Raw genomic sequence first — 135,303 nt, forward strand, 5'->3', positions numbered from 1 at the left:
TCTCCCCAAACCAGGAGGGCACAGAGCCTGGGACTCAGCCAAGAGTAGGGTGTGCAGCATCTTTCTTTCTGGGAACATCCTATGAGGTAGGCAAAACCCAGAGAACCTGCTGAAGAACGCAGGGCTGCATTCAGGGAGGGAGGGACAAGCTATACAGACTGCCAGCTCCCAGGCTGGGACAGTGGGTGGAAAATGTCAGGGCACATTTTAGATCCCCCTTGAGACTTTCTGTTCCTCTCTGGGTCCAGCCCTTGTTTGGCTGAAGAGCTGCTGTGGCTTCCTGTGCTCAGAGGGCCTGTCAGCATGTGAAGGGAGGACTAGCAAAAGGGGTGGAAAGCTAGTGTTTCTGGAACTATCTACTCTCTGGTCCTCACAAGAGTCCTGTGTGCCAGGCACCCTTAACTAGCCTTTGGGAGAGTTGCTGGCCAGTCAAGATGGACAGGAACTCTGGTAAAGGGAGAGCTGCCAGGGAGTAGAGGCTGAGGAGAAATCACACAAGTCACCTTGTTAAAAACTCCACAGGAGTAGAATAAACAAATAGATCTAAAAAGATAGTTTCTGATAACAGTGACATTTCAAATCAGAAGAAAGGCTAGGCCACTCAATAAATGATGTGGGAATAGTTAGCAAATCATTTGGCTCAAAACAAATTTATATGTATGCACCACAAACAAAAATAAAAGTACAGATAGATTAAAGAGCTAAATATAATATAAAAATGAAACAATACAACTATTAGAAGAAAACATAGCAGAGTATGTTATAATCTTGGGGTGGGAAAAGTTTCCTAAGCATAGGGTCCAGAAGCCACAAAGGTATGGACTAAAGCATTGACCACATAACAGCTGAAAACTCCTATAAACACACAAACAAACAAAGATTAAAGAAGGTTGAAAGACATATCATGAGCTGGGAGAAATAACATGTTTAACAGCAAAGGATGCAAATCAAGAATATACAAAGAGAGAAAGGGGTGGGCTGGGTTATGTGGCTAATTCTCCCACTGAAAACAACAAAAATTCTAGCTAAAATAAATCTTAAACATACATATATTTAGTGAATACAAATTTAGAATTGTTATATCTTCTTGATAAATTGAAACTTTTATAGTGTTGAAATGTTTATAAAAATGTCCCTCTTTATCTCTAGCATTTGTATAGGTTATTATATATTAATATATGTATATAAATGCATATATAAAATAACCTTATACAGTTGAAAAAATCTTATACTTAATTGTAAAATATTGAAATCTTTTTCCCTGAGATTGGGAATGAGATAAGAATGCCCACTTTTGCCCAACATTGTACTGGAGGTCTTAGCCATTGTAATAAAGCAAGAAAAAGAAACTAAGTTCATAAGGATTGGAAATAAAGTTATCATCATTCACAGATGACATGATTGTATATAAAGAAGATCTTCACTCTGGGAGGCCAAGGTGGGAGGATCACTTGATCTCAGGAGTTTGAGACCAGCCTGAGCAAGAGCAAGATCCTATCTCTACAAAAAGTAGAAAAATTAGTCAGGCATGGTGGTGCGCCTGTAGTCCCAGCTACTCAGGAGGCTGAAGTAGGGGGATCACTTGAGCCTAGCAGTTTGAGGTTGCAGTGAGCTATAATGACACCTCTGCATTCTAGCCAGGGTGACAGAGCATGACTCTGTCTCAAAAAAAAAAAAAAAAAAAAAACAACAACAACAAAAAAAAAACAAGATCCCAAAGAATCTACATGTAAACAATTGAAATTAATCTAACAAAAGGTGGTCAGGACAACTATGCAAAAACTACAAAATAATATTGAAGGAAATGAATGATCTAAATAAATGAAGGTATACACCATGAATTAAAGGCTCTATACTAAAAAGATGTAAATTTTCTTCAAATTAATTTCTAGATTCACTATAATTTCTGTCATAATCTTAGCAAATTTTTTTTAGTGGAAATTGACAAGCTGATTTAAAAATTCATATAAAACCACAAAAGACCAAAAATTAATCAAGACAATCTTGAAGAAGAATAAAGTTGGAGGACTTACACTACCAGAAATCATGACATTCTAAAGCTACAGAAATAATAACAGTGTGATTTTGTCACAAGGAAGAACAAACAGAAAAATGTAAACAATAGAAAGTCCAGAAACAGCTGATATTCATAAGGACACATGATTTATGATGGAGCTGGCATGCAGAACACTGGGAAAAGGAGGGTCTTTTCACTATACAATGCTGAACTAATTGAATGTCCATACAGAAAAAAATGAACTTTGACCCTGCTTCCCAACATACACAAAAATTAATTCCTGATAGACTGCAGATCTAAATGTGAAAGGTAAAATGATAGATATGATGATATCTATAGGATAACATAACAGTGTCTTCAAAACTCTGAAATAGGAAAAACTTTTATTAATCAAGAAACTAAAGCCTTAACTATAAAGACAAAGATTAACAAATTGGACTGCACTAAAATTAGAAACTTCTGTTAGTCAAAAGACATCCTTAAGAGAGTTAAAATTCAAGCCATGGAGCAGGAGAAGATATTTGCACTAATCCGAGATATACACATATCTGAGAAAAGGCTTATATTCAGAATGTATTAAAAACTCCTAGCCTGGCATGGTGGCATGCACCTGTAGTCCTCACTACTTGGGAAGCTGAGGTCAGAGGATTGCTGGGGCCCAGGAGTTCAAGGCTAGAGTGAGCTATGAGCGTGCCACTGCACTAAGCCTGGGTGATAGAGTAAGACCCTGTGAAAGAAAGAAAGAAAGAAAGAGAATGAGGGAGAGAGAGAAAAAAAGAGAGAGAGAAAGAAAGAAAAGAAAGAGAGAAAGAAAAGAAGGAAGGAAGGAAGGAAAGAAGGAAAAGAAGAAAGAAACTATCAAGCCACAAAAAGACATGGAGGAACCTTAAGTTCATATTACTAAAGAAAGCAAGCTAATCGGAAAAGGCTACATATGTGTGATTCCAACTATATGACATTCTGGAAAAAGCAAAGCTATAAAGACAGTAAAAAGATCAGTGGTTGCAGGGGTTGGGGTGGGAAGAATTGAATAGACAGAGCACAGATGATTTTTAGGGCAATGAAACTACTCTGTATGATACTATAGTTGTGGATACACATCGTTATACATTTGTTCAAACCCATAGGATGTACAAGAGTGAGCCCTAATGTAAACTATAGACTGTGAGTGATAATGACCTGTCAATGTAGGTTTACCAGTTGTAACAAATGTACCATTCTGGTGGGGGATTTTGACAATGAGGGAGGCTGTGCATGTGTGGGGGCAGGGATATTTTTGCATGTTCCCCTCAATTTTGCTGTGAACCTAAAACTACTCTGAACAATAGTCTTAGACAAACTCCTCTATTTGCTTCCCTATGTGTGTTGGGTTCCTTCCCTCAAGTCAAAAATGGGCTTCCTCCAGGCAGCAGATGACATGGTTTCTCTCATCCCAGAGTTCTTTATTGCCAGCTCCAGCCAGAAAAATCTCAGGGAAGGATTCAGATAATGCCGGCTTTCTTACTCTCATCCCTCTTCCTTTGGCTCTCAGATCAGAAGTGACTTCTGGGATTCTGCCTTGATACCCCATACCTGATCAGGTCCCTTTTACATGTTCCCACTATACCACATCCTTCTCCTTCCTAGTCCTCATTAGTTTTAAAATCAAAATTCATTGGTGGGATTATGTGATTAATTTCTGACTTTCATCTAAACTGTAAGTGACAGGAGGGCACCTCACATTCTTGTTTACCACTGTGTTGCCAGCACCTAGCACCCTGCACATAGGTAGGCATTCAATAAATATCTGTTAAATAAATGACTGAAATAAACACGGGGATTTGTGGCTCTTGTTATTCTGAAGAGCAATTTTGACATAGCAGTCACAGCTTAGAGTATTTTCGGGAAATATTCCTTTGTTTCAGCACCATTTATTTTTATGATAATAAAACCAACATAAACCTGAGATAGGATAATTGGAAAATACAGAAAAGTATAGTTAAGAAAACAAAAATCACTTATAATCCACAATCCAGAGATAACCACTGTGTGTGTGTGGACACAATCTTTTCAGCCTTTCATTGATTTGATTTTATTGTTTCATAAAATTTTCATTCTTTCTCTTAAATATCTTTTTTTTTGACAGAGTCTCACTCTTTTGCCCTGGCTAGATTGCCGTGGCATCAGCCTAGCTCACAACAACCTCAAACTCCTGGGCTTAAGCAATCCTTCTGCCTCAGCCTCCCAAGTAGCTGGGACTACAGGCATGCACCACTATGCCCAGCTAATTTTTTCTATATATATTTTTAGCTGTCCATATAATTTCTTTCTATTTTTAGTAGAGACGGGGTCTCGCTCTTGCTCAGGCTGGTCTCGAACCCCTGAACTCAAACAATCCACCCGCCTCGGCCTCCCAAATGCCAGGATTACAGGCATGAGCCACCGTGCCCAGCCTTCCCATCCTTTTAATCTTTGTCTTTACATTTAAAATGAGTTTCTTGTAGGCAAGTCTTTTAGTCAATCAATCTCTTCCTTTTAATTGAAGTCCTTAGACCATTTATTATTATTTTAATATCTTTTCTATATTCAGAAGGAGCACTGTCATAATCTGGCTTCCTTTTTAAACAACATTCTTCAGGCATTTCTCTGTTTTAACAAGGTGCTTGTTTATCTTCTGAGCCACCATCTCCACAGTCCAGTCCCTGCTGTGGAGGATGAGAGTGCCTTTCAACCCCCAAAGAGCTTCACTGAGTAGGATATTATTATTATTTTAAAAATTATTATAGGTACATAATAGCTGTATATCTTTATAGGGTACATGTGCTATTTTGATACAGGTGTACAATGTGAACTAATCAAATCAGAGTAATTGGGGTATCCATCACCTCAGGCATTTATCATTTCTTTCTGTTAGGAACATTCCAATTACACTCTTAGTTATTTTAAAGTATACCTTAACTTATTATTGATTATAATCACTTTGTTTTGCTATCAAATATTGTTCATTATAACTAACTAACTATATTTTTGCACCCATTAACGATTCCCACTTTATCCCTTTCTCCCCACAACCCTTCCCAACCTCTGGCAACCATCATTTTACTCTCTGTCTCCATGAGATCAATTGTTTTTAATATTTAGCTCCCACATATGAATGAGAAAGTGTGAGATTTGTCTTCTGGGCTTGGCTTATTTCACTTAACATAATGTTCTCCAGTTCTGTCCATGTCACTGCAAATGCAGGATTTCATTCTTTTTTATGGGCTGAAACATTTCCCTAATGTTTTCTTTTAGAAGTTTCATAGTTTCAGGTCTTATATTTAAATCTGTAATCCATTTTGATTTGATTTTTGTATATGGCAAGAGATATGGGTCTAGTTTCATTCTTCTGCATATGGATATCCAGTTTTCCCAGCACCATTTATTGAAGAGACTGTCCTTTCCCTAGTGTATGTTTTTTGTACCTTTGTTGAAGAGAAGTTCATGATAGATGCGTGAATTTATTTCTGGGTTTTCTCTTCTGCTCCATTGGTCTATGTGTCTGTTTTTATGCCAGTACCATGCTATTTTTGCTACTACAGATCTGCAGTATAACTTGAAATCAAGTAATGTGATCCCTCCAGTCTTGTTTTTTTGCTCAGCATGGCTCAATGTTGTTTATCTTTTCAAAAAACCAACTTTTTGTTTTGTTGATTTTTTTGTTTCAATATCTTTATCATTACTTTTCTTCTACTAATTTTGGGTTTGGTTTTTTGTAGTTTTCCTCATTCTTTGAGATGCATCATTAGGTTGTTTATTTGAACCTTTTCTACTTTTTTGATGTAGGCACTTATTGCTGTAAACTTTCCTCTTATTACTGTTTTTTCTGTCTCCCTTAGGTTTTGATAGGTTGTGTTTTTATTTTCATTTGAGAAATTTTAAAATTTCTTTCTTAATCTTTTCATTGACCCACTGGTTCTTCAGGAACATATTGTTTAATTTCCATATTTTGTATATTTTCTAATATTCATTTTTTATTGATTTCTAGTTTTAGTCCATTGTAGTCAGAGAAAATACTTGGTATGATTGAAATTTTGAAGACTTGTTTTATGGCCTAACTTTTGGTCTATCCTTGAGAATTATCCATGAGCTGAGGAGAAGAACATGTATTCTGCAGCTGTTGGATGAAACATTTTATAAATATCTATTAGGTCCATTTGGGCTATAGTGCAGATTATGATCAGTGTTTCTTTGCTGATTTTCTGTCTGTATGATCTGTCCAATGTTGAAAGTAGAGCATTCTGATCTCCAACCATTATCATATCGGAGTCTATCTCTCTCTTTAGCTCTGAAAATATTTGCTTTATGTATCTGAATGCTCCAGTGTTTGGTGGATGAATATTTAGAATTGTTATATCCTCTTGCTGAAGTGACTCCTTTATCAATGACCTTCTTTGTCTCTTTTTACAGTTTTTGTCTTGATATCTATTTTATCTGATGTAAGTATAGCTACTCCTGCTCTTTTTTTGATTTCCATTTGCATTGAATATCTTTTTCCATCCCTTTATTTTCAGCCTATGTGTGTCTTTATAGATGAAGTGTGTTTCTTGCAGACAACATACAGTTGGCTCTTGTTTTTTTAATCCATTCAGCCACTATGTCTTTGGAGAGTTTAGTGCATTCCTATTTGAAGTTATTATTGATAGGTAAGGACTTATGCCTGTCATGTTGTTATTTGATTTCTGGTTCTTTTGTCTCCCTCCCTTCCTCTCTCCCTTCCATCCTTCGTTCCTTCCTTCTGTCTTCCTTTGTTAAAAATTATTTTCTCTGGTAATGTGTTTTAATTTCTTGCTTTTTATTTTTTGTGCATCTGCTATAGGTTTTTTGATTTTAGGTTACCATGAGGCTTGCAAAAAAAATTTTACAGCCAATTATTTTAAACATATAACAACTCTGCAAACAAACAAACAATCAAAGAGAAATCTGACAGAAATCCTACCTTTAACTCCATCCTCACTGCTTTTTAACTTCTTGTTGTTTCCATCTATATCTTTTTATACTATCTATATCTCAAAAAGTTGTTGTAGTTGTTTTTGATAGGTTTGTCTTTTAGTCTTCCTACTCAAGATATAAGTGGTTTATATACCACATATACAGCAATATTCTCTATTTGTATACTTATCACTACTAGTGAATTGTATACGTTCAGCTGATTTCCTATTGTTCATTAACACGTTCATTGTTCTTTTCTTTCAGATTGAAGAATTCCTTTTAGCATTTCTTGTAGGACATATCAGGTGTTGATGAAATCCCTCAGCTTTTGTCTGTCTGGGAAAGTCTTTATTTCTCCTTCATGTCTGAAGGATATTTTTGCAGGAGATAATATTCCAGGGTTGAAGTTTTTTCCTTCAGCACTTTGAATATATCATGCCACTCTCTCCTGGCCTGTAAGGTTTCCACTGTGAAGTTTGCTGCCAGATGTATCGGAGCTCCTTTATATACATATATATTTTTTTTCTTTTTTTCTTGCTTCCTTTAGGATCTTTTCTTTATCTGTGACCTCTGGAAGCTTGATTATTAAATTCCTTGAGATAGCCTTGTTTGGGTTAAATTTGCTTGGTGTTCTATTACCTTTGTATACCTGAATAGTGATATCTTTCTCTAGGTTTGGAAAGTTCTCTCTTATTATTAATCTTTCTACCCCAATCTCTCTCTCTACTTCCTCTTTAAGGTCAATAACTCTTAGATTCGTCCTTTTGAGGCTATTTTCTAGATCTTATAGGCATGCTTCATCCTTTTTAATTCTTTTTTCTCTTCTGAATGTGTATGTTGAAATAGCTTGTCTTCAAGTTCGCTAATTCTTTCTTATGTTTGGTCAATTCTGCTCTTGAGATACCCTGACGCATTTCTCAGTTTGTCAATTGAATTCTTAAGCTCCAGAATTTCTGCTTGATTTTTTAAAATTATTTCAATCTCCTTGTTAAATTTTCCTGATAGGCTTCTGAATTCCTTCTCTGCATTGTCTTGAAGTTCACTGAACTTCTTCAGGACAGCTATTTTGAATTCTTTGTCTGAAAGGTCATATATTTCCATCATTCCAGGATTGCTCACTGGTACCTTATTTAGTTCATTTGGTGAGATCATGTCTTCCTGGATGTTCTTGATCAAGCCTGTGGATGTTTGTTGATGTCTGGGCATGGGAGAGTTAGGTGTTTACTTTAATCTTCACAGTCTGGGCTTGTTTGAATCTATCCTTCCTGAGAAGGCTTTCCAGATATTTAAAGGGAATTAAGTGTTGTGATCTAAGTCTTTGGTTACTGTAGCTGTATCAGCACTGGGGGTGCTCCAAGCCCCGTAATGCTGTGACCTTGCAGATTCCTGGTGGTTCCTACCACCTTGGTGGAGTTGGGTAAGACACAGGAGAATTCCCTGGATTGCAAGGTAAAGTCTCTCATGCTCTTCCCTCACTTTCTGTGCTAGGATGCTGGAGTTGGGGGAGGAGTGATGTGGCACTTGTCATGGCCACTTGTGCCAGGTCACACTGGAAGGCAGCCCATTCTCACCCAAAGCCCATGGTGACTGTTGCCTGGCTACTTCTGATGTTTATTCAAAGCCCAAGGGCTCTTTACTTAGCAGGTGGTGAATCCTGCCCGTACAGGGTCCTTTCCTTCAGGGTAGCATATTTCCTTCTGGCCCAGGGTGGGTCCAGAAATGCCATCTAGGAGTTAAGGCCTGGATTCAGAGGTTTCAGGAGTCTGCTTAGTACTTTATTTACTGTGGCTTAGCTGGTACTCAAGTTGCAAAACAAAGTCTTCTAAATTCTACCCTTTACTTTCCTCAAGTGGAACAAGACTCCCCGAGTCATGCTGCCTGTAGTTAGGGGAGGGGTAACAAAGGCACTGGCTTGGCCTCCATCACTGGTGTCTTACTGGGTCAGGTGCACCCCAAGACCACCAGCTCTGAGCCAGCATAGCCACTGGAATTGCCTGAGGACTGCAGCCTTTGTGGCCTGACTGCTTTAGGAATTTAATCCAGGCCTCAGGCTGCTTTTTGTCAGCTGGTGGTGGGGCTGGCCAGAACTTGGGTTTTGGGGTGCAGGATTTCCCTCTGGCTGGGCTAGTCTAAATGCTCCTTCTGTGGGCACTGACGGAATTCTGCCCTGTGCTGTGTTCTCCTGGGCCATGGTGGCCCTGAGTTTCAATGCAAAGTCACACAAACACTTCACTCTCCCTCCCCTCGGCATAGAGATTCTCTCTCTACTTGGCATGCTGGCAGGGCACTGCTGGGGGATGGGGGAGGGGTGGCGTAGGCAATAAAAGATTGCCTTTTCTGCCCTTCAGTGCCTCTTTCGTTGATATAATGTTAAAACCAAGTAGTATGATTGCTCACTTGATTTTTGTTCTTCTGAAGGTGCTTGCTTGCGTGCGTAGTTGTTGATTTTGGTGTTTGTGCAGAAGGACAATCACTGGAGCTTTCTCTTTGGCCATCTTGTTCCACCCCTAATCTAAGATTATTGATATGGCTTTAAATCTATCATCTTGTTATTTGTTCCACTTTTTCTGTCTTCTTTGGAACTTATTGAGTAGTTTGTGTGATTCCACCTCATGTTCTTTGTTTCCTTATGTGATCACTCTTTTTTTTTAGTACTTTCTTTAGAGTTTATAGATAATCTCTAACTTATCACAGTTTACCTTCAAATACATTATACCACTTCAGAAGCAGCATAAAAATCTTACAACGGTGTCCTTTTATTTCCTCCCTCTTGGCCTTTGTACTATTGTTGTAATATATTTTTCTTCCACATGTTATAAACCTCAGAATACTGTTATTATTTTTCTTTTAGTCAGATATCTTTCAAAGAGATTTTTTAATTAATAAAAATAGTCTTTTATACTTATCCATTTTTTGTGCTCTTCATTTGTGTATATCAAAATTTTTAACCTTATGTCATTTTCCTTCTCCCTGAAGTCCATCATTTAACATTTTTTTGTAGTGCAGGTCTGCTAGAGATGACTTCTTTTAACTTTTGCATTTCCAAAAAAGCCTCCATTTTTCATGCATTTTTGTGAGATATTTTTGCACAGAATAGAATTCTGGTCTGACATTTTCTTTCAATACTTTAGTATATGTTTCTCTATTGTCCTTGGACTTGCATTGTTTTCAAGAAGTCTACTGTTATTCTTATATTATCCTTGGTATATAATTTGTCTTTTTTTTCTATCTACTTTTAAGATTTTTCTCTATATCACCACTTTTAAGCAATTTGATTAGTATGTTCCTTGTTGTGATTTTCTTCATGCTTCTTGTGATTGGGGGTTTACTGAGCTTCTTGGGTTATGGGTTTATAATTTAAACAAATTTGGAACTTTTTCAGTCATTTTTTCCAAATATTTTTAATTAATTAATTTGATAATAAATACATTTTATAAAACTCTGTCACCCAGGCTAGAGTGCCATGGCACCAGACTAGCTCACAGCAGCCTCCTGCCTTAGCCTCCCAAGTACCTGGGACTACAGGTGAGCATCATCACACCTGGCTAATTTTTTCTACTTTTTCTACTTTTTAGTAGAGACGGGGTCTTGCTGTTGCTCAGGCTGGTCTCAAACTCCTGAGCTCGATATCCTCCCACCTCGGCCTCCCAGAGTGCTAGGATTACACGCATGAACCACCATGCCCAGCCTCATATATTTTTTAATCCTCCACCCCAAACCTCAGGAACTCTGATTACATGTATATTAGACCAGATAAAGTTGTCTCACAACTCACTGATGCCCCAGGGTGGTCCCAGAGACTGTTTGCTAAAGAGAGCATCATGTAATACAAAGGAGCTAGATGCTATTCACCAAGACAATGGGAGAAAGACCCCCAAAATTTCAGAGATTTTTGAGGCTGCCCCTCCTATCACAGGCCTAGAAACTCTAGGAGGGCAGGATGGTTTTGGGAGACAGGACTGGGGTGCCCTCTATGGGCTTACTACCCAGAGGTGCCTCGGAACTCTGTTCTCCAAATTGTGGCACAGTGCTCCTCAGCTGCCCCAGCTGCGGTTCAAGTGGGCCCAGGTGCAGCTTCGGCTGCTGTTCTGAAGGGCACAAGCAGTAAGCCTTGGCAGCATCCACATGGTGCTAACTCTGCAGACATGCAGAGAGCATGAGCTATCCAGTTACAGTGGCTTCCACCTAGATTTCAAAGGATGCATCAAACACCCTGGGGGCCCAGACAGAGACTTATCACAGGTGGGTGGAGCCACCACAGAGAGTCCCCACTAAGGCAATGCTAAAGGGGAATGTGGGGTCAGAGCTTCTGCAGAAAGTCCACACCAGGGCAATGACTAAGTAGAGCTGCAGGGGTAGAGCCAACACTGTGACCCTAGAACTGTAGAGCTACCAGTGTGCAATCCCAGGTTAGGAGAGCTGCAGTCATGAGACTCCACCTAAAGAGACCTATGCATGGCCTAAGACCAGCAAAGCTATAGGGGCAGGGCTGCCCAAGGCCTTGGGGGTCCAGCCCCACACCAATGTGCTCAGGATGCAGAAGGGAAACTGGAGTATAAAACAGGAGGGAGACTTACTTTTGTATTTGATACCATGTGCATGCATTACCTATTCAAAAAGTAAATAAAATAATTTCAAAAATTCATATATTAATATGGTTCATTTTTCACAATTAATGCACCGATATCAATAATTACTCACTAAAGTCCATACTTTATTTCAACTTCCTTAATTTTTACCTAATGTCCTTTTTCTATTCCAGGACCCTACTCAGGATCCCACATGGCACTTACTTGTCACGTCCCTTTAGGTTCTTTTTGGCTGTGACGGTTATCTCAGACTTTCATTGTTTTGATGACCTTGAGTTTTGATGAGCACTTGCTAGGTATTTTGTAGGATGTCCCTCAATTGGGGTTTGTCTGATGTTTTTCTCATGATTAGACTGGGTTATGGGTTTTGGGGAGGAAAACCACAGAGGTAAAGTGCCATTCTTACTACATCATGTCAAGGATACATAATATCAACATGACTTATAACTGTTGATGTTGACCTTGATCATCTGGCTGAGGTCATCCATGTCATGTTTATCCACTGTAAAGTTACTCTTTTTTTCCCTTTCCATACTCTACCATTAGGAAGAGTCACTAAGTTCATCCCAACATAAGGAGTATGGAGGCATGCTCCACCTCCTTGAGGGCAGAGTATCTTTATAAATTATTTGGGATTCTTCTAACAGCAAATTTGTCTATTCTCCTCTACTTTTCTATTCAGTATGATTTAAATATATGTCATATACATATCAATATATATCAAAATATTTATATCTATATCAGTATGGACTCATAGATATTTATTTTGTACTTTGGGTTCTAAAATACTACATTATATTGTTGCTCAAATTGTTCCAGCTTTGGCCATTGGAAGCTCTTAAAGTTGTCTCCTATCCCTTTGTCATATCCCCATCATTGTGGCTTTTTGTTTTGTTCTTATTTTTTTTTAAAAAAGAAAACCCATTTCCTTACTTTGAGGCACTATGAGATGCTCTAGGCTCATTTTGTATATTTTCTGCCCCAGTCCTAGATTCAGCCATTTCTCCAAGGAGCCCTTGTTCCTTCTGTTGGAGAATGATATTAGAAACCAAGATCTGGGCACAAGGTATACTCATTGCTACAGGGGCATTGTTGCTTCTGGACCCCCTCAGCAGGGAGCAAGGAAATGTATGTGTGTACAAAAACCTGAATATATACGCATTTTATTAATATTTCCATATGTAGTCATCTGTGTGTACAGTAAGCTAAACATGCATTCATACTAATGTCCGCAATTCTGATCTATTACCACATGGATCATTCTAGCCTCTGTCCCTTGCTTATTTACAACCTCTCACTCCACCAGTAGGAAACCTGGCTCCCACCACCCACAACCATTTACTGAATTGTTCATTTCCACTATATACATCTAGTGGTGTCAGAATTGATAACCCATATCCCCACAGGAAATAACTTTATCAACTAGAGTTCAGTGCTTATACACAATTCCTTTTGTCTTTAGTTTTACAGACTCCGCTCATTTCCAAAGTTATGTAGGTCAGCATCTCTTTCCACCACCTTCAGTGGGTTTTTTTCATACATTTGTAACACAGATTGTTTTGTCACATTTTGCACCCCATTCTGGGATCCCCCAATCTCCTAAGTGATATTTTTAAAAAAACTACATGCACTAAGGTTCACTCTTTATGTAAATTTCTGAGTTTTGACAAATGCATAGTGTCATGTATCTATTATTAATATCATATAGAATAGCATTAATCCTAAAAAGTTCTCTGTGGTTCACCTATTCAACCTTTTCTCACACCCAAACCCTGGCAACCACTGATCTTATACTGTTTCTATATTTTTCCTTTTTCAGAATGTCATATAATTGGGTGGTAGCTTTTGCAGACTGGCTTCTGTCTCTCAGCAATATACATTCAAGATATATAAACACACATACACATATATATGTAATTTTATTTATTTTAGAGACAGGGTCTTGCTCTGTTGCCCAAGCTGGAGTGTAGTGGCATGAGCATAGTTCACTGCAGCCTCAAACTCCTGGGCTCAAGTGATCCCTTTGCCTCAGCCTCCCAGGTAGCTGGGACTACAGGTGTGTGCCACCACACCTGGATAATTATTAATTTTTTTTTTTTGTAGACACTGGGTCTTGCTATGTTGCCCAGGGTGGTCTTGAACTCCTGGTCTCAAGTGATCTTCCTGCCTTTACCTCCCAAAGTGCTGGGATTACAGGCGTGAGCCACTGCACCTGGGTCCCCTATCTTTTTGGTGATTGATAGCTCATTCCTTCTTATTATTGAATAGTACTTAATCGTGTCAAAGTACCAGTTTGCTTATCCATTCACCTATTGAGGGTACCTTGGATGTTTCTAGTTTTTGGCAGTTATGAGTAAAGCTGCAATAAACATTTGAATGTAGAGTTTTGAGTGCACATAATTTTCAAGTCAGTAAATACATAAGAGCATAATTGCTGGATTGTATTGTAAGATTGTTTAGCTTTCAACTCAATTTTTAAAATTATTTTACTTACTTTTTGAATATGTAATGCATGCATGCATATGGTATCAAATGCAAAAGTAAGCCTTCTTTGTATTTTATACTCCCGTTTCCCTTGATTTCCCCTCTTCAGAGGTATGTCTGTTATATTTCTTGTGATACTTGTGATACTAGAGGAAATTATTCAAAACTTTGAAATTTAGCAAGAAGATGGCTGCATTCTTTTCAAAGTCATACTGAGGTGTTACAGAACAGGCTCCCCCATGGATTCACTAATTTTCTAGGGCAGTGGTTCTCAAGAGTGTAGTATGTGGTCCCTGGGGGGTCTCCAAGGTCAAAATAACAATACTATTAATAGTTTGTTATTTGTTTTACCATGTTGACATTTGCAATAAGGGTGCAATAATAATGGTGGGTAAAAGTGCAAGTGTCTTAGCAGGAATCAAGGCAGCAGCACTGCTAGGGCTGCTGTCACAAAGCACCACAAAATGTGGGTGGCTTAAACAACACACATTTATTCTTTCATAGCTCTGGAAGCCAGAAGTCCAAGATCAAGATATTAGAATTTGGCGAGGATTCTCTTCCTGGCTTGCAGCAATTTCATTGTGTCATCACATGGCCTTTCTTCTGTGTGTGCACAGAGCAAGATCACTAGTGTCTCTTCCTGTCATAAGGATACCCCTTCTGTCAGGTTAGGGCCCCCCATAATTGCCTTCTAAAGGCCCTCCTAATCACCAGTGTGACTCCAAATATAGTCACATTGGGGATTAGGGCTTCGACATATGAATTTTGTAGGGGGAACATTCAGTCCATAAAAGGTACCAAACTCTACTAGTAGGCATCATATTCTTCACTGCCATCCATTTATAGTTCAAAAATTGCCAGTTTCATTTAATAATGCTTCTGTGTTAAAATTATTAATTTGACACTTGAAAACAAGTCTTGTTAATATTCTGTGTGATTAACAGACAAGTATGCATAAGATACTTCTGCTTCATATTGAAGGACAATGGTTGCTTGCAAAGCATTTGTGCAATTAAGTTGCCAGTTGAGTGAGCTGAACCTCTTTTCATGAAGTACCATTTTTACTTGAATGACAGAATGAAGTGAGCCTGTTACATCAAGGAAAACAATTGATAGTATCTATTGTCAATAATAAAGTTCACATTTTTAAGCTAAAATTAGAATTTTTAAATAACCCATATCCTGCCTCCAAACCTTGACAGCTTCTCAATAATTAAAGACTTCTCTGATGAGTTTAGTGGTGATTCTAACAAATGTGATTTTTTAATATTGCTTAATGAAATGAGTGAACATTTGGAAAGAGCTGCGTAACAAACAAAATGGACCGACATTTTCAAATGACTACTGCATGATGGACAAAATCATGTACTTATGTAAAGATCTATTCAAAGTGCATGGAAGAGCAATAAATATTAATACAACAGAGTAGGAAAAATTTATTGATATGGTTTTAGATTCCATATTGCAAGTAACCTTTAAGAAACTACCACTTGCAGAATTTTAATGTACTTTTAAAGACAAATATCCAAATTTATTTGAAATGACAAAACAGGCCTCTCATTTGTAACTACCTATTTGTGTGAGATTGGATTTTTTATATATATACTTCAATTAAAACATATTGTAATGCAGTGAATGCAGAAGCAGATGTGAGAATCTGTCTTCTACAAAGCCAGACATTAAAGAGTTTTACAAAATGTAAAAGTATGCTACTCTTCTCACTAAACTTTTTTTTTTTTTTTTGAGACAGAGTTTCACTCTGTTGCTTGGGCTAGAGTGCGGCGGCGACAGCCTAGCTCACAGCAACCTCGAACTCCTGAGCTCAAGTGATCCTCTCCTGCCTCAGCCTCCCCAGTAGCTTGGCTGACTAAACTTTCATTGCTTTGAAGAACATTTTTTTCGTAAAAGTATGTTAACATGTAATGCATTTTACAGTTATTTAAAAATGAATAAATATTTTAATTTTCTAAGTTTTAATTTCTAATATGGTAAATATTGATAAGCATAACTCATATAAACAAAAGTTCTTTGGAGTCAACAAATTTTAAGAGCATGAATAGTTCCTAAACTGAAAACGTTTGAGAACCCCTGTTGTAGCGTAATTTACCCAAGTCTGATTTTATTTACAGTTCGTTATAGCCCATACACCATGAAGATATATGTTAACTTGTCCAAATTAGTCCAGTAGAGGTGCAAATCATTTCTATCCACTAGAAAAGATAACCTATGGTTTTATCATCTTGCAGAACATCAGCCAGCTTTGTATCCAACCTAACAATCTTATGCTAACGTTTTCTCAAAATGTTTACGAATACCCAGTTCCTCAAAATACTCTTTGAACCAGCTTTACCATAGCACTGGTTCCTTCATAAATTAATTTGTTGAATAAATCTTGGACATGTGTTCATTATACATTTGTATAAGTGTCACATTTTTAATTTTTTCAAGATTATACTTTGAGAGATATTAATAACACGTATATATGATGTGCACGGTGGCTCACGCCTGTAATCCTAGCACTCTGGAAGGCCCAGGCAGCAGGACTGCTTGAGCTCGAGTTTCAGCAAGAGCAAGACTCATCTCTAAAAGTAGAAAAATTAGCCGGGCCTCCTGGCGGGCGCCCATAGCGCCAGCTAGTCGCAGCTACCCAGGAGGCTGAGGCAAGAAGATCGCTTGAGCCCAGGAGTTTGAGCGAGCTACCATGACGCCACTGCACTGTACCCAGGGTCACAGGGCGAGACTCTGTCTCAAAAAAAAAAAATCCATACAACCCACATACACAAATTTTCCCTTACCTGGCCCACTAACAAAAACCTCACCGCAGCCCCAGCTTTTACTACTGGCTCAGAATACTCAGAAACAAGCAAAGATCCACAGACCATATGACACACCCCCGTGCATCACGTGACGCTTCTCTCACCACAATTCTTCCGCTCGCTTCACATAAGGCGTCTAGACGTCCCTAGCGCAGCAGCCGCGGGCCTCCCTGCGCGTAGGAACTCCGTTTGCGGCCCACGTTGGGCGCTTTTAGCGAGGGCCGCCAGAGGATAAAGCGCAGTGGGTCAGCAGGGTCTGGGGAAAGCAGCCCCGGGCCACTGGGCCCCATGAAGGCGGACCAGAAGTTCCGTGACCGCGCAGTCCGGCGGAGCCGTTAGTCGCGCACGCCGGAAGTGGCCCGTAGGCCGGTCTGAGGCGGTGCCCGCAGTGTGCATCGTCCCTTGGGCAGGCGGCGACATGGAGCCCGGGGCAGCCGAGCTGTATGACCAGGCCTTGCTGGGCATCCTGCAGCACGTGGGCAATGTCCAGGACTTCCTGCGCGTGCTCTTCGGCTTCCTCTACCGCAAGACTGATTTCTATCGCCTGCTGCGCCACCCATCGGACCGCATGGGCTTCCCGCCCGGGGCCGCACAGGCCCTAGTGCTGCAGGTGAGGCGGGCGGGCCTGCGGTCTGGGAAACCGCCGACCCCGGCGCCTGTCCCGACTCCCTGCCCCCGCACGGCCGCTCCTCCAAGCTTTCCCAGCCTATTTTCTCCTTTACCTGGGGCCCTGGGGGTGAGCCTGTGAGAATGGCTTTAGAAATTTGAAGCGTAGATCGGATATCAGGTTATTCTGCTGAGGGAGCAGCCGGGGCCTGCCCAGGACGTCTTGAGGTGTCAGAGGCAGCCAGCCAGCTGTTGAGGGCCCTGCTCAGAATCGCGCAAAGCGCAAACCATACCCGTCACGGTGCTGGGGGCTCCTAGTCAGGGAGTGAAATCCGTGCAGGCCAAACAGGAGGAAGGATATTTACAACAACAGAAACCTGTATCACCATGAACTACCACACACTCTGGAGGTGGCAGGGTTGACAGTGGCTTTGTGTTGATCAGTGGGTGTGGCCGCTTGTTTGAAATGTGACTTCCCAGGTCGAAAACAATCACTGTAATGATTATTAAGTTTTCAGGTGGACTTAAATATAACCCAGGTTAGATATATTGTATGTGTGAAGCGCCATAAGTATTCATTCAGTGAAGTTGCACCTCCGAATGTATCGTAATAGTAAGCAAGCTTTTACTGAATGTAGTTACACTGTCATCTGTCATAGGCACTGGTGGTGTGGCTGTTTAATGGTTTCTCTTTCCTTGTAGAACTTACAGGTAAGGAGAGAAAACACGGGAAGTAGTAGAGAATTCTGCAAGGCCAATTATGTGACAGAACCTATTAGAAGGAAAGGAAATTGATGGTTGAGAAATCAGTATGGTTTTGTAGGTGGGACTTTTGATGAGATTGAGAGAAAGTATTCAGCCAAGCACTTTGAGCCTGTTTGTAGAAACGTGAGAAGATAGAAATGCTGATACCTCCCACAGTGCTCTAGCACTTTACAGTTTATAAAGTGCTTCAAATGTTACCTCCTGAAGTCTTACTGCAGGCTATGGGTTGATCAGGTGTTACTTTCTTCAGTGCCTTCAGGAAAAAAACCAAAGTTTAGAATGTCTCCGTAACTAGTAAGGTAATATGATCAAATGAGGGGTGGGGATGGGGCTCCACTGGGGTTCAATTTCAGAACTTAAGGCTATTCCTTGTCTTTATCAGTGGCCCAGGTGCCATCTGAATGATCAGAGAGCTGTTGGAGGTGGCCTTTAGCAGGACCTTATGGCAGTTTAATGAAGTCCTGTCATTTCATCTTTACAATGCTCTGTGAACTGGATAAGGTTGAACTTGATGTACCAATTCAGCAAGGTTAAGTAATTTGACCAAGAACACACAACTAGTTCATCACAGAGCTGGAACTCAAAACTTTGTTTTTTTGATTCCAAATATTTCTACTGTATCATTTAACCATTCCATAATTGGATAAGAACACTTTTGTCTAGGATGATTGTGTTTTGCAGAAAGGTGTGGAGGAGAAAGGAACATTTACTGAGTGCCTAGTATGTACTAGTATCAGGTGTTTTACATTCTGGGTATTATCTTATTTAACCCTTAACATAACCCAAGACGTTGGTCTTTGTCCTTTTTTTTTTTTTTTGAGACAGAGTCTTGCTCTGTTGCCCGGGCTAGAGTGAGTGCCATGGCGTCAGCCTAGCTCACAGCAACCTCAAACTCCTGGGCTCAAGCAATCCTTCTGCCTCAGCCTCCCAAGTAGCTGGGACTACAGGCATGTGCCACCATGCCCGGCTCATTTTTTCTATATATATTTTTAGTTGTCCATATAATTTCTTTCTATTTTTAGTAGAGACGGGGTCTCACTCTTGCTCAGGCTGGTCTCGAACTCCTGACCTCCAGCAATCCACCCGCCTCGGCCTCCCAGAGTGCTAGGATTACAGGCGTGAGCCACCACGCCCGGCCAAGGTCTTTGTCCTTGTTTCATGATGAACTGACAGAGGTAGTATGCTCATTTATCTGGTAACTATTTATAAAACACCTTGTAGGTTAAGACACTCCTATGGGTTAGGGTTTGGTGACCAGTGTAATGAAGTAGTGGAAGTAGGGAGAAGGGACATAGGAAGGAGAGGGATGAGTCAAAGATGGTCCAAAGTTTCAAACTTGGGTGACTGGCATAATGATAATGCATTAACTTGAACTGTCATCTGGGTTTAGGGGAAAAATTTTAGTTTTAGACGAGTTGAACTTGAAATTGCAAACAGGAGTCCCTGTCCATAGGCTCTTGGAATCACAGGACTAGATCTGGCAGGAGATGGGGCAACTGGAGTGGTCTGAGGGAGAGAGAAGAGCCAAAGGTAGAGGACAGGCCTTGGGGAATGATCACAGTGAAGGGTAGGTAGTAAGTTTCACAGAAACCAAGGTGACAGTCTCCAGCAGATGGTTAAGAGTGGCGTTGTGCTTTCTGGAAGTGATTCTCAACAATCGGCATTGCCCAAGGAACTTTTATTATTTTTATTTTTTTATTTTTTATTTTATTTTTTGAGACAGAGTCTCGCTCTGTCGCCCGGGCTAGAGTGCCATGGCGTCAGCTTAGCTCACAGCAACCCCAAACTCCTGGGCTCAAGCAGTACTCCTGCCACAGCCTCCTGAGTAGCTGGGACTGCAGGTATGTGCCACCATGCCTGGCTGATTTTTTTTTTTCCTATTTTTAGTTGCCTGGCTAATTTTTTCTATTTTCTTAGTAGAGACAGGGTCTCGCTCTTGCTCGGACTGGTCTTGAACTCCTGCGCTCAAGCAATCCTGCCACCTCAGCCTCCCAGAGTGCTAGGATTACAGGTGTGAACCATCATGCCTGGTTGCCCAAGGAACTTTTAAAAACACATAGTCCCTGGATATCTTGGTTGGGTAGATGAGGGTGAATCCTGGGAACCTGGTCTTTTATCCACAGAAGCTCATTTGGCAGGAGGCTTGTAAAGGTGATTTCTATTTTTTTTTTTTTTTTTTTTGAGACAGAGTCTCACTCTGTTGCCCAGGCTAGAGTCAGTGCCGTGGCGTCAACCTAGCTCACAGCAACCTCAAACTCCTGGGCTCAAGGGATCCTCCTGTCTCAGCCTCCCGAGTAGTTGGGACTACAGGCATGCACCACCATGCCCGGCTAATTTTTTCTATATATATATATTTTTAGCTGTCCATATAATTTCTTTCTATTTTTAGTAGAGATGGGGTCTCACTCTTGCTCAGGCTGGTCTAGAACTCCTGAGCTCAAACGATCCGCCCACCTCGGCCTCCCAGAGTGCTAGGATTACAGGCGTGAGCCACCACGCCCGGCCGTGATTTCTATATTGGCAACGATTTTGTTGTGGGTAGGACACTACACTATTGAATCAGATTGAGTGACTTGGTACCAGCACAGCTCTCCTGACCCCCTCCCCGTACTCATCTGCCTCTTTTTTAAAATTTTTTTATTTACTTATTTTTTTGGTAGAGATGGGGTCTCGCTCTTGCTTAGGCTGATCTCGAACTCCTGAGCTCGAACGATCCACCACTTCGGCCTCCAAAGTGCTAGGGTTACTGGTGTGAGCCACCGCACCCGGCCTCATCTGCCTCTTAATAGTTTTCTTTTTCTGCATAAGACTCTTTTCTGTGGCTCTGCTAAAATCAGGCAGAGAGGGTTTGGATGGCAGTGTTGGGCTTCACCATTCTGGAACTTGAAAGCTTTCCCCTGCTATTTCGGAGAGTGGACTGTTGGTATAGTGTAAGGCTTCTCATACTTTTCCTACTAACTCTAAAGGACTTGCATGGTCTAGATGCACAGCTTGAATAATGCTCAGCAGGAATGATGTATGTGAAAATTGTATTCCACTTCAAAATTACGTTAGCATGTTTTAAGACAAGAAGAGTTTAGAATGACATGCCATTCATTGCATTTGACAAATCTGTGTTCTGGAGTTGAATTTGAGAAGTGTTGCTTAGGAGAAGTCCTCGACATGAGAATTGAGAAAGCTGACTATATCCTATTCCTTATGCAACTTGTTGGGAAATTTTGGGAGAGTCATTTCACATCTTATCAGCTGAGATGGTTAATCAGAAGTCACAGATTGTAGGTCTTTTCTAGCTCTGAGATTTTGTGACTTTAAATGAGTACTGAGAACATGTAGAGATTAAGGTGTCCATAGTGATGTGAGAGAGCTTCCTAGTGGTGGGGATAGACAAGTCAGAGGAAGCTGGATGTACTGAGTGAACAGAGGCAGTGGACATCGTGAGGACCATTAGGTTTTGAGGGCCTGGGTGAGTCCAGTGTTAGAAGTCCCAGGTGTTATGAGAGAGTCCTTGTTGTTGCTTTGCTCTTGTGGAGTTAAGATGAAGACCCGGGGCATCAGGAGGATGAGCAGCTCTCAGGGCAAAGGACCCAAAGTGTTGGAAACATGGATGTTAGAAGTGAGTCAAGGCTTCAGATTATCTACAGAAGTACAAGTGGGTCTGGTGTCGTTTCCAGTTTTTAACCTTTAGGATTTTATTGATTTTCCTCTGCCTACATCATCTCCTTGCAGTTTGGTGCTTCCCAGGTAATTTTTTACTTTTTTCTTTTGCTGGCTGGACCTTGGGTAAGTTGCTTAATCTTTTCAAGCCTTATTTTTCCTCATCTTTGAAATGTTGATGCTGTCATCTTCACAGGATTTTTGTGAGGGTCATGAGAGAATGTTTGTAGAAGCATTTGGCACAGTTCATATGTTAGCACCCTTTTGTTCTGTCCTCCTGTGCAGCCCACAGAACGTTGTTATTTGATACCTGTCTGCATTCTAGCCCTTTGGACTCTGACTCCCACCCATTTTCCCAGGTTGATCTGTCATCCTTCTTCCCTCTAGCTACTGCAGGAACTCTTGCTGTTTCTTTGAGTGTATTCTGGAGCTGTGGCATTTTCTCCAGTGGTTTCCTATGGAAGATGTGCCCCTCATTCAAGGTCTGATTGAGATTCTCTTTGTTCCAAGAAGGCTCCTTAGATTTCTTTTATCAGAAATGCTCATTGCCACCTACAGTCTGACAGGGTATCAAGGGATCCATCATACCCCACTTGTAACAGAGTTTCATGTGTGGGTCTATCTTGACTGTACTTTTTTGGTGGAAAGGTCTCAGCACCTTCCTGGGTGTGACTGTGTCCTAGAAAAGGTTAAGGACTTGTCTACATACCAGAATTTTGAGTTCTTAGAAGGCAGGAGTTGTCATTTTTTTTTTTTTTTTTTTTTCTTTCGTTTTTACTGGCAGGATCAACCAGGTAATGGACCTGTCATTTTGATTTTTTTTTGTGTGTGTTCCTTGCACATTGTAGGCACATAGTGGATGTTTATTGAATTGAATGCCCATACCTCCCTTCAGGCCTTGCTATTTGGTGAAAGATAGCAGCAGTTCAGTAAGCCTCGTGCATTTTGTGGATTGAAATTCAACATTTTCATCTTTTATTTGTGAGTCTGAATTTTTGGTGCCTTTATAGCCCACAGTACCAGGTCAGTGTGTTCTTTGCATTGTGAACAAGACTGTTTGGGGTCTGTAAAAATAATGACAGCTAAGATCGTCTAGCTATGCGTCCTTGAGGTATTGTAAATATTGGTAGCCTTGGCTTGTAAATTTTTGATTTTGGAACCCTGCTGTTAAAAAGAGCGTTTTCCTGTCAGCTTTTGGTGAAATTGCGGGGCATTTCCATTTTGCCAATGGGAAAACTTTTTGGCCTACTGCTTTCTGGTTTTTTCCTTACCAGCTTTTGCCACATTTCTATAGAACGTGTGGTACTTTGCTGGGCAGATGAACTGATTGCTGGATTACTGTTTGATTTTAGGTATTCAAAACCTTTGACCACATGGCCCGTCAAGATGATGAGAAGAGGAGGAAGGAACTTGAAGAGAAAATCAGAAGAAAGGAAGAGGAAGAGGCCAAGGCTGTGGCCGCTGCAGCCGAGAAGGAGCTGGTCCCAGTACCAGTCCAGGAAATAGAGATTGACCCTACCACAGAATTGGGTGGATCTCTGGAAGAGAAAGTGCAGCCTCCAGGCACACAGGACACTGTGCAGGAGGTTGCCCATGACTCAGAGGAGGCAGAGGCTCCAGGAGCAGTGGCTGATGCTTCTGAAGTCCCTAGGGAACCACAAGCTCTTCCCAGGTAGGAATTCCTGTTTTGCAGCTTGCTGCTTTCTTGAGTGACATCTGGTAGAGGGGTTTGTCCATTATTCATTCTTATTTTGTAACACACCAATTCTTTATCTCAGCATTTATTTAGCTCTTAATATTTGCAAACTGCATTACAGTCCTTCTGTTACATAGGATGGGAAGTCATTTGGCTTCAGTTTTCTTTCTTTTGCTCCCTTATAAGGTAAGGTAATACTCTGTTGACAGTCATACAACTAGTTAAGAGCCAGAGCCAGAATTTGAGCACTTGGCTCTTCCCACAAAGACCTGACTTTCTCTGTGTATAGAAAGTTAGCCTCAGTGTCCAGAGTCTTTTGTGTTTTTCTCCCTGCAGGAGCACTGCTGGGATCCTCCCACCGTGCTTGAGGTATAATGAACACCCGAGGAGGCAGTCTTACATAGACTGGATTCACATCCTGGCTCTGCCACTTCCTGAATGTATTACCTTGGGCAAGCAATATAACTTTTTTGTGTGTTGGTTTTCTACTTTGTAAAGTGGAAGTGATAATTATAGTACCAGCCTTTTTAGCCCTTATTGGGCTATTGTGAATAAAATGAACCAGTGGTCAAACACCTAATGAGTGGTAGTGCTTGAGTATGATACAGAGTTTCCCTGTCCTGTACTTAGACTCATTTTTCAAGAGTTATGTTTCCCGGCTACTCTAAACTTAGTTATGCAGTCCTCCCCTGCAGTCTGAGTAAGAGGATCTGGTACATCCTGTGTGGGAATTTTGGCATTATCTGCCAGATAGTGATCCTCCTGGCCTACTTTGTTTTTAGGAAAATCTACTTTCTTTCTTCTTTGGTAGGACTTGTTCCCCTGCTACCTTGACTGCTCTTTCTGTTCTTCCCACTCTTTGCCCTCTCTCTCTGACCTGTTTTTGGAGAGTTTTTGAATTTAGTTTCTAGTTAAGGAAGCAAAGTGAACACCTTGGAATGACTGCTAAAATATGGAGTAAGAGAAACTAAGTTTTGTAAAGATAGGATGGGGCAAGACTGCGTAGTCTTAAAGGCCAAGCTAAATAATGGAGTTCAGAGAAAACAATTGTTAAATGGGTGAACCAAGTTGAAGGAGAAGGTGAGGAGATCTTGAGTATGGATCTCTGATTGAGAAGGGACAAAATAAAGGTTTAGAGTCTGGAAGTGGGAGGCATTGGGTGGGGAGGGTAGAGATCTATTATTTCCCTTTAGCTTGAAGAACTTTTTTTAAATATTGCTTTTAGTGCCTGACTGCTGGTAATGAATTCTTTCAGCTTTTGTTTACTGAAAATGTCTTTATTTCATCTTCCATTTCTGAGAATACTTTTGCCAGATATAGAATTTCAGGTTGATGCTTTTTTCCTTTCAGCATTTTAGAGAATATCATTCTGTTGTTTTCTGGCTTGCTTTGTTTCTGACGAGAAGTGAGTAGGCATTCTTTGTTCCCCTGTATGTGATATATCCCCATTCCTTACCCCTCAGCTGCTTTTAAGATATTCTGTTTATCATTAGTTTTAACAGTTTGATTATAATTTGCTCTGGTGTGGTTTTCTTTGTGTTTTTACTGCTTAGGGACTTTTGAGCTTTTTTCAGGCTCTCTCCTCCCTGCCCCCTTAAGTCTCTTTTCTCTTTGTACTTCCTTTGGAATAGTTTCTATTGCCCTGTCTTCAAGTTTACTGTCTTTTCTCCTTTAGTCTCTAGTCTTTAGTTAAACTCATCTAGTAAATTTTTAATTTCAGAGGTTGTTGGGTTTTTTTTTTTTGTTTGTTTGTTTTTGAGACAGGGTCTTGCCCTGTTGCCCAGGGTGGAGTGCAGTGGCCTTATCACAGCTTACTGCAACCTCGGACTTCAGGGCTCAAGTGATCCTCCTGCCTCAGCCTCCTGAATGCTAGTACTACAGGCACGTACCACTATGCCTGGCTAATTTTTCTATTTTTTGTAGAGGCAGGATCTTGCTCTTGCTCAGGCTGGTCTTAAATTCCTAGCCTCAAGTGATCCTCCTGTCTCAGCCTCCCAGAGTGCTAGGATTACAGGTGTGAGCCACTGCGCCTGGCCTCAGATATTGTATTCTTCATCTCTGCAAGTTCCTTTTGACTCTTTCTTATGGCTTGTTTCTATCCTTGTTTTCCTTTAAATTCTTTAGTGTATTTATTGTAGCTATTTAAAGTCTTTATCTGCTAATTTCATTATCTCTGTCATTTCTTGGTTTGTCTCTATTGACTAAGTTTTCTCCTGATTTGGGAATCACATTTTCTTTCTTCTTTAAATGTCTGGTAATTTTTGATTGGATGCTAGACATTATGAATGCTATGTTGTTGAGTCTCTGGATTTTGTTTTCTTCCTTCAAAGATTGTGCAGTTTTGTTCTTACAGGCAGTTAATTTATTTGCAGATCAACATGGTCTTTTAGAAGCTTATTTTTTTTAGCTTTGTTAAGGTGTTTCTAGGGTACCTTTATTCCAGGGCTAGTTTATTCTTCTAAGACATGGCCTTTTTGGGGATCTCTCCGGAATGCTCCAGCTGTTCAGTGAAGTCTTTTCCATTCTGGCTGTTTGAAAGCTGAACATCTTCCAGCCCTGTGTGAGCCCTAGAAATTGTCAAAGTCAGTTATCTAGGAGTTGTCGTCCCTGTCTCATGGAGTCACACTTTACACATGTGCAGTTTAGTATTCAGCCAATGACTCTAGGGGACCCTGTGCAATTTTCTGGGGTTCTTTCTATGTTTAGCTACTTCTTAGCAGTAGTACTTCTATAAAATAATAAGAGAATGAAGACTGAATATATAAAGATGTTTGTCTTAATCTGGTCAGTCTGCTATAACAAAATACTATAGCTTGGTGGCTTACAGACATTTATTGCTTACTGTTCTGGAGGCTTGAGGTCCAGGATCAAGTTGCTAGCAGATTCACTGTCTGGTTAGGGCCCACTTTCTGGTTCATAGGCCATCTTTCTGTGTCCTCATATAGTAGAAGGGGTGAAAGAGCTCTCTCAAGTCTCTTTTATAAAGGTATTCTAATACCTTTGTATTGGGGTTAAGATTTAACATGAATTTTGGGGCACAAACATTCAATCTAGCATTAACTTCAGTTTTATTTATTCCAGCATTATTTATGTCAGCAAAATTTTGGAAGACTGCTGAGTTTGTATAGTAAGGGAATAGATAAATACATTTATAAACTGTGTTTACTTAATTTATTTTTTTTTAGAGACAGGGTTTCATTCTGTCACTCAGGCTGTAGTACAGCGATCATAGCTCCCTGCAGCCTTGAATTCCTGGACTCACATGAAATGATCCCCTGGCTCAGCTTCCTGGCTCAGCCTCCTGAGTAGCTAGCACTGTAGGCGTGTGCCACCATGCCTGGCTGTTTTAAAAAATGTTTTGTAGAGACTGGGTCTTGCTATGTTACCCAGGCTGGTCTCAAACTCCTGGCCTCAAGTCATCGTCCTGCCTTGGCCTCCCAAGGTTCTGAGATTACAGGCATGAGCCACCATGCCTGGCTTTTTTTTTTTTTTTTTTTTTTGAGACAGAGTCTCACTCTGATGCCCGGGCTAGAGTACCATGGCGTCAGCCTAGCTACAGCAACCTCAAACTCCTGGGCTCAAGCAATTCAACTGCCTCAGCCTCCCGAGTAGCTGGGACTACAGGCATGTGCCACCACACCTGGCTAATTTTTCTATATATATTTTTAGCTGTTCATATAATTTCTTTCTATTTTTAGTAGAGATGGGGACTCGCTCTTGCTTAGGCTGGTCTCGAACTCCTGAGCTCAAACAATCCGCCCGCCTCGGCCTCCCAGAGTGCTAGGATTACAGGCGTGAGCCACCGCACCCGGCCATGCCTGGCCTTTATAAAATGTTTTTAAGGATTACTGACTTGGATATTGTGATGGTCATTTTTGTGGGTCAATTTGGCTAGGCTCTAGTCCCCAATTATTCAATCAAATACTCATCTGGGTGTTGCTGTGATGGTATTTTTTAGCTGTGATTAAAGTCCATAATCATGTAATCCTAGCACTCTGGGAGGCCGAGGCGGGTGGATCGCTCGAGGTCAGGAGTTCGAGACCAGCCTGAGCAAGAGCGAGACCCCGTCTCTACTAAAAATAGAAATTATATGGACAACTAAAATATATATACACAAAAAATTAGCCGGGCATGGTGGCGCATGCCTGTAGTCCCAGCTACTCGGGAGGCTGAGGCAGTAGGATCGCTTAAGCCCAGGAGTTTGAGGTTGCTGTGAGCTAGGCTGACGCCACGGCACTCACTCTAGCCCGGGCAACAGAGTGAGACTCTGTCTCAAAAAAAAAAAAAAAAAGTCCATAATCAGTTGACTTTAAGTAAGGGTGATTGTCCTAGGTGATCTGAGTGGGCCTGATCCATCAGCTGAAAGCCTGAAAAGTAGAGCAGAGGCTCCCCTGAAGCAGAAGAAATTCCTCCTGTGGACAGCAGTTGCACTAATTTTCTGGAGAGTTCCACAGTGGCCTGCCATGTGGATTTTGGACTGGTCTAGCTAGCCAATCATGTAAGCCAATTCCTTGCAATAAATCTCTTAGAAATAGTCATTGCTTGGTATCATGGGGAATGGATTCCAGGACCCCTCCCCGGATACCAACATATTTGCTCAGATCTCTTATATAAAATGGTATAGTATTTGGCATATGACATATGCATATGCTCCCATATACTTTAAATCATCTCTAGGTTACTTATAATCCCCAATACAATCTAAATGCTATGTAAATAGTTGTTATACTGCATTGTTTAGGAAATAATGACAAGAAAATGTCTGTACATATTCAGTATCGATGAAAGCATCCATTTTTGGGGGAATATTTTCAATCTGCTTTTGTTGAATCTGCAGATGCAGAACCCATGGATGTGAAACTCATGAATATTGAGGGCTGATTGTATCTATTTCTGGTTCTGTTTCTTTGGTTGAACCTTGACTTACACAGATATTTTTATGATATAATATTAAGTGAGAAGAGGATTCCAACTGCACAGTTTAATATCAAATTGGAAAAACATTTAAGATTATATATATGCAGAGAAAAAGCCTGGAAGGTAATAAATTATCAATAGTGGTAATCACAGTAGTGGAATTATGATTGTTCTTCATTTTCATCTTTGTCCATTACTCTGTTTTCTCTCCCCTCCGTGCCTGCCTGCCTGCCTGCCTTCCTTCTTTCCTTCTTTCATTTCTTTTTTTTTCTTTCTTTGACAAGATCTCACTCTCTGTCACCTGGGCTAAGTGCAGTGGAGTCATGATAGCTCACTGCAACCTCACACACCTGGGCTCAATGATCCTCCTGCCTCAGCCTCCTGAGTAGCTGGGATGATAGGTGTGTGCCACCATGCCTTGCTAATTTTTTTTTTTTTTTTAAATTTTTGTAGAGATGGGTTCTCCCTCTGTTGCTCAGGCTGATCTTGAACTCCTGGCCTCAAACAATCTTCCTATCTCGGCCTCCCAAAGTGCGAGGATTATAGGTGTGAGCCACTGTACCTGGCCTATTTTCTAGTTTTTCGACAATGAGCATACATTTTGTTTTATTAATTTTTTGCATTCCTTTTATAATTTCTAAAATATTTAAAAAGGGCATTTATTTTTGGTTCTGAGTAATAGACTAGAATAGTTATCTTCCTGTCTTGTAGGGACCCTAATTTTTAAATTCTTGAACCAATGAGTTGTGTTCCGGATTAGAATTAGAGTTAGTTTTGCGAGTTCTACCGTGGTAATAAGTTTAAAATGTGGAGACTTGGATGTGTTTCAGGAAAGTTAACCTTTCTGCTTGGTAGCTGTCTAGTGTTGCTGTAAAGCAATACCAGAGACTGGGTAATTTATAAAGAAAAGAGGTTTAGGCCAGGCATGGTGGCTCACGCCTGTAATCCTAGCACTCTGGGAGGCCGAGGTGGGAGGATCGCCTGAGGTCAGGAGTTCAAGACCAGCCTGAGCAAGAGTGAGACCCTGTCTCTACTAAAAATAGGAAGAAATTAGGTGGGCGTGGTGGTGAGCGCTTGTAGTCCCAGTTAGTCAGGAGGCTGAGGCAGGAAGATCACTTGAGCCCAGGAGTTTGACATTACTGTGAGCTAGGCTGATGCCATGGCACTCTAGCCGGGGCAACAGAGCAAGACTCTGCCTCAAAAAAAAAAAAAAGAAAAAAAGAAAGAAAAACAAAGAAAGGAAAGAGGCTCATGGTTCTGTAGGCTGTGGAAGAAGAGCATGGTGCTTCATGTTTCTTGTGAGGGCTTCAGGCTGCTTCCACTCATGGTGCGAGGCAAAGTGGAGCGGGCCTGTGCAGAGATCACATAGTGAGAGAGGAAAACAGAGAGGGGAGGGAGGTGTCAGGCTTTTTTTAAACAGCCAGCTCTTGTGGGAACTAATAAAAGAACTCACTCCCCATCCCCAGGGAGAGCATTAATCCATTCATGAGGAGTCTACCCCCATGACTTAAACACCTCCCATTAGGCCCCATGTCCAACACTGGGATCAGATTTCAACGTGAGGTTTGAAAGGACACAAACATCCAAACTGTAGCAGTAGCCTTCACTCCTTCAGATTCGACTGGTACTGCAAGAATCCTGATCATCTAGCACTTCAAGGACTGGAACATTCTTAGCCTTCAATTACTAGTTTTCCATGAACAAAACAGGAAGTTGTGGCATAGATCTCTAGTTACACCTGCAATGCAGTTTTTTAGCAGATCTGAATATGGAATGTGAAAGACCATCCTTTTCCTTGTTCTGCATGTAGCTGTACCCCAAGTTCCTCCATCGGTGTACACGATGGAGCTGCAGTTCTGTTGTTGAGTAATTTAAGATAGTTACTCTTTAAAAGACCACACAGAAGCCCATTCTGGGCGTTCTGTCTGAAATCAGTTACCTAGGGTCTAGATCTTAGATTGCTGATTTCTGATGACTCCTGTTTGACACATTTGCTGGTGGTTCTACCCCGTATTAGGCACACACTTCCTTCTGTTATTCTACAGTAAAGTCACATCATATGCTTACTTAATTTTAAAAATTCAGCATAGGTGCCGGGGGAAAAAAATTAAACAGGGTAATAAAAATTTATGCATTTATATTTTATATGTATTTTTATTATAAGCTATTAATTATATACAACATAATTTCTTTGTTTCGTGTTTTATTAAAGTATAATTTACATAACAGTACAATTTACTCTTTTTGGACAGGTTATGACTTTGGACAAATATAGTCTTGTAGCCACCACCACAGTAAAGACAGATGACATTTCTATTAGCACTCGACTCCATTGTGCCTCTTTATAGTCATCTCCTGTTCCCACTTCCAGGCCCTGGCAACCTTGGACCTGTGTTCTGCCCTAAAGTTTTTGCAGTATGTGTTGTTATTTATACATAATTATGTACAGATCTCATTCACAGTATTTTTTGGGTGATTTGGGGGAAATTTGAGGGAAATTTTATCTTGACCTAATTTCACGATTACTCTGTTTTTAGCACCTCCCCAACTAGTAAGCCACAAATGCCCTGAATTTTATTCTTGTTCCTGCACTCCTGCTGCCAGGACGCACCAAATGAAGATCAGAAATGCTTCCACCCCAGTGTTTATTCCTCAGAGGAGAGAGAGAATTTGTGCATACAGAAATTTCCCTGTTTGCTGATAGCTTTGGAGTATGTGCTTACATTCTGTAAGGATACTTTACAGTTTTTAGAGTTGTCCATAGTAAAGACTTTGTAAAATGTGCTGTTTGAGTCTTAATGTTTATGTTGTATTAATACTTGACTGGGTGATCAGTGCCTATAGACATGATTAATACTGTGGAAGGAGTGAGGGGCACAAAGTCTGCAGCACCTTATGTTATAGTCACGAATCACTACCTCTCAAGAGCTGCCTGTTAGGGTTCACCTCTTGGATTCCATCACAGTAGGGTCTGGTGTTGGTTTCCTTGGCATAGGCTGTCGGATGTCAACAGTCATAGCACCTGCAGTTCAGGCTCTCGACCTGCAGGTGTTGCTATAGGCAGCGGGATGATGACTTTGCATTTGCTGGTGCTGACGAAAATCTCTAATAGGGTTCTGGGCTTTTCCTTTTATAAATCACTCACAGAATTCTTTAAAAAAGAGAAAGGCGGGAAAAGTAGTAATAAGAATGTCAGTTACTGCCTAGAAACAGTTTTCTTTGTCCTGAGTGCTGGGACTGGGTGTCTTTTTTTCCTTGGATGATGGACAGAGTACCCCTATGCTGTTGGTGTTGAATAGGCAACGCTGTGGGCCCTTGTGCAACCAGGCTTTCCCTCCTGCCCTGGACGGGGAAGCAGAGTAGTGGCAGCAAAGAGGGTATCATGGAACTGCTTGACAAGCCTGGTCAAGCATGGTATCTGAGGAAACTGTTCAGTATATTCTCTTGCTTTGGGTGCTGTGGCCTTTGTGCCCCATCTGTTACAGGGATCTAGGTGCTTCTTGGGAAGGGAATGGCATTATTTGGAAGAGATATTTCAGCTTTCCTAATAATGTCCATGGCAGATACTTAAGCTTCTTCAGGCTTTTCCCTCCTCACGTGGCCTCCCCAGTTGTGGGCGCTCTTCATTTTCCTTGACACTCTTGTCTATTTCCACCTCATCAGCAAAGTCTTCCCAGCACTCCGTCCCTCTACTCTTCCAGTAGGTAGCTGTGCCTCCTCTGTGTGTACACTCCTTTTCACCTTGTTTCTTTATGGCTGGCTGTTCCTGCATCATCAGTTATTGGGGACAGAGATTTACTCTGCTTTTCTCACCTCCTAGCCCTGTGTGAAGTGATCACTTCAGTGCATGCTGGGTTCTATTTCTTAGTGTCTCTTTGGTTTTGCTTACTGTCTTAGTCAGCTTGGGCTGCTATAACAAAAATACCATAGCCTGGTGGCTTATAAATAACAGACATTTGTAATATGCAATTCTGGAGGTTGGAAGGCCAAGGTGCCAGCATGTCTGGTGAGGGCCCACTTCTTGGTTCATAGACCTCTGTCTTCTCGCTGAGTCCTCACATGGCAGATGGGGCAAATGCCTCTTTTATACGGGCACTAATCCCATTCATGACCCGTTATCCCCAAAGTCCCCACCTCCAAATATCATCACCTTTGAGGTTAAGACTTCAACATATGAATGGGGGGACACAAACATTATTCTATAGCACTAACCCACTTATCATGACATCTGTGCCCCTTGATGTCCCTCAGGTGGGCTATCAGGAGAACAGAAAGGAGCCTGTACTCGGCCTGGGACTTCTCTCCGTGTGCAGTCTCACACTGCCTGAGAAAGTTGGGTTCCGTGGTTTGTCTTTAAGCAGATTCTTCCTTTGCTAATTGAGGCTTTTTCAGGTGCCCATTGCAGGAGGCCCCATTATAGAGCCATGGGGGCATAATCAGAGTACCCATCCCATAGACTATGGTGAGGATTGAATGAGGTAAATCCTTAAGAACTGCTTAGTGTGATTCTGATGGAGTGAACACTCAAGTAATCACTAGCTATTATTATTTCTCTTAAAAAGAAAAAAGATTTTCATTTTCTTTCTGACTACACTGAATGTACAATATTTGGAAAATACAGACAAGTATATAAAGAAAGAAAAAAAAATCCCAACCACTCCCTACTAACTTTTTGGGATATTTTCTTTAGTTTTTCTTATGCATATAAACATGCATACATATATATATTTCTAAAACTCTCTTACACTGTGCCTTCTTTTTTGCTGAACGTTGTATCCTAAGCATTTCCTGCATTCCTTTTGCTGATTTTGAATTTGTGGTATATGCTGCTGAGCGTTGTGTGCCTAAAGTTGCTCTTGTTCTTGGACAAGGGTGTTTGCTGGATATTATACAAGGAGAGAGAAGAAGGAATAGAAAGCCAGGGGTTGAGGGATGTCTGCCTGTTTCCCTTTAGATTCAGCCATCTGTGGACCACGCCTCATCTTGTGTCATAGCTGCTATTGCATCTTTCCAATGATTTACTCTGAAACTGCTCCTTGTTTAAGGAAGCTCAGGTGTAAGAGGTCTCCAAAGGATTTGATTTAAATCACAAGTCAGGAAAACCTGATTTAGGTTGTTAGGAGGACTTTTTTCTCTCTAGAAACATTGCATTTTTGTTTTTTATTTTGCAATTTATTTTGTTTTTATTTTGCAGTGAAGGTTGTAGCCTTCACTTTTAGAAAGTAGTGGTTTATTTTGAGATTGTTGGATATTGAAGGTAAGTAAGAAAACGACCTGGAATCCTAATTGTCAGAGTTGGAGGGGTCTCAGGGTTGGGGAGGAAGAAGAGGTGTATAGAATCACCTGGGGGGGTGAGTTCCTCTGGAAAAAATGTGTATTTCAAAATACTGAGAACCAATGATCTGCTTCCTTTTTACAGATGAGGAAATTGAGATGTACAATGGTCTAGTGATTTGCTTAAAATCATACAGTTAGAAGGTGAGGCCAGAGAGTTGTTGGGAATTGAAGCAATACTCTACCTCAGTGGGCTAAACACGGATGTATTTGCTTTGCTGTATTAAGAAAAAAGCAACTATTACCAGACTTTCTGAGATACATTTTTTAAAACTAACCAACTTCTTTTAAAATAAGCAACCTCTATTTAATATTTTTCTCATAGCAATAGTTACATTTTTATGCTGGTGTGTTTTTTTAATATTGAAAAGGTAACATATGTACCTCACAAAAATTTACTAGGCAGAATTTAAAAAACAAACCATAGTAGAGAGAAGAATATGACTCTTCTTGTGCTGTGCTCACTACCTAATCGCAGCAATAGCCCACTTCTCTCCCTCCTGTGTTATTTTGAAACAAATTCTCATATCCTTTTATCTGTAAATGTTTTCAGCCAGTGTTTAAACTTCCAGTTTTCTCAGATGTCCTAATTATTTTTTAAAAAGGGTTGTGTACAAATAAGGCTCCAAACACCCATGGCTCATACTTGACCTCTGTTTTTCTCTTTTTCATTTCCTTGAAATTTGTTTGTTAAAAGAAACCACGTTGTTCATTTAAAAGTTCCCTCTGTCTGGATTTTTTTTTTTTGTGAGAGAGGGCCTCACTCTGTCATCCAGGCTGGAGTGCAGTGGCACGATCATAGCTCACTGCAGTCTCAAACTCCTGGACGCAGGCAATCTCTTGCCTCAGCCTCTGGGGTAGCTGGTACTACAGGCATGTGCCACCACATCTGCTAATTTTTAAAAAAATTTTGTAGAGATGGGTGTCTCTCTGTGTTGCCCAAGCTGGTCTTCAAACTCCTGGCCTTAAGCGATCCTCCTGCCTCAGTGTCCCAAAGTTCTGGAATTACAGGTGTGAGCCACCGTGGCTGGCCCTCTGTCTGGATTTTGCTGATGGTTATCTGTGGTGTGATTTAGCATGTCCTCTGTCCTATTTTCCGGGTAATATATATTTTTTTTTAATGTAAATGTTTTTCCAACATCACACACTGGTAGCAATGGATTAGGATTTGAGCCCAGGTAAATTACACTCATAAGCCAGAGCTGTTAATTACAACTTTTATTTATTTATTTAATTTATTTCAGAATATCATGGGGGAACAAATGTTCTATTACATGGATTGCTTTTGTACTGCTTGAGTCAAAGTTGTAAGTGTGCCCATCACCCAGATAGTGTACATTGTACCCGTTAGATATGATTTCAACCATCCCCTTCTCCCGCCTCCCACCTGCATGATTTCCATTGAGTTTTCCTTCCATCTGTGCACATAAGTGCTGATTGGTTCGTTCCAATTTAATAGTAAGTACATTTGGTGTTTGTTTTTCCATTTTTGCAATACTTCACTTAGGAGGATGGCCCCCCATTCCATTCAGATTGTTGCAAAAGGTATTAATTCATTTTTTTTAATGGCTGAGTAGTACTCCATACACCACATTTTATTAATACAGTCATGAATTGATGGACACTTGGGTTGATTCTACATCTTTGCAATTGTGATAGGGTAACATTTTTGAAAGTTAGGAGAGTATATAATGGAAGTGAGTTCTTTCTAGAAATGACTGTTGTTAATAGCTCCTTTTGTAAAATTTTTATATTATATATGTATATGTATTTTTTCACTATTTTATATGGTACACACATACACAAAAAAACACATCTGTGCTGACTTTGTCACATCCCCGGAATGTACTGTGAACACTTGCATTTGAAAAGCAGCTGACACTGAGTACTTCCTGTTGCAGGGCACCCTTCCCCTTAGGGTAGCATAGGTGTTTTACTGTCCTCTCAACTCTGAGGCAGGTCTGTTGCGTTTCCATTTTACAGTTAGGGAAACTGACCCAGGCTCATATTGTTGAGCAATGGAACCTGGTTTGTTTTTGGGTGATTTGCCCTGAGATTCTTCACTGCAGCTGTCCTTGCAGTCACTAGGGGCTTGAACACATTAACTGCCATGTGAGCTGTATTTAACTAATCTAGTATTGACCCCAGGCCCTCGTGAAGTGTATGTAACTCACACGTCTCTTTACCTTGAGCCTTGTGAACTGTTTTTCAAGTTGCATATGACTCACGTACAGAAAACAATAAAAAATAACAAATTTTTCATTAAATTAGAAAGGATTATATTGTTTTTGAAGTTTTTATTCTATTTTTGTAATAAAACACCATGGCCCCAGGGAAAAAAATTTTTTTTTTTCTAGTGTAGCAGTCAATGTGTTAAAATGCAGATTCCTGGGCCCCTGCCCTAGAGATCTGATTTAATTGGTCTGGGTGTGGCTTCTATGGCATGCCTGGATTTTCAGAAGCTTTCCAGGTGACTCTGATGTGTGGTCAAGATTTTTCTTAGCTACTAATATCGTTTGGATGTTTGGACCCTCCAAATCTCATGCTGAAATTTGATCCCCAGTGTTGAATATGGGGTCTGGTGGGAGGTGTTTGGATCATGAGGGCGGATCCCTCATGAATGGCTTGGTGCCCTCCCCATGATAATAAGTGATTTTTCACTTTATTAGTTCATGTAAGAGTTGGTTGTTTAAAAGAGCCTGGCACTATCTCCTCTCTCTCTTGCTCCTTCTTTCACCATGTGACATGCTTGCTCCGCCTCCACCTTCTGTCTTGATTGGAATCTCCCTGAAGCCCTCACCAGAAGCAGATGCTAATACAGTGCTTCTTGTACAAGTCTGCAGAGATGTAAGCCAAATAAACCTCTTTATAAATTACCCTGCCTCAGATATTTCCTTTATAGCAATGCAAAACGGAGTAGCCATATAGTATTCCACCATGTAGATCTTAACATTATTATTTAGTGAGTCCCCAAGGGGGTGTGTATTTAAGTTGTTACCAATCTCCCAGTGTTACAGATGATGCCGCAGTGAATTTGCTTGTACATGTCTCTTGGAACACGTGTATGAATTCCCACAGCAGGAATTACTGGGTTAAAGGGTCTAGAGTTCTGGGGAGAGCGAGAGCTAGGATGAGCATTGAAAAGCAATAGTGTTTAGATGCATGTAACCATAGGTTAGGTAAGATCACTGAGGCAGTGAATGTGGATGGAGGGGGAAAGAAGTCCAAGGATTGAGACCTGGGTGTCATAACATGAGGAGGCTATGAAATGAGGATTCTCTGCCTAGGAGACTGAGGAGAGGGCCAGGAGAATGAGGTACATGAGCAAGCAGGTTGAGGTCAGAGGATCGAGACAAACCTGGGAAGCTGTTGTGATAGGTGCAACAAGCCTGCGATCAGACTTGCTGCTGCAACTCACTTTGGTTCGTTCCTGGAGTCCTGAGGAGCACTGAAAATCCTGGACACGTGTTTTTTTTTGGGTCTTTGTTGCCCCTTCCTACTGAGAGTCATATCTAAAGTCTCTGTGCCACCTCTGTTGTGTGGTGGCCTTTGTGTCTCCCTGGGCAGTTGGTCCTTTGGTCTCTGTCCTGTGGGTGAGAGCTGTAAACATTCCTACCTCTCCACGTGCCTGTCCCTTGCAAACTTCCCTTTGTGGATCTTCTTCCTTGGCTACTTGTGCCCACCCTGCTCATTCTGTCAGCAGAGAAGTCAGGAGGAGGGAAGTTGGCAGGAAGGGATGGGGGCGGGACCGACCTAGATCACCTGGGCTTGAGCTGATTGGTATAGTCGGCCCTCTATATCCCTGGTTTCTGTATCCCCAGGTTTTGCATCCGTGGACCCAATCAACTGTGGACTGAAAATATTAAAAAAAAAAAATACAATGATAAACATAATGCAAATAAAAATAACAGTATAACAAGTGTTTATATAGCATTTACATTGTTTTAGCTATACCAAGTAATCTAGCGATGAAGTATACAGGAGGATGTGCATGGGTTATATGCACATATGACATCATTTTGTATCAGGATACCAGGAGCATCTGACCATTTTGGTATCCACGGGGGTCTTGGAACCAATCCCCTGCAGATACCGAGGGACGACTGCATATCTACTCGCTAGGTATCGTCTGTCTTTTCCATGTGAGGCAGGGACTTTGTCTATCTTGTTCACTGTGGATTCTATCACCTGCCACGTAGTTGGTATTCAGTAAACAGCTGAATGAATGAATGAATGATTGAAGTTAAAAGTCATGTTAAAAATGATCAACCTTTGAATTTTAACATATCTCATTAATGCCAGTGTCTAGTAACATTTAATTTTTTTTATGTTTTCACATGTGTTGATGTTCTGTACTTCTCTGTGTTCTTCAGGCAACTCAGGGTCATGCTTTGAACTCAATAGTAGTGTCCTAAGGCCACTTCTCCATTCTCCTGCCTTTGTGCTGAGCTGTCAGCTGCCCTTCTGGTTTTGTTGTTTGTGTTCTTGCCCTTCTTTCCCTTGCCTGCTAGCTTGTAGCCCCCAAGGGACAGAAGCCCAGGACTGTGCAGACCTTGGTCCACACAGCCTTGAGCTCTGAGCCACACTGTGAGGGATTTGGAGTGACCTGAGTTTTCATATCTTTTTATTAAGCTTAGGAATTTGCTGTGGAAGTGGCGTCTGAGTGACTGGGCGATGTGGGGGTACCTCAAGCAGAGCCCACGTGTGTGGGCAGCTATGTCCTGTAGAGTTTTCTCTGAGACCTCCTGGAATAGGTCATCTCAGGTGACTTGCTCTGAGTCCTGTGAGTTGAGGAGTCAGATTTGGAGCCTGTGGAGGTCTGGTTCTTTAAACAGCAGCTGTGGGGTTCTGAAGAGTGAGGGTCAGGTCTGTGGCCTGGATGCTGGCTGCCCTGGTGTGGAGTCATTCTTAGCCAACTGAGGACTAGCATATGCTCTCTCTCATACAACTGTCAGTGTCTATTTATTTTTTGGTATTTAAAAAAAAAACCAAACTTTGATTTTTAGATAATTCAGATCTACCACAAAAATTGCAAAAATCATGCAAAGAATTCCCATATATCCTTCACCCAGCTTCACCAAATGTTAGTGTCTTTTATAACCAGGGACTTATATTAGGCTCATCTGTAGATGTTGTTCAGAGTCCACTTGTTCCAGTTGTGTCTTTTTCCTTGGCCCAGGGTTCAGTCTGTTATTGTCATTGTATTCATGGTTGCATCTCTTCAGTCTCCTTTATCTGGGACAGTTTCTTAGTCCTTGTCTTCTCATGACCTTGACACTTTTAAAGAACTAGCCTTTTTCTTTTCTTTTCTCTTTTCTTTTCTTTTCTTTTCTTTCTGTTCTCTTTCTTTTCTTCTTTTTTTTGGTGGAATATCCCTCAGTGTGGTTTTGTCTGATACTTCCTTATGACTGTATTCACGTTAAATGTATTTGGCAAGAATACCAGCGAAGTGACATTATGTCCTTGATGCATCATATCAGGAGGCTCATGGTGTTGATTTGTCCCATTCCTGTAATACTTACTGAGATCATTTGGCTGAAGTGGTGGCTGTTATTGTTTTCCACTGTGGAGTTACTATGTTTCCCTTTTGGAATTAATAAGTATCTTGTGGGGAGATACTTTGAGACTTGTTTCTCAACATACTCTTCCCCCTAGTCTTAGCAACCACTGATCATTCTTCCCAGAAACACTTATTACTGTAATGTTTGCTAAATGATTTTCTGTTTCCATCATTATTTCTACATTTATTATTAATAATTGGAATTATACTTGTCAAAAGACACATAACAAATTTAGCTTAAAAATTTAGTTAGCTTTTTATTTGTGATTCTAGAATCAGGCAATACTTCATTCTATAATAGAATGAATGTTCCTGTGAGCTGAACAGGGGAGGTGTTTTCTGCTTTATAGGCAGAAAAAGGCTAAGGAAAGGAGAGAGAACAAGAAGTGATGGATAGTTTCACAGTCACTTTCCTTGCAGGGTTAAAACAGAGGGAACTTCCTTATGCTGTCTCAGGTTGACCATATCTCCTGTTTTTTTGAAAACTGGCTCATTTCAAAATTAAGTTTGATTACCTCCATTCTGATTTGGTCTGGTATGCTGGGCCCTCGTGCAGGACCTCAGTCCAAAACAGTGGCATCCCATTATTTTTGTTTAACATGCTGTAAGCAAGAGCTTTTCTGTCTCCTCTACTTATTTATTTATTCATTCATTGTTTCTTTTTATCACTGCATACTCATGGATATTTATTCCATAGGTTATGATCTTATTATTTTAATGCTCAAGTGGCTTCTTCTAGTTGCCTTTTCCTTGTACCGTGTTGCCATCATTTTCTAGCACTTCTTTACTTTCTTGTACCACAGGATGTTCCAGGTTTATGTTCTTTACCTGCCCCCGCTGTGGAGTAGATCTCCCCAAGGAGCCCTGGTGTTTTGATTGGAGATTGGGGTTAGAAACCAAGAGCTGGGCCTGGCGTGTTAGTTGGTGCTGGGGTGTTATGCTTCTAGGCTCTCCCAGCAGACGAGCAAGGAAGGTACTTGTCTCCTGCACTTTTAGTGTTTTGCTTCTTTACCCTCTGAAACCATCACATTCATCTTTTCTGGAATTTTTCCTGATTGCAGCCTTTTTTCCCCTTTTAAAAAATTTATAGTATGGGCTGGGCTCGGTGGCTCACACCTGTGATCCTAGCACACTCTGGGAGGCCGAGGCAGGCAGATCGTTTGAGCTCAGGAGTTTGAGACCAGCCTGAGCAAGAGCAAGACCCCATCTCTACTAAAAAAATAGAAAGAAATTATCTGGACAACTAAAAATACATACAAAAAATTAGCTGGGCATGGTAGTGCATGCCTGGAGTCCCAGCTACTCAGGAGGCTAAGGCAGGAGGATCACTTGAGCCCAGGAGTTTGAGGTTGCTGTGAGCTAGGCTGACGCCAGGGCACTCTAGCCTGGACAACAGAGTGAGACTCTGTCTCAAAAATAAATAAATTATTTAAAAAAAAATTTATGGTATGGGAGTGAGAGTGTGAAACTTCAAGTCAACAAACCCTGCATTCAGTTGCCAGCTCTGACACTGATAAGCTATCTGGCCTTGGGAAAATTCCCTCACTGGGGAATTTTTCTCATTGGGGTATAGTTTTCTCATATATAAAGTAGTGTCATAATAATTAGAGGGTTGTTGTAAGGGTTAAGTCAGATAGTATAATTAAAGCTTTCAGTATAAGGTAAGTGCTAGGTTTGGTTCTTAGATTCAGCAAGTATTTATGGAATAAATATGTATTCAGGGCCTTGGGGCAAATAGGATTTAGGAGTGCCAGCCTGCCCCATCCTCTCACCTGCCAGCCTGATCAAGGGGCTCAGCCTCTGGCTAATGCAGAGGAGCCTCTGACTTCTCTCCTTGTTCCCTTGAGCTGTTGAACAGTTTGAGTCAGGAAGGGAGGGAGAAAGGCTTCTTTCTGGCCACCCACTAGCAGAAGTTTTGGAGTGGGCGCTTTGCTGTCCCCAAGTTAAATGAGCAGTCCTGATTCTGTCTAGGCAGATTCTGCTTCTGAAAGCAAAACTTCACACTGATCTGTGGGTGGTATTATTGTGTGGTGCATTGAAAGGGACTCCTCCTCTCTTCCCTGCTTTTCTGGCATAACTCGTGTCTTTATTGACCCATTCTTCAGTAGGGGTGGGGTGCTGGCTCAGCAGGCCCTGTAATAACAGGCCCAGTCTGCCCTCTAGCGGGTAGAAATGGTGGCAGGAGACCTTCACTGCTGAGGCTGCTGAGGGTGGACGTGGGAAAGGAAACCAGCCAGGGCCCTGTTAGTCTTCAGTGCTGGTGGCCAAGCCCCACCATAGGCTTAGACCAGAATCTTTTCCTGGGAGGGCCAGTGCTCTCTTCCCATTACCTGCAGGGCAGAGTCTGAAACACAAGTCTGGGCTGCTCATGTGTCCCCCCACCCTATGGGGCTTTGTGACCTGGCAGTTCATGGGAGCAGCACTGTTTGCATACTTTCTCCTTCGTGTCCCAACCAGCAAGCCTCCTACTTTGCAGACTCACCCAGAGCTTCCTAGTAAGTGGGTAGGTAGGACTAGCCATGACCTAGAAAACACTTTAGTGTTATCTGGGTGTCCTTAGTGAAAAGCTGAATAAAGCAGGAGAAATGTCACTTTGGATGCTCAAGTTCACCCAGGAGAACAAACCTCCAGATCTTTGTTTCCTCTCATTTTTGAAGGCAGCATGGCTGAGCCTGAAACCACGTGGCTGAGCCTGGTACCTGTGTGGCTGGCAGGGTGGTGCTGCACAGATTGGTCTGATGACTAGCAGCCTTCTTCCTGAGGCCTTGGAACCCCCTGCTGATTGTATTGGGTCTTAAATAAGAAAAGCAGAAAACTGTTTCTCACCCTAAGGAAAACAAGCAATAAAACCCACTTAGGTACCTCCCAGAACTCAGAATAAGGAAGGAAACCAGGAACGATGGCCCCAGAAGGGTGTTCGGGTGTGTGGGTGTGGCCCTCTGCCAGCAGTTTGGTGGTGTCCTCTTGAGGGGCTTTTTGTGTCTGCTGAGTGTTTTCAGATTTTTTAAATTAATTAATTAATTTTTTTGAGACAGTCTCACTCTGTTGCCCAGGCTAGAGTGCTGTGGCGTCAGACTAGCTCACAGCAACATCAAACTCCTGGGCTCAAGAAATCCTTCTGCCTCAGCCTCCCGAGTAGCCAGGATTACAGGCATGTGCCACCATGCCCGGCTAATTTTTTCTATATATATTTTTAGCTGTCTAGCTAATTTCTTTCTGTTTTTTTTAGTAGAGACGGGGGTCTCGCTCTTGCTCAGGCTGGTCTCAAACTCTTGAGCTCAAACGATGCACCCACCTTGGCCTCTCAGAGTGCTAGGATTACTAGCACTAGTGCTAGGCGTGAGTCACCGCGCCCGGCCCATTTTCAGATTTAAGGTGGCTCTGGAAGTGAGGATTCTCAGATTTTTCCCCATTTTTTAGCTTTTTTCCTTCTCAGATTGGCCCTGGGTGGCTCTCCTTCCTTCTGGGGAGGTGCAGTGCAGACTTCTGACAGTTAGTGTCTTTCTTAAGCCACTGAGATGTCCTGTTTGGAGTGGCCATGCTACTCAGGCTTCTGTGCTACCAGGTCCAGTGGTGATTTCTCTCCAAATACTGTGGTCTTGAGGTTGGCTTTGTGTCTTTGGAGCCAGGCTCCTGTAATTTTGCTGCCATGGCTTTTATTTAGATTTGACTCTCTTGTACCCCTCCTATCCTAGAACTTTCTGTGTTTCCTTATATATATATATTTTTTTAACTGGTGTTTTAAAAAATGCTGCACGCATATATATACACACACACACACACACATATATATATATACACACACACACACACACACACACACATATATATCTATCTCAAAAGCAATTCAAGAAGTACGGGAGAGCGTGTTCTGGAACTATGGTGATCTTTTTGCCCATGGTCTTGGCCCTGTTCTGCTCTCCACAGAGAGAGGTAACTGAGTATCCACCTCACCCTTAAGTGACTGCTATTACCAGTGTCTTGTGTACCAGTCAGGAGACAGTCTTTGAAAATACAAGCATACTTATTTACGCCTCTCTCCCTACCTTTTAAAAATATAGACCTTATTTTTTGCAGTGGTTTTAGGTTGACAGCAAAATTAAGCAGGAAGTGCAGGGAGTTCCCATATACCCTCTTCCCCCACAGCCTCCACGATCAACGTCCCGCATCCCCCTACTTTTTAGATTTTAACTTTTCCATGGATAATAGTGTGCTGTATACACTGCTCAGCTGCTTCAGCCTCAGTAAGTGTCTGTCTCTAGAATGGCTGCCCATTGTTCTTCCACTTCGTGTGCACGGGCCTTTAGATGTTGACAATGTCTTACTGCGTGAGCTGTGAACTGTACTCTGCTGTCTTTGTATGTAGTCTTTCAGCCTCATTTCTGGTAGAATAATAGGAGAATGGTGACTAAACAGAGATGACTGTGAGATTTTTAAAAATACTGAAAATTTCCTTAGCAGTAGTATAGAGCAAAACTAGGAAATATATGTAAAAAATAAGAAAACTAAAGGAATTGAAAGTGCCCTGGGGATGTCCGGGGTACGTGGCACCATCTGGTGGAGGGCATGTGTTTGCAGTGGCTGTGGTGCCCCTGAGGTGGAGCAGAGCACAGGCCTCCGCTTCTGGGGCCCTGGGCTCGGCTCACGCAAGCCCTAGGCACTTCTCCCTGTGCATTTCTTTGCCGTACTGTAAATACTTACAGTTAAAATAGAATTTCCTAAATAAATGACATGAGTTAAAAATTGCTGTTGCAGCACTTGTTAAAAAGGTTTCAAACTCCTCAATACCCCTCCCCCCCAAATGGTCGTGAGTTATTGTCTGTGGCACTGTAAGAGCAAGGGATTTAGAATAAGGAAAAGAGGGTTGAAATTCTGTGTTAGGGGGCGGGCGGAAAAAAAAAAAGAAATTCTATGTTGAATGTCAGCATTGTTGGGAATCTTAATCTAAAAGCCAAGCAATGGTTACCCTCCTTCTTAGAGGGTATTGGTCCATAGGATAATAAAGAATTAAAGCTTATGTAAAGATTTGGTGGTCTCCTTGTCAAGGTACATTATTCTGTGGCTGATGTTCTCTGAGACATGGGTGAATGATTTGTCTGTGCCATGTCATTCTAATCCAGAGGTCCTGAAATGAAAAATGTGTCATTTAACCCAAATTAATGGGACTGTGGCACTCTTTTCCTTTCTAGATGGCCTGCTGCTGTTTTGAGGGGCAGTTATTTGGAGGAGCTCAGTTTAGAAAATGATTCTTTTGGTCATTCATACTACCTGAAAGGTTGTAAAAGTATTGAATTCTCATTTCATCCAGAAAACATATTTCTTTGAAAATGGGCATTGATTTTTTTTTTTAGTAAAAGTACATTCCTTTTGTGAACAGGTAAAACTGAAGACCCCTTTTGATCAACCTTCAATCCTAGTGCTTTCCCAGAGATAACCATTGTTCTTGGATTCACGTTTTGAGTTTTATTATTTAAATTTTAGTGATCTTAGTTTTTAATGTTTAAGATCACTGATTGATTCTTATACCCACACCACTTGGAGGCTGTTGACTGTGCCTGTTCTGGAGTTCTGTTGCTTTGTGTCCTGCAGCATCACCTCTTTAGGTGTAGAATTTAGTGCCCCTTTCTCAGGGTTTGGGGATGCTCAGCTGTGTGTTCATTTTGTATTTGAGGTTCCTATTAGCTTGTCTGGATGTTGCATCAGTTTTCTGCTGCTGGTCTCTAGACATTGTTGGGGCCTTTGCAGGGGGTGGAATATGCCTGCAGTAGTTCTCAGGGAATACCGTCTGCCTGCCCTCTGTGGTTGTCATCAGCCTGTTCCCCCAAGCCAAGTATCTACTCTCTCTTCTTCTCTCTGGGCTTGATGCCACTTTGGTTCAAGTGAGTTGAGTTACATGTGTGTATTGGGGTGGAGGGGAGGAGATCGTTCTGTTGTACCCCAACCACATTGTCTTTCAGTGTTTGCGAAGACAAACTAGAGCTGACTGGGGTTTCTTGGGCATCTCTCCCTCCTAACCCTGTCAGGGGATGTGTCTTCCTCTTGGCTCAGACCTGAATGTTGGAGCCCCTGTCTAGCCAGCCTGTGATCATTCATATGTTTTCCTCTCTAATTGTTTTTCCCTTTAGCTTATGCTTTGGTTTGAATGTGTCCCTCAAAGTTCATCTGTTGGAAACTTAAGCTCCAATACAACAGTGTTAAGAAGTGGGAACTTTGAGATGTGATTAAGTTATGAGGGCTCTGCCCTCATGAATGGATTAATGCTGTTATTATCAGAGTGGGTTCCTGATAAAAGGATGAGTTTAACTCCCTTCCCTCTCTTCTCCCTTCCTCTTCCTTCCCCCCTTTCTTGCACATGCTCACTCTCATGCTTTTTTGCCCTTCTGCCTTCCACCATGGGATGGTGCAACAAGAAGGCTCTTGCCAGGCTGGGCGCAGTGGCTCACACCTGTAATCCTAGCACTCTGGGAGGCTGAGGCGGGAAGATCGCTGGAGCCCAGGAGTTCGAGACCAGTCTCAGCAGGAGCAAAACCCCGTCTCTACTAAAAATAGAAAGATTAGCTGGACAACTAAAAATATATAGAAAAAATTAGCTGGGCATGGTGGCACATGCCTGTAGTCCCAGCTACTCAGGAGGCTGAGGCAGAAGGATTGCTTAAGCCCAGGAGTTTGAGGTTGCTGTGAGCTAGGCTGACGCCACGGCACTTGAGCCTGGGCAACAGAGTGAGACTCTGTGTCCAAAAAAAAAAAAAAGAAGGCTCTTACCAGATGCAGCCTCTTGACCTTGGACTTCCCAGCCTCCAGAACTGTAAGAAATAAATCTCTGTTTTTTATGAATTACCCAGTCTGTGGAATTCTGTTATAGCAGCATGAAATGGACTCAGGTCGCTTATAAATGGGTTTAAGTCTCACGTGCACACACACAATGTGCTAAAATAACTCCAGAAAAGCCAACAAACTCCTCTGTCACCTTGTAAATCTTTTGATTAACCCAGGTTCTTCCCTTCACAACTGAGCTTGTCGAAGTCATGTTCAGTCCTTCCTCTCCCAACTCCCTCTGTTGCCATATTGATCCCTTCTGTCCTAGTCCTATTCCTTGATCTCTTGATGGGGTTTTTGACTCTGGACCTTTTTTCTCTAAGGCTCTCTCCTTCCTCAGCTTCTAGGACACCTCTCTGCTGAGCCCCTTGTTCCTCATTCCTCTCCTGTCTCCCTCCTCCTCCCTGCTGTCTCCTTCCCATCCTGCTCTGTGCACACACACTCCCATTGTACCCAGGCCTGTGCCACCCACTTAAGTCCTCTGATGTCTCTCTCCAGTTCATATCACTTTTCTGCATTTCAGACTTTCTTCATGCGGATGATTATGACTTGATGTTTGAGGTCTGCAGCTCATTATCCAGTAATACTTTATTTTCTATTTCAAAATATAAATTAGAAGCCAAAAATGTCATAGTAACTGAATCGTCCTTGTCTCTTGTCGTAGCCCTGTCCACTTTCCTGATTCTGGGGAGACACAAACACTGACTATCCTCATCCATTTGCTCCGTCCTCCCCAGCATCAGGAAGCTTCATTGTGGAGGGCAGGGTGTGTGCAGGGCTGTTGACCCCTTCATAAGTAAACTCTGCTCCCTCCTCCTCCTGTTAGCTGTAAATCCAGAGAGAAAGCAGAGATTTCTGCTGAGGGGACACAGTTACCCCTGCATACTGCTGAAGTCAAGTTTTGCTGACTCCATGCGATCCTTAGACATCTCCCAAGTCACCGCATCTGGTCACTCTGCCTGCTTTCATTGGTTCACATGGACCCACCCCTCTAGGGTCAGACCTGTAGGGTGTGTCTTGGCCTCAGTATGTGAAATGTGCTGCAAATACTTAGTAAATTTGGCTCTGTTTGCTGTGCAGTATTAATGGAGGTTCTTGCAGGTCTAACAGCATTCAGGACTGTGTCAACCCCATCCTCTAGGGGTCCCAGTCAGAGCTGGGAGATAAAGCTTCTCTGTTAAGCCACTAGTTAGAGTAATGGAGTTGAGCATGCTGTAGTGAGACCCTTGCTCATCTGTGACAGCATCTGACTGTGACAGTCTTTGGATAGTCATGGCTACAGCTTCTGTCAAACCTTCCAAATCTTGTTCAAGGTTGTCTTCAGAGGTGACCAGGGAAAGTGGTTCAGGAAGACATCTCCCAGTTTCATCAAGTTAATACAATCACACATACATTTTTATGTGCAATTAGTGTGTGCAGTTTTTTAAAAGTACAGTTTGATGAGTTTTTACAAGCTAAACATTGTCATAGAATCACCACCAAGAACAAGATATTAAAAAAAACTAGCAATAATTAAAGTGTCCTCCATGCTGTCTCCTACTTGTTAGTCCCTAACCCCAGCTACCCAGCTATTCTGATTCCTGAGGCTGCTGTAGCAAAGCACCACAAACTTGGTGGCTTAAAATAGCAGAAATTTACTCTCTATCAATCCTGGAGGCCAGGAGCGTGAAATCAAGGTGTTGGCAGGTCCATGCTCCCTTTGAAGCCTCTAAGGGAGGATCCTTCTTTGCTTCTTCTAGCTCCTGTTGGCTCCAGGTGTTTCTTGGCTTGTAGCAGTATCACTCCACTTTCTGCCTCTGTTATCATATGGCCTTCCTCCCTGTGTATCTCTCCTCCATGTGTCTCTTATAAGTATATTTGCTACTGGATTTAGGGCCCACTCAGATAATCCAGAATAATCTCATTTCAAGATCCTTAACTTAATTACATCTGCAAAGACCCTTTTTCCTGTTAAGATCACATTCACAGATTTTGGGGATTAAGATGTGGTTATATCTTTTGGGAGGGATCATTCAACTCGCTCTAGCCATAGGGTAGTTTTACCTGATTTTGAAGTTTGTATATAGAATCATACAGTATGTACTCTTATTCTTGTCTGACTTCTTTTGTTCTCATATTTGTGAAACCCATTCACAAACAGAATTGTAGTTCTTTTTCATAAGATATTGAATTGTATGACTACAACACAATCCATTCTACCATTGAAAAACCTATTGTTTTTTTTTTTGTCTAGGATCCAAAGACCATTTGGATCCTGTGTCTGTGTTTGGTTATCCTGTGTCTCTAGTCTCTCTTAATCTAGAATAGTCATTGCTTTTTATGTCATTTCTAACTTTGGCTTTTTGTAGAGTTGAGGCCATTTGTTTTGTAGCATGTCTTACAATCCTGGTCTGTCTGATTGCTCCCCATGATTAGACTCAAATAAGATACTTTAGTCCGACACTGCATCTCATTGTGCTAGGAGCTATGTGAGGGTAGGGTGTCCACTGTTGCTGGCTGACTTGGGATCAACTCCCTTGGGTGAGTTGGTATCTACGAGGGGCTCTGCTGCAGAGGCAGCTCAGCTTTTTTCATCATGTTAATAAATAAGTTTCAGGGAGACAATTTGAGGCCACCACAGCCTTTTGTATATATTGATGATTCTGCTCAGTATCAGTAACAGCATCAGTGATTGTAAAATGATGATTTCAAAGATTCTGTTATTCCCTCTACATGTATTAGCTGGCATTCTTTTCATCCCTTGCATTAAATTAAGGGACTACTGTGGAATTAAGGATTTTGATTCTGTGTTATAATCCATTACTGTTATTACTCCTTTTGATTCTCAGATCGTCCCTGGTTTGGCCAGTGGGAAGCCCCCCAGACTGCTCCTCTGTCTGATGCATCCCCATGATTCTTTGAGCACTTCCTTGCTCTGGCATAGAATGTACCAGGGTTGTCTGTGTTTTCTTTGCCTCAGCTCTGAAGTCAGCTGTTACCTCAAGAAGCTCTGGTTCTGTTTTAATGGGATGGTATTTGGAATATGGACAGGAATTGTGCTCATGGTTGGGGGTTAAGTGCTTCCAGACCCTTTTAGTAGACAGAGCTAGGATTATGTTTTTTTAAAAAATTGCAAGTTCCTGTTGACACTTGTGGTTCAGATCCAGCATCACAGCATTCTCTCTCTTACTTCTCTGTTCTGAATTTGTACTTCTTTCTCTCATAGTGAGAACCTCAGTTTCCAGGATCAATATTTTACTTATTCTGTTTTACAGTATGAGCAGAATAGTTTAGAATTATACCAATACCGATATCATCATCAACAGCAAACCTACCAGGTAAAGCTGAAGATTTCTCTGCAGTTCTTTTTATTAGAATATATCCCACTTAGATATGATCAGAATGCTGTCCAGAAGTTATTTGAATTAATTCTTTTTTCTTGTAGTTATGTTGTCAATTTAATATATAGTTAGGTACACTTGTATCTATTTGTGTTTAATTTTAGAGTTTGCTTCTTTCATTCTTTTTATTTTTTGAATATGTAAAACATTTTCAGAGTTCACAAGTCAAAGGTTTATGAAAAAATGTCCTCAGAGAAAGTTTGCTCCTAACCCTTCTGTCTGCTTCCAGCCTCCCCCAGATAATGACTTTCATTAGTTTCTGGTATATTCTTCCTGTCTTTCTTTTTGCAAAACTAAACAAATAAAGCTACATGCATATGTATACATTTTTTTCTTATTTCCCTTTCTTACACAAAAGGTAGCATACTCTATACACTTTTGCATTTTTTTTTTTTTTTTTTTTTTTTTTTGAGACAGAGTCTCACTTTGTTGCCCAGGCTAGAGTGAGTGCCGTGGCGTCAGCCTAGCTCACAGCAACCTCAAACTCCTGGGCTCAAGCGATCCTCCTGCCTCAGCCTCCCGAGTAGCTGGGACTATAGGCATGCGCCACTATGCCCGGCTAATTTTTTTTTTCTATATATATATTTTTAGTTGTCCATATAATTTCTTTCTATTTTTAGTAGAGACGGAGTCTCGCTCTTGCTCAGGCTGGTCTCGAACTCCTGACCTTGAGCGATCCACCCGCCTCGGCCTCCCAGAGTGCTAGGATTACAGGCGTGAGCCACCACGCCCGGCCCACTTTTGCATTTTGATTTTTCGGCTAAGAACATGTGCTGGGAATCCTGCTCTAGCAGTTCATTGCAACCTGTGCTGTTTCTTTGACTATAACATCAGCCCCACTGTGTGTCTGTGCATCACTTATTGATAAGCCAACTTTCTGTGTTGGGGCATTCATGCAGTGTTCATTATTTTGTTGGTATAAGTGATATCACTGTGATAACCTTGTGCTATATATTATTTTAATTTTGAAGGCATGCATCTTCAGGATAAATTCCTAGAAGTGGGATTTGTATGGCAAACGGCTATGGAGTTTTGTTAAATAATGGCAATCAAATCCCCCTTGAGGGATGTACCATTTTGCATTCCTACCACAGTGTAAGGCGTAAGAGAAGCCCTGTTCTCTGCAGCTGGCTAGTGAGGTGTGTGCATAAGATTTGAATTTACTCATCTGAAAGGTGGTACGCACTGAGTTTTCTTTTCTTTTCTTTTCTTTTCTTTTCTTTTCTTTTCTTTTCTTTTCTTTTCTTTTCTTTTCTTTTTTTTTTTTTTTGAGACACGATCTGTCTGTATTGCCCAGGCTGGAGTATAGTGGCGTCAAGATAGCTCACTGCAGCATCATACTTCTGGGCTCAAGCAATCCTCCTGCCTCAGCCTCTCGAGTAGCTGGAACTGTAGGCATGAACCACCACATCTGGCTAATTAAAAAAAAATTTTTTTTTTTTAGAGATGGGGTCTCACTGTGTTGCCCAGGCTGATCTTGATTTCCTGGCCTCAAGCCATCTTCCTGCCTCAGCCTCCCAAAATGCTGAGATTACAGTCGCAAGCCACTGTACCCTGCCTTTCACTGGTGTTTTAATGTTTACTTCTTTTATTATGTGTGCAGTTGTGCATAATTTCATGTATTGAAGAGCCGATTATGTATCTTTTCGGGGGAGTACTCTGTTTATATCTTTTGCCTATTTTTCTGTTGGGGTTTTATTATTTTTTTACTTCAGTTTTTAGGTACTCATGATACATTGGGGAGATTCGAACTTCATCTGTAGTATTAATATTCTGCGCTCCCTCCCCCTGACCAGGTTATCTTTCAACTTTGTTTATGACAGATTTTTCTTTTTTGCCAAGTAAGTTTTTTTTAAATATTTAAAATGTTTATGTTATAAAATCTTTCAATATTTTTTTCCCCTTGCATTTGGATTTTGAGTGAGAGTTAGAAAGCATTTCTCTACACTGAGGTTTTGAAGGATTTCACCCATTTTTCCTGTAGTACATATATTTTTTTTCTATAATTCTGTGAAAATGAACTTTGTGTGGTTTTGGTTTTTATATTTGATTCATTTGGAGTTTATGCTGTTGTTATGAGGTATAGGTCCAATTGTATCATTTTCCAAATGGCTATTTAGTTGTCCTAACAGCATTTATCATAAGATGAAAGGGCTATGTTTTGCAAGAAGACTCCTAGGTAATGCCTTGGGGTGAGAGCCATTGGCTGAGACTTTGATCTGAAGGATAGGGACTTGGCTCAGGTGTGTTATTCTGATCTGTGACACTGCAAGTGCATAATGTTGCGCTGATTTTTCTAGACATTTACAGGACTTTATGGAATCTTACAGGTAGAGTGGTTTTCTGAGTGCACTGTCTCTGAGCAATGGTGAGAGCCCTGTTGGTGCACAGTGTGTTTTCCTTGGTGGGTGCAGTAGCTTTTTCTGTTGAGGAAAAGCCATGTGGCATGGAGCCATGTGGCTGTGCTAGGATGTCCTCTCTTTCCTTATGGCTCTTTTTGCTTTTCAGACCTGTAACAGTTTATCTGTAGACAGGTGATTCTACTGAAGAGCTACTGAGTTTCCATTTATTTAAAATGTAAAAACTAGATTTCAGCTTAAACTCTACTACCTTTACCCTACCAGACTAGTAGCTCTACTTTTATAACAAATATTTTGTAACACCCGCATTTACTATCCCGAAATGAAAATAGATGATATAGCTTATCTGCACACACTTTTCTTGGTTAGTCTAGCTTTGGTGGTGGTAAGTATTATATATGCTGATGATTTTTTTTAAAAAGGGCTTGTATTAGAATCTGGCATACTATTGTTAGTGTATTAGCAGTCAGTCTTGTGGTAACTGCCCACTTCCGGCTAATGCAGTACATCCTGTTTACAATGGCCTTCTACATTTTCCTTTTTTGGGACAAACCATACTTGGTCATAAGAAGTAATGAGCATGTTACAGTTTACATTTCTTTATTTATAAGAAAGATTACATTTTCTACACAATGATTTACCGTTGGTATTTCCTACTTTGTTAACTCATTAATTCCATTTACTCATTGACGAGAGTCTAGGTATTGCCATTCTATAGAATTTTACAAATAAAACTTCACATTTTCTTATTCACTGCTTTTCTTCTTGCAGTTGAGTCGCCAAATTTTGTGCGGGGATTTTACCACATCAGTCTTGCCTTCAGTGACTTCATTTGTGTTAGATTTTAGAAATTTCTCTCTCCTTTAATGTTGTAGGCTAAATGTACCATTCCATTGTCTACTAAAGGGCTCAAGACTGTTCTTTAATAGTGTTTGATTTCTTTAAGATGAATTTCACTGTGACTTGATCAAGTTCTGTATTATACCCCTTGGGGACTTTAATTGATGATTATGTTAAAACTGCATATTAACTTGAAGAATATGATCAATTTTACTGTCATTGAATATTCCCATTAAAAGCAGGTATATCATTCCATTGTAGGTGGCTTCTTTTTTTTCTTCCATTAAATTCAGTTACAGAAAGTTACCTTGGAGAATTATGCATAAATCTCATGTGTCCTGAGTTTCATTAATAGTGGTAGTTAGTGTTTATGTTGCTTTTTTTTTTAGGAATGGTGTCTTCTTTCCTACTGTGTATTAGAGCTGTATAAGAGTTAGGAAAGCAATTATTTAATTAATTATAAAAATAATTTAGAAAAGTTGAAAAATAGAGAAAATTATTCAAGTGCCATCACTATTAGTATCTTGTTGAATTTCCTTCTAATTTTTTAAAAAAGTTTTTTGTAAAGTTGAGGGTCTCACTGTGTTGCTGCCCAGGGTGGTCTCAAACTCTTGGCTTCCAGCAATCCTCCCACCTCAGCCTCGCAAAGTCCTGGGATTACAGGCATGAGCCACCGTGCCTGGCTGCGTCCTAATTTAAAAAAATTACATTTGTTATTTCTTTTTTTTTTTTCTTTCTGTCTTTTTTTTTTTTTTTTGAGACAGAGTCTCGCTCTGTTGCCTGGGCTAGATGCCGTGGCGTCAGCCTAGCTCACAGCAACCTCAAACTCCTGGGGTTAAGCAATCCTTCTGCCTCAGCCTCTCGAGTAGCTGGGACTACAGGCATGTGCCACCAGCCCGGCTAATTTTTTTCTATATATATTTTTAGTTGTCCAGATAACTTCTTTCTATTTTTAGTAAAGATGGGGTCTCGTTCTTGCTCATGCTGGTCTCGAACTCCTGACCTCTAACGATCCTCCTGCCTCGGCCTCCCAGAGTGCTAGGATTACAGGCGTGAGCCACCACGCCCGGCCTGTTATTTCTTTATTAGGTAATTTTAATATTAGAAAATACATGGCCACAATGACAGGTGAACTACAAATATGTAAAAACAAACCCTTATTCTTCCCACTTCTAATCCTGCAGCCAATTTCAGTATACTATGGGGTGTGTCCTTGTATGCCTTTCTGCAGGCTCATGCACACACACACATGCTCACATGCATGTACACACATCACACCACTCAGACATATCATACCAACACATATACATTCACAGTTTTTAAAAATTGAGATATAGTTCACATATTTTAAAATTTACCCTTTATCAGGTAAAATTCAGTGTTTTTAGTATGTTTACAAGGTTGTGCAACCACCACTATTACCTAATTCCAGACTATTTTTATTACCCCAAAAAGAACTTTGTACGTATTAGCAATCACTCCCTATTTTCTTCCAAACTTCCCAGCTCCTCATAATCACCAGTCTACTTTGCTTTATAGATTTGCCAATTTTGACATTTCATATAGATGGAATCATACAATATATTGCCTTTTGTGTCTGGTTTCTTTTACTTAATGGAATGTTTTCAGGGTTCATGTTGTAGCATGTATCAGTGCTTCATTGACATTTCATTGTATGGGTACACTCAATTTTGTTTATTCATGCAGTGGTTAATGGGCATTTGAGTTGGCTGTTATAAGTAATGATACTATGAACATTTGTATATAAGCTTTTGTATAGACATGTGTTTTCCTAGGATTTGGTAGGATTGCAGACATGTGCCACTGTGCCTATCTTCCTACTTTTTAAGGCTGAATAATATTCTATCATATGAATATACTACATTTTGTTTATCCATTCATTCATTGATAGACATTTGGGTTGCTTCAACCTTTCAGCTATTGTGAGCAATGCTGTTATGAACATGAGTACACAAATATCCAAAGTATTTACTTTTTTTGTTCTGGTTTCTTTCAGGATAATTATTTTGAGATTCATCTGTGTTATGTGTGTACATCAATAATTTCCTTTTTGTTGCATGCTGTTGTTTATACATTCATCTATTGATGGATATTTGGGTTGTTTTTGCCTTTTGGCTATTACAAATAAAGCTGCTATGAACATTTGTATAGAAGTCTTTATGTGGACAGACAATTCATTTCTCTGGGTGAATAATCTAGGAGTGGAATGGCTGTGCCCTGTGGCAGGCACCAGATTGTTTTGCCGAGTGCTGCACATTTTACAGCCGCACTAGTACGTGTCAGAGTTCTGGTTGTTCCTCATCCTAACCAACATTTGGTGTTTTATTAATAAGTTTAGACATTCTCATAGGTGCATAATGGTATTTCATTGTGTTTTGAATTTGCATTTCTCTAATAAGCAATGATTTTGCAGTCTCTTATATTTTCTTTGGTGAAATGTCTGTTCAAACCTTTTGTCCATTTTTAAAAATTGGGTTGTTTTCTTACTTAATTTTGAGAGTTCTCTGTATATTCTGGATCCAGGTACTTTGTCAGATATGTGACATGCAAATATTCTTCTCTGAGTCTTGAGATTATCTTTTCATTTTTTTGACATTGCCTTTCAAAGAACAGAAGTTCTTAATTTTGATGAAGTGCAAAGTATAAGTGTATCAATTTGTTCTTTTATGGATCATGTTTTTGGTGTCACATCTAGGAAATCTTTACCTAACTCAAAGTCACAAAAATTTTTCCCTATGTTTTCTATTAGAAGTTCTATAGTTTTAGGTTTTATATTTAGGTCTGTGATCCATTTTGAGTTATTTTTAGTGTATGCAAGGTATGGCTTAAAGGTCCTCTTTTTTTGTATATAGATGTCCAGTTATGTCAGCATAAGTTGTTGAAAGTACTAACATTTCTTCACTAAACTTTTATATGTTCTTTCCCACTTACTTTGTCTTCTGCCTCTTTGCATGCCAAGCCTCCCTATCTAATACCTTCTTCTGCCTTGTTTCCCATCAAGCATATTATTCCCTTTCATTTTGCCTTATGCTTTCATTTTTTATCCTCAATTGCACCCAGTTCTTGTCTTCTACTCTTGGGCTAATGCCAGCAGTTTGATTTCTCTGTTTCAAGTTAATACAGTGGCTCCCTCACCAGCTGTGGACAACTTCCTTAAGGTTAGAATGAGTGGTCTTTCCTTAGGCTTCCCTTTCTTGATCTCCTGTCATATTTGATGCTGTTAGCTGCCCCTTCTCTTTGAAACAAATGTGTTTGGCTTGTGTACTCCTCTGATTTTCTTCCTCTCCAGTGGTAAGTCGTTCAGCCTATTTCTTAGGCTTGTTGTCTTTCCACCCCGTAAACGTGGGTGTTCTCAAGATTATGTCTATAATCTGCCATTTTCTTTGTTCTTTCTGCAGTCTTCTCCCTTGAGCCCATAGCCACACTTCTGTGGTTCACTCTGACCTCTGTTCCCTGCTCCCTGCCTCGATGTTTGATCCTAGTTTAACGTGGAGTTTAATTATCCTCATGCCCTACAGATCTACAGGGGACCACCTCAGCTTCCTAAGCTCCTTTCTCTAGGAAGAATCCTACCATTCTCCCTGTTGCCCACGCTCAGACCACCATGCATGGAGTCACTGTGATTTCCCTTGATATTCTGAACAAAGTGAGCACATCCTTAGAAAGACCTTATTTTTCTCCCTCTCTCTGAATTCTTTTGGAATGAGGATGGGAGAGTAGAGGTGGCAGGCAGTCCATGTTCAGCTTCCCATCTGAGCTGGAGCAGGGCCACAGGGGTCGGGGGTAGGTCTCTGTGGCTGCCGGTGCCGAACAGGATCTCAGGAATGTGTCACTCAGTTTAGACTAAATTGTTCGGTGGAGACAGTTCCTACATCGGTGGAGACAGTTCCTACATCGTGGCATTTGATTTCACCTTGATACTAATGTTGATTGTGGTTCAATTGTGGTTCTGGGTGAGAATCAAGGAAGCCAAAGAGGCTTCTCTCAGTTCCAGCAACATTGGGAAGTATAGCATTATCATGTGTGAATTAAGCTTAAGGCAGAATTACATCACACTGTTTCTCCAGTACCTTGGGCAGGTCTTCTGGGGCTCTGAGGAAAGCCTCTGGTTGGGTCAGCAGTCACTTTTCATGTCTCCTCTGGGGCAGGCAGGGCCACTTGTCCTCAGGTGTAACTGGAGACAGACAAACAGGCTACCCATGGCTCTTAGAGACCTTGGCGCTGTTCATGTACATTGTGTGCTGCACAGATCAGGAATTAACTCTAGTTTCTGCCTGCTAGACTCTTGAAATTGGGACAGGCAGGCAGGAGTGCAGTGAAGGAAATGAGAGAAGCCTATTAAGGCCAAGGAGAGTGGAGGCTGAAGGCACATGGGAGCAGACTGCAGCAGTGCTGGTGAGTGTCAGGAAGCCAAGTGTGCAGTGAGGAAGCCTGGGTTCAGGTCCTGAGCATGGTGGGGGTAGGCAGGGCTCTGACAGATGCATTTTGGTCTGTAGAACTGGGCAAGGCCAGAATTTGGCTCAGCCACTTAGAGTATGTGACTTTGGACCATTCCTTTGGCCTCTGAGAGCCTCTCTTTTGTGGAGATGACAATCCTCCAGGGTTGTGGTCAATCCTATGTGTGGTCCTATGTGCCGAGGCAGAGGTACCCCTTGCTGACAGCCTGTCCCTCTTTCTTAGTCCCTTCCCCTTGATGTTATATGTCTCTGGTCCTTTGTGTGAACCTGGCATCACCCATGGCTTTGAGGGTGGCTAACATAAGGGTGGTGTCTCAGTTCATTTGTGCTGCTATAACAGAATACCTGAGACAGGGTTATTTATACAGAACAGAAATTTATTCTCCCACAGTTCTGGAGGCTTGGCAGTCCAAGATCCAAGTGTTGGCAGATTCAGTTGTCTGGTGAGGGCTGCCCTCTGCTTCCAAGATGGCACCTGTTGCTGTATTCTGGAGGGGTGGACTGCTGTGTCCTCACATGGCAGAAAGAATGAAAGGGAAGAGAGAGGAATGCTGCATGAAGCTTTTTTTATAATCCATTCATGAGGGCGGAGCCCTCTTGGCCCAGTCAATACCATCACATTGACCATTAAGTTTCCACACATGAATTTTGAAAGAGACACAGTCAAACCATAGCAGATGGCAAACGTTTGGAAGCTTTCTACAGAAGGCCTTTCTTTATTACAGTGTTTTCTGGCGTTGAGGATGGGCTGCTCAGGCTCATCATTTAAAGAAGCATTTTTATTGTCTTTGTATGGAGACGATTGGCTTTGTCAGGTAAAGGTTGTGGTTGTCAAACTAGCATGAACCATCCCTTGTTGAGATAGGACTTCAGTAAGTACCTTAAAGATGTGTTTCAGGTCTCCTCCCACCAGCCCTGTCCCCAGGGAATGAAATAGCACCACAGCAAAGCATCTCTTTGTTAGGCTTTTTCTAAGGCAAGAACTAATTGCTTTTTCTCAGCAGCCTAAGTAAATGCTCTCTGTCAAAGATGACTTTCTGACATTTGTTTCATTGCAGCTGTACTTATCTAAAGACTTTTACATAATTCACTACAGAGAATTCTTAAATGAACATAATGAACATTGCCAAAAACTGGACTGGATTTCTGAGGCATTGTTTTATTTACTTTTCTGATTTTCAGTCAAATTATATAATTACATTTGATGGAGTATCTAGTTCTGCTAGTTAAAAAGGTAATAGTATGGGGATTGCAAATTTATACATTAGTCAAAGATGTTCCTCTGAAACACTTTTTTAATTGAGGCAATAAAAAGTGACTGTTGCTGCTTGCAGTGAGATAGGCAGATAGTCCCCTACCCAAATGTCAGATGTAAATCAATAAAACAAAGCACAGTCACACCCTGGGCATCAGAAGGACCCAGTTGGGGAGCCTATGGCCTGGGTCTTGGGGTGTCCCTGCCAGCTGTCCAGCCATCCTCAGAACAGGCTTGCCTGGAGGATCTTAGCCCATTTATATGCAGAAGAGGATCAAATTGGCTAACACTGAGACTTTATAAATAGTAGGACTGTTTCTCCAGCCTGTCTTCATTCTGTTCACAGCTAAAATTTTCTGGCAGTCTCTAACTAATGAGAACGGAAAAATACTGTTTGCAGAGATTTAAGCTAGCTGACTTGGATGCTGCCATGATGCTTTGTTGCTAATGGTTGCAATTGCTGTTCTCTGGGATGGCCATTCCCTACCAAGTTGAACTATTGTTTTAGGAGGTGAAAACAGTAGCATTCTGACCAAGGCCCCAAGATGATCATGGGGAAAGCCCATTTTGTCGTCTTGAGAATATGACCACACACACACTCAGTAGCTGAGGGCAGTAGCACTCAGAGGTCACAGGCTGGGCGAAGGGTGTCTGCCTGGACTTGAATAGTCCAGCCTCATGTGTCAATTGGGGATAATAATTGAACTGGCATGGACTCTTAGGTAAGTGTGCAGTAATGTCAGATACAGCTAGTATGTTGTCTCAGCTGCGCCCTGTACCACTTCTGCAGTGGAGGTATCGTTTCCCCCACTTTACTGATGAGCAAACTGAGGGTTAGAGAGCCAGGGTAGTCCAAGGTTGTATTGCTAGCCAGTGGTTGAGCAGGGATTTTTGACTCCAGAGTCTGTGTCCTTAAACACTAAATGGCACTGTTTTCTCTTCTTTATCTGGAATTCTTTTTTTTTTTTTTTTTTGAGACAGAGTCTCGCTCTGTCACCCAGGCTAGAGTGCTGTGGTGTCAGCCTAACTCACAGCAACCTCAAACTCCTGGGCTCAAGTGATCCTCCTGCCTCAGCCTCTGGGGTAGCTAGGACTACAGGTATGTGCCAACACGCCCAACTAATTTTTTTTTTTTTTTTTCTATTTTTAGTTGCCCGGCTAATTTTTTCTATTTTTTTTTTTTTTTTAGTGCAAATGGGGTCTCGCTCTTGCTCAGGCTGGTCTTGAACTCCTGAGCTCAAGCAGTCTTCCCACCTCGGCTTCTCAGAGTGCTAGGATTACAGGTGTGAGCCACTGCACCCAGCCTATCTGGAATTCTTGAAAGATGTCCCTTGCATTAAACAAATCTGACATGTAAAACCTCTTTGCCTTGATTGCTCACTTTCTCATTAGGGCCTTCATTGTTTTGTAGAATTTCACATTAGCTTAGAGCTGCTATATCCAATTTCCATGTGGCATGTGTGACTGTATTGTGTTAAACTCTGTCTAGGTGTGCCTACCACTGTGCCCAACAATCACCCTGCCTCCCCTGCAAAACCAAAGCAAACAGGAAAAGCCCAGAAACAATGTGGGGAAACTTGGAGAGACTTTACAAGGAAGATGGCATTGGGAGTTAGCAGTTGAGAAGGGGCAAGCAGCTGGTCAGCAAGAATAACCTATGCACATGCATGATACATTAAAGAGGCACTGACTCTGGGGGAAGACAGTGAGCTGGGATGAGGCTGGCAGGGACCATACTGTGCATGTCTCTGCACTGCTAAGACCCTGGTTCATGCTAAAGAATTGGAGCTTATCTTTAGAAATTGGGATAACCAGTGGTTTCTAACTCAAGAGTATTATGTTCAGATTTATTGGAAAGCTAGGCAGCAGTCATAGTGGACGAAGTAGGGGATACAGAAAGGATATATGATAGGCAGTGGTTCAGGGGTGTGTGTGGAAAATATAGGGATAGCGCTATGTTACTTGGTGCTTGGGGGGGGGACGCAGGACAGGTTAGCCAAAGGGAACTAGGTGGGTGGGGGTGGAAGAGAGGGAGAGCAGGTGGGGATGAAGGAATGGAGAGCGGGTTGGGGGGCAGGTCGGGTGGGGGAGGGGAGAAGGTGGAGTGGAGGAAAGGGAAACAGGTGGGGTGGAGGAGGAGGGAGGAGGCGGGGTAGAGGACAGGGCTTGGGGAGTTCAAGGGACATTGATGTAAGATGTTGTGGAGACACCAGATGGACAAAAACTACAAAAAGGCAGGTTTGGTTTTGATGCTTGGAAGTCAGTCCTGATGGGCAGAGAGTTGAGAGTGGGGCATGCTGGTAGGAAAGGACATTTCAGGACATTTCGCTGGGAACAAAAGGAAGAAGAAGGTAGCAGTCTGAACAAAAGGCTGATTGAAAGAAGATTGTAAATCCTTGTGTTTGACTGATTTTATGGAATGGTGAGGCATGAGGGCAAGGAGTCGGTGGGAAGAAGAGCTTAGGGATGTGAGAGACCAAGTGATACTGATGGCACAGGGTCCCTTGGGGGTGGGAGCAGAAGCGCTTCACAGGCCCGTGGGACTCCACATTACTGATAGTGGGCATGTGCTAATTAATGTCAAATAAGTTGTGTTATGTAAGCTTTCAATTAGTAAAGGAGCTTAGCTCTGTCAGAGTAATTTTTCTCTTTACCAAAGGATTTACCGTAAGATTCTATTAAACAGCAAACTCCTGAGTTTGTTGGGATTTTCTCTTTGTAAATATGTATGAATGCTGCACCTTTGTGAGGATCCTCAGTGACTGGGCACTGTCTCCCAGCCAGAAGGGCTTTCTGTTCCTTAGGCCTGGGGCACCTGTGCTGGGGATGGACAAGGCTTGGAGGGAGCAAAAGTTGTGTTTATCTGGGTGCTTTCCCAGAAATAAGAGGGGTAGAGAGGCCGCTTTTCCTTTTTTTAAAATTTTTTTTGGTTTTCTTTTTTGGATTCCAGGCCTGGGAGCCGATGATAGGAGGCAGTGAGGTGAGAAGGTTAAAGTGGCTGGTGGGGACGCTGAGCCTGTAATGTGCTAGCTTGAGCCTTCCTTATTCTGGAACTTCTGTTCTCAATACAGTGGACCTTCTGGTTTTGCTTATAGAACAATCTTGTCTTTTCTTGTGGTAGCTTTTCTTGAAGCTGAGAGGTGTCTAAATGCATTCGTCTTAGATGAACACACGTGGAATCTCACTCTTATTAGAATTTCATAGATTATACTCTTGAATTCCAGTTGTACATTTTTGCTTATAAACACAAGTGTTTCAGGGTGTAATGAGAGGAGGCTAGTGCCCATAAAGAAGGCTGACTTTAAGATGAACCACCTCCCAGGAGAACTGAAGACCAGCCTCGAGCCACAGTAGGGCCTCCTCACCACCATCTTGAGCAGAAGTTCCAGGTTTTCACCAGGGTAGTCGAGGACATTGGACTAGACACCATCCAGTTCTTTGAATTCCAGAAATGTTCTTGTGAAATTGAAAACAAAGCTCAGACTTTGGTTACTTGAGTCTTGTTAAATGTGCTAGGAAAGCTGATAATTTGAAGGAAACAAATGTGGAACATCTTCTGTACGATTAGTGTTCAATCTCATAGTGTGCAGTACCTATCCTTTGAGTTCTGTTCTTTATATTGAATGTGTTCAAAGCTTGTCTCACCTGTATGCAGAGTGTGTTAGAAACTGTGTCGGATGTGATTGTTCTTTTTTTAGAAGTTAGTAATCTCATGTGGGGCTCCCATGACAGAATCTCATGACTGCAAAATAAACATGAAATAAACCAATAAACAAAATGCCTGCTTTCTGTGTGAATATCATCATCATTTGATGTCATGGTGTTGTATGTAAAGGAGCTGAAAAGAAGCAGGGAGAGTTCACCCCTCATATGCTTAGGAGGAAGTTAGGATGAAGGGTTAAGAGGAAAGTGATTGGATCAGTGAGGTGTGACAGGAGAAGGTGGATGAGGGAAGGTGAGCCTCAACCTTGGTGAGTCATCCTGGCTCTTCCCACCTTCAGCCCCCCTCCTTCCCGCTTCGGATCTGAGTGTCCTTGGCTCTGCCCTGAGTCCCTCAGATGCTTTACCCCCCTGTGGATCCTCACAGCCTTAGGCTTTCCTTTGGTCTCCAGGGTGATGCCCCCAAACACCCTCTGGATTCACTGCCTTCAGCATTGTGTAGTCCATTCTCCACGTGGCAGCTATGTGGTGACATTTTAAAACAACCAAATAATGTTCCTTCCTATTCCAACCCTGCAGTGACTTGTGATCACTTTTTGATCAAATTCTGAACTCTGGTTTAAATAGTCCTATGCTGATCTTGCCTAGTATGACAGCTGCTCCTCTTTGATGATAACAGTATTATGAGTATTAATAAACCACAGTATTTAGAATATTAATGATGGTTACAGTGGTGACCACAGCTAACACTTACCCTGAGTCAGACCCTGTTCTGAGGTGTGTTGTATCTATTCACTTATTAACTACAGTAACATCTCAGAGGTAGGTACTCATGTATCCCCATGTCATAGGTGTGAAAACGGAGGCAAGAGGCTAAGGGCATAGTGAGTTGGTAGCAAAGCTGGGCCCCCTGTCAGTGCTGTTTCCATGAACAAAGGACTTTGAGCAGCTCCCTGGACTGCTTGTCCCTGCAATCTTGATAGTAGGTCCTGTCTTGTCATTTATCAGACCTCAGTGTGAATGTCTAACTCCTCCCAGGGGCCTTCTCTGCCAACCAGAGGTTCTGAGGGCCACTTGCTCGCTTTTGATTAACTCCAAGTTTGTGAGTCCCATGTTGCTCCTGCCTGTGTCCCTGGTGTGCCTACAAGACAGGTAGTTGGCAGGTGCTGGGCTAGTACTTGTTGAGTGGCCAGTGGGGCTGGCTCTCATGTGCAGACTGGCCGTGGAGCCTTGTCTTGGGGCCTGGGATCCAAGTGTGGGCAGTGCTAGTGGTGAAGGTGGCACAAAGAGGCCAGTACCTGGGCAGAGACTGGGCAGGGCAGGTAAATCTGGAAAGATAGATAGGGCATGTCAAGTTCTTGGATAGGCCGCGTGTAGGGTGCCTGATGCTGTCATAGTCCAGACAGAGTAAATTGTGTTATTGTTGCAGGAGGCAAAATTGGACGATGTGGAGTTTATTTTCCCCAGCAGATTGGGTGGTCTTGATACTGGAAGTCGTCCCAGGATATGATATCCGCAAGAAAACAAAAGACCATCTTCCTAGTCATATCGTAGTAACTTAGGCTAAGAATCCTTTAAAATCTATCAATGCCATACTGTGAGTAAAGTTAAGAAACTAACGTAATGGTGCCCTCAGTATCACATACTGACTGTTGTGAAAACACACCTCGTTATTTGTGGAAAGCCCTTTTGGTAGATCACTAACATTTTCGCCCCCAAAACAGCAGGAGCAGTAAATAACAACCTTCTAGATAAAGCAAATGGGAAAACGTTGCCAGAATTTGCTATATCAAGTGCTGTGTGAACAGTGGGAGCCAGCAGGGAAATTATGCAGAGGGAAAAAGCCCTTTTATTTGCTTCTCAAAATTGATGGGACTGGAGAAGTATGGGAGAGATGGGAGGAAAAGGAGGAAAAAAAGAGTAAATACAGTAATCTTGGGTTGAAATGATGCTGAATCTTTTTGTTAGACTATGATTCAGTAGCAAGGGCAAGAAATGAATTGTTAACTCTGGTCTTATTAGTAATCTTGCATTGGTGAGAGAACTCACGGTGCATGAGGACGCGTAAGAGCTCGTAAGTCTCACAGCAGCGTAAGAGTTGGGATCATTGTTGTTCCCATTTTACAGATGAGGAAATTGATGTTTTAATGAGATTGAAGAATTGGCTCAGATAACACAGCTAGTATGAGCTGAACCCCAGGATTTGAACTCTGGGCTGGCTTGAGCCCCATGGCCTGAATTGTCACAGCTGCAGATATAAACCTCCTCCCCCTTCTCTGAATGTTAGCATGGTGTATTTGTCAAAACTAATTAGCATCAATACGATATCATTAACCATGGCTTTTTTTTTATTCTGATTTTCTTTTTTTTTTTTGAGACAGCGTCTCGCTTTGTTGCTCAGGCTAGAGTGAGTGCCGTGGCGTCAGCCTAGCTCACAGCAACCTCAAACTCCTGGGCTTAAGCGATCCTACCGCCTCAGCCTCCCGAGTAGCTGGGACTACAGGCATGTGCCACCATGCCCGGCTATTTTTTTCTATATATATTTTAGTTGGCCAGATAATTTCTTTCTATATTTAGTAGAGACGGGGTCTCGCTCTTGCTCAGGCTGGTCTCGAACTCCTGACCTTGAGCAATCCACCTGCCTCGGCCTCCCAGAGTGCCTTTATTCTGATTTTCCCACTAGTTAGTGTCCCTTTTCTATTCCAGAATTGGATCTAGGATCCACCTTTCGTTTAGCCATCATATCTCATCACCTTCAGTCTGTGGCAGTTTCTGTCTTTTTTGTTTTTTGTGACCTTCATTCACACTTTCGAAGAGGTCAGTCATGTTGTAGAATGTTCCCAATTTGTGTCTGGTGTTTTCTCATGATTAGACCAGGGCTAGGATTTGGGGAGGAAGACCACAGGGGTGGTATGCCCTTCTCATCACATCACGACAGGAGTACACAATGTCAACATGAGTTATTACAGAGGTTAGCCTGGATCACTTGGCTGAGGCCTGTGGGCCAGGTTTCTGCCCCAGCACATGACTTGTGTCCCCCTTCTGTTCTCTGTTCATTGGATCCACTAAGTCCAGCCCCCGCTCCAGGGTTGGGCAATTAATTGTGCCTCCAGGAAGACAGAGGAGTTTCAAAGAATTTGTTAAATTCTTAGCATATGTTAAAACCACCACAAGTACTTGATAAATATTTTGGGGAAGATGCATAGAGGTTTTGCAAATATCCTGTTTTTCCTTAAAGTCCCACCCACTCATGTTAGCATCATCAGTGGTTCTTCTTGCCTGCAGCAATTATTATGATGTTTTAATGGCAATTTCCTATTTCCCTCACTCCTACATTTTTTTTTTTTTTTTTTTTTTGAGACAGGGTCTCACTCTGTTGCCCAGGCTAGAGTGAGTGCCGTGGCGTCAGCCTAGCTCACAGCAACCTCAAACTTCTGAGCTCAAGTGATCCTCCTGTCTCAGCCTCCCGAGTAGCTGGGACTACAGGCATGCACCACCATGCCCGGCTAATTTTTTTTAATATATATTTTTAGCTGTCCATATCATTTCTTTCTATTTTTTTTTTAGTAGAGATGGGGTCTCGCTCTTGCTCAGGCTGGTCTCGAACTCCTGAGCTCAAACGATCCGCCCACCTCGGCCTCCCAGAGTGCTAGGATTACAGGCGTGAGCCACCGCGCCCGGCCAACTCCTACATTTTTAATTGGAATTCTTCTGTAAGGAAGCTTTGTCTCCTTCCCCCAGTCATTCATTCATTTGTTACTTATTCAGTTATTTATATTAATATGGACTAATGGGTAGTTCTTTCATTCTTTGGTCTTATGTTGCCTACACTGTTCCAGCTCTGGCCATTGTGAGCTCTCTCTTAGGTTAGCTCCTGTGTCTGTTGATGTCCCTGCATTACTTTTCTTCCACAGCAGTTCCTTACTTTCTGGCACTACAAGAAGCTCTGGACTCATTTTGTATTTTTTCTGTTCCAGTCCTAGAATCAGTTACTCTCCAAGGAGTCTGATTCCCTTTATTGGAGAATGGTATTTAGAAACTAAGATCTGGGGACTCAGAGGGCACGTTGCTCCTGCTTCTAGGCCCTGTCGGTGGACCAAGCCAGGACATGGATATGTGTTTACTACCTTGCTGTGCACACATGCCTCTTTCCTTTGTCTTTCTCTCTGGGTGTATGTTAAAGTATGAGCTGTCACCTGCATTTAGCAAATCTCTTTTAATAGGTGAGCTCTATGTCACGGAGTAGATGTGTCCCTGACAAGTTGCTGGCCAACGGGACCCTGTGTGCTCACTTCTATGGCTACTGTGGATATGAGCCTCCAGTTTCCTTTTCATCTTCTTCCCAATAATGATAGGTGTGTCCTTTTCCCCCCTAACTTAATAGCCCTCCGTGCTCACCTGCTGCTTCTCCTGCTGTCTGTGTTTTTGAGTTACTCATCCTAATGTACTGCTTGTAATTACTGTGGTGGTCCCTACTGTTATTTTGTTCATTCTCTCGCTGGACATTAGATTGTCTCCGATGTGGGCTTTCTCCTGACTTTGTGGCCTCCTCCTGTCTGAGTGGCTATCTCCTCACCATGGTGCAGTGAGAACTGCTGTTCTTATCTTCTTACCTGCATATGTGATAGGTTTTCATGGGCAGTGGCTTTCAAACTTTGGCTGTGACCTGTAGTGATAGTGAGAAATGCATGTAACTGGGCTCCCCAGTACACACATAACCTACATAGTGGCAGTTTCACAAAACAGAGCTTGATCTTTTTCTGTGCAATGCATCTTGCATGTTTCCATTCCATTTTGTTCTGTCCTTCTCTGCTAAGTAAATTTTATACCTACCCTTTGAAAAACACTGTTTTGTGCACATCTTCCAGTGGTATATGAAAGTTTATAGTCCCCTTCTCCTAGCCCTCTCTTGAGTGTGGGGTGTGGATTACGACTAGGTGTAGGGTGGGGTTCAGATTAGGACTTGGTGTAGGTTCAGGTCTTGATTAGGACTGGGTATAGGGTGGCAATGGGGGTCTTGATTAGGACTGGGTGAGGGCAGTCCCGGATTGGTGGAACCCGCAAGGCTGTGATTTTAAGGGGAGGGATTCAGGGTCCAGAGTGTAAGCTGTGGATGAGTTTACACCCACTGAAGAGTTTACAGCTCTCTGGGAAGTTGCTGTAATGAATAGTTAAGCCATTGCCTGGGCAGGAGACTTTAAGAACAAGCTCGTGTTGAGGATGGCAGAGCCAGATATGGATTCCTCCCCAGCATCTGTCTGAGGTTACTTGGATCTCTGTTTGATTCACCTTCCTTGTCTGATGTGATGCTGTAGGCACCTGTGCCTTTTGTATTTTCTCCACTTCTGAGAAGAACATTTCCAAGCAATTGTTGTGTTGCTAGTTGTGTCCTTTTTGATACTATAGGTACTATAGGTCTGAGTGCTAGTAGTTTTCTTTGGCCTAATTATTTCTCATTTGAAAAGTCTTGGGAATTGAAATAGAAAGCTGGTCTTAATTTTTCTGATTTTGAATGAACAGGAAAAGAAAGTCAAGTTAAAGACTAAGGTGCTTATATAATTTAGAATTTCTATATTGACATATTTATGGAGTAGATTATCTAATTTTTGTTTTAAAAATATATTTCACATTTTATAGTAAATATTGATTGGTTTTGCTCATTTTGGCTGACCATATGGTGTAGATTGTCAAAAGTATTCCCTAAATTTGCATTTAAGCCTATTGAATTATTCATTGGCATATTATCAGTGACTCTGGGTACCTTGCCTTATTTATTTTTGGTAAATACAGAATCATCTAATGTTTTTTATCTGTAGCTACAATTAATTTTAAAATGTAAAACAAATTTTCAAAATATACCTCTTAAAGAATTTTTTATTAAAGTGAGTGTTTTTGACTAATCAGTGTTCAGTCTCCTGGCCAGGTATGTGCAACTCTGGGACAGGAAGGAGCCTTGCTACCCCATCCCCTGAGGGCCCTGCCAAGAGCGCAGCAGCCTATGGGACAGAACTGAACAGAGAGGTCAGTGACAGGGCAGTCCTGGGTAGACTCCTCTCTGTTCCTCAGGTGGGTTAAATGGTATAATCCAGAAGATCTTCAAAGGCAAAAGAGGCAAAAGTTAGTTCTTTAAAAAAACAAAACAAAACATCAAAACAGACACACTTACAACTGATCAAGAGAAGAAAGGAGAATTCACAAAGAAACAAAGGTTGAATGTAAAGGAGGTGATGACTCTAGAAAAGTAGAGAATAAAAAATTATAAGAGTGTATTCTTGGTAGAAAATTGACATGACTCTTTCAGACCTTGAGGAAGAAAGGAGTTGTGACAACATGAAAGCATGGACATAAAAGATCAAGTGCATTTGATTATTAAAATGAAGAACTTGTATTGACCAGATAGACATCTTAAAGTATGAAGACAACTTATAAACTAGGAGAAGGTATTTATAAACTATAAAGCCAACAAAGAATTCCTATCAAAATATATAAAGAACTTCCACAAATCAAGGAAATAACAGATACAAGAAACACAGCAAAAGACATAAGCAGGAATTTCACAGAAGAGACATGTGGCCAATAAGTATATGAAGATAATTTAGCGTCATTATTAAGCAGGGAAATGTGAATTAAGACTATACTGAGATACTATTTTTACATATATATAATTGGCAAGGTTTCACAAAGTTTGACAGTATGAAGCATGGATCCTCTGGGTCTCTAGCATCATTCACATTGCTGGTAAGAATAAATTGGGGCAGTCCTTTTGGAAGATGGCTTGGCATTATCTCTTAAAGTTGGACATGTATGCATTCTTTGACCCAGCATTTTCTACTCCTGGTTGTATAGCCAAGTCACATTTTTCAGATTCCCAAAAATACACAAAAAGGAGGGAATAGCATAATGAACGCCCACAAAACTTTCACCCTGCTTCATCACTTAGCAACATGTCATGGTTCTTGTTTCATCTTTCTCCCTACCCCCAGACTTTTTTTTGGTTTTGTTTTTGATAGAACAAATCCCAGACATCACATAATTTCACCCATAAACACTTCAGTAAAAAATAAGACGTTAAATTTAATGTAATTATCATATCTTATAAATTTCTAATTCCTTACAGTCATCTAATACCCAGTGTGTGTTCACTTTTTCCTGACTGTCTCAGAACTGTTTTTTTTTTTTTTTTACAGTTGTTTTTTTTCAAGTTAGCATTCCAGCAAGGTCCAAATATAGAGTTTGGTTGATAGGTCTTATAAATCTCTTAATTTAGAATAATTCCTGTTCTCTCTTTTTATCCCATGCCATTTATTTGTTAAAGAAACTTGGAGCTTTGTCTGGTATAGTTCCCAGGTTCTGCATTTGTCTGGCTACATGCTCCTGGTTTTGATGGCCATGCTACTCTGCCTCTCATCTTTCCTGTAAACTGGTATTTAGACCTGTAGGTGGAATGGATTTGAGGCCCCGTGTTGCAGGCCAGAGTACCTCACAGGTGGGTCCTCTCAGGAGGTGTGTGGTGTCTGCATTGCAGATGTTTGGGGTGTTCTGGATCATTCCATCACAGGTTCTCCCTCAGGCTTTCAGCTGGTGCTCAGCAACCATGGAGGAAAGTTACCAGACAAGTTGTTTTTATTATGTATTGCAAGATGGTGATATTCTCATTCTGTCTTACCTTCTTTGTTTATCATCTGGAATTTTTATTTAGGGACTTGACTTTTCTGAAGTTACAGTTCCTACAGAACCATTTTATTGATGAATTTTCAGATTGAGTTGTACTCTGGTCACCAAAGGTGACCCATGGGGTTTTTGTTTTCTGAACTCAAGGATTTTTAATATGTTGTGTGCTTCAGTCTATTGTGGACTTTATTCTTTTTGATGCTCAGATTGTCCCATCTTTGGTCAGCAGGGAGCCTCTTGAAATTGGCTCATGTGTCCTTTCAGCGCGACCCTCTTGGTCTTTGATGCTTCGTTGCTTGCTGGGAGGACAGATAGCTTAGATTCATCCTGTGCATTCTGGCCCCAGATTGGGGACTGGCAAAATGTATAACTTATCTCTGTAAATGTCTCAGGGAGTTCAAGAATCATCCCTTATTCATAAAAGTTTCTCGATGAGTCTTCTCTCCATAGCCAAAGAATTTCTAATGGGAAAGCACTGAGTAAGAATAGAAACACTGAGTGTCACAAGACCTTGTTCTAGCTATTTTACATGGATTGTCTCATTCCTCATGGCTACCTTTTGGAATAGACGCTGTTAATGTTCCCCTCTTGGTCAGCAGACCAAGGCACAGAGAGGCCAAGTGACCTACTCACCATTACGTGGTTGATGCACAGGGCACACCGAAGCCAGGCTTGACCTCAGGTTTGAATATTGTGGACACAGAGCATTCAGGGAAACTGCTTGACTGCCGGAGGACTGGCCTGGAGGCACACTGAGTTGTAGGGTACCCCGAGACCAGAGCCTGTGGCTTGGGGTAGCTGCTGGGGTGGCACTGAGACTGATGAGGTCATGTGGTGTCCACAGCATTGGCCTGATGAGGGGTCATGTCCACTTCAGTGAAGAAGCATGAACTTAGAAATAACATGTACACAGCGGTGAAAGAAGCCTGTCAAGTAGGGAGTGTCAGCAGGAGCCATGCAGGAGACAGGGAGGCACTGCCCTGCAGAGATGCCCTGGCCAGGGTCCCAGGAGGGCTGGTCAGCATGAGCTGCTTGTCTGTGTGTAAGCCCAGAAGTGGTGACTGGCCTGCCCCTACCCCTTTGTGAGAAGGTTGAAGACTGCAGAGGTGAAGGCCAAGGCTGTTTCTGGGTCATTGGAGACCTGGCAGCTGGGGGCTGGGGGCCAGGCATGGTGTCATGTCAGAGCACTGAGAGTAGCACAAGTGGATGCTCCTAGGAAGGTGTAGCCAAGAAGCTGGAAGTGGGCCTGGCAGACCATGAGTGTTAGGCTTCAGAGAGGCAGGGCAGTAGGCCTCAAGGGTGGGCCATTTTTATAATAATGCTCATTTTATAAAGCCTCAAAAATGAACAAACTCAAAGGAAAATTCACTGCATTTCCACAAGGAGGAAAGAGTTTGGGTAAATCTTGAATTGAAACTGACTGAGCATAGGCAGGAAAAAGTTGACAGAGGAGGAGGAGGATTCATTTGTGGGAGCAGGAGGAAAAAGGGAGGGAGGAACTGGGACGACTCACCCGTGGGCTGCCTTAAGTACCTTGCTGAGGTCTTGGGCTTTGTCTCCTGGGCCATGGGGAGCCATAGAAGCTTTTGAGGACAGCATGGTCACAGTCGCATGAGAAGAGGTCAAGAGGGGTGCTATGGCTGTGGCTCCCATCCAAGGGTGGGATGTGCAAGGTCAGTGAAATGAGAAGGAAATGATAGAAAAGAGGTGAGAGTATGATAGGAGAGAGTAAGGAATGGTCTGCTAGCTGCCTTATATCCACAGACACACAGATCACACACGTGCATATACACTTTCTCCATGCGTACTTGTCCACACCACGCACATGCACACACCACACATACTGCACGCATGCACCACACACACATGCGTATACCCCCCCACATAACACACATACCATACACATGCACTACACATATGCCACATGTACATACCACCCACACATATCACATAGACACACTGTCTTAGTCCATTTGGGCTGCTATAACAAAATACCATAGATGGATGGCTTATAAACAGCAGAAATTTATTTAGATCATTAGATACGGAATGTCTGATTTCGAATCAAAAGTGTAGTTTATTATATCTCAAACAGGAAGCAGTACAATTAACCAAAGTATGAGCCTAAACTATCGACACAATTTTGCCATCTTAATGGTAGCTTGTTTATGCCAGTAGCGAAAAAGCCTTGAGAGCAAGTGGTGATGAAATCAAGAAAGGGCAGTTTCCACAGCTTGTTGAGAATTGAATATTTTTCCTTGCAAGATAGTGGTCCAAAGCCTGAAAGAAGCGGTAGTCAGTTGGTACAAGGTCTGGTGAATACAGTGGATGACAGAGAGTTTCCAAGTTCAGCTGCTGTAGTTTGAGCAGCGTTGTTTGTGCAACATCTGGTCGAGTGTTGTCTTGCAAGAGGATTGGCCTGTCTCTAATAACCAATCTCAGCTGCTTAATTGTAAGCATCCTCCTCATTTTGTCCAACTGGTTGCAATGGCATCCACTGCAATCGATTGACCAGGTTTCGTGAAGATCTAGTGAATAATGCCAGCAACCAAATTAGACATCATTAGCTTTTTATGATGATTATTCGCTTTTAGACTATGTTTGGCACTTCATTTTTATTCAACCCTTGTGCTGAATGCTTGCGATTGTCAAAAAGAATCCATTTTTCATCACATGTAACAATATGGTGTAGAAATGATTTGCCTTTATGTCGTGACAGCGAAGAAAGGCAAGCTTCCAGACAATGTCTCTTCTGATGCTTGTTTAATTCATGTGGAACTCATCTATCTGGCTTTTTTTCCTTGCCCATTTGTTTCAAATGGTCCAGTATTGTTGGAATAGTAATGTCAAACCTTGGTGCTAATTCATGTGTAGGTTGAGATGGATTCACTTTCACTACAGCTTTCATTATCATCCACCTTTCATCATTATCCACCTTTATCTCAGGTTGCCCATGTGGCTCATTTTCAAGATTAAAATCACCAGAACAGAATTTCTGAAACCATCAATGTACTGTGTGTTCATTATCCACATCCCTCCCAAACACTTCGTTGATATTTTGAACTGTCTACACAGCATTGGTTCCACGATGGAACTCATATTAAAAAATAACAGGAATTTTTGACTTTATCCATGGTTTCACAAAAATTGCTCTAAGAAAAAATTTGAAAGATAATCACAAGCCAAACTGTGCATTTGAAAGAATGAGGGTGTACCTTCACAATAAAAATAAAACAAGAAGTGTCAAAGTGAAATATCAGAGATGTCAACTGCCAAACTTAGTACGTAAGGAAATTGGACGTTTCTTACTTAATAACCTAAGTATTTCTCACAGATCTGGTGGCTGGAAGTCCAAGATCAAGGCACCAACAGATTTGGTATCTGGTGAGGGCCTACTTTCTGGTTCACGGACTTATGTTTTCTTGCTGTGTCCTCACATGGTGGAAAGGGTGAGGGAGCTCTTTGGAGCCTCCTTTATAAGGGCAGTAATCCCACTAATGAGGGCTCCATCCTCCTGACCTAATCACCTCCCAAAGGCCGTACCTCCTAATACCATCACCTTAGGAGTTTGGACTTCAGTGTATGAATTTGAGGGGATAGGCACAAACATTCAGACCATAACACACACATGCACATTGCACATACATGTTGCAATACCTCCCCTGAGGGCACAGGTGGCAATAGAGTTAATAGGTGGGTGGTAAGGTATGATGACAGCTCTCACACCTGGGATAACTGAGGGAAATGAGGGTGATGGGGACATTGTCATCAATGTACAGAGGTGGTAACCTTTGTGCTACATCAAGAAGGGCAAACAAAAGAAGAGAGGGCCTTTTGTTCCTAGTAGCAGCACTTGAATAGGCAGACTGGGTGGGTCAGGATCCCGACCAGGTGTGACCCCCCACTCCTGCTTGCCTGCATTATGGTGACTCCTGGCAAGGGTGCCTCCAGCTCTTCCTGTGCAGGTGACCCTGGTACCCAACTCGCCGCACTCAGCAGCACTCAGGCCTGCACTCTGCCAGGAAGGGTCTGGCAGTCAGGGCCTGTCCTCAAGGAGACAGAGGGCCCTGCTGCCCACAGCACCTGGCAGGCAGTGGGAGCCTGTTCTGTGATTTTCCTTTAACACGTTTAGAACCTTGTTATCCCAGCTCATCAGGAGTGGGAGCCACAGTGAGACCTACTCCATAATCTGCAACCTGGCTGCTGACTCACTTTCCTACTCCCACCCTTGGTGCTGAAGCATCACTGCTCGCTCCCCCGCCTCCCACTGCCTGCCCAGGCCCACAGCTGCAGGGGTGACCGATGGTGGCACAGTGGGGGCCAGAGACACCTGCACTTGACAGGACGCTTATTTTTACATACTGTCGGCTGGAAATAATCAACTTTATTTAAAGAGAATATGGATTCAGTGTGTTAAAAAAAGCACCCAGCAACTTGCTAGGGCTGTTTTAGGAGTGATTCTCCTGCCTCCTTTGGAAGGAAGCTGCAGGTTCTATGCAGGGGGAGCTGGGGCTGGGGCTACTGAGGACACTGGGAGGACAAAGCGAGGCGGGTCCTGTGTGGTCAGAGCCCCCTCCACAAACACACAGCTTTGGTGGCAGGGTGTGGGGGTGAAGGTGGCAGATGTCATCCCGCCCCCCTGCCCCGCCCAGGCTGAGACTGGCAGCCCTTAGCCCTGGAAGAGGCAGAGCATGTGTGGGCGTCACCGGTGGTGTGGGCCGAGTGACTGCTGTGTTGTTGGAAGCAGCATCCCCAAGGTGCCCTCCCTCCCCCGTTGTGCTCTTTCTCCTCTCTTGACAGAACCGTTTCTTCTCCAACTTTTGAAGAGTCTTCATGTTTATTCCTTGATCTCTGTCAAATACTAGGGCCATGTTGGTCTTCATTTTGTGTGTATGGGAATAATTAAAATTATCTGTTTTCATAATTTTTATTATTTTCAATGGTAATATGTGCACAAGACTGTCAGTGAGAAGGAAGTCTCTTCCCAGTTCTCAGCCGTAGAGGAGCTGCTGCTACCTATTGTTCTTTTGGAGATATTCTCTACAGGTTCAAGTGTATCCATATCAGATGTGAGCTTTAAGCTGCTGTTGGTGCTCACATGGAAGGATCCTGTGGAAACTCGGGGACTGGGTGAGTCTCTCCTGCTGTACCCAGCTCCTCTGCACCCTATTCCAGGGGTCAGGCCCCAGGAGGGCTCCTGGGTGTAGGGACTGCAGGCCACACCACTGTCTCTTCAACAGTTACTGTTTTTCTCTTGGTTATAAAAATGTCTACTTATTTTAGGGAATTTGGATAATACCTAGATACAAAGAAGAAAGTCAGACTTCTTGTTATTCCACGACCAGAGATAACCACAAAGATTTAATGTGCCTCCTTTCAGTCTTTTCCATATGTATGTGTAAAGTATGTATATATATTTCTTCTTAGAAACTGAAGCCATACCATACTTAAAAGTCATATACCCTTTTTTGAATTTTATAATATATTGAAAGCTTTTTTCATATCACTAAATAGTCTTTAAAAACACTTTATTGGTTATATCTAGACTAATCTTTCTTTTGCTGCCTGTTTTCAAGGTATTGACCATTCTTTAGTTTCCTTCCCCCCTACTCTGGTTTCTTGTGCCATTGAGCTGGGCTTCCTGTATGGCTTTTGGTTCCCATATTTCACCACTGTGCCCCATAGTGGCCTGCCTGTGTGGGCAGTTTCAGGCTGGCATCCCTTCTAATTAGTCAGTGCCTAGTCCTGCCGATATGCTGAGTTTTGAATATCACCTCTGATTGAAATCAGTTTCCTTAGCTACTGTGTTTGCTCGGGCTGCTGCAAAAAAGGACCGCAAAATAGGTGGCTTAAACAACAGATGTTGATTCTCTCACACTTCTGAGGTGGGAAGTTCAGGATCAAGGTGTCGTCTGGACTGTGTTCCCTCTGAAGGCCCTCAGGGAGATCCTTCCTGGCCTCTTGCAACTTGTGGTGGCCGACAGTCCTTGACATTCCTTGGCCTGTAGACACATCACTCCAATCGCGTAGTCTTCCTTGTGCATGTTTGTCTCTGTGTCCAAAGTCCTCTTTTAAGGATACCAGTCATACTGGATTAAGATCCACCCTAATGACCTCACTGTAACTAGATCACCCCTGTAAAGACCCTATTTCCAAGTAATATCACATTCTGGGGGTTAAGACTCCAACATAACATTTTGAGGAACATAGTTCAGCTCTTAACAGTCACCAGTTACCCAGCATTGAGAAATTGAGCTGTGATAGAGGCCCAGCCTCACGCATATACAGTGGGCAGGGAATAGCAACTGTAGGTAAATATATTCTGTCTTAGAACTTTCGCCAGAGAAAGTGTGTCCTCTTTACCCCTTCCCCACCCTTGTCTCGTATGTGCATCTACACAGATGTACACGTGGTTTTGTCTTTTCCTGCGTGAGTGGAATTACAGTGCACATGTTGTTTGTGGGCCCGTGGGGCACTCTCCCTGCCAGGTGTCGTCTACTGGTCTCTGAGCAGGCCCAGTTGACGGAGCTGTGCCTGCTGTTGGAATGTTCTGTGTTCACAGCTGCTGCCTCCTTCATGACTAGGCTTTTGTCTGTCACTATAATGGACTTGGGAGTCTAAACTTATTTTTATATAATGTTTATATTATTAACATTGTTAAGTTTTATGGAAAATATTTTTAACATCAGCTTCTTGGCTAGGCCTATTTGCATCTGTGCTATGTTTGTAACAGGCATCTGCAATAGGATTTGGTTGATCGGTTTTTTTAGGCTGTCTCATTACATGTATTGCTTACATCTTAGTAATGATATGTATGATTTTAACGTATCTCCCTTGGCTTTGATTTATTTACTGGGAGAAACTAGAGACCAGGGGTTGGATTAGGATTGAAGTTTAGCAGCTGCAGGATGAAACTGTTTTGCCTTTTTTTTTTTTTAAAGGTGGGCCCTGACAAGCAGTTTATAAGAAAACCAAGCACCCATGAGCCCAAGGATCTTACTCACAAGATCCCTATTGTGAAGGCAGCAAGACCAGCCTGTGCTTTGATCGTGGTCGCAGATACTTTTCCTAAACTCAAGGATGCCGCACTTGAGTTTCTTCTCTATAGCTTTTCCCTTGTCCTGTGATTTCCTGGGAGACTATGTAGAAGGGTCAGAAAGGAAATCACCCAAAAAAGAGGGAGTTTGCAGATACAAAAGCAGGTGAGCTTGAGGTGAAACTCAAGTTAGTCACTCCTTCAGGATGTAGGAGTGGCATGTGCCGGGCTGCTGGTGGGGTCCTCTGCTCGTGTCTGCCTAGTAGGCATCTTAACCTTTCTTATTCTTTCTCAGGATTCAGGAGCAGTTCCAGAAAAACCCTGACAGTTACAATGGTGCTGTCCGTGAGAACTATACCTGGTCACAGGACTACACCGACCTGGAAGTCAGGGTGCCAGTGCCCAAGCACGTGGTGAAGGGGAAGCAGGTAACTGCCTTGGGGGGAGGCGGGAATGACTTCACCCAAGCTGGACGGAGCTGTTGCGGGAAGAAGAATCCAGCATTGTTGAGGAAGGGTTTGGATGGGCTTTAGGGTGTGAGGCATGTTCCTTCTGTCCCAGGAGTGGGCTTCGTGCACCATCCTCACTTCCCTCCTTCTGTCCACGAGGTCCTCCCAGCTGGTCTGTAGAAGGCTCCCCTCAGGAGACAGTGAGCCCTGATCTCTGAGCAGCATTTGACACCAAGATGTGCATGTGGCCCACGAGAGAAGCCCACGAATCTGATGTACTGTCCTCTTTTACTAAACAAAGTCATAGATACTCTTGGGGCCCCCATTAGAGATGGTCAGCCTCTAGGTTTACAAGGGAATACTCAGACATTACCTTGGTGAAGTCTACATTTTTCCTAAGATTAAATCTGCCTTCAGTCTCCCTAAGAAAAGTCCTGGCAACTAAACTGTCAGTGATAGCTAAGGTGTATTTACATAGCATCTGTCATGTGAGTTTCCTGGCTTTGCCAGCCTAGGGTCCAGTAAACTCACCTTAGGCAAAGTGACACAGTGGGCACCATCTCCCTGTGTGTGGTGATGAACTGTATATCACAGAGATGAAAGGCTATGATTTAATTCTCCAGGACCTTTAATCATGGGAGAAAGAGAACTGTTAGACCCTGCAGTCCCCACAGGGCAGTGAGATGGCTGCACAAAGAGAGGGAGAGATAGGCTCAGCCTGCCCCAAGGTCCCCACCTGCTTTCCTTGCTATCTGTTCATTTCCTTCTATTCACATAGGACACTTGTGTGCTGACGGTAAGCTTCCCTGTCCCCAGGTCTTCCTTTCTAAGGTTGACTTGGGGTCGTCAGAGAGTGTTCCATCCCTGCCAGGACCAGCACTCTAGTGTCGCTCTCTGTGCCTCCCTAACCACTCAGGGGCAAGATGGCTGGGCCTGTAGTTCATGCCGCCCACTGAGGACAGCTGTGCCACGTCTCACAGGGGCCTCATGGAGAACTCTTTCAGCTTCCTTGGTGCCAACTGCCACGCTGTGGGCCTTTTCTCCCCTCAAAAACAAACATAAAAGTGCTTCTTTTTCTTCATCCACACTCCCTTCACCCCCCTTCAAGTCAAGTCAGGTCAATCGTGAGACCCACTGAAGCCCCAGCCAATAGTCCTGGGAGGCAAAGAACTCAGGTCACAGGATGAAGGGGACCTCTAGGTTTGTGCACTGCAGTGCTCTTCCATGGAGCAGGGACTCACATCAGGGTGTAGCTGTAACATTCACAACTTGAGTTTCAGAAACTTAAGGTTTCTGAAACCTCCATTTAATGAGTGTGAGTGAATAGAAGTTTAATCTTTTAGTGGGAGAGAGATATTTACTCAGGGAACTTTGATAAGAGTAACATCATCATAGGTTATAAATAAGTAGGCTTCACTTTATTTTAAAAAAAACCTCATGTAACAATGCAAAGCAAATTATATAATTCAACTCCAAAATATCAAAAAAATTTGATATATGCCAGAAGTTGTATCCTTATTTCAATCTTCATGAGAACCTGCAACCTGCAGAGTAAGTCATGTCTATTTTATAGATGAGAGATTGAGGCTGAGAAAAGTCACTAAATTATCCAAGTTGACATGAGAAATACACGGTATTGTCTCCCTTGTCGTTATGCCTGGAACAGTGAGCACTATAGATAGTTTTTGAATGAATGAATGAATGACATGGCAAAGCTGTGGTTTGATTCAGGTGTGTCTGCTTCTAAAGCTCATACTTTTCCCTCTGGGTTACACTCCTGGCTTCTCAGAAGGAGAGACTGTACTGGAGCATATAACACAGAAGTTGAGTTGCATGTGTGTTTTCAGGAAGCAACTCACTCTGTACAGTGTGGGCAGCCTGGCTGGCACCGCACACCCCATGTGGTAACAGTAAGACTGCCAGGCTCAATCCCAGTCCCTCTGGCCCTTCTGTCCTGTGCCTCCCCACTCTACAGCCACTTCCTCTGCCATCTCTCACTAGCTCTCCGAGCTCCACTCGAAACAGGCAGACATGCCCTGAACCTGCCCTGTGTATAGGAGTATGGGTGGAGTCCATGGCAGTCCTAAAAAGACTGTGACATCTAGTAAGAAATGGCTGGTGTGAGATGAATGCAACTCATTCTGTGGCCCAAAAGACAGGACACACTCACTGGCTGGTAATGGAATAAAGACCATGGATGTGGATCAGTGAGTTGCAAGTGGCCCTGCTTCAGCAGGAAATAACCATCAGCTCATTTCTCCCTTCCTCCCCCCTGCCATCTCAATAGCTCTCTTACTAGCACCTGGTGACCCCCAGAATCATAAGTTTAGCATCCAAATCAGACCAGATCACTAGGGATTATTCACACAGAATTCCAGCTTTCAATGTCTACTTCTGTTTTTTTTTGGAGACAGAGTCTTACTCTCACCCAGGCTGGAGTGCAGTGGTGTCATTATAGCTCACTGCAACTGCAAATGCCTGGGCTTAAGCGGTCCTCCTGCTTCAGCCTCCTGAGTAGCTGGGACTACAGGTATGCGCCACCATGCCCAACTTATTTTTCTATTTTTATTAGAGATGGGGGTCTCGCTCTTGCTCAGGGTGGTATCGAACTCCTGAGCTCAAGTGATTTTTCCCTCCTCGGCCTACCAGAGTGCTAGGATTACAGGCATGAGCCGCTGCTCCCGGCCTACTTCTTGTCTGTTTTTAATAGGTCAGGAGCAGGTGCTAGTTGCCCTGCCCAAATAGTTTACCCAGCATCTTCTTGGGGTTGGAGTGGGATAGGTATTGATTTCCATTTCATTTTTTGGTAGGATTGTTGGATCCTATGTTACATAGTTGTATAAATTATGGAAAGTGTTATGCTTCATTAACTTGGCTAAAAAAATTACAGCTTCCTGGTCCTTTATCTGTCTTGTAAACTGCTCCATGAACCTCTGGGGATTTCCCTGAAAGGATTTTTATTAGGCCCAGCCTAAAACTACTTATTGTCTCTTTCTTTGACTCAGGAGACCTAAGTTACCTAACAGCTTTTGCTATGTACTTTGCACAGCTACCTGAGACAACTTCCCTCTGGAAATGGTGTCTCAGATGAGCTTGCCAACTAATCGTGGTTGATGCCATGATTCTGCTCTGTGGTGGGCACTGTGTTGTGAGGCTTCTGCCCCCTATGTCTTGTTTCAAATTCAGAGCTACACCTCTTTCACATGCACTTTGTCATGTGATGTGACCTTTAGGATGATGTGGCTCTTCTTTCATCAAGGATAACCCTGGGTTTGGCTCATTCTGCATTAGACATTTTTGGAGCACCTGGACTGTGCTCTGTCCCAGGAGCTAGGCGTGTGAGGTCACCAAGACTGACAAGATTGCTGGTCCAGAGCTATATCCCAGTGGGCCACAGGCAGTAAGTCAGCAAATAAATAAGCAAGGTCATTCTAGGTGGGGGCAAGCGTGGTGCGGAACGTAAAACTGGGTGACTTGTGTATTTGACCAGCACTGACATAGTGTTTTCTGTGTGCCTTGGAGCAGTGACTTGTCCCCTCCAGTCCTCCTGACATTGTGCAGGCACTGTATAGCCCCAAGGGCTGCTGAGAGCTGTGTGTGCAGGGTTCCAGCCAACAAGAGCCAGGCCAGGTTCGAGGCTCACTCTGGAGCGGATGCTTCTTCCCACCTCAGAGAAGGCTTGAAGGTGAAGTTTGGTTATAAGACCAGGACAGAAGGATGGAAGGAAGGGGCTTCCCACATCAGCCACTGATTAATTTTGTATTGGCTTTTTGTGACACTCACTGACTTAATTTGTCATGGTGACCTGCCTTAGTGTTGTGCTTCATCTCCTACATGGTTGAAAAATTCTTGGTCTCTCAGTTTCTTAGTGATCTAGGAGTTTTAGTCATGCCTCACTTAAAACTTTGGAATTAAGTTTATTTTGTATCTCTTGGATTTTGCTGGTCTAAGGGTTTTTCCTGAGAGTTGCGCTTTCTGGATTGACTCCTTTCCAGTTGTTCCCAAAGTGTACCTGTCACGGCTGCCTGTCAGCAGTGTTTATTTTTGGTTTTTGTCTGTGCCATCTAGCAGATATCATCATGATGGTAGCCCCGGCTGCAGCAACTCAGCAGATAAAATCAGAATTTATTCTGGTTGTGATTGAGGGGCTTTGTGCAGGCAGCTCTGTGTTTGTGTCGGGGCTGTGGGATAGAGCGTTGCAGGAGAGTCAGGCCCTCTCCTCTCCAGCTGTAGCTTGATGCTGGTATTCTGAGAGCTTTGCCTCTCCTGGTCTCTTTCGTTGATCCCTTTTCTGTAGAAATAGATTTCTGTAGAAATAGGTTACTCTTGCCTCTCAAGGGTGGTGGGAGACAAATGAGAGTGTGTGCATAATGCTTTATGTTCTTCAGAAGAAAAATAGAAAGTGTTCTCATTTTACATGCAACATTTTAAAAAAATCATCATGCTGGTGAATCTGAAGAAAAACTTCTCAAAATGAAGCTTTTAGTTTCATGCATTAGTAAAATATGGTTAGGTCTTTCCTTCACCATGATCTCTGCTCCATCCACTCTGCTCTGTTTAGGAAAAGCAGCTGACTTCCCTTCTTTTTCCTCTGTACCCACAGAATAGGTACAAGGAACTTTTGAGTTCATGACATAGATGTTTATGTGATTGCTCATGTCAGACCAGGGTGGTTATAAACCTAGCATTTTAATGATTCAGAGGATTTCAGTGTTTCTGAAAGTTGAACTCCAGAGATTTTTAGTTTAACCTCTCATTTTGCAGATGAGAAAACTCTCCTGGTGAAGTGGTGGCAGAGCAGAGACCAGAACACAGGGGCCCTTCCCTTTCCTACCCTGTCTTATCAACTGTCTTTTGTGTGGAAAATGCCATGATATTATTGCAAATGAAGTCAGAATTGGATGTCATTGAATAACATGTGAATCTGTTTCCTCCTAAATCTCCTTTCTCTCGTAGATTGTGGGTGGTCCTGCAGGCTGGTACACACACTTGCCCTGCTTGCTGCAGTCTCTGTCCCCACTGCAGGAATCTTCTGGAATAGCACCTTAGTCCCTAGGTGTGTCTTGTATGGCTCTTACTGATGCCCAGGCTTAGATTTATGGTGATACTTTGCCTCTGAGCTTGATGCAGGTGCTGGAATTTGTGCTAAAAGCTTCATAACATGTGGCATTCCCTTCTTAGAACTCATTTCGAAAAAATCTAGGAACACTTTTTATTATAGGAAATTTCCAGAATAGAAAAGGCTAATAGGCTGCATTTATCTACTTTATTTTTTAATTTACCTAATTTTTGAATGCATTGTACATTTACATGTTTGAAAGCATAAACATGTACAATGAGAAAAAATCCCTGTTCTACCTCTGTGTTCTTCTGTTCTGTACTGAGCCCCCAGTCCTGACCTAAGTTATCGTGTAACTGGTTTGGGGGATATTTCAGATACTTATGCATATATAATCAAGTACGAACATATATTTCCCCATCCCTACCTTTGGCACAGATGTTGCATCGCACTTACTGAGATGACCTCACTGCCCCTGCCCAGTGTTAGCCTGGTCCTACCAGAGCAGCTCTGGTCTCTTCTGTTTACCTCCATAGGCCCACTGCCTGAGAGGTGCCCGGTAAATTCTCTGTAGACCTTGCTTTCCCTGGTCTTCTGGCTCAAGTGCCCCAAGCCCATCACCCCTCATTCTTGGGGCTCCCGTTCTTTACTTTTGCCCCCTTGAAGCAACAGGCTGGTTATTAAACCAGTCCCCTGTTAATGGACATCTAGTTTGTTTCCAGTTTTTTGCTGTTAAAAATTGATAAACAATAAAGCAGTGATGTCTTTCAGCAAACTTCATTTGCATATGTGCCTTTCCATGTAGAATAAATTCTATGAAGTGCAGTTGCTAGATTGAAAGGTATATATATTTCTAATTTCTATAAGTATTGCCGAATTACCTTCCATAGGGGTTATAGTAACTTACATGCTCATCAGCTATATACAAGAGTCCTTGGTTTTTCACAAATTTGCTGTCAATAGTATGTTATCAAACTTTTGGGTTTTATAATTTGAATAGGTGAAAAATAGCATCTAGGTATAGTATGAATTTGTATTTCTTAGAGTGAGGTGGAGTGTCTTTCTACATGTGCCTTTCCTTTGAACTGATTATATCTTTTGCCCATTTTCTATTAGTTTGTTGTACTTTTTCTTACTGATTTTTAGGAGCTCTGTATATATTAGAAAGATTAGATCTTTGTAATACATATTGCAGATCTGTTGTCCCATTTTGTTGTTAATCTTTTGAGTTGGTTTATGTTTTTTCCTTGCAGAGCCTACTAATATTTATGTAGTCAAATTAATTAGTTCTTTTTTATTTTTTAGTGGCTTCTAGAATTGAATCAGAATTAGAAAGGAATAGATTGCATTTTGGGTAGAGTTTCTTTGATGGTCAGTCATTTGAACTTTTGCTGCTTTCTAATCCACTTTGATCTTCTTACCTTATTTGAGTAGTTTTGTCTAAATTCTCCTAAGGGTTTCAAATTTAATTGTTACGGAAATGATTTGTTTTCCTCATAGAAGGCCCTTCTCCATGGCAATTTGGGCCTCTCTCTTTTGTTAAAAACAACAGCCTAATGCCATGAATTTTATCACTTGGAATTGACCTTCCTATTATATTTGATTAGGTAAAGGCACTCCAAAATGCAACTGTTAAAAAAATACAAGTGGAGGCTGGGGGTGTGGTGGCTCGTGCCTGTAATCCTAACACTTTGGGAGGCCAAGGTAGGAGGATTGCTTGGTAGGAGTTGGAGACCAGCCTGGGCAATAGCCAGTTTTCTACAAAAAATAGAAAAATTAGCCAAGTGAGGTGCCACATGCCTGTAGTCTCAGCTATTCAGGAGGCTGAAACAGGAAGTTGAACAAAATTAGATGTAACTGAAGCAACAAATGGACCCTAGTGTTGATTTTTAAAAATTGTAATTGAAAGAAATGTTCTAGCTTATACACACCATCTGTTGCAAATTATTGTATGTGGATAAGGGCCTTGCTGGGTATTGGTGGGGAGTACTCTGGGTTTTAAACCAGTTCTTGTATTGAATATATAACTTTAATTTTGCTTAGTAAATGTGGGTGTGTTTTTTGGATATATCTACACAAAGTATACTTGCGTGTGTATCTTTATCCTATTTATTATTTGGTTAAGGGACATATTGCTCAGCTTGCTGGGTAGCACTCCTAGTCTTAGAGGGCCCTTGGTGGTAGGGTTTTCATCAGAACCTCGGGTGACGACCTCTGGCCTGTGAAGGCATCTCCCCAAACATAAATGTGCCACAAGATCATTTCTAAGGTGGTCTCAACCTCTATTCAGACTGTCTCACATGTCCTTCACCGGCATCTCATGCCCTGCAGGATGAGGCTGGAGAGAAGGTGGCATCTCTGTATTCCCCACTGTGCACCTACTTGCACCCCAGTCTTTCCCTTATCACCCATATGTGGACATACATTTTCAGTTCTCTTGGGTATATGCCTAGGGGTGGATTTGCTGGATCATATGGTATCTCTATAATTAACTTTTTGAGGACCTTCCAGACTGTTTTCCAAAGTGCCTCTGCCATTTTGTATTTTACATTTCCACCAGAAATGTATGAGGGTCCACATTTCTCCATATCTTCACCAACACTTGTTATTATCTATTTTGTTTTTTGGTGTTTTTTTTTTTTTTTTTAGTTGTAGCTATTCTACTGGATATGAAGTAGTATTTCATTGTGGTTTTGATTTGCATTTCCCTCATGACCAATAATGTTGAGCATCTTTTCGTGTACTTACTGTCCACTTGTATATCTTCTTTGGAGAAGTACCTGTTCAATCTTCTGTTCATGTTTTAATTGGGTTGTTTGTCTTTTTATTGTTGAGTTTTAAGAGTTCTTTACTCATTCTAGATACTATACCTTTCAGATACATGATTTGCAGATACTTTCTCCTATGGGTTGTCTTTTTACTTTCTTGATAGTGTCTTTGAAGCACAAGTTTTAAATTTGATGCAGTCTAATTTATCCATTTTTTTTTTTCCTTTGGTTGCTGGTGCTTTTGGTGTTGTATCTAAGAAACCACTGTGTAACCCAAGATGACAAAGATTTACTCTTATATTTTCTTCTCAGAGTTTTAACTTTAGTTCTTACATTTAGGTCTTTGATACATTTTGAGTTGAAAATTTTATTATATGATATGAGGTAGTGGTAGTGATTCGACTTCATTCTGAGGTAGTAGGCCAATTTCATTCTTTTTGTCATGGTACAATTGATGGTACTCTTGTCTAAAGTCAATTGACCATAAATATATGGATTTGTTACTGGACTTTTAATTCTATGCCATTAATCTATACATGTGTGTATTTTTTGCCACTGTTTTGATTACTTTAGCTTTGTAGTAAGTTTTGAGAATTTTGTTCTGCTGTTCCTTTATTACTGCTTTCTTTTGAGTTAAATAGGTATTTTGTAGTATAATATTTTAATTCCCTTGATGTTTTTAAACTATATTTTTGGAGGGTTTTTTTTTTAATTTAATGTTTGCCCTGGGGATTACAATTAACATTGTATTTTATAACAATTTACTTCAGATTAATGCCAACTTAATTTTAATTGTGTCTAAAAAATTGCTTCTGCACAGCTCATGTTCCCCACTCTTTTGAGCTGTTATTTTTGTGTTTCATGCAGTTGTTTTTTAAATTAGATAAGAGAGAAAAAGAAGAACTTTTTTTTTTTTCGCTTCCTCAGACTTGGGTAATTTCAATTGACCTATCTTCAGGTTTGCTCATTCTTTCTTCTAAATGCTGAAATCTGCTTTTGAGCCCCTGTAGTGAATTTGTCTTTTTTTTTTTTTTCCAATTACTTTTGAACTCCAGAATTTGTATTAGGTTCTTTTTTTTTTTTTTAATTTCATCTCTTTATTGATATTCTCTATTTGTGAGACTTAATTCGCATACTTTCCTTTAGTTCTTTTTCATGGTTTTCTTTAGCTCTTTGAACATATTCAAAATATTAACAGCTGTTTTACAGACTGTTTTCTACTAAAAGCCCATACGTGGGCTTCCTAATAGACAGAGTTTATTGTTTTCTTTCCCAAGTGTATGGACCATGCTTTCTTTTTTCTTTGCAAGTCTCATAATTTTTTTTGTTGAAAACTGAGTATTTTAAATAACAATGCAACAACTCTGGAAATCAGATGCTCCTTTCTCTCCATGGTTGGTTGTTGTTGGTGCTTGTTGTAGTTGTTCCTATTTGTTTGTTTAATGATTTTTCTCAACTTATTCTGTAAAGTCTGTCTTCTTTCTTTTGTGTGTGGCCAATAAAATCTCTACTTATTGAACTTAGTGGTTAGATAATTATTGGATGGAGAATTTCTTAAACCCTTAGTCCAATAAATATGTCAGTCTTTGTGGAGCAGCTCCATGTACATATTGGGGCACACCTTCAGCATTTAGCCTAGCAGTTGAAAACTCTGTCTTAGCCTTCACTTCCTGCTCATGTAGAGTCAAGATCAGCCAAAGATGAGAGCTCAAGGCCTTCTCAGGTTTTTCCTGAGCATGCACTGAACCCTAGGATATTCATACATCCTTCTAGATTCCCAGGAATATGTCAGAGCTTTTCAAAGCCCCCACAGACATTTTAGTTTCCACATTTTCATTTGATTTGCCTCAATTGTTAGCCACCACTGCAAGCAGCTACAAAGTTAAAACACTTGCCTATAATTGTTTTCAACAAACACTACCCTGGGAAAAGGCTTTTCTGAGTCCAGTCAAAAATAGTCTTGTAAGTGGGGAACCATTGGACAGGTCAAATAATGACAGTTCTTTGGGATTGAAGCTTTGAAAGAGGTCTGGCTCTGTTTTGCGCCTCCTGATGGCTGTTAGGCTACACCAGGAATGTGAGCTGCCAAGGGTCTGGAGAGTGGGGATGGGTTTAGGGTAAGTGATAATGTCACAGAGCTCACTGTTCTTACTGAGGTGGTTGTTTTGATTGAATTAGTGCTCCCTGGTTTCCTGTAAACCTTTGGTTGATTTCCTGCAAACCTTTAGTTAGTTTCCAAAGTTCATAAGAAGTTGATATTCATAATTTTTGCCAATTTTTTGGTTGCTTTTGTGGAGCTCTTTTGGAGACCTTTACCATTTTCCTGACATAAGTTTGGATCAGGAATTTCTTATATAGTTTATGTTTTCCTGAGGGTTCTTGCTGCCCTTTTATCTTGTCGAAAATAGTATACTTTCATCATAACCTCAGAATCACCCAGACTCTCATTGATACTCTATATGTATTGTCTAGAAATCCCTTTCTTGAGCTTTCTTCCTAAACTTCAGTCTGGACTAATTATCTCCAGTTCTTCGGTGTACCTACCATCCTGAAACTTTCTTCCTGCAATTCTAGATTAAATACGCTGATTTTTGGATCCAAGTTGGATATTCCTCTTTCTCAGTTTTCATCCTCATTTTGTTTTTCTCAAAGTGATTTGTGGTAAATGCAGAGTGTATGTTGTAAAATGTATTTATTTTAGCCTTTCACTTATTTCAGTTGGATGTGTATAAAATTCTAGCTTAAAAATAATTCTCCCCTTAGAAGATTGAAGGCTTTTCTCTTGGCTTCTTACATCCAGTGTTATTGATTTTTGAAGTCTCTTCCATTCAGGTTCTTTGTGAGTAAACTTTTTCTCCTCCTCTTTGGCACTTTTAGGACCTTTTTTTTAAACACTCGGTGTTATGAAATTTCATGAGTTTGTATAAGTCATCTTTCATTCATTCTACTGAGCTGTTAGTGGGTCTTTTCAATCTGAAGGCATATTGTTCTTTAGCTCTAGAAAATTCTCTTATTACTGTCTTAATTTCTGGAATGCCAATTTGATTGCCTGAATTGATTCCTATCTCTACCTTGATTTAACTTCATCTTCCAGCATTTCTATTGAAATTTTTATTTTAGCTACTATATTTTAAATTCTTATGTTTTTTCTTTCTGATCTAATTGTTCTATTTTCATATTTTATTCTGGTTCTGTAGATACAGTATTTTCTCAGATCTCTGTGAAGATACAAAATGGAAATATTTTAGATCTTTTTTTATTGTTTTTTTCTTTTCTTTTTTTGTAAAGTAAGGAGCATTGAAGAATATCTTTTTTCCTAATTAGATCTGTGATCTTTGTTTTTGTTTTTTGTTTTTTTTTTTTACCTTTCTTTTCATGTGGCTATTTTTTCTGATAGGATGCGATCCTCAGTTTCCTAGTAGTTTTTTTTTAATTAAAAAACCTTTTTTTCCCATTCTCTTGAGTGAGGGACAGTATTGATGGGTTTCTCCATGGTATGTCTGAGGTCTGCTTCTCTCACCACCACTGAGAGCTGAGTGGATCAACCAGTCAGATTTGTTTTACAGGGTATGGGGCCTTGGCTGTCTTAGTGCTTGAGTGAGCTGGACTTCACCTGGGGTGTGGGCATTCCTACCAGGTGGCTCCTCAGACTCCTGGTCACTGTCTTTGGAGGAGGGCTGTCTGTTGCTCTGTAGCAAACAGTAGGATTGCTGTCCCTTCTGATGTGTCTTTCAGGGGGCATAGCTGTTCCCATGTGTGCCACTGTCCTCACTCCTGCCCTCTATACCTGCTGACTCCCTGCCAGAGCCCATGTACTGTGACTTCCAGATGTCCTCTGCCCTGTAGGATCTGCCCCCCACTCCTCTCCTCCTACTAGATCATCAGCAGATTTGTTGCCATCCCATCTGCTCTTGACCTCCCACTTCACTCCTTTCACTGTCTGGGGTTTTTCTCTTTGTGTCTGTCATTTATGCAGGCCACAGGAGGTCAGAGAGATGACCTCCTGTTCCCAGTGTGATGTCTTCAACTAGCTCCCCAGAAGTATCCCTTGTCTGATTTCTCCCTTGATGAATTGGTTCATTCCCCTGGGTAGGCAATGTGAGAAGCTTGCCCAAATTTGGAAATTATCGTGTTATGTAGAGCTGGCTGGGAGAATTATATCTGTTAAGCGAGCTTGTTCGTGGGAGGCCAGGACCGAGGAGCCTTGACTGTCTGTGTCAGGTTTCCATATCATGCAAGTTCATGGTTATACGTGGCCTAACATGTCTGGATCCTTTCAGGAGTGAGTGGGGCCACTGTCATTTGTTCATGTTCCTCTTGCTGTTAGAAGGTAGGGAGCAAAGGTCATTTGTGCCCATCGCTGGACAGTACCAGCCAAGTACACAGTCTTTTCCACAGTAAATTCTCCCACCAAAGGTCAGTGTAAGTGGAACTACAGTCTCATGGGAGGATGCCTCCTTGGAGTCTGCATGTGAACCTGGCAGTGCAGCCCATAGCCAGTGGAATGTCCTGGCTGTGTCCACCTGGTAGGTAGCCTTCTGCCACCTTGTACTGCTCACTGCATGGCCTAGAAATCCTCTTTTACTTAAGTTGAATGGCCTAATGGTGGTGGCTGCCCGCCATCGTGTCTCGCATTTCCTTTTTAAATTTATGAATATTTAAGCTACAGTTAGGTTACAGTATTGAATTTCACTGGCAAATACTAAGCGCTGTTTCAAAAAATCTGTAGCTTTGAGAGTTTTTTCTTCAGGGGTTTTTCTTCAGTTATTTTATAAGCATTTAATGAGCCATCTACTGAGTGACATGGGAGAGTAGCCTCCAAATTGGTTTGATTCCACATACCTATTAGAAAAATGTTTTAAGTACTGGCCTCCAGTGTCTATTTAGTATATTATAAAAAGATTTTTACATTACAAAACACTTATGTAAACAAGAGTTTTGTTTTCTTTCCTCTCCTAATTACTGACCTTACAAACCTACTGGGATGCAATCTTATTGGCTGGGATAGATGGTATGAAGGAAAGGGAACCGTGCTCCCAGCAGGGAGAGGTATCTCCAGGGCAGTGAGGAGGGTACATGGGCAGCCTCTGCCAGGGCTAGCTCAGAGGGAGGAGCGCGAACTGAGGCTTGGAGAGGCTGGGTTTCACAAAGAACCAAGACAAAATGCAAAACCAAAGGAACTGGTCTGGGTCTTTGTGACCAAGCTGTAGTCACAAAGCAGTGCAATGGCTCACGGAAGGAAGAGGCAGTGCTTGTCCCTTGCACAGCAGTCCTGGGGTGGGTACATTAGATACGTGGCTGCTCAGCTCTCTTGGTTGCTTCCAGATAGCCACAGGGGAGGTGAGGGGGAAGCACCCACCACCTGTCTCCCTGTCTTTTCTGCTTGCCCTCTGCTGTGAGAATTGATCTCCCCTAACTGAACAACGGGAAAGAGATTTGGGTAGAAAACTAGCAACTTCCACCACAGTACCTTACATTACCAAGGTTTTCTGGTGCATATACCTGAAGGAGTTGACCATTTGTGGCCTTCTCTGAGTGTAAATTAGGCCAGTATGGTTTTCTTCACTGAGGTGCCTGGTGGTCCCAACGGCATTGTTGTGGTGTGTGGCCAGGGACCTTGGAAACCATCATCCCTCCCGCTGTACAGCATGCCAGTGGTCAGCCTCACAGAGGAGATGATTTTCTTCTGTGTTCCCAGGTCTCGGTGGCCCTTAGCAGTGGCTCCATCCGTGTGGCCATGCTGGAGGAAAATGGGGAGCGCGTCCTCATGGAAGGGAAGCTCACCCACAAGATCAACACTGAGAGTTCTCTCTGGAGCCTCGAGCCGGGGAAGTGCGTTTTGGTAAGTGTGGGCACCTGTGTACAGAGCTCCCAGGTGGACTTTGAACCTGCTGTGACACCCCTTTTGACCAATGAGTCTCTTTATACTTGAGCAGTGTTGTTAATTTTAGCAGTTGGGGCAGAAGGACTTTCCTAAGCATTTTGCACACTGCTTACAGTGCACTTCCCCAGACCCTTGAGCTCTGGCCCCTTGAGATCCTGGTCATTCCCAAGAGCTTCTCTCTCTTTATATTTAAGACAAAAACAAGTAAATTGAAAATGAAAAGGCAGGTTGGTTTTCACAGATGCCAGTCTGGAGAGTGCAGAGTTAATAAATTCAGACAGACTTCATTTGACCAGCAGCTCTCCTCACCCAGCTGCTGGCTAGGCATAGGTAAGGGTTCATGACAGTGAGACTAAGGAATGAATCCAAATGAATGGCTCACGTGTGGCCAGTTAACAGACTCTCACCAACTGGGCTTCACCCGTGGGCAGATCTGTTGGTGCGTCCCCTCTTCCCTGTGAGAGCTGCTGCTTTCTTTTCTTTTTTCTTCTTTTCCTCTCCTTCCTTTCTTTCCTTTTTTTTTTTTTTTTTTTTTTTTTTTTAAGATACTGGGTCTCATTATGTTGCCCAGACTGGTCTTGAACTCCTGGGCTCAAGCAATCCTCTTGCTTTAGGCTCTCAAGTAGCTGGGATTATAGGTGTGTGCCACTGCACCCAGCTTTATCCTGTGAGAGCTTTGAACCCTGTCAGTGGTGACTGTGCTGGTGCCCAAGTGGAGGCCTCCTACGGAAAAATCAAGGTGCAATAGATTTTGGACTAACTTGTTTCCTCTTTCTTCCTACTGAGGGGCTTAACCAGGGCATGGTAAAAGAAATAAAGATGAAAAGAAAAATAATAAGTCTTTGGACAAAAAACTTCAGAATTGTATACAGACATATTCTTCATTTGTGCAATAAATATGTATGCAATAAAGAAACAAATTATCTGTTTCAGTTTCTTCAGTTTTAGGACATGCTTGGTGGGGGTAGGCTTCTCTCTGGGCTGCCCTGGCCAGTACTGACAAGCAGGGGACAGACCACCTCTTCAGACCCACAGTAGCTCTGTCCTGGCTGCCCTCATGCTTGGAAGGACATGTGGGCCAGGGACTGAATGAAGAATATTTTGTCCGTGCCGTGGGAACCTGGACCAACCTTAACCCTGGTCTCACTATCAAGTCTAGAAGGTGGAGCGCACTCTGGGCTGCCCGGTGGTGGGGCTGCCCTTGGTACAGAGAGCATGCTTCTGGGTGCTGCCATGGCCTTGACCACTCCCTCTCCTAGTGAGTGTTTCATCATAAACAGGGTCTTCTGAGGCCCCACGTGTGGTGTGCGGAGTTTCCAGCAGTGAGGCTGGGTTTGGCCTGTCCCTGGTTCTGACTCGCCTGGCCACCCAGGGCCCACCTCTGCTGATGGCCAGTGGCAGATGGCAACAGTTCTTGTTCTAAATCTTGCTCTGTTGTGCTTCCCCTGCTGGGTGGCATTCAGCAACCAGAGGCTAGAGAAGTGCTCTTCTCCTGCCTGTGAATGCTGTGATGATATCCTCATCACCTGGCAGCTCAGTCCCTCATCCCTTCGCTCCCAACATATGAATCTTGTGCGTTAATTACACATCATGGAGCCTTTTCCCAAGCTGTGGGCTCCTGTGAGTACCACCAGTTCCTTTCCTTTGTATCATAATTAACATTCACAGGTGTCCTCACGGCCTCTGCCTCACTTGAGTTTCACATGGCTCTGGAGGTAGGAGGGCCTGAGCAATGGCTGCCTCGCCCCTGCAGGGACAGCCCTGGCTACTCTGGCTGCCCAGACTGCATTGGCAGTCCTGTGATCCTGGGGCTGCTGACTCCATGGACTGAGAGGTCAGTGACAGCCCTGCCTTAAAACAGTGGCCTTGACTCTTCTGCCTTCCATTGTTTGAACTCAGTGCAGAGTGTGGAGTGAGTCTCGATTCTCTCATGTGGGTTCCCTCTGAGTGGGGAGCTCTGGGTGAGCCTTCTCCACATGGTCTGGTTGTACTTTATACATGCTTTGACACAGAAGCCAGTCTTAGTCACTGGTCTCTGAGCCCATAGCCACTGTATTTGGAATCTGTTGTGATTATAATCGAGGTACCAATGATATTACATTATATTATTTCTGTAGGTATGTAATTATTACTATATAGCTCTCCTCTTAAGGATTTTTGTTGATAGAGGTGACCCTGACTACTTCATGGATATTCCAAAGCCGTGTTACTTTTTTTGCGTGTTTGTGGTTTTTCAGAGGCATATATGTTTCAGTGTGGGTTCCCCATGTCAGATAAATGTGAGGTGCAGCCACCAGGTAGGTTGGGGCACTGTGCCTAGAGAGGAGGACTGGATGTCCCACTCTTATACCAGGGCCCCCTGAGCTACAGTGTGACCCCCCCCCCCAAGCCTGTCCCCGCCTGTGTGTGTGTCTGCTTCAGCCTAGGCTTCACCTGTGCCCTGGCAGCCTTTAGGGTTTGTAGTTTGCTTTGGCCAAGCACCTGCTACTCAGAGAGTGTATAGAAATAAAGCAGAACCAGCTGCAGACCAAGGGGCGCCTGTCATCGCCCATGAACATGGCTTTGGTATGTTCTCCGCTAAATCTGGCAGGGGTAGGGTAGAAAATCCCTCTAGAATTGAGACACTACATAAGTAGTAGTGCCTGTATTCTCAATAGATGGCTTTGCATTCTTAATACAGCTTCACTTGTGAGAAATAAAGTCCCTGAATAAAGAGGAGATTTGTAGAGCATTGGAGTTCTCTTCCCATGTGGGAATTTGCCTGACTCCACCCCCTTCCTGACCATGTAGCCTCTAGAGCAGTAAATTCAGAATATATCATAGAAACATTACTATTTATGGGAACTAAGGGGTTTGTTGTGTTCTCGGTTTAATTATTTATTTACTTGTGACCCTTTGGGGCCGTATTTTTTCTCTGATCACATATCTGAAATAATAATTATAAATCCATAAGCAGATTGCTTTGATTCACAAAGATCCTGTTTGTCTTCCATTTGCCACATAGCATCTGCTATGTGGAACCTGGTGCACTGTGTCCCTTGAAGCTGTAGACACAGAGGAGCTGCATATGAATCAAGGGGCCTGGCTTTAGGTGACATCCCCCTGCCAGCCAGCTACCTCGCTTTGGTCATCACTTTAGCCTTGCTGGACTTCCATTTCTCATCCTTCAGACAAGACTGAGCACCCTAGTCTGGTTGATCTCCAGATGTTTGTTGGTTTCTTACCATTAAGTGCCCAACCCTGTGCAAGTACTGGGAGTGGTTAAGGAAAGTAAGTTGAGGGCTCTGGTCTAAAGGGCCCCAGAAGATATCCTGTGAATGTAGCCTTATTTGGAAAAAGGGTCTTTGAAGATGTGATTAAGGATCTCAAGATGAAAGCATCCTGGATTATCCAGGTGGGCCCTAAGTCTAGTGACAACCATCCTTATAAGAAACAGAAGAGGTCACAGATAGACACAGAAGAGAGAAGGCTGTGTGAAGATGGGGCAGAGAGGGAGTGATGCAGCCAGAAGCCCAGGAACACCTGGAGCCCCAGAAGCTGGAAATGGCAGGAAGGATCCTCCCCTAGTGTCTCCACAGGAGTGTGCCCCTGCTGACACCTTGATTTCCAGGTTCTGGTATGCAGAAGTGGAAGAGATGCATCTATCTTGCTTTAAGTCCCCAGTCTATGGTAAGGTCTGTGTTCGGGCAGCCCCAGAACACTAGTGCAGGCAGGGCTCCCATCACATTACAGCTGTGCAGCCCGGCCTCAGGAGACAAGAGGGTTGGAGAGAGATGGTATCCAGAGCTCTGCTGCCACCCCCCGCCCCCATGTCTGTCCCCAGACTCCTGGTTAGAGCTTCTGACCTTCTGACCTCCCAGTAGGCCAGTGCAGACATGCCCCTCACTTCCCAGCTGCCTTCCACGCAACCTCCTCCCTGTGTTGTGGATCCCACATCAGCCAGTCAGGGCAGGCAGGGGTGGCAGCTAAAACCGTATGACAGATCTTGCCTCCCTCCCTCCCTCCCACGCTTCAGAATGTTAAATGAGATTTCTTGACTGAGGCAAGCTCCTTTCTTGGTTACCGAGATGTAAAATCAGCCGTGGCAACGGCACCAGCTCCTTTTCCCGATGGCTCGTTCCGTCCCAGAAGCCAGGCAGTTGATTTGCGCATTGTCCTCGTTTCTTCCTGCAGTCAGGGGAGCTGACAGGCTGCCTTCTGCGCTGCTGTGGGCAGCTGCAGGCATGCAGGGCCACCCCCTGTTTCAGGGGCTCGTGGACATGGCTGTGTTTGAGATGGTTATCGGAGCTGTATGTGAGTTGAATGCCATTCCACATACACCTCTTCATGTACTGACATATTGCACACACAAGTCATTGAAAATCAGTGAAATAGCTCTAAAGTATTCTCTGAGAAGTAGAACTTTGAAGCTCAGGCTTTAAAACTCACTGTAGTGTATTTGTTTATGATTTTTGATCCCTGTGGGTGTTTCTGTACAAGCTGGATTCACCCCTTCCCCTTGATTTAGGTTATTATTTCTCAAAAGTGGAATTCCAGGGCAATTATAGTCCATGAGCTGTTTGCCATGTCGTTCTCCCTGGAGGATGAATTGTTTCTGGGGTGTTGCCAATGACGTGTGTAACTGTTTCCCCATGTTCCCACCAACAGTGGAGTTTTAATTTTCATTTTTCTTTGCTAGTTTATCTAGATACCACCAATTGTTCCTCTTGGAACAACTGTGAGGATGAAGTGAGGATGAGTGGTTTATTGTCTACTTTTCCTCAGTGGTGAGCCACCATCCAGAGTCTTGGCAACCTTTCCTGGCCCCGTGAGGCTGTCCTTACGGATTACTTAACATACTTCTTCATAAATTCAGAGTGGAAACTGCAGATTAAATTACTTTGGCATTTTGGCAAGAGCCCAAAGCCTAGAAATTAGTATGTAAAATGAAACGTGAGCCCTCACGCCTTCAGTGCAAACGCCATCACTGTGGAGAGCCCTCAGTGTTTTTCAGGGGGAACCGGCAAGCTTCTCATCTATTCTAGCAGGGAGGAGCGGAAGCTCGGGGATTCAACAGAAGGCAGTAGCCCGAGGCAGCCTGTTCAGCGTGAGTGGAAGCAGTGTGCTGAGCAGAGCAGAGCTGATGCTGTTTCTTTGTGGATGGGGCAGGCTCCGCCTTTCTATGAGGCGGGAGGAGAGGGAACACAGCTCAGCATCGCTTTGTTGTCCCCTCTCCCTGGAGCACATGGGCCTTCCAGCCACTCCCAGACCATGGCATGTCCTGTCTGGCTTATACAATGTCTTAATTTTGTTTCTAATTTTTAAACTCAAAGAAATAGTTGACAACATTAAAAACCAGGAGATGGCCCATAACAGTGCTGACTGGTGGCATGTCCTGAGAAGTCGGGTCCGCCCCGGTATGGCCCGCTTTCCCCTGGCAGCAGGTGCTGAGCAGGTGCCCTGGACCTCCGCCACGTTCTGTTGTCTCAGCCCGCTATCTGCCTTCGTTCCGAGGTGCCTTCCCGGAAGGAACATCCCACAGCGTTCCCGTAGGCCTCATTGGCCCAAGCTTGATCACACGGGCAGCTGTGAGGAGTAAAGTCGTCCTCACTGGGCACATTGCTTCCCTGAATAGAAATGAGGTTCCGTTACTAAGGAAGGAAAGGGATATAAATGCTGGTGAGTCATCGGCACAGATCGGGGGATGCTGAGGTAAGTTTATTCACGTTGAGGTTGAAGTTTCTGTGAGGACATACTGGGAACACTGTTCAGCCTGCAGTCTGGGGTTCCTCAGAGAAATGGATTATAGGACTGGGACTGGGTAAGATACAAGGGGAACCTGGATCATCTTATGCTGGAAAGTGAGAATATACCAAGGAAGTGATGGGGTGCCACAAGGTCACAGTGACCTCCAGCAACCTTGTCTGGGACCATCTGAAACCAGCTTAATTAAGGATGGTAATGAGTTATAAGCCATTGAGAGGCCAGGAATCCAGGAGTCAGTACGGACAGCAAATAATAAATAACTTCATTGCAGAGAAGACGCTTGCCTTAGTAAGGCATCTAAGCCACTGGTCTGTATGGAGGGACTGGAGCCAGAGAGTCAGCATTTTCTAGCCCTTGTCGGGGAAACAGGACCAGGCAAGTGCTGTGCCAGGGGGTTCCATGGAGGACAGTGTTTGAGAACCAGAAACTATAGTGGAGAGGTCAGACTTTATCTTGGCCAAGTGACCTGAGTGAGCCACCCACCAAGGGGTGTGGATGTCGTGTGCCTGCAGGTGGGACATACGTAAGTCCTGCTGGGCCTGCACACTTGAGTTAATCAGGAGGGGACACTGAGGAAAGAGAAATGCTGTAGAAGTGTCCCAAATTAAAGGGGACGGGACCTCCAAGATGCAGTAAGGACCCTAGACTGGATGGTGTTCCATAAAACATAAAAGGACTTCCTTATCTTTAGGAAGTAACTTGGGGCAAAGGGCCATGATGGATGCAACCTTCTCTTAAATGGTTCAGAGAAGACACTATGTTATTATATATTATACATGCATTACAAATGCACAGCAAGCTAGTTGTGTGCAGACACACAACTGCTAAATTGCTGTATGGGTATCTTTATACTTGTCTTATTCTAACAACTGTAAGCTTGAAATTATTTCCAAACAAAATGTTAAAAAAATGAGATGGCCAATAAGCACATGAGAAGCTGAACATCATGAGTCTTTAAGGGGAATGCGACTCAAAATCAAGTGAGACAGGCACAGTGGCTCACACCTGTAATCCTGGGAGGCTGAGGCAGGAGGATTGCTTGAGGCCAGGTGTTTGAGACCAGTCTGAGCAACATATCAAGACCCTATCTCCACAAAAAATAGAAAAAAAATTAGCCCAGCCTGGTGGTACATCCAGGAGACTGAGTCAGGAGGATCGTTTGAACCCAGGAGTATGAGCCTGCAGTGAACTATGATGACGCCACTGCACTCCAGCCCAAACAACAGAGTGAGACCCTGTCTCAAAATAAATAAATAAATAAATAAACAAACCAAAAAACCTCCAATGAGATGCCCCTTGACACCTATTAGAATGGCTGCTAGAAAGACAATACCAAGCACTGGATAAGATGGGGTGTGGTCTTCTCGTATTATGGAGCATGGTGTTTCCAAGTGTCAGAGGCCCCATGCCCGGAGGAGGAAGCAGATGCACAACATGGCTGCAGACTGTGTGATTCCGTGTGTGAGACATTCTGAACACAGACACACGCTAGATGGCAAAACGAGCATCATGGGCAAAGGGAAGTGGGGCTTTTGAGGTGTGGGTTGACTGTAGCTCATGAAGATGTAATCTCAAAAGGGTGAGTTTTACTATGTGCAAACTATTTCTCCACAAACCCGCCTTTTAAAAAAGTAACAAAATGTTAAAAAAATAAAACCAAATGGACTACTTTATCCTATGTGTTATTTTTAGATAGGGACCCTTGAACTCCATCTGGGGAACATTTTACCTGTGTTCTCTTGGCACTGCATCCTGCACCAGGTGTCAGAAAATGGCCCTGCAGGATTAATAAAATTTTGCAAATGAGACCTTGGTCTTCCAGGGCTTTCACAAGAACCTCTATAGAAGATACCTTGGGTCTTGTCTGCTCTCTCAGGGCTAAAGGCAGGCCCCTGGGTTACAGAGCAGTGCCAGAAGACAGAGGAGGCAGGCCTATCTGCATGCTGTCAGGACGAAGGGCCAGTGGTGCCAGCCACACCCATGAGGATGGCTGTAATCAAAAAACAGAAGATAACAAGTGTCATTGACTGAGGATATGGAGAATGGGAACCTTTGTGCATTGCTGGTGGGAATTTAAGTGGTGCAGCTTCTGTGGAAAACAGTATGGTGGGTCTTCAAAAAGTTAATCATAGAACGATGATATGACCCAGCAATTTCACTCCTAGGTAAATACTCAAAAGAATAGAAAGCAGGGACTTGAACAGATATTTGTGCATGAATGTTCATAGCATCGTTATTTACAGTAGCAAAAAGTGGAGACACCTTAAATGTCCATCAATGGATAAACATGCATAATATTGCATATAATGGAATATTATTCAGCCTTAAAATGTATGAAGTTCTTTTTTTCTTCTTTTTCTTTGTTTGTTTTTAGAGATAGGGTCTCGCTCTGTTTCCTGGGTTAGAGTGCAGTGGTGCCATTGTAGCTCACAGCAGCCTTGGACTCCTGGGTTCAAGTGATCCTCCTGCTTCAGCCTCCTGAGTAGCTGGGACACACCACCATGCCGAGCTAATTTGTTTTATTTTTTGTAATGATGAGGTCTTGTTATTTCGCTGGAGCTGAAAAAGAAATGAGTTCTGATTCATGCTGCAACATGGATGAACATTGAGGACATTATGCTAAGTGAAATAAGCCAGTCACAAAAAGACAGATGCTGTGTGATTCCATTTGTGTGAAATGTCCAGAACAGGCAAATCTATAGAGACACAATCATTAATAATTGCCAGGGGCTGGATGGAGGCGGGACATTAGGGGAAGGCGTAGGGCAAAGTGGGTATCAACTGCTAATAGGTATAGGGCTTCTTTTTGGGGTGATGAAATGTTTTGGAACTAGATAGAGGTGATGGTTGCACATCATTGTGAATGTATTAAATGCCATTGAATTGTCTACTTTTTAAATTTTTTTTTTTCTTTGAGACAGTTTTGCTCTGTTGCCTGAGCTAGAGTGCTGTGGCATCAGCCTGGCTCACAGCAACCTCAAACTCCTGGGCTTAAGCGATCCTCCTGCCTCAGGCTCCCAAGTAGCTGGGACTAAAAGCATGTGCCACCATGCCCGGCTAATTTTTTTTTTCTATATGTATTTTTAGCTGTCCAGATCATTTCTTTCTATTTTTAGTAGGGATGGGGGTCTCGCTCTTGCTCAGGCTGGTCTCGAACTCCTAACCTCAAGTGATCCTCTTGCCTCGGCCTCCCAGAGTGCCAGGATTACAGGCATGAGCCACCACACCTGGCCGAATTGTCCACTTTTGAATGGTAAATTTCATGTTATATAAATTTTGCCTCAATTTAAAAAATGTTTTTTCAAACAAAGTGGGCTCACATCTGCTACTAAAATACATTAGTGTATTTTAGTACACGTGGTGATGTATGTGAGCAAGGAGAGCCATCTTGGCAAGTGCAGTAGCCATTAGCCATGTGTGGCGGCTGAGTGAGCACTTGACGTGGAGCTCACATGAATGAGGAACTGAATTTTTAATTTTTATTTTAAAAGTACTTGATTAGATATTGGAAAACTTTTAAGTATTTTGGAGCATTTGAATCTATTCTTTCAATTGTAAATTTTATGAAATCTAACTATAGATCAAATATTTCTGATGAAAAAGTAGTGGAGGACTCAACTCGATTTTTTTTTTTTTTTTTTTTTTGAGACAGGATCTCACTCTGTTGCCTGGACACTGCAACCTCAAACTCCTAGGCTCAAGTGATCCCCCTGCCTCAGCCTCCCAAGTAGCTGGGACTACAGGCATACACCTCCACACCCAGCTAATTTTTTCTATTTTTAGTAGAGACGGGGTCTTGCTCTTGCTCAGGCTGGTCTTCAACTCCTGACCTTAAGCAGTCCTTTCTTGTGGGCCTCCCAGAGTGCTAGGATTACAGGCCCAAGCCACCTTGCCCAGCCTCCTCTTGATTTTTGTTGGGTTTGTGAAGTACACATGTAGACACAGGATTCAGGGGTGAACCCCCTCCCTCCTTCTGGGCATAGGTTCATTATCTTCAGATCTGTCCCCCACTGTGCCCACAGAGCCCTGAAGTCTGGGTGTGAGTCTGGACCTGGACCATGAAACCCCATGGGGTGTATAATAAAGGCCCGAGAGCAGTGGCAGAGTCCCCTGGATAGTATGTGGGTCGGTCCCCTGGCCTCGCGATGCTGTTGGTGGGGCTGTTAGCTTGAGTGTGGCTCTGTCCTGCTTCTTCACGCCGGGCTATCTAGGAAAGGCCCTAACTTCCGAAGGTATGTCCTTATTTTTAAATACAGATAATGGTATGCATTTTATAGGACTTGATATGTAGATTTTAATAATGTTAATTACTATGAAGATAAAAGTGAAAAACTTAAAGGATCTCTTCTTTCCAGAGATCTACAGTTCCTCAGAGTCTTTCCTGGAATAGGGAAGACAATGTATCTTCCACTTATAAGGTTTTTCGTCACATCAGCTCTATAAGACAGGGTGAGGTTCTCAGCGTTGGGGTCTCTGAGGGTGAGTCAGGTTCCCCCCGACTGTAAAGTCAGCGACAAACCATCTGAGCAGTGTGTCTGGAAATGGAAACTTTATTCTAAATTGAAATTGGGCACTGCAGAGCAGCATTATTTACTGGGCAGAGCTGGCGGGGTTGGGGGGGGGGGACCCCGTTCTCAACTCCCCGTTTGCACCGGGAACATCAGACAAGGAGAAGATTTCTGAGATGCCGGTGTCAGATCATGATTGCAGCTTTTTGTCTTTTCCCAGTAGTGGAAAATCTCCACTGCGTGCCCTCCCACACCTCATCAGTGCCCACCTTCCTCATTAGTAGAGAGCATTCTTGGGACCAACCGCTGGCTCTGCAGGGTCAGGCACTGAGTGTGTTCTGTGGTGTTGGTGGGTTTGGGCAGCAGGACTTGGAGGTAGAGAGGCAGGAGATGCTGCGTTAGGACACTGCTTTCAAGCCTGTGAATGCCAGAGTCCCCAGTGCTCTTCCTGGGGCACAGGGCGTCCTGCCGATTCACTGTGGCCTCCCAGCTGTCAACATTACCTTGTGTGTAGCTTGTCAGGGTTCACCCACCTGGTCAGTAAGTCTCCTCCTGGTGGCTGCATCTCTGTGGGTGAGAGCTGTTCTTGCTTGCTGGCTCTTTGCTGCCTTTTCCCTTTTTCTATGAATAACTTCGTGTTTTCATCCCATCAGAGAATGGACAGACAGTTCTAGGACAAAGTGAGCAAACCCAAGAATTTTCCAGTGAGCTCAGCACTGACCATGGAGCATGCAGCCAGTGTCCTTGCTGTCTGTGTGACCCCATGACCATTGATCTTGGGGGATAGTGTGTCCCCTGTGTTCCTGCAACAGGCCAAATAGCCAGGGGCACTTGGGCACCAACTTCACACAACACCTCTCATGTTTGCTCCCATGCAGCCATTCCATTTGGCTTTGGGTTTTTGTGGCAATGACATGAATTTCCCAGATCCCAATACAGGCTACATCGAGTGGGTGGGTGCTGGTTCCCTTGAACAGGGGTGAATCTGTGCCATCCCCACAGTGATGCCCAAGGTTTGGGGTGGCTCTTTATGGTGGCTCCTCCTTCACGAACCATTGGAGGTTCAAGGCCTGGGGCTGGAGGACCTGTCATGCAGCAAGCCTGGCCCAGGGAGGGAGTGGGGTGGGGCCCCTGGAGTGCTCTGTTCAAGGGGTGAGGGGTCCCTGGTAGATTCTGTGGTGCATCGGGCTGAGCCCTCGAAGTTCCCAGCTTCTTCCCAAGAAGGTAGAGAAGGTAGGTCATGGAAACAAGAAAGATTATTGAAGAGGGAGGTGGTTGATAAGAGCTACATGGGGCCTTGTGTGGCAGGTGGTGGGTGGCAGGCTGGGATGGCCTGGGGCAGGTCCTGGCACGGGGGGTGTATCAGAGATCTTGGAAAACATCCCCTCTGAGTGAGAGTGGGTAAGGTGAGCGCTCAGGGTGGGCATTGTCCTGTCTCTGAAGATCGAGGGCCTGGTGAAGAAGGACAAAGGCACTTACCAGAATGTCAGTCCCCTCAAATGCCCCACGTCTACCCCAGCTCTTCACCACGATGTGTTAGCACAGGCAGCAGATGCATCCCCAGGCTTGGAGGATCCTGCCTTGGATCCTGGCACCCCTTCCTGTCCGCCACCGCCCTTTGTGCAGTTTGTCCTGGGCTCAGGCTGGGTGCCTGGCCCTCAGCAGGCTATGCTTTTCCCCAGCCCTGGCTCTGCTTTGTCTCCTGACCCTGATGCAGGTCTCTGCCCTGCTTGTCCCCAGGTGAACCTGAGCAAGGTGGGTGAGTATTGGTGGAATGCTATCCTGGAGGGAGAGGAACCCATCGACATTGACAAGATCAACAAGGAGCGCTCCATGGCCACTGTGGATGAGGAGGAGCAGGCGGTGCTGGACAGGCTCACCTTCGACTATCACCAGAAGCTGCAGGGCAAGCCGCAGAGCCACGAGCTGGTACGAGCACGGCAGTCCTCCTGGAGAGCCCACCCTTTGGGCCCTTGTGGTGCTGGTGACAAGGCCAACCAGCAGCAGAGGGGTTGGCAATGCTGGTGGGGAAGAAGAGGGTGTGTGGATGGGCTGCCTTGCTGTGTCCTGGCTCACCAAGGGACCTGTCTTACCTACTGTTGTCCCCTGATCACTGCCCGAGGACAGGGCACTCTGGGCTTCTAGCCATATTCGCACACATACGCCAAGAGCCCAGGTAGCAGGGCCTTGAAGGGTGTCTTGAGAAGTGAGTGCACTGCTCACACGAGCCTGGTAACCTCGAATGTACTGATGGCTCTCGCCTTTGCCTCAGCCACATGTGTGTCCTCCTCTCTTTCCCTGGACCCTTGGAGAAGGAGGGAAGGGAGCCAGGCCACAGGGCCAGTTTCCAGATGGCAGGCCTGTGTGTGAGGACTTTGTGAGGTCGGTGGCAGGTTGGGGAGCAGGAGGAAGAAGGTTCATGTCTGACCAGCATGGCGCCCAGTGCAGAGTATGCGTGTGGCAAACAGAATGATTAATTAGATGTATACGTTTGTTCTTCCTATTTTAATAATCCCAAGAGTAGCTATTTAGGGAAGAAAGGGTGGCTTTCCTCAGATTATTTTTAACTCCCTATGTCCCATATACACAGCATGGCAGGGCGCGTGGACCAAGTGCAGCTTCCAGTCCACGGGGATGGGTCGGCTGCTGGGCATGGGCTGCTCTCCTTATTTTTGTTCCATAAACACAGGCACCGCCCTGCCTCCCAAAGCCACTCAGACTCGCATGTTTTCCTGTTGGTCTTTTGGAGGAGCCTTACTTTGTGGTTTATTTGAATTATTCCAGTCTTGCCCTCTGGTGTGGCACGTGCCCCCTCGGTGGTTCTGCAAGCCCTGCCGCTGTGTGTGTCCACTCTCACCTGTCTTCTCAGACTAGCCCCTCCTGCTCCTGTGAGGTCAAGGAGCCTGTGGAGGGGAGTGCCAGCCCTGCCACATGTAGTAAGCACTTACTACATACAGCCAGGCTGGGGACCCACACAGCCCTGAAAAGACCATCCATTTTTTACAATAGAGATGTTGAGTTATTGAGGTCACAGAATGTGTTCAGGGTCCCACAGCAGCTCAAGCAGCAGGGGTAGGATTGACCTCTCATCTGATTTCAGATCTTTCTGTTCTATCCCCACCCGCCCTGGCCTGAGTTTCCATAGGAGAGAATGTTCCTCTTGGCTTGGCCCCCTTTTCCACCCTAGGGCACAGCGAGGTTGAAGGACACCCCTGCTTGGCCCATGTGCCTGCACAGGTTATGGTGGCCTCAGGCAGTACTGCAGCGCTTCCTCTGATCAGCTAAGCTACTTTGACAGCCAGACCTACCTGGTCACATTTCAGTCCAGTTATGCCGTGTTTGCCTGTAGTCACTAGATGAAAGTCCAGTCTTTGAACCCTTGCCCTATGGGTGGAGCTTCTCATGGCAGCAATTGGGGACAGGGACACGAGGAGCCTGTCTACTCTGTGCCCAGATTCAGCGCTCTGTCCACAGAAGGGCTGAAATGTATTCGCAAGTTGACCTTCGGGGGAGAGTCTTGTTTTGGCTAGAGAACATGAACATAGATGCCCACTGCCTTGGATGAGTGAGAAGGAAGTCTTACTAACCACCCCTTTGTGCCACAGGATGGATAGAGGGACTAAGGGCAGGTGGTTCCTCAAATCTTCCCCAGACACCGACACTGAGTCTTCGTTACAGATAAGCGATAAAAATTATTTGTTGTGGTTTGAACTGTATTTGTGCCTCAGTAAGACCTTCTATATAGACATTAGCTGTGGGACATGGCAGAAGCTAGGATGCTCTATGACTGTTTTCATCTCTAAGTCCTCAAATTTCTTGTGACTTTTGTCTCTTTCAGAACATAAAAGTCAAAAGGCAAAACCAGCAGTAATCCCTGCTTGTCATGGGAGTTGCCATTAATGCCAGGACATGGCACAGGGTGTTGCAGCTCCAGCTGACCCTGCCCTCTTTTTTCTTTTCTCCTTCCTCCCTCTTTTCTTCTTGTTTTGTTTTTCCCTCCCTTGTATCCTTTCCTCTCCTTGACCTTCCTCTCACTCTCCCCAACCCCCGATTTTGCATTCTGTGCTGATGCCCTGACATTGCCTACTCTTGCCCTTCTCCAGGGCGTGTCAGTGAGGAGGACAGACACAGATCTGCCTTCATGGCACTAAGATTCCAGCCGTTTTAATCTTATCTTCTCCAAAGAATATTTTGGTTTTGCTTTGCAGTCTCATCGATAATCCTCCCCAGCAAGCGGCTGCTCTTGTCTCTCCATTCCTGAAGGCCTGAGGGCTTCTTACTCTGGTGGTTGTCACACAGCCTGCTGCCCAGGACCAGGAACAGGGTGGTCTGTTCATTCCGGGCAAGGCGAGGTTTTGGGCCCCAAACTCACACCAAGATCTTCACTGCCAGCCTGGCGCAGACCAGCCTCAAGAGGAGGGAGATGGTGGTGCCACACACCATACGTGTGCACTGTGTGCATGTGTGCATACATGCGACATCCCAGAGTGCAGCTGGTGTCTTCTTTCTTCCCTGTCACCCTGTTCTGACAGCATTGCAGTGGGGTCGTCCTGTTGGTGTCCTCTGGGCAAGCTGCCTTCCTGGCCCCCAGGGTATACAGAGCCCAATGTAGAACAGAAGGTCCCTGTGACAGGCCATGGGGGGCTTGCCTGTACCCAATGTACAGCTGCTTGTGACCCAGCACTGGGGAGCCCAGGGACTGGGCAATGACCCAGTTAGGAAGGATCCAAAGAAGAATCTTGAAGACACTATGGTCTAGTGGAAAGAGCTCTGTGTTTTGAATCCAAATCTATTCTGCTACGGACTTGCCGTGGGCCAGGCAGCATGCTGACCCTTAAGGGGATGTGTGTCCCTGCCCAGAGCATGGCACCCAGAGCACGGGAGACCTTCAGTGACATGCAGGAGCCCAGGGCTGGTTGTACGAAGGTGTAGGACCCGAGGTGACCCCCTTACCAGGGCTGACCTGCTCTTCAGCAGCCAGGGAGCCTCCAGGTCACTGGCCCACAGCTAGAGGTGGTAAGAATCTGACCTCTCAGGTGTGTGGTAGCTCAGGGATGATTGCGTGTCTGAGTACCTGCCTGGTGCTGCTGCCGAAGTCTCAACTCCTCTCTGGGCTTCACAGGGCCTGGGGAAGGATCTTCAAAACCTGGGAGCCCTAAGTAAATCAGAGGTTCCATGTAAAACATCCTTAGTGATAGTAACCGCCTTTTTTAGCTGAATACAGAAACAGACCTAGAAAGGTAGGTCTGTGCCCTTACGTAGCCTCATGTAGCAGTTTAGCCACATTTTGCTCAGTTGTCATCAGGGGCACCTCACAGGCAGGGACCCTCTTGAGAGCTCTGTGGTCAGGGTCGCTTCGCTGGGATCACCAGGCCTCCTAGTGAGAGAGAATGGAAAAGGGCCAGGTTCCCGTGTCAGCCGCCATCTGCCGTGCACAGTAGCGCAGTCATAGCTACCAGCGCGCTCTGGCATTGATGCCCATTTATGGTGTGAACTCTGAGTCTTCTAAATTTGCCACAATTTCAAATTATGCTTGTAATGCCACAGATGCTGTGTACTTTGAAGCATTTTTATTTTGAAGTAACAACACTTCTCTCTTATTGTTTTAAATTCTTTTATGTCAGTATCATAACTTCTTTCCAAAGTCAACAAATTTGATACCCTTCATCTTTTCCCTAATTTAATTTCTTTTGCACAGAGTTCTCCCATCTAGGAAAGGAGTATGGGGTGTACAGGTGCCATGGCTCAGTCTACACTCAGGTGGGGCTATGCCTGAGATCTCTCCAGCCTGGTGGGACTGACCTCAACCGTCAATAGCGGTGACATTACACAGGCAGATACCAGCATTAGCGTGGTCTCTGGTCATAGCGTGAATGCCTGCTCTCCATCTTTGCCCCAGGAAAGGTCTGAGCACTGACCCTGGCACCCTGGACTGACTTCCTTATAAGATCAAGTCTCCTAATTTGCATTTTACACTGTCAGCTTCCTACGCCAGGTCTCCACCCAGCCACCTAGTTCCCAGGGTGTGGTGGCTGCCGTGCTCCACAGCTGTCACTTGCCCTCCAGCTGGCTTGGGCTCCATTGAGGGGGTTCAGAGGCCTTGTGCAGCTACCTGCTGAGGTCATCTGGTTAGTCCAGTCTTGTATTTGGTGGGGACTGCCCACCCCACACCTCCAGCAGGCTGAGGGGAAGGCCAGGCCTTCAGGGCCGCACACACGCGGCTCCCCGCAGCCTTCCCTGCTCCTTCCCTGCCCCCCGGCCACCTGGTGTGCGCCACCCGCTCAGATCCCACTGCAGCACCTTGCTCTTGAAATGGTCTTTCCAAAGTCTCTGATGTGAGTTACCTATAAGAAGTTGAAAGTAATATTGATTAATCCCTAATATGCATTAAGTGTCTTTGATATGCTTGTTGCTGCCTTACTTAGCTTTAAAAATAGGAAAAAGAAAGCCCTTTTATCAGGAAGGTTGTATTTTATTTAAGGAGAGGCCATGGTGCTGAGAGTCCAGGAGCCTCATCAGACACCAGGAGTCACCCACACTGCTCGGGTCTGTTACTCTCGTGACAAAAGAAGAGATGTCTGTCTTCTGGGCCCTTTCTGCAGGGCTTTCTGTAACAGGGACCATGAATCACGTTGGTAGGGTTACCTCTGGCCCTGTGCAGTCTCTTTTGTCTCTTGTGGTCAGAAGAAAGGTGAGGTCATCCCCAGCCCTGAGCGCACTTGCGGGGCTGGGTGAGGAGGCAGACGCAGAGATGCTGTGAGGAAGGAGGGCCCAGCAGCCGTGCAGGTGCTCCCTCACGGGCACAGTCTTCCTGCTATCCCCTGGCTGTGGTCACACCGCTTGGGCCTGCTTCTACTCTTAGTGGCTAGAAAGTTCCAGAAAGGCCACATGCTGGGAAGAGCTTAGTCAACCAACTCTGTCTCCAAGGAAGCAATGGGGAATTCCCGACTGGCAGGTCCACCACTGGACATTCTGCGGCCTCTTCCTCTGCGTTACACCCTGGGTCAATCCTGGATGGTCTGATGATGTAGTTCTCCGTGCTGAGAACTTCCTCCCTGGGGAAGGGGAAGCACCTTGTCTGCACACCTTAGTCATGTCTCTGGTGGGGCTGGGCCACTTTCTCTGTATATCTTAGTCCCCACTGGGCCTAGCCTACTTTCTCTACAACCCCAATGGGCCTAGGACTCCCCACTGCGCACCTTAGCTAGTGCCTGGTGGGACTGTAGGTCCTATAGCCTGTTTGGAATCTGGACAGAGATCCTGGTGGAAAAGGGACAGAAGTTGAACCATAGAGAGTGGCCAGTGCTTTGCCGGGGACAGAAGATGGAGGGTTAGAAATTCAGTCTGTGGAGAGTGCAGTCTGCAGAGAAGTTGGCAGTCCCCAGCGCCTCCCTGGTTGTAGGCTGCCCAGGGCAGTGTGGTCCCCTGGCCAGCTGGTCTTGCCAGGCGCAGCCCCAGACCCTGAGGGAGCAGGAAGGCTCTGCCTGAGGTTAGAGTGTGCTCTGGGAGGAGGTATGCAGTGCTTTGCGATCTCTTTTAATCTCTCTATTTTCTGTTTGTAGAAAGTCCATGAGATGCTGAAGAAGGGGTGGGATGCTGAAGGCTCTCCCTTCCGAGGCCAGCGATTCGACCCGGCCATGTTCAACATCTCCCCCGGGGCTGTGCAGTTTTAATGACCAGAAGGAAAGGAAAACCCTTGCCATCAGGGAGGCAGAGGCCTTGTCCTCAGCTGCCCTTCTCAGCCCCCTGCATTCCAGGGACTCGCTCGTCTTGTTCACCCCTAGCCATCCTTTCTATGAAGGATGAACCAGGCCTTCCACCCTGACCTTGCATCTCCAGACTGTTCCAGAGAAGGTGTGGGGCCAGCTGCTGGATGTTGGCCACTGTGGCCGACACTGAGTGAAGGTGTTTGAAATGCAGGAGGGGACGTCCCAGCAGACTGGGATCACGTGCTTTTGTCTCCACAGCAACCAGCCACTGCAGGCAGCATTTGTTTCCTTCCCTGCTCTTTGCTTGCTGTTGTTTTGATGCTGTTCTGCTTGCTTTGCTTTTGGTTGGGGGTATGGAGTTGCTGGGCTGTCAGGCGAAGCTGAAGTTGTTGAAGTGTGTGGGGCTTGGAGCTTGCATGAGGGCAAGTGTGGAGTACTGTGCAGCGGTTTCTGGGCCTGCTTTGGGAAACTGCTTGCCCCTTGACCTCTGTTGGGTATGTTCACTTGCTGTCGTGCTCATGCCTTTGTAAATGTGCTCTGCCTGCCTCGGCCTCATGGGCAGAGCAGTGGAAACTGGAGTCCTGTCTGCATGTTTTAGACATTGGGAGGTTCTATCTGTTGTCTGACTGTGGCTGCCTTGCTTTGGTTCTTGCTGAGGTGAACCAAGCCCAGCCACCACTGCATGGGGTGTTCTGCTTGGCTCCCTGTGAGACCTCCACTTTGGGTACACTGTGTCACAATGTGGGCAGGAGTGGAGAGCCAGCGCCCTCAGGAGGAGACCACAGCATGCCCAGCAGCCCATCAGCAGAGCACGTCAGGCACAGGTCCTGAGCAGCCTTGACCTCGAGGGGCCTCTGGAAGGAGGACTTTCTGCACTGGGCCTGAAGGCACATTGTCTCACCACAACTGAGCCAGAGAAAGTGAAGACTACCGTGTTCCCATCCTCTGTGCCAGGTGCCGAATGCGCTTCCTGGAGCTCATGGCCCTGTCCTACCAGTTCTCCAGGGACTGGCCACCACCTCAGGAGCCCTGAGCTTATGCCCTGAATCATGGCTGCTGACCGACTCCAGCAGAGGTGCGAAGACCCAATTGTGGGGTGTGGGGCAGGGCCTCGGCCTGTGCCCCAAGTACTCACAGTGGCACTCTGTGTGCCCATCACCAGGAATGTGGTGCTGCCACCACCCGGTGCTGTCCACTTGGCCATCAGCTCTGCATGGATAAGTCACACTGCAGGTCTCCGCACCCTGGTACCATGTGCAGCCAGCAAGAACGAAGGCCTGCAGATGCTAAGGAAGCCTACTGTCACGGGGAGAGGACCCTGTCCCCTGCAAGCTCTCTCTGAGAATACCTGGGGGAAAGGGGCTATCTAGGAGAGTCAGTTGGTGGTTGGTTCTTCCAGAGGCTTCCACCTTTGACTGCATAGAAGGGAGCTGGTTTATTGTCATTTGGGGGTAGATTTCTGGTTTACAGTGGTGGCTGAGAGTCCTTGTAAGAAAGCATCCCTGGGAAGTATCCTGTGGGTCTGACTGTCAAGCTAGAGCAGAGGGCCCCCAATACCCACCTTGGAATCAGAGCCCTGTTGTCTGATATCTGTCACTGAACTGGTGAGGCCCCTTTGAAGAGGTCTCCACCCTGGGGAGCAGAACTCTGTCACCTATGAAGGGTCCTGAGAAAGCCTTTGTCATTTTTTCCTGGAGTTCCCATCAAAGGTCCTAGAATTTGCACACCAGTGTCTCATGAGAGCTTCCCTACCTAATGAAAGGAGGTCTCTCAGGAGTTGTGTGTATGTCTCCTGTCTTCTCTTGTCCCCAAGCTAGCCCCCAACCCTATGGGCAGTCTTCCAGAAGGAGTGAGTAAGGGGGGTGAGAATGCCCTACACCTTGTTATTTGGGACACTTTGAGAGTTGTTCATTTCCGTGGTGAGTTGTCTTCTTTTTGCCTGATTTTATTTTCTGTGTTGCATTTCTCCCCACTCCCTGCCCTGCTTTAATAAATGATAAACCAGTGTCTAGGAAGAGCAGCGAAGGGGCAGTGTTGGGTATTGGCCCTGTGGCAGGAGCAGCCACCCCGCACCTGGTCCCTGTGCCCTGTGCGGTGCTCGGTGTGGTTGTGGAGCCTGTCCCTGCGCGCCGCGGCCGTCTGTCGGGTGATTCTGTGTCCCGAGGCAGCGCCCTGGACCTGCCCAGCCTCCAGAACTGGCGCACTCTGCCTTTTTTCTCTTTTTAGACATGACAACTGCAGTTTGGCCACTAAGTCCCACCAGCTGAGGTCCGAGGAAAGCGGGGTGACTCGTTCCCCTTGTCCAGGGGCCCAGGAGAGTGGGGTGTCCAGTCTGCAAAGCTGCTCCAGCTCTTCAGTGTTGGTTTGCAATAAATCTGTATTTAAGCAATTCTGGGTCTGTGTGTGACATTTGCTGCTGAGACAGTTCTGTGTATGCGTGGTCATTACCTGTGAGGGGTAGCCTTGAGTTCCCAGGTCCACATACACTGCAAACACCAGAATGGGAAATTCCTAACAGTTTATTTCCCATCTGGTCTGAATGCCCTGGGCAAGACTTCAGACAGCTTTCAGAAATCCCATAAGATTTTGATCAGAAAAAAAAGAAGAATGTAGCTATAGATCTTACATGCTTTCAAGCAGGTTCTGGGATTCTGTGTTACCTGAAAGCTCGGGGTGAGTGCAGAATTCTGATCAGTTCCACTGGGGGGCTGCCTTCACGCGCCAGGCTCTGGGCCCTCAGTCTCCACGTGCACACCTGCCATTACCTGTGCTGCGCCCCCGGAACACGGCTTCTGCAGGATCATCGCCCGGTGTCTGACACAGGCCCTGCCCAGGCTGCCGCCTGCTCCTTCCCCCACTCACATCCTAGGCTGTCCCTGTCTGTGCCCCTGCCCCCATTCCATGGGGATCCATCTCATCTCGTTCTGCCTCCTCTGACCCCTCACAGGGGGCAGGACCAGGGCTGTGAGAAGTATTTCTTGGCTAAATGAAGAATGTTTTAAAAGCTGAAGAGTGGAATTGCCAAGCAAACTCCCAGAAATAATCCACCAGAAAGAGAGGCATCTTTAATAATTTTCCCGTGAAGAGTACAGAAGGGAGAACAGTCGAGAAGTGTTTTGTGTGGAAATGTGTCCAGGAGGCGTCAGCTGCCGCACAGAGAACTCACTGCCCAGAACACTGCGCGTGGGGAACAGACCCTCAGCCCCACCTCAAATGTGCTCCCCCCGGGCCAGCTGGCAGCCCCCGCTCAGCCAAGGACGAGATGGCTCCTTTGTGAATGGAAAGCACAAAAGTTGTCAGTGTGGAATCCAGCCAGCCCTTGATAAGCTCCCTCCCCTTTGGTCAGAGCCAGAGCATCGCCTGTGGCCCAGGGTCCTAAAGAACTGGACTGTGTCCCCAGCACACGGGACTCCCTGTGGCCGGTGAAGTTCCCACCCTCTGTCTGACTGAAGGGTCTAGGGAACTGGCTTCTGACCCAGGCTGCGGCCCCAGGGAGTCTCCACTGAAGGCGGGGGCGCCCCGCGATGTGGGCAGACAGCCCCAGGGGCTCCCCTGCCGGTCCTGGTCAGGATGGTGCAGGCACTGTCTCAGGGGTGAAGAGAAAAATTAATATTCCACCATTTCAGACTGAGCTCCTTAGCTCACACTAATATGGTTTTGCTCATTTTATCTTATTTTCTTGGTTTTATTTACTACTGAAAACAACAGACTGACCCTGCCTTCAGAGGGAGAGAAAGGACCCAACATCACTGAGCTCCCTTGTGTCTCAGGGGCCTGGTAGGGATTCTAGATCTGCCACCGTCCCTCCGCACCACGTGCCTGCGGAGCCCCCCTGCCTGTGGAGAGAGCCTTGTGCCAGGGAGACAGGCTGGGCCCAGCTGCCCCTCGGAGGGGTTGGGCAACCCAGAGCCCGTGGCAGGGCCAGCTGGTGTGGAGCCCAGCTGCCTCAGGCCTGCTGGGACCACTACGTGGGTATGTGCTGGGTTGCTGCTACAGCCCTGGCCTGCTGGAGTTTACCACCTTCCTGGCGGTGTTGATGGAGTTGCAGCTGCACGTGGGGTGGGTGAGCGGACGTAGCCTCCCTTATGTGGGTTTATGAGGCCATGTGCAGGCACTTGAGGGCGGGGCTGCCGTCTCCTGCCAAGTGGGGTCAAGGCCATTCTGCCTAGAGAGGGCAGGTTAGCAGGTACTTGCAGGAAAGATGCCTGGACCTTGAGAGTGACCCTGGCCAGCGTCCCTGCTGCCCCTCTCAGCCCTAGGCTTTCTTGCCCAGAGCTGGACGGGACCTTAGGGACTTTGTAGTTCAAGCCCTCATTGTGCTACGGTCACAGAAGTAAGTGACACTCCCAAGGCCACGTGGCCAATGGCTTGGGGACCCATGCCCAGGACCACTGCCCTATCCCCTCTGTGGGGCCAGTGGTTCCTCGTTTCCTACTTGCTTCTCGGAGCAGCCTCTTCTGAGGCTGACGGTCCCTCCAGCCCAAGCTTGGTCACTGTGCCTGCCTTCTCTCCAGAACTAAGAGCAAGAAAAGCTGCCTCGGGTACAGTCCTGGCCATGCCACATGCTCTGTAGCACCATGCCCAAGGTGAGTGGCAGGGGCTGAGATCGTCCAGGGGCTGCTGCAGACGCCAGTCCCAGCGGGTGGTTCATCATGGGACTGTGCTTTGGACTCTCTCGTCCCCTTTGTTGCCCATCACAAGCCTGGCATGTGGCAGATACTCTGTTGGATGGGGAAGGCAGAGGGCGGACTCCCCCCTCCCCCATACACACACACACACACACACACACACTGCATCTTCAACCACTGAAACCCTCAACAACCCAGACATCAGCACCGGGGTGACCCCAGGCAGGGTGTGGAGGGTGCTGAAGCCGTTAGGAGCCTCCTGACTCAGGCATTGGGCCTGGTCTGCCTGCCAGACACTGCCCACGCACTGCACAGACTGGTCTCGCCTCCCAGCGTGGACTTTGTACAAGACAGAGGTGGGGAGGGATCTGCCAAAGGACAGGGTGTGCAGGTGGTGGGGCTGGAGGCTTGGAGAAGGCCCTTCCTGCAGGGAAAGGTGAGCCTTGGTCTCTGCTGGGCCAGGCAGCCTGGGTCAGGGCCATCTTATGAGCCCAGTGGTGGTCCCTGGTGGGACTACTGAGCTCCAGCTTGGAAGTTCAGGAACTCCCCAACAATTGCTTGTAGGGAGACCTCACTTACCAGGTGGCCCACAGGACACACCCCATAGATAGTGGCCCTTAAGAAGAGATAGTTTGGGGTCATTGGAGGCTGGGAGACCCAGGTACCCGTCAGGGAAGTGGGTGTAGATTGGAGCTAGGCCTTCAGGAGAGGAAGGTTCCAGCAGCCCTGGGTGACCACCTGTTTCTCAGTCCCACAGCATGGAGAAGAGATTTTGTGAGCACAGGGTGATGACATCATGCAAGGTAGATTCAGGCTCAATGTGTGTGACCATCTTTCTGGGGCTGTCCTGGGCCGCCCAGGCAGAAGGGCTCACTCCCCTCGTGGGCCTGCCAAGGGTGAGGGCAGCAGCCCTGAAGAGGGAAGAGCTGGGTGAGGGGGCGGGACAGGCCTTATCCAGAAAGTGGCCAAGTGTACAATCCATGGCCTGTCTGCACATGGATTGACCCAGCCAGGCGAGGAGGTGTCCGAACTGCCCACCCCGAAGTGTTCAGGGTGCCTGGTGACAAGACCCCAGCCACAATGGGCTGTTGTGTCCTGGGAGGAAAGTGAGCACCAAGCAGGGAGCCTGGTGGTGGTGAATGCTGCATCTGCCTCCCTGGGGCTGCTCCGTCCTCCGTACCGGACCATTTTCCAGTTTGCTTCCACCTCTAGCTCACAGAGGCGTTACCCTCACACCTCTGTGCTGACATTAACCCGGCTCTGCACCCACCGTTCCCCACCCCCATGCAGCACCGGCTGCTGAGACACGCCCCCACGGCACCCCTCGGCCTTGCAGTGTGCTCTGGTCTGCCCGCCCCCCTGCGAGAGTGCTGCGGCCGGGTCCGGCCTGTCTTCCGTGCACAAGGCTCTGCGCAGTGGGAGGAACTCATGCAGCCCTAAACAGTTCTACATTCGCCCCAGAAATGACCCACCCTGTGATGACAAGAACCATGTCTTGAGCTTTTGAAGTCCCCAGAAATTTAAGGCAGCAGTAGCACACCCAAAAGTCAAGTGACATTATCAAGAGAGAAACAATTTTGTCCTCTGAGGAGAGGTGTCTGCATTCACAGAGACATTGTCACCCACTGCCCGGGATGTGTGTTCCCTGCAGTGGATGCTTTTCCCTCCTGTGAGCTTGGCCTTCGTGCCCCTCACTCCCAAGGCGGGTGTCCCTGGGGACCCATCCTTCAAGCTCCTTTTCCCTCCTCCCTGAATGTCCTTCAAGCCCCCGTGTCTAGACCACTAGGACTGAGACTCCCGAAAGCACCTCACTGTGACCCTGCCAAGTGAGTGCCATCCTGCCCTGCACAGCCATGTAGGGTACGGAGTTAGCCGCGAGCTGCTGTCTCAGGCTGTCTGCTCTGAGTGCCCAGGGGACGAGGTTAGTGATGGGGCTAGACTGGGATACCCCAGGATCTGAGTAGACTAGCAGGACACTGTTTGGAAAATACACTTTTGAAGCTTTAAAAAGATGATTTAGGCTGGATGTGATGGCTCACTCCTGTAATGCCAGCATTTGGGAGGCCAAGGTGGGAAGATCATTTGCGGCCAGGAGTTTGAGGCTGCAGTAAGCTGTGATCACGCCACTACACCCCAGCCTGGGCAGCAGCAAGACCCTGTCTAAAAAAAAAAAAAAAAAAATCTGGGCCAACTGGGGATGTTCGTCTCTTAAAAGCAGGTCAAGTTCAGAGGTGGTCTTCCATGGACTCCTCCAATGTCACAGGTTTTGGAAATCATTTGGGGAAGGGTACAGTTTGGGTAGTGGCATATAAAGACCACAGTGGCAGTATTGATTGATTCTCCTAAATAGAAGACTGATAACCCAATTTAAAAATGTTTTTCCAATAAAGAGTCCTTTTCACAAACTGCTTTTAAAGAGCTCCCACTCCAGCCCCACCCTGGAGTTTGCACTCACGTGTCTCACTAGGACGCCCTTAAGGTTCGCTGACTCTTCCAGGAACCGCCCCCCACAGACGCATCCCCGGAGCGCCCCATCTCCTGTGACGACACTCTGGGCCTAGTCTGGGCACCCAGGACAGGGCTGCAGCCTCCATGCAGGCTCAGCCTCTGTCCGTCCTGACGCCCCTCCCCTGTAGCAGCTCCTTCAAAAGTCCAAGGCGGCAGAGCCCCTCGTCCTGCATGCCAACACCCCACAGACTGGCTACGGAATTCGTTCAGCCTAGCGCAAAATGGAAATGTGGGGTCCCTTGTACAAAAATTATTAAGAATTTCAAGGTGGCAACAGCATAGCATTAACTAAGCCCAGGGCCCTGGTGACTGACCTGCAGGGGGTCTCTGGGGCACCCTGGCCCCTCCTGCTGGTAACAGCCCACCAGTGGCTGGGTCAGGCCCTGTACAAAGCCCTGAACGGACGGCCACCTTCTGAGCTGGCTCTGCTGTCCCCACTTCACAGTTTCAGAGCAGCTGGGACTCCTGCAAGCCCCCAGCTGCCTCATCTCTGTCCCAAGATAACAGCCATCCAGAATTTTCCATGATGTTGTTTTTCACTACACATATATTTCTAACCTGTGTAAATCAATGTCTTTGTCGCTTGCTTTCCTTTCTTTTGCCCTTACCTTTGTGAGCTGTCTTCAGTGTGTTCCCCTCAGTGAATATCACAGTTAACCACTTTCTGCTGGTGAGGACTTAGGTTGGTCCCAGTTTCTCAGTAGTACGACGATGCAGCGGTCATTCTTGCCTGTGAAAGATTCCCCAGGGCACATCCTGTGAATGGAGTTGCGAGGCCACAAGGCAACCCGTGCTCCCCTACAGGGGGTAGTGTGGGGTTCTCCGCTCCTCACCATTTCAATGGGCTTTTTTTTTTTTTTTTTTTTTAAGAGGTGGGATCTTGCTCTGTTGCCCAGGCTGGAGTGCAGTGGCACAATCACAGCTCACTGCAGCCTCAAAGTTCTGGGCTCAAGTGATCTCTCTGCCTCAGCCTTCTGAGTAACTAGGACTGCAGGCATGCACCACCACACCTGGCTAATTTCTCTTGTTTTTGGTAGAGATGGGGTCTTGCTGTGTTGCCCAGGCTGGTCTTAAACTCCTGGCCTCTAGCGATCCTCCTACCTCGGCCTCCCAAAGTGCTGGGATTAAGGCATGAGACACCATACCTGGCCTGGACTTTTTAATGTCTGCAGTCATGCTGAGCATGAAGTTGGATTGCCCATGCATGTCCTTGTCATGGCGAGGTTGGACATCTTCGTATATTTTTCTTAGTCATTCAGGTTTCTTCTCTGAACTTTCTGTTTTTATTTTTGTCCATTTATTCTACTAAGCTGTTCATCTTTCATTATTATAGGAGCATTCTCAATACAAACCTTTGTCCGTTGTATTTATTCCAGAGTTTCCTAGCCTGAGTCTTCTCTTTTCACTCTAAGCTCCCCTCCACCCTGGGTGGGGGCTTTCTTGGAGATCACGCCTCACTCTGTCCTCAGGTGACTGAGTCCCCAGACACAGGCTGCATTTCCTGCACATTTGCCAGGTGGAACACAGAGGCAGGACAGGGCCTTAGGGCAGGTACCTGGGACAGGAGCTGCCTCTACTCCGAGGATGGAGCCCAGACCCCCCACCAAAGCCAGCTGTGCCCAAGGCCGTTTCCTCAGATTTGGGGACTTGCTCTCCCCACTGAGGCTGGTGGCGGCACCCCACTCAGTGTCTGGTCTACAGACAGGTGCCCATTCACGACCTGCTGGATGACTGAATGAGCAGGGTCTGTCCCTCCGCCCACTTCCTCATCGCAGGGCCTCCAGGCAGAAAGCACCAAGCGGTCGCGATGGTCTCACATCAGCCCACAGCTGTGCCAAGAGCAGAAAGCGAGCGCCCGGCCTGCCTGCAGCACCGCCCTCGGCCCTGTGAGTAGGACAGCCCGGGGCCCCAGGCGAGAACCCCAGCACCATGGGCTCAGCAGGAAGGACTGATCCCACCAGAAGCAGCTCTGGTCCCTGCTGGCTCTCAGCCTGGTGGCAGCTATGGGACCAGGGCCAAGAGGTCCAGCCACCTGGTAGGGTCTGGCGCTCTCTGCTGCTGGCTCTGGGTGAAAACTCAGGTGGAGATGCCAGCCGGCCATGTGACCCAGCCCTCCACGTCCCACCTGCCCCCTGCCCCATCCCAGGAGCCTTCAGGGAAAGGGCATCTGGGCCCAGAGTCTGGGAGTCCCTTGCTGCTGCCCCAGCCAGCATCTGCCTGGCACCTCCAGCCCCACCACAGCCTGGGAGGAGCAGCTGACGGTTGGGGGGTAGCAGGGGAGGGACCCCTGTCTGCAAACTGAGAATCAACGGCACAGTCACACAGCAAACCGTCACCCCGGAAATGGACAGGCAGGCAGACACTGAGAGTCACAGCTCACTGCGGGCAGAGGCCGCTGCTGGAGCCCCACTGGAAGGGACTGGGAAAGGGGATCAGCTGGGGACAGAGAAACACATGTTCCCCCGGCTCAGTGGAGGCCTCTGCTGAAGCCCCGAGAAGCACCCACTCAGCTGCTGAGGAGCTCTCTGAGGGGCAATGGCCAGGCCCACTGCCCCTCAGAGGGGCGGTCCTGCCCTCGGCCCCAGGGACGCAGGGAGGCCTGTCTTGAGCAGAGCCTTGGTCTTGGGGTGTAGGCCCAGTGCCCAAACTGCCAGTCAGGGCTGAGCAGGCACCTGGGGAGCAGCATGGGGACAGAGACCATGGCTGGAGGGTGAGAAGTTGGCAGAGACATAAAGGCAGAGACAGGAGGGACAGAGAGAGAGGGCCATGCTCAGATGGACAGAGGGACAGGGAGGGGGAGGGACAAGCTCTGGGATGGACAGAGGGACAGGGAGGGAGAGGGACACATTCCCAGATGGACGGAGGGAGAGGGACACATTCCCAGATGGACAGAGGGACAGGGAGGGAGGGGATCCTAGGTGCTTGCTGCCGCCCTGTCGGGCCGCGTGGGACTCTCTTTGTTATCAAGATAAACATCCTTCTTTTGCTGAAGGTAAGTCAAGTCATTTTTTGTCTTTGGAGCAAAAAAGAGCTCTAACTGGGGTCACCGTTGTCCCTTTTTCAGGGCCTGTGCTGATTCCCAGGGGATGTCGCCAGCCACAGGGCTTACGGGGCACCTGCACAACTCCTCACTACCCCTCGTTAGTGGTTCTCAGCATGGGGTCCCAACCGCAGCATCCGACACCTGAGCTGGTGAGGGATGCGGGTCCCACCCTGCCCCCCGCCTGCAGGACCACAAGCCCTGGGGTGGGCCCCATTTGAGAAGCACCGCCCTGAACAACGTCCTAAGGTGGGTCCTACCCATCCCTCCTGTGACAGCTGAGACCACCGAGGCAGGTGGAAAGTGCCAGAACCCCAAGACGGGTTATCTCCTTAGCGCCCTGCGTGTGACTTTCGTTGAGCAAGAGGTTAGGCGCTTGCAGAAAGGTGGGCTGAGGGGCCCACGCGTGAAGGAGGAGGCACCGTCACCCACACCCTGCGGGAGGAAGGGGCCGCGGGTTCACCCCAGGACACAGCCAAGCAGGTGGGTAGGACAGCACGGCGCCACCGAGCTCTGTGCCAGGGCGGCTGCGTGTGGGAAAGAGTCCTCGCTTCCTCAGAGAAGGGAGGACGTGAAGAGCTTCCTGCGGATCCACAAGCTGCTGTGAGCTGGGAGTTTAAACGTTAGAGACGGGCAGGGTCCTCGACTCAGGTAAGGAAGGAAAAGGGGCAAGGAAGCCCCAGGCAGCTGGGGCTCTGGTCTGAGGAGCTGTCTCTCCACCTCCTGCCAAGAGCGTGCGCAGGGGCCCTGGAGACGCAGGCAGAGACCCCCTGCCCCTGCCCTGCGGGGAGGGCCCCCTCCGGGGCCCCCTCCCTCCATCCCGCCTTGCTCACCTGCCGAGAAGCCCTCCCAGGCCCCCCACCTCAGGGCTCAGAGCTCTCCCCGCTCCGAGGCCCAGACCCCAGGCCTGGTCAATACCCTGCCACTGTCCCCAGACCTGGGTGTGTCAGCCTGGTGGAGACGGGCGCGGCGTTGAACCCCTCACTGCTCCAGAGGCCGGCCGTGTGTGTGCTGGCCGGCGTGCACTCGCGTCTGTGGGACAGACACACATGCCACATCCTGCCACAAAGTGGACAGGTGTCTCTGCCTCAGCCTGGCTCCAGCTTGCCACAGACAGCCACGCCCGTGTTTTGGGGACCCAAGTGAACAATACAGGCCACCAAACCCCCAAATTACTCAGGGAGTGACTAAAGATAAAGCAAAGGACCCTGCCATCATAAGCCATGGAGAACTGGGCTCCCTGGACTCCACAGGGCCTAGGGAGCAGGCTGGGCTTGTGGGGAGCCCTGGGGGACCCCTCAGAGGGGAGGGGGCCCTGGAGACAGAGATGAGAAAGGAGGCCTCCTTGAAGGGCCAGATCTTAAAGGCCATTGTCTGTACTTGGGTTTATCCGAAATCCATGAAGGCAGACGGGAGAGCAGGGAAGGAGCCAGACCCTGAGGCCCGGTACTGGGAGACAGGGACTCCAACCTGGCCAGGCCCCTGAGAGCAGGGCCACCCTCAGCCCCACCTCTGCGGCCCTGCCCAGGCCCAGACTGGCTCTGCTCTCTTTCCTCTCCCCTTCCCTAACCTCCTTCTCCCCGACTCCGATCTTCCTCCTTCCTCCTCTCCTCCCTGAGCACACAGGCTCACCACGCGTGGTCCCCAAAGACCCCCAGGTAGGAGCCCTGGCCCCAAGACCTGCTCCACCAGGACATGGGAAGGCAGGCGCCAGCGGGAAGGTTGAGTCCTGGGCCCAGGTATACACAAGTGGCAGGTCCCACAAAGGCACCTGTTGGCCACCAGGTGAATGGGCTGTGACCAAAGGAGCTGAGAGGCTCCTCTCGGCCTGTCCTCAGAGGGGCATTTTGTGGCCCCTGCTGTTCCCCCACCTCGCCCATCCCTCACTGTCACCTCCACACCGGGCAAGGTGGAGCCCAGCTGGGGGTCCCCCTATAAGCATAAAAAACATTAAATAGAAATTAATTTAACCAAGCATGTATAGGACCTGTACACTAAAACCTATTTTTAAAATGCTGGAAGAAATTAAATAAGACCTTTAAAAAATGGAGAGATATATCGTGTTTGCGAATTGGAAGCCTCAATATCAGTAAACTGTCAATTTTCCCCAAACTGGTCTATGGATTCAGCGCAATCCCAATTAGAATCCCAGCAGGATTTTTTTTCTTCAATGGGAGACTTTTTTATTACAGATTCAACCTCATGACTCATAATTAGTCTGTTCAGGTTTTCTATTTCTTCTTAGTTCAGTCTTGGTAGGTTGTATTAATATGTGTCCAGGAATTGAGCAATTTCTTCTAGGTTTTCTAATTTATTGGCATGTAGCTATTTGTGATAGTCTCTAATGATCCTTTGTATTTCTGTGGTAACAGTTGTAATCCTTTTTCATTTCTAATTTTATTTATTTGGGTGTTTTTTTCCCCCTTGGCTAGTCTAGCTAATGGTTTGTCAATTTTGTTTGTCTTTTCAAAAAAACAACTTTTGATTTCATAGATCTTTTTATTAATATTATTTTTTCTTTTACATTTTTTTTAGTCTCAGCTTTATTTATTTCTCCTCTGACCTTTATTATTTCTTCTACTAATTTTGAGTTTGGCTTGTTTTTGCTTTTTTAGTTCCCTGAGATGCATCATTACATTATTTCTTGAAATCTTTCTACTTTTTGCTGTAGGCATTTATTGCTATAAACTTCCCTCTAATACTGTTTTGCTGTATCCCATAGGTTTTAATATGTTGCATTTCTATTTTCATTTGTTTCAAGACATTTTAAAATTTCCTTCTTAATTTCTTCACTGACCCATTGGTCAATCAGGAGCATGTTTAGTTTTCATGTTCCAGAGGAACAATTTTGAAAGTTCCTCTTATTATTGATTGCTAGTTTTATTTTATTGTAGTCAGAAAAGATACTTGATATCAATTCTTTTAAATTTGTTGAGACTTGTTTTGTGGCCTAACATGTGGTCTATCCTGGAGAATGTTCCATGTGCTGATGAAAAAAATGTGTATTCTGCAACTGTTGGATAAAATGTTCTGTAAATGTCTGTTCGGTTCATTTGGTCTAAAGTGCATTTTAAATCCAGTGTTTCTTTGTTGATTTTCTGTCTAGATGATCTGTCCAATGCTCAGAGTGGGATGGTGATGTCCCTAACTATTAGTATATTGGAATCTATCTCTCCCTTTAAATCTAATAATGTTTGCTTTATATATCTTGGTATTCTGGTGTTGGGTGCATATATATTTACAATTGTTATATCTTCTTGCTGAATTGATCCCTTTATCATGATATAATGACCTTCTTTGTATCTTCTTACAGTTTTTGACTTAAAGTCTGTTTTATCTCATATAAGTATAGCTAATCCTGCTCACTTTTAGTTTCCATTTGCATGGAATATCTTTTTTTAACCCTTCACTTTCAGTCTGTATGTGTCTTTACAGGTGAGGTGAATTTCTTGTTAGCAGCATATAGTTTAGTCATTTGTTTTATTCATTCAGCCAGTCTATATCTTTTAAGTAGAGAATTTAATTCATTTACATTCAAGGTTATTATTGCTAGGAGAGGACTTACTCCTATCATTTTCTTAATTGTTTTCTGGTTGTTTTGTGTACCCTTTGTTCCTTTCTTCATTCTCTTATTTGTTGTTTTGTTTTTGTTTTTTTTTTTAGTTTGGTGGTTTTCTGTAGTGATAAGATTTGATTCTTTTCTCTTTCTCCCTTGTATATATGCACAAACTGTGAGTTTTATACTTTTGTGTGTTTTCATAATAGTAATTATCTTTTTACTTCCAGATGCAGGAGTCTCTTGAACATTCTTATAAATTAAATGGTGATGCATTCCCTAAATTTTTGCTTGTCTGGGAAAGACACTATTTTTCTCTTATTCTGAAGGATAACTTTGCTGGGTATAGTATCCTTGGCTGACAATTTTTTTTTGTTTCATTCCTTTGAATCTATCATCCCATCCTCTCCTGGTCTGTGAGATTTCTGCAGAGAAATCTTCAGTTAGTCTTATGAGGATTTCCTTATATGTGACTTGACACTTTTCTCTTGTTGTTTTTAGAATTATCTCTTTGTCTTTAACTTTTGACAATTTGACTATAATGTGCCTTGGGAAGGACTTTTGAGTTTAAACTGTTTGGGAATCTTTGAGCTTCCTGGATCTGGATGTCCATATCTCTCCCAGACTTGGGAAATTTTCTGCTATTATTTCACTAAATAGGTTTGCTACACCTTTTCCCTTCTCTTCTCTTTCTGGAATTCCCATAATACAAATACTTGTGTGCTTAATTGTGTCTGATAAGTTTTGTTGGCTTTCTTCACACTTTTTCATTCTTAATCCTTTTTCCCCCTCTGACTGGGTGCTTTCAAACAATCTAACTTCAAGTTCAGAGATTCTTTCTTCTATTTGAACAAGTCTACTGTTGAAGCTCTCTGTTGTATTTTTTTATTTCATTTATTGAATTATTTAGTTGCAGGATTTATGTTTGGTTCTTTCTGTGATTTATATCTTTGTTGAATTTTATATTCATAGCATGCATTGTTTTCCTGATTTTATTGAATTATCTGTATTTTCTTATATCTTGGTGAGTTTTCTTAAGATCATTATTTTAGATTCCTTTTCTGGCAATTCATTGGTTTCCTTTTCATTGGGGTCTGTTACTAGACACTTTGATGGTGTCACATTTCTTTGCTTTTTCATGTTTCTTGTGTCCCCACATTGATGTCTATGCATATGGTAGAATGATCATCACTTCCAAACTTTCTAGGCTGGCTTTTGAGGAGAAAGTCTTTCACTTGCAGTTGGGTCTTAGGGTGCTATTTGGGAAGGGTGTGGAGACTGTTTCCACATAGGTGCAGTAGTATAATCTCTGTGCAGCTTCTTCAGGTTTTTTTCAACATCAGCAGTAACTGTGGACATCTCAGCAGCCTACACTGTAGAAGTTTGTGGTAGCAGTGGCAGCAGTGTAGGATGTTAATGTCCTCAGTGTAAATGGCATTTGGGGCCCTCCTATTCTCATTTTCACCACAATGGGGAGACCTGTGGCATCAGGTCTGACACAGCTCACAAGCAGCTGCAGCAATGCTAGGTTCCAGCTGCAGATGCTTGGAATGGCTGTGGTGCTGGGATCGTAGGCTCAGGGTCTGTAAATCTATTGTGGCACCTAGGTCTTGGAGTCCAGATTTATTCTCTGTGGCACAGTTGGATGTAGATTGCCCACAGAGCCAAGCCCTGTGACTCTGAGGCACCCCCTAGCAGCTTGGGCCCAGGATGCTGGGTTTTGGGTGTGGTTCTACTCCTAGGGGGTAGGGCACTCCTGAGAAGACTCCTGGACAGAAGGGATGCTCTAGAGGTTTGGGCTTGGAGAGCAAGTTATGGCTGCAATTTGGGAAGCTGAACCAATAGAGCTCAGTGGCAACTTGGGTCCCATGGGATGAAGCACCATGTAGTAGTAACTCCAGTTGCTGGGATGGTAGGGCTCAGCAGTATCCCAGACTCTGTGACCCCAGAATGGTGGATCACAACTGTCATTTGGACCTAGGGGGGCAGAGAATAGCACAGCAATGATGCCACTCTTCAAGGAGAGGGGTGTCTCAGCAGCTCAGACTCTAGGGAGCTAGTTCAGCTCCAGGGAAGTGGGGTATTAAAGTTTTTTGGTCTGTATGGTGGAGTGTCTCAGTTTAACCACTGCTCTGTTTCCCTGGGACTTGGGGTACTACATAAGCTCAGCCTTGGGATGCATAGCTGCTCAGCTCAGCCAAGGCACCAATTCCCCAGGGGGTGATGTGCTTCAGCTCAGGCCTGGGGAGCATGACTGTATGGGAGGCCCAGGCACCATTCATTTCCTGGGATGCAGGGTGCTACTTCAACTTAGGCACCGGGGAGATGTGATTGAGGAGCCAAGGTACTGTTTTCCCAGGGGTCAGGGTACTGCTTTACCTCTGGTCTGAAGAGTTAGAGGGAGGGATAGGTGGAGCAGCTCTGCTTGGTCCCATGGGGGAGGGTGTAACGGCTGCCCACAGCTCAGCTTAGGGATTTGGGGCCATTAAGCTGGGGTGATTCAGCTTCAGGGATGAAGGAGAGCTGTGAGCAAGACATACTCCAGCCGTAGTTCCAATTTCAAGATGGTGTAGCACAGTAGCTATGTGGGCCACAGGGCACAGTGCACACTATTGGCTCCTTCTTTTGGAGGAACACAGCTATATGGACTCCAGGCAGCTCCCTCAGCTGGGCTTAGTGCTTGTGAGGACTGCAGGGGACTCCAGTGGTGAGGTCTTTAGGTGATCAAAGTGTTGATGAGAGTTGCTGGAATCCTTCTGCTTACCTTCTTGTGGTAGGGAGAAGGTCCTCCTGGTTCTCAGCTGAACCAGGTGGGGGATGGGGTGGAGCAGGTCTGGTGTATCCTGCCTTCCTTTATTTGGCTGTTTTGAGTTTCTGTGCTCACCAAAGTTTCTGTCACTCTTCTGATGCACTCTGGCGCTCTCCCTCAGTTTTTCTCATTAAAATGTTGTTCTGGCTTTCTTTATGAGGGGGATGAGCACGAGGGGCTTCCAGTTAGGCATCTTGCTGCCATCACCACTTGTCTTGAAACAATTGTAGAGTTACAGAAAGTTGTGAAGAAATGTCCCATGCACCCTTGCCCCAGCCTGTCCCAATGGAAACATCTTGTGAAGCTATGGCACAATATCAAATCCAGGGGACCGACATTGGTCAATCCACAGAGCTTCAGATTCCATGCACTCGTGTGTGTGTGTGTGTGTGTGTGTGTGTGTAGCTGTATGCAATTTCATCACATGTAACTTTGTATAAATGCTGACACAATCAACATACAGAATAGTTTGGTGGCCACAGGGATCCCACAAGCTGCCTCTTTACAGGCACATCCCCCATCCGTATTCCCTGGAAACCACTAGTCTGTTCTCCTTAGCTATACTTACATTGTTTCAGGAATGTTATCTAAATGGAATTATGCGGTATGTACATTTTTGAGATTGGCTTTTTCACTCACCATAATATCCTTGAAGTCCATTGCAGTTGTGTGTATCATAGTTCATTCGTTTTTATTGCTAAATAGTATGCCAGGGTACATGGATATACCAGTTTGTTTATCCATCCACCCATCGAAGGACATTTGGGTAGTTTCCTTTTTTTGTCTATTACAAATAAAGCTGCTAGAATATTCATATATATGTATGTATATATTTATTTTTATTTATTTTTTTTTTTGAGACAGAGTCTCACTCTGTTGCCCAGGCTAGAGTGAGTGCCGTGGCATCAGCCTAGCTCACAGCAACCTCAAACTCCTGAGCTCAAGCGTATATTTATATTTATATATTTTAGTGAACATAAAACTTCATTTCTTTGGGTAAATACCCAAGAGTACAATTGCTGGGTCATATGCTTAAGTGTATGTTTAACTTTATAAAAAACTGTAGAACTTTTCCAGAGTGGCTGTATCATTTTACATTCTCAACAGCAATGTATGAGCTCCTATTTCTCTGCATCCTTGCCCGCATTTGGTCCTGTAATAGGCAGAAAAAGTGGCACCCAGAGAAGCCCACGTCCTAATCCTCACAACCTATGGAATATCTTATGTGAGGGGAAAGCATGGTTTCAGGTGGAATTAAGGTTGCTAATTAGTTGACCTTAAGAAAAGATTATTCTGGACTATCTGGATGGACCCAATGCAGTAACAAGAGCCCTTTAAGTGTGGAAGAGGGAGACAAAAGAGTGTCAGAATGATGTGATGTGAGAAAGACTTGACCAGCCATTGCTGGCTTTGAAGGTGGATGGTGGCTAACACCCTCACAAAACTCAGTTTGAACTTCTGACCTTCAGAACTGTAAGATAATAAATGTGTGCTATTTTAAGTCACTAAATTTGTGGTACTGTGTTACAGTAGCAATAGGAAACTATTATAGGTACTGTCAGTATTTTTTATTTTGATTGTTTTAAGTGGATTGTGGCATCTTATCATGATTTAATTTGCATTTCCCCAATGGCTAATGATGTTGAACATCTTTACTTTTTTTGAGACAGAGTCTCACTTTGTTGCCTGGGCTAGAGTGCCATGGCGTCAGCCTAGCTCACAGCAACCTCAAACTCCTGGGCTCAGGCGATCCTACTGCCTCAGCCTCCCAAGTAGCTGGGACTACAGGCATGAGCCACCACGCCCGGGTAATTTTTTGTTTCTATTTTTAGTTGGCTGGCTAATTTTTTTTCTATTTTTAGTAGAGACAGGGTCTTGCTCTTGCTCAGGCTGGTCTTGAACTCCTGACCTCAAGTGATCCTCCTGCCTTGGTCACCCAGAGTGCTAGGATTACAGGCGTGAGCCACGACGCCTGGCCGAGCATCTTTTCACGTGCTTTTTTCCATGAGATATATATATATATATATATTTTTTTTTTTTTTGGTGAAATGTTCTGTCAAGCCTTTTGCTTATTTTCTAATTGGATCAATTGTTTTTTAAAATCAAGTTTTGAACATTTTAAAAATATATTCTAGTTTAAAGTCCTCTGCTGGATATGTGATTTGCAAATATTTTCTCCTGGTCTATAATTAGTCTTTTCATCCTTTTAATATAGTCTTTTCTAAAATGGTAGTTTTTGATGTTAATGAACTCCAGTATATCAAAATTTGCTTTGATTCATCAGTCTTTTGGTGTCGAGTCTAAAAGTATCTTGCCTAGTCCTAGATCTCAAAGATTTTTTCCTATTTATTTTTCTAGAAGTTTTATTGTTTATGTTTTACATTTAAGTCTATGATCCATTTTTGAGTGTCCAGTTGTTCTAGCACCATTTGTTGAAAAGGCTGTCTTTCCTCCACTGAACTACTTTTTCTCCTTAATCAAAAGTAGTTAAGCATGTTTGTGTGGATCTATTTCTGGGATCTCTATTCTATTGCACTGATTTATGTGATCTTTATTATTGTGGCTGTATGGTAAGCCTTCACATAGTGAACTTTCTTCTTTTTCACACTTGTTTTGGCTATTCTATGGTCTTTTATCTTTTTGTATAAATTGGGGAATAAGTTTGTCTACATATACCAAAAACCTTGCTGAGATTTTGGTAAGAATTGTATTAAACCTATAGATCAATTTAGGTAGAGTTTTCATCTTTACTATGTTGAGTCTTCCAGTTCATGAACATGGCTTGTCTCTCCAAGTATTTAGGTCTTCTTTGATTTGTTTTCTCAGAATTTTGTAATTTTTGTTATATAGATTCTGTATGTGTTTAGTTAGATTTATATCTAAGTATTTCATGTTCTTTGGATCAACTATTATATAAATTATATTTTTTAAATTTTGGTTTCCTCTTGTTCATCATCAGTATATAGAAATGAAATAAACTTTTTTGTGTTGATCTTGTATCCTGTGACCTCACTAAAATCATTAGTTCCAGGAATTTTTTTTTTTTTTTTTGATTCCTTGGGATTTTATTTTCTATGTCGTCAATCATGTCATCTACAAATAGAGAAAGTTTTATTTCTTCCTTTCCAATCTTGATGCCTTTTATGTATTTTTATTTCCTTGTTGCAGTGGCTAGAACTTCCAGTACTATATTGAAAAAGATTGATGACAGCAAATTTTCTTTACTTGTTCCAGAACTTAGAGGGAAAGCTCCCAGTTTGTCAGCATTGGGTATGATGCTAACTGTAGGTTTTTGGTAGATGTTCTTTATGGGTTGAGGAAATTCATCTCCATTTCTAGTGTGCTGAGGGTTTTTATCATGAATGAGTGTTGAATTTTGTCACCTGTTTTTTCTGAATCAATTTATATAATCATATGTTTTTCTTCTTCAGCCTGTTGATATGGTGGGTTACAATAATTGATTTTTACATATTGAAACAGCCTTGTATATCTGGAAGAAATCCCACTTGGTCTATACATTGTTGGATTTGATTTGTTGAGGCTTTTTTGTGTAAAATTCATGAAAGATTGCTGTTTAGTTTTATTTTTTTATGCTGTGTTTTTTGATTTGATATCAGGGTAATCCTGGCCTCATAAAAAAAGTTCCTCTCATAGTTTGTGGGAAAGATTGTGTGAAATTAGTGTTAATTCTTAATCCACTTGGGCCTGGAGATTTGTTTTTCAGGAATTTCAAAATTATAACTTCAATTTCTTTAATTGTTATAGGACTATTTAAGTTGTCTATTTCATCTTGCTTGGGTTTGGTAGTTTGTAATTTTTGAGACATTGGTTCATTTCTTCTAAATTGTTGAATTTATGAGTGTAAAATTGTTCATAGTAATCTCTCATTATCTTTGTAATGGCTGTGGGGTCTGTTCTGATATAGCCTGTTTCACTCCTGATAAAGATGATTTGTGTCTTCTTTCTTTTCATCTTTATCATTCTTGCTCTAGGTTTATTAATTTCTTTGAAGAATCTTTGTTTTAGTCTTTTTCTCTATAGTTTTCCTGTTTTCAATTTCTTTGATTTCTGCTCTTGTCATTTGTATTTCCTCCCTTCTGTTTGCTTTGGGTTTCTTTTCTTTTTCTAGTCTCTTGAGGTAGCCACTTAGATTATTGATTTGAAGTCTTTCCTCTTTTCTAATGTAAGTGTAGTGCTATAAACTTCCCTCTCAGCACTGTTTTAGTTGCGTTCAACAAACGTTGATTATTTTCATTCAGTTCTATATATGTCTTTTGATTTCTTTGGGACTTTGTCTTTGACCCATGGATTATTCAGAAGTATGGTGTTAAATTTCTAATCAAATGTTTGGAGATTTCCCTGTCTTGCTCTTAATGATTTCTAATTTAATTATGTTATCATCAGAGGGCATAATCTATGTGATTTCAATTCTTTTAAATTTGTTAAGGTTTGTTTTATGACCCAGGATATGGTCTATTTTGGTGAGTGTCAATGGAACACACAACTTCAATGTGTGTTCTGCTACTGTTAGTTGGAGGGAATGTTCTATAAATATTAACTAGATCCTGTTAGTTAGTGGTATTGTTCAGTTCTTCTGTATCCTTGTTCATTCTCTATTTAGTAGTTGTATCAATTTCTGACAGTGGAATTCCTAAAGCCCCCAAGTATAATTGTTGCTATGAATGTTTGTGTCCCCTCCAAAACTCATGTTGGAACTTAAACTTCAATGTGATAATGTTAAGAGGGAGGGTCTTTGGGAGGAGATTAAATCATGAGGGCAGAGCCCTCATGAATGAGATTAGCAACCTTATAAAAGGGCTGGAGGGAACTAGACAGGCTCTTTTTGTCCTTCCACCTTCTGCCATTTGAGGACACAGTGTTCTCCCCACTGCCATGTGAGCAGGCAGCAAGAAAGCCCTCACCAGACACCAGATGCCAGTGCCTTCATCTTGGACTTCCCAACCTCCAGAACTGTAAGAAATAAATTTCAGTTGTTTATAAATTACACAATCTTAGGTATTTTGTTATAACAGTACAAATAGACTAAGACAATTGCGGATTTGTTTATTTCTCCCTTCAGCTCTACCAGTTTTGCTTCATGTATTTTGAAGATATGTTGTTTGGTTCATACACATTTAGGATTGCTATACCTTCTTGGTAAAGTAATCTTTTTACCATTATGTAATATCAATCTTTGTCCCTAATAATTTTCTTTGCTCTGAATTCTACTTTATCTTACATTAATATAGCCACTCCTATATTAATAAAAATTTCAAAATTATATTTTTGATTAATATTTACATAATATATATTTTTCCATTTTTCCTACTTTCAGTGTTCTATTTTGAAGTGAATTTCTTGTAGATGGCATATAGCTAGGTCATTTTTTAAAATTCATTCTACCAATCTTTGTCTTTTAATTGGTGTATTTAGACCACATACATTTAAAACAATTATTAATATGTTAGGCAGTAGACTGCCATTTTATTATTTGTTTTATGTCTGTTCCCTTTGTTTCTCATTCAAATTGTTTTTTTCTTGCCTTCATGTAGATTTCTTGAACCTTTTTTACAATGCTATTTAAATTTACTTGTAATTTTTTGGTAATTGCTTTGATAGTTTTCTTAGCAGTTGCTCTAGGTATTACCAGATACATATATAACTTGTCACAGTCTGCTGGTGTCAACATTTTATCACTTTGAGTGAGTGTAGAAACCTTACTCTCATTAATGTCTCCTTATCCTCCCAAAACTTAAAATATAACTGTCTTAAGTATTTCCTCTATGTTGAGGAACCACATCATGTGGTGTTAGTATTTTTGCTTCTGCCATAAAATATGATTAAAGAAATTCATAAAGTGATGAATAGTCTATTATGTTTACTTTTATTTTTATCCTTTCCATTTTTTTTCTTTCCTCGATGAAGGTTCTAACCTTCTGCTATCCTTTTCTTTATGTTTGGAGAGCTTCCTTTAGCCATTCTTTAAGGATAGGTCTGCTAGCAACAAATTCTCTTAGTTTTTCTTCATCTAGGGGTGTTTTTATTTCCCCTACAGTCCTAGAGGATAATTTCACTGGTTACGGAGTTTGCAGTTGACAGTTCTATTCTTTCAGCCCTTGCAAAACATTGTGCCACTCACTTCTGACTGCCATGGTGTCAGGTGAGAAATCTACTGTCATTTGAGTTACTATTTCTCTGTTGGTAATATATCATTTTTCTCTGGCTGATTGAAAGATTTTTTTTCTTTGTCTCTAGTTTTCAGAAGTTTAATCATTATGTGCCTCAGTATGGACCAATTTGGATTTTTGCTATTTCGGATTTTCTCAGCTTCTGTAGATTTGTATCTTTTGTTAAAATTGGGGTATTTTCAGACATTATTTCTGTCATTTTTTCAGCCCCACATTTCTTCTTCCCTCCTTCTGGTATTCTGATGATCTGAGTGTTGTATCTTTTGTCTTGTCTCCTAGATCCCTGAGGCTCTGTTCGTTTTTTTCCAGTCTGTTTTCACTCCGTTGTTCGGAATGCGCGAGTTCTATTGATCTGTCTTCAAGTTTACAGATTCTATCCTCTGTCATCTCCACTCTACTACTGAGTTCGTTCAGCAAAGTTTTTAATTTGGTTAGTGTATTTTTCAGTTCTATAATTTCCATTTGTTTATAAAAAACTTATAAAACTTTGCTATGATTTTCTATTTCTACATTTGTTTCGAGTGAATTTGAAATTGCTTGTTGAAATGTTTTCATCATGACTGCTTTAAATTCTTTGTCAGATAATTCCAACATCTGATTCATCTTGGCATTGGCATCAGTTGATTGTTTTTCTCATTCATTATTGTGGTTTTTCGGGTTCTTGGTATGATGAGTAATTTTAGATTATATCCTGGACACTTTGGTTGTTATATTAGGAGACTCTTACTCCTATTTAGGTCTTCTATTTTAGCAAGCAGTCACCCTTTTTAGGTTTAACGTACAGATCTGGACTACTTTTGTGGGTTGTGGTTCCAAAGGCAGTTTAGTTTTCATAGCCCTTGCAGTACTGTGCTGGTGCTGCTGCCTGTGAGGGTGGAAGGTGCTTCCACGGAGCCCGAGGCTTCTTATGGCACTTGGTGGAGGACAGGGAGACACAGGCTCCACTGGCACTGCCTGGTGGGTTGATTGGCCCTCGCTTCAGTGTCTTGGTTGTGAAGCACAAAGCCCTAGCTCTGTTGGGCTTCCCCTTTCCCATCCTTTGGCCTTTTCATATAGTTTGTTTGTTTGTTTGTTTTTTGAGACAGAGTCTCACACTGTTGCCCAGACTAGAATGCCGTGGCATCAGCCTAGCTCACAGCAACCTCAAACTCCTGGGCTCAAGCAATCCTCCTGCCTCAGCCTCCCAAGTAGCTGGGACTACAGGCATGCACCACCATGCCCGGCTAATTTTTTCTATATTTATTTTTAGTTGTCCAGCTAATTTCTTTCTATTTTTTTTAGTAGAGACAGGGTTTTGCTCTTGCTCAGGCTGGTCTCGAACTCCTGAGCTCAAATGATCCTCCCACCTCGGCCTCCCAGAGTGTTAGCATTACAGGCGTGAGCCACTGCCCTCAGCACGTTGATTTGTTTTATCTACGCCTGTTTGCAGTTTAGGTTGCAGGGCTCCCTGTGCCCAGTCCAGGGAAGGTGGGAGATAAAGAGACAGCCCAAAGGAATCACGATGTTGTTCTCAAGTCCCAAGGTACCTAGCTTGTCTGCCTTCTTTCCAGCTTCCAGAGTCACTTTATGGGGGTCTGCTGAATTATGTCCAGAGAGGGAGGATCTGGGAAAAGTGAGTCTCCACCATCTTGTTCTGGAACTGGAAGTCTAGCTCTGGGAGATTTTACCATCACAGTATCTTCTCTATAAAACCAGGAACCATCATGGCCCCTAAGGTGGCAGTTTTGGTGGATGGCAGCCCACATAAATGGAACTGGGGCTTTAGGCTACCAGGAGGTTCTGGCCATTGTGAGGGGTGGTGAGAAGACAGGCAGAGAAGAGCTGGGAGATGAAAGGATGAACTGGAGACAACAGGAGGGAGCGATCCAGAGCCTCGTGTAGCTGTCACAAGCCTGTTCTGTGCCCATGGGGAAGAGGGGGCCCTGGCCCCACGGATCCCTCTGTCTGAGGGGCCAAAAGTGCCAGGGGCTACTGCAGCACAGCATGGAAAGTGCAAAGGCTCTGGGGTGTGGGAGACAGAGGGATGCTGAAAAGGGATACAGTGAAGAGAGGAGGAAAGACCCACTTGGGCCTCTGAGCCCCGGAATCTGATGCTTCCTCGGGGGACTGAGGGCTGACATTCCCCTAGGAGACTGTCAGGTCCCACCCTTATCCCTATGAATCAGACCCTTGCAAGCGAGAAGGGAAGGCAGAGCCAGGCATGAGGCCAGGAGGAGCTGGGTGGTGGGCGGGGTCCCCAGGTGGCACAGGAGGGAGTAGCTCCTCAGGGGAACAGGAGGTGGCCACTCTTCTCAGCCGTTCCCATCCCAGGGATAAAAATACCAGCTTGCAAAATCAGCTGCTAATCTTGTTGCTAGGTAGAGTTCAGCCTCTGAATTGCCATTTTGTGCTAAGTGTGGCTGAACAGCTTTTCCTAGGAATCAAAGACTCTCAGCCTGCAGGCTCTGGGTCCCTGGAGGAGGCTCAGGGAGGCAGGTGTCTTGCTCGTTGCTTTAAGGAGGAGGGGCAGCCTGGTTATTATTCCCCCTCCCCTGCCAGCCAGACATCAGAAACAGGAAGATGTGTCCCACCCAAACTGTGGAGAGGCAGATGTGGCCCCACGGAGAAGGCCTGTGTCCTGGGCCGGCTGAGCTGCGTTTGACTCCCTGGGAAAGCCATGACAGAGGTCCACTTATTGGATTTAGTTTAATTTATTAATAGAACGTGACCCTGGTAGTGCAGTGGTCCAGCTTACAGCCACAGGAGGGCTCCTGACCAGCGTGTTTCCTCACCTAGAAGCAGGGGGCAGGGCTGCCAGGCCTGTCCCTCATATGGGCCTCCAGCTGTTCTTTTTGTTTGTTTTAATAACAGCTTTATTGAGGTATAATTCACATAGCATAAAATCTACCCTATTACAGTATACAGTTCAGTGTTTTTAGTATATTGACAGAGTAATGCAGCCATCACCACTATCAAGTTTAGGACATTTTTATCACCCCCAAAAGTAACCTGTACCCATTAACAGTCACTCTTCATTCCTGCTCTACACCCACAAGCCTAGTCAACCACTAATATACTTTCTGCCGCCATAGATTTGCCTATTTCATAGAAAAAATTTGGACCCCCTTCTCATACCACATGCAAAAACTCAAAATGGATCAAGAACCTAAATATAAGGGCTAAAATCACAAAAAGAAGTTTTAGGGGTAAATATTCATGACTTTGCATTTGACAATGGCTCCTTAGTTATGACACCAAAGTACAAGCAACAAAAGAAAAAATAGATTAAATGGACTTCATTCAAATGAAAAACTTTAGTGCATCAAAAGACATTATCAAGAAAATGGAAATACAATCTACAGAGTGGAAGAAAATGTTTTCAAATCATATATCTAATAAAGATTAGTATCCAGAATGTAGAAAGAACTCCTACAACTCAACAACAAAAAGACAAACAATCCAATCAAAATATGGGCAAAGGACTTGAATAGACATTTCACCAAAGTAGATAAACAAAAGGCCAATAAGGATATGAAAAGATATTCAGTATCATTACTCAATAGGGAAATGCAAAAACTACAATGACATA

At 44.0% G+C, this 135,303-nt stretch overlaps 1 protein-coding gene across 1 annotated transcript; it reads left to right on the forward strand.

Moving 5' to 3' along the window:
- The first annotated feature begins 17,226 nt into the window (after window positions 1-17,226).
- On the forward strand, window positions 17,227-111,386 carry NUDCD3 (NudC domain containing 3). Its single transcript, XM_069461739.1, has 6 exons — window positions 17,227-17,466; window positions 23,234-23,553; window positions 77,180-77,312; window positions 90,859-91,002; window positions 103,038-103,226; window positions 108,860-111,386. Exons 1-6 carry the CDS (start codon window positions 17,275-17,277, stop codon window positions 108,968-108,970), a joined length of 1,089 nt encoding a protein of 362 aa, XP_069317840.1. The 5' UTR covers window positions 17,227-17,274; the 3' UTR covers window positions 108,971-111,386.
- The last annotated feature ends 23,917 nt before the right edge of the window (window positions 111,387-135,303 follow it).

This window comes from Eulemur rufifrons, chromosome 29, assembly GCF_041146395.1.
Source record: "Eulemur rufifrons isolate Redbay chromosome 29, OSU_ERuf_1, whole genome shotgun sequence".
NCBI lineage: Eukaryota > Metazoa > Chordata > Mammalia > Primates > Lemuridae > Eulemur > Eulemur rufifrons.

Bases quoted from the DNA above. Each gene is read 5' to 3' on its own strand.
- NUDCD3 (XM_069461739.1), top strand. From the start codon at position 17,275: ATGGAGCCCGGGGCAGCCGAGCTGTATGACCAGGCCTTGCTGGGCATC. The intron at 17,467-23,233 runs GTGAGGCGGGCG...GTTTGATTTTAG, and splicing joins CACAGGCCCTAGTGCTGCAG to GTATTCAAAACCTTTGACCA. The intron at 103,227-108,859 runs GTACGAGCACGG...TTCTGTTTGTAG, and splicing joins AGCCGCAGAGCCACGAGCTG to AAAGTCCATGAGATGCTGAA.